General features: G+C 38.0%; 3 protein-coding genes across 5 annotated transcripts; 1 reads left to right on the top strand and 2 right to left on the bottom strand.

Annotated features, from left to right (window-relative positions):
- Positions 1–28,954: 28,954 nt before the first annotated feature.
- neurl1b (neuralized E3 ubiquitin protein ligase 1B) lies at positions 28,955–98,700 on the bottom strand. Of its 2 annotated transcripts, none has more exons than XM_055178139.2 (5): positions 98,414–98,700; positions 48,135–48,701; positions 38,688–39,413; positions 37,998–38,120; positions 28,955–29,900 (listed from the first exon to the last, which is right to left on the bottom strand). In XM_055178139.2, the coding sequence occupies exons 1-5, from the start codon at positions 98,499–98,501 to the stop codon at positions 29,653–29,655; spliced, it is 1,752 nt and encodes a 583-aa protein (XP_055034114.2). In that variant the 5' UTR covers positions 98,502–98,700; the 3' UTR covers positions 28,955–29,652. The 2 variants fall into 2 exon arrangements, with proteins under 2 accessions (XP_055034114.2, XP_055034116.1); XM_055178141.2 differs by lacking the exon at positions 98,414–98,700 and adding an exon at positions 57,658–58,084.
- Positions 98,701–106,276: 7,576 nt separating this feature from the next.
- On the bottom strand, positions 106,277–109,264 carry dusp1 (dual specificity phosphatase 1). The gene is made up of 4 exons (XM_055177404.2): positions 108,674–109,264; positions 108,325–108,470; positions 108,019–108,238; positions 106,277–107,434 (listed from the first exon to the last, which is right to left on the bottom strand). The coding sequence occupies exons 1-4, from the start codon at positions 109,068–109,070 to the stop codon at positions 107,079–107,081; spliced, it is 1,119 nt and encodes a 372-aa protein (XP_055033379.1). The 5' UTR covers positions 109,071–109,264; the 3' UTR covers positions 106,277–107,078.
- A 119-nt stretch (positions 109,265–109,383) lies between these two features.
- Positions 109,384–143,935, top strand: ergic1 (endoplasmic reticulum-golgi intermediate compartment 1). Of its 2 annotated transcripts, XM_073854055.1 has the most exons (13): positions 109,384–109,516; positions 110,056–110,215; positions 110,311–110,452; positions 110,613–110,779; positions 126,596–126,657; positions 128,850–128,922; positions 129,276–129,370; positions 136,159–136,283; positions 138,295–138,399; positions 138,487–138,547; positions 140,352–140,456; positions 142,036–142,154; positions 142,235–143,935. In XM_073854055.1, coding segments are annotated over exons 4-13 (855 nt in total). In that variant the 5' UTR covers positions 109,384–109,516; positions 110,056–110,215; positions 110,311–110,452; positions 110,613–110,777; the 3' UTR covers positions 142,343–143,935. The 2 variants fall into 2 exon arrangements, with proteins under 2 accessions (XP_073710156.1, XP_073710155.1); XM_073854054.1 differs by lacking the exons at positions 109,384–109,516; positions 110,056–110,215; positions 110,311–110,452; positions 110,613–110,779 and adding an exon at positions 112,713–112,955.
- The last annotated feature ends 244 nt before the right edge of the window (positions 143,936–144,179 follow it).

Below are 144,179 nucleotides of genomic sequence, written 5' to 3'. Positions count from 1 at the left end.
TGAAATTTCTACTTCATTAAAGCAACACTATGTAGTTTTTACCTTTAAATAATGTCTCTAAAATTATTTCAGTGATAGAACAACTTTTAACTGGACAAATTGTACTGTTGCTGCAACCTGAGCAACCTCCTAGCTGCTACAAGCACACTCTGAAAGTGGCGGTGGAGGGTAGGAAACACAGCCCCTCCCCTCCCCCTGCCTGCAGAAGAGTGTCTGATACCAGGCACTGTTGCGCTTTTCAACCACATGGGGGAGCTGTAAGTCATTTTTACATGGAAACTACATAGTGTTGCTTTAATATTGAGCACAAGTGACAGAATTATGTCTAACGTATGTTTACGGATATGTGTGGGCCCTGTCATGTTTTGTGTAATACCCAGAGAGTTGAGTACATCCAAGCTATAGTCCTAACATGTCTTTTGGGTTATCAGTGTGAATGTTAAAGTCACTAATGATAAAAGCTTTATATACAGTGACTAGCTCACACAGGAAATCTGCAATTCCTTTAAGAAAGTTTATGTGGTGGTCTGGAGGTCTGTAGGCGCACGTTTGTTGTTTGTTGTTATGATCAGTTATTTCCATATTTAGCAACATTATTTCAAATGAATTACATTTTAATATTTTATTATAAATTGTAGAAACGCCACCCCCTCTACTCTTTAAGCGAGGTTTGTGCTTGTTTATAATAGCCTTGTGGGGTGGATTCATTTAAACGAATGTAATCATCCGTTTTAAGCCAGGTTCTGTTAAGCAAAGCACATCTAAGTTTTTGTCTGTAATGATTTCATTGATAATAGGTATGTACCTGTACACTGGTGTGTATGTGTACACCACCATAGCACCAGATATGGTTCTATATAGCACAACATGGTTCTACACAGGTACTTCATTGGTGCTATATGGCACTTAAAATATTTCCTCTATGATTACGAGCCAGTGAACCACTTTTAGTGCTATTTAGCACCGCTTGTTTATAGGTAAGGTAGACATTGGAGAATGTGGAGAAATGGCTGCATTAACGTTTGCACAAGCTGATGTTTAGCTACTACTACTCAAGATTGATGGCTCCTGTACATCTGAATGATCTTTCTCCTGCGACCAACACATACCTGTCAAGTTTTGGATTTGAAAATAAGGGAAATTTTCCGGCGCCCACCGCGAACAGTCCCACCACCAACCCAAACAAGCTCCAGTATTCCTTACATTTTAAGACTGGTGAGGGCCGGATAATATTTTTTAAACCTTAGTGCTGATAATTGTGTTAAAATTAACTAAACAAACGAATTCATTAGCAAGAAAACTAGTGAAACACACAGCTCTGTGAAAACTACATTTCATAAGTCACACTCATACTGTACATACTATACACACAAATTTGCATCTGTACAAAACCCACTGGCCTTAGTTTGAAAAGCCTTATTTTAACTTCTTTTGCATTATACCTTAATGCCAAAATTATTTATAAACCATTCACTTTTCTTTGTAATGAGAACAGTCATTTAGAAAATGAAAATGCTAGATGGGGCAGTGGCCCAAACCAAAAAGGGCACAGGGGGTGGTACTATTAGTGTTTTAATAAAGTACTATAAATAAATGATGTGTTACTATATTACTAGCATCAACTTAGACAAGTGATTACAAGTGATTACAAGTGATTATAATGGGAAAATATAATAACAAGAATTAAAGTGTGACAATAGATATTCAATATGATTTACCTGCTGCTGGCTTGATGGAGCTTTGAATCAATGTTTGCAATGTTGAACTGCCTTTACCAGCCTCCCTTTCCGTTCTCTGTCTTTATTTTGTGAAGGCATTGGTGTTTTTGGTATTTTTTGTCTACAAAGTGTGCCAACAACAGCAAATTTAGTGTTTATGTTAACTTAGATCTGACCGGGAACATTTAATTCATTAGACAAGCATAGTAACGATAATAATGTGGATATTTTGTTGCTGTTTGCTTGCTAACTTGTTAGCACTTTTAGAACACCGACAGCAAATCATTAACCAAAGAAATACATAAACAAACTTCCAAATTAGTAATTCTGCGGTTTAACAACTGATATATTATGTAATAAATCTACTTGTTAATGCAACAAACTTCAGACAGAAACTGTCGTCTTCGCTCTCCAGGCAGGCAGAGAGTGCACACAGAGATGCTGCGGAGCGGGTGGGAAAACACGAAGTGGATTAGCGGAATCAGTGGATCTTTAGCGATCTGGGGTTGGGAATGTTTTTTATTACTCTGCATTATTATTTTTGTAATAACGCAGGTTAAAATACGGGAGATTTACGGGAAAATACTAATACGGGAGGACGGCAGGAAAGAAGGGTAAAATACGGGACTTTCCCGGCCAAAACGGGATACTTGACAGGTATTTTTTGAAACAAACTTTAGTAAGCTGCTCTGTTTCATTTTAGTTTAAAGGGATAGTTCATCTAAAAAAGAAAATTCTGTCATCATTTACTCACCCTCATGTTGTTACAAACCTGTATGAATTTCTTTGTTCTTATAAACACAAAGGAAGATATTTAGGGGTATGTTTGAAACCAAACCATTCATGAGCCCCATTGACTATTATTTTTTTCCTACTATGGAAGTGAATGGGGCTTATGATTGGGAGCAAATAATCATATATATAAGGACATACAGGATCAAACAGAAAGCATCCATATACAAGTAAATAGGTAAGAGATCGGGGCAGACCAAACACAGTCCACAGGACGAAAGCAACATAAATCCAAAAACCAAGTGAGGGAGCCCTCTGCTGGTAATCAAGAGGAATCTCAGAGCATCATCCATAACAGCTAGATACAATACATTTTATAACCTTTATAAGTAACATTTTGCAATAAGGTTCTATTCGTTTACATTACTAAACATGAACTATTAATTAACAGTACTTCTACAGCATTTATTAATTCTAGTTGACATTAGTTTAATATTTACTAATACATATTTAATTAAAAAAATAGCTGTTAAAATTAGATAATGAACAATGTATTTGTATTATTTTTAGTAATTAAAGACACTGACTATAAAGGGGTCCAATATCCAAAACAACAGACAGTGTATAGCTGGTAAAAAAGAACTCATATTGATCAATTATATAATGTTAATAGTGTATGAATGAATGAATGAATGAATACTTTATTGAACAACAACCATCAGCACGAAGTGTTCAAAAGGATAAAAAGACAAAAAAGCCCATAGGCTTATTTCCATTGTGGTCCTTAAGATGACGACTAACAATGCATGTACTAATAACATTGAGAACAGTGAAGAAGGGAGCATAAAAATGCAAATAAATTAACAAAAAACACCATAAAACACACACAAAAAGTCCCAAAATACAAGCAGACACACAAGCAGAAAATACAGTATTCCTACTACTTCAAGGATTTCTGTTTCCTTACTTTTTCCTTTTTCTCTTTATAATTTTAATAACCATTTTTTATTAAAATTTTAAAATGATAATATGAAGAGCTCAACAGTTTATGGTTTAAATGTGAACCATTCCACGTGACAGCTGCAGAGAAAGAATACTTTCCCACACAGCTCTTAAAGTGGTAGAGCCTGTAGTCTGTGGAACTCCCCCTTGTGTGGTAATTGTGCATATCACTCATTTTTAAAAAGTAATCACAAAACCTGTTGAGTGCGTCTGGCATGACTTCTTGTAAATTAGCATTATTACACTCCTAATGGATTCTGCCTAAACTGTATTTTTTATGGCCTGAAGGCAAGATTAAGCAGATCAGTCACAAAAGTATTTGATGAACGTATAGTCAGGGCACAGACATTTTGAAGGGTAGTGGCCCAAACCAAAAAAAGTGCACTAAGGTGGTGTTACTATTAATATGGTTTTAAAGTGCACCTGTTTCATTGCTAAAAACAAGGCATTTCCCACATACCATACATTTTTGTAGCTCCAGATATTTCTGCTTTCCCCAAACGCTCTGATTTTGTACAAGGCTCACCAATCTGAATCTGCTGTGATGCACACAGGATCACTCGACGCACAGAACACATATTTTGAAAAAAGGAACCACACACATGACGGGCTACATACATGTTGTGACGAACTTCGCATCGAGCACTCTTGAAAAAATAAGTCACCGGCCGCCCCTGGTTGTCTATAATAGGTGTAGTCCAAGTCAAACAATAAATCGCATCAACGTTTACTTTAACCCTTTTTAGGGTTTGTACCATTTGCATATTGTTAAAGCAACACTATGTAGTTTTCTACCTTTAAATAATGTCTCTAAAGTTATTTCAGTGATAGAACAACTTTTAACTGGCCAAATTGTACTGTTGCCGCAACCTCCTAGCTACTACAAGCACACTCTGAAAGTGGCGGCCCCTCCCCCTGCCTGCAGAAGAGTGTCTGATACCAGGCACTGTTGCGCTTTCCAACCACATGGGGGAGCTGTAAGTCATTTTTACATGGAAACTACATAGTGTTGCTTTACCACGTACTAACTGGGTGTGCTGGCTCTTTGATTGCCCTCTGGTGGCTGGCTGCGGTACAAGTTATAAACCCCATCCTCTCCATGCAAACGAACAGACTCGACTCAAACACATGGGCGTAGATTTAGGGTGGGACGCTAGGGACATGTCCTTACCAATATTCAGGGAAGACTGAATTGTCCCTAGCAATAATTTCGACCAAACAATTAATCTGTATTTATATATAACCACTGATGTCCGTCTTATTCTTGTGTTTTCTATTTTTTACTTATTATATATTTTTTCAGGAATCATTTAAATGAGATTAGAAATCTTTTGCGATCCCGTTCTGTAAAAATAACGCTCTATGTGGTACACAAACGGTTAACAGCTTTCGTTCTCTGCAATGCCCGCCTCTCTAACTTACATTGCTAATATGATTGGATTGGCATTTCTTGAGTCCCGCCTCTCTAACTCACATCACTTTCTGATGGGCTTGTCTTTACTCGCTACGTGTGATATGATGGTTTCACTTTGTACAACGCGCCAAAGTTCACTCAACAAGACGCGCGTGATTATTCGGGCTACAGGTAAGTGAGGAAGAAAGTATTATTATACCCACTGTAACTGTTTCATGCACAAAAAAAATTGTGTCACATATTGATTCAAGGACAGTGTTTGTTTCACCAATACACGACAATCCCATGTTAACCTGAGGAGTTGCAAACTTGTGTCAACCTTTTATAAATGGGGTGGCAAGGTTATTTAGGTGGTCCCTAATCCATGAAAGAAAATAACCCCAACATGGTAAAAACATGAATTCATGTCATGATTCCTGAACACTTTACATTATTGCACTGTGGTCATTACTTGCACAGATGTAGACATAATGTAAGGTTGCATTTTAAACTTAAACTATTTTTTTCACACTGATTAACTGTCTGTTAATGAAAAGAAGATTTAATGTGAACTACAGAAACGTTAATAAACGTTTTTCAGGAAACAGCATGATATACATACCTACTTTAACACTGGGATTTTTTTGGCAAAATTAAATTAAGAATTAAATATTAATTGCATATTCTTCAATGTTATAAAGTAAATTTGGATATATGTTACAATGTGATTTTCATTTTTTGACAAAGACTTAAACAGTTACTGTTTATTAGGCTCTATAGGACATAACGAATTGTTTATTATAGTACATTAAATTTGGGACGGCACCGGGGGTGGCGAGTCAGATGTCACTGAGTAAAGTGCATACTGAGTTGTCTGTTGTTTATGTCAAGTAAACAGTGATAAACAGTTTTTGCAATGCGACCATTTTATTTATGTCCCCACCAATGCCAGAATCAAACCTACGCCCTTACTCAAACATGTAACATGGCAGCGCCCATGGTCGGACATTTTTTGCTCCAATTCATTACAATGGAAGGAAGCAACGTCGCGTCGTCCATCTTTTTTTTTAAATCTGTGGTACTACACACTTACACAAGGAAATTTAAAATCATCATCGGACAATTTGTGCTCTTTAATAAAATGTAATAAATATGATGTGTTATGGATTACTAGTATCAACTAACCCAAGTGGTTATAATGGGAAATATACTTATTAACAAAAATTTAAGTTAAGAAACTGATAAATATTTTATAGGATTTGCCTGCTGGCTTGCTGGAGCTTTGAATCCATGTTTGCAATGTTGAACTGCCTTTAGCTGTCATGATTCTGGCCTCTTGTCCTTGTTTTATTCTTAGTTCTGAGGCCGGATCATGACAGGTAGATGGTTTGTGGGGTAGCACATGGCCTATGTTTGTGCTGTGTGCTTCCCTGTCTCATCTCCTGATCTCGCCCCTCATCTCCTAGTTAACTCTTTCGCCGCCAGCATTTTTAAAAAAAGTTGCCAGCCAGCGCCAGCGTTTTTCATGATTTTCACAAAAGTTTAATGCCTTCCAGAAAATTTCTTTGTCTAAAGTGTGCAACAACAGCAAATTTGGTGTTCCTTATATTTATTTATAAATGTATTATTATTATTATTATTATTATTATTATTATTACATCTGATAGGGTACATTTAATTTAATTAGACAAGCATTATAATTAATTATGTGTTGTAAGTTGCTTGCTAAGCACCTTTTGGAAGATAACTGAGTAAATCATTACTGACAGAAATACAAAAAACAAACTATCAAATTATTAATTCAGCGGATCAACTGCTCGTTTCAAGGACATCATATGTAGATGTTTAAGTTTACTTGTTGATTGTTTAGTCTGAGAGACTGAAAAAGAAAAGTAAATTCTATGTTTTGAGTAAAATAACATTGGATATATGTAAAGAATTAATTATTTGCTGATATTTAAGTTCTTTAAAATTAACAAAGGGAGGGATGTAATATAGTGATATCGCGAGAGTAGAACAAGAAAACAGAAAGCATGAGGTGTATGTAGTGAGAATGCTGAATAAAGACTCAAAAGAAACAACTAAAAAGTCTGCTTATTGGAGCGACAACACAACACCAAACGCACTCATGCAACCCCAAACCATCAGAGATGCAGGTTTCTGAACTGAGCCCTAATAACAACTTGGGTTGTCTGTGTCCTCTTTATTCCGGATGACATGGCGTCTCAGTTTTCCAAAAAGAACTCAAAATTATGATTCATCTGACCACAGAACAGTTTTTTCACTTTGCCAAAGTCCATTTTAAATGAGCCGTGGCCCAGAAAAAAATGTCTGTGCTTCTGGATCATGTTTAGATATGGCTTCTTTTTTGACCTATAGACTTTTAGCCGGCAATGGCGAATGGCACGGTGGATTGTGTTCACCGACAATGTTTTCTGGAAGTATTCCTGAGCCAATGTTGTGATTTCCATTACAGTAGCATTCCTGTATGTGATGCAGTGCTGTTAAGGGCCCAAAGATCACGGGCATCCAGTACAGTATGGTTTTCCGGGTTTGACCCTTGCCCACAAAATGTTTTCCAGATTCTCCGAATCTTTAGATGATGATTATACGATTATGCACTGTATAACTCTTTGCAATTTTTCTCTGAGAAACTCAGAAAACTATTTTCCGCTGCAGCATTGGGGAATTGGTGATTCTCTGCCCATAAATCTGCCCAATCATCCCCTCATACTAATTAACTTTATCACTCTGTCTCCTCTCCACTAATAAGCTGCTGTGTGTTGGTGGGCGCAATATGGCTAAAAATTGCTAGTTTGGTGAATTGGAGATAGCAAATTCCCTTCCCCCATGGATTAACTTGTCTGGGTCAACTTGTGTTTGGATTAACCAGTTCTCACCTTAAATATAGCCATAGATGCTGGAATGGCATAAAAAAGAAAGAAAGAATACGTGTTTTGATACGTTTGCTCTCTACATATGTTTGAAACGCCCACTTTTACTTGCACAAGTCTGAGGGTGGGAACAATGGGCAATAAAAGGAGCTCACAGCCACACCAGAGACAAAAGAAAACATTGTCAAGATATCAATCATCTCAGAATCATGATTGCAAGAATTATTCTGCTGCTCTTTTCAGTCTGAGTTTACTTTTTTTTTTTCAATCAAAATGTTTGAGCTATGATTCTTGAGCTACATCACATTTTTGTGTAGATCACACTTTTTTCAAGTATTGTGTGTGAAGTAAATGTTTGACTTATTAATTTTTTTGCACAGTCATGGCAAGTGGAGTTATCATTCCTGAAGTGAGTATATGCTAATACCGTGTATGATATAACTTTATTGGTGGTTTCTGAAAGGGTTTATCCCATAATCCATGTTTGAGCTGCTTTCATTTAAAACATTGCACTGACATATCTTAACATATATCATGTTTTGTTTCAAGTTGCACACCTTTATTGTGTTTTGTAAGGTTTGTTTGTAAAAACAGCTTAAATGCACTAATATACCTAGTCCTGGATTAAACTAAACCCTGTCTGCCCCTATAAGTTAACCTACTGTACACTGAATGTGTTTGTGTTATTGTATGTGTGCATCTGTTGACAGCCTGACTGCTGTGAAGACATTTTCGGTTGCACGAAGGATTATTATCCTGTGTGTGGTACTGATGGAGTCACCTACGGAAATGAATGCCGACTGTGTCTCCAAAGACAGTGAGACCACATTTGTGTTTTTATCTATGATTTATGTATCATTTAAAAGTTCATAATGTGTTTAAATGGTGTTTTATCAAACATAAGTGTCATGTAGTTGTGTAAAACAGAGTCAACACTTTTATTTACTGTTTTATAGGAGGACAGGAGAGGACATACAAATAGCCTATAGGGGTAAATGCAGAGACGACGTAATCAGCTGCAGGTGGAATGACATACAACAGCTTTACTGTAAATGATGGTTATTGACTGCAAATCTACAATAAAGCATGAATTAAAGTCATTGCTCTTCAGTATTATGATTTGACTCTTACTAAAGTTGTATACATAGCTGCCATATTAAGACAACATACACATTATACTAATAAAACTTTCCCCTACATTTGATCTTAAAACATCTGATCTGAATGCATAAGCCAAAATGTTTAAAAAGAATACACAAAAATAAAACTCCGGATGAGACAGCTAGTTGTCATTAGTTGGCGCAAGGATATGGATTTAACTGGAGCTGGGACCACAAACCCTTAAGAAAAGAGATGGACAGACTTCGAGTAGGATAATGGTCGACACTTTATGTAACAATTACATCCGGTTTAATGAGAAGTGTCCCTGTACTGGTCAATCTAACTAGTGCAGCCTAACAATCACAATTGAATTGTAAAGCCAAAGTGTCTACAATGCAAAAGAGATGAGTCTTTAATCTAGATTTGATCTGACTCTGTGTGTCTGTCTCCTGGACAACACTGGGAAGACTTTTCCAAAGTATGGGTGCTAGATAGGACATAATATCAACTGCTTTTGATTTTGAAATTGTAGTAAATATCAGCTGGCCGGAGTTTTGATACCGTAGTGAACGTGAAAGACTATATTATGATATATAATGTTGATTTATGTAAATGATATGTTCTCTAAATTGATTGTGATTTATTCTCATTAGGGGGCGGGGTTAACTTACACAGGTGTGCAATCATAAATAAAATGGCCGCTGCTCTCTTGTGTGTGTGCAGGCTAAATGCCAGATCATGTCTGAGTCGTAACTCTTTTAATCCTTCGTTCCCCTTCGTGGGAACTCGAGCTGCGTCCCCAAAGCTACGCTATGAGAATGCCCTCTGCGTGATTGCGTCTGAAGCACGTATGTCAAATCAATCCAATGGTCAAGCGACACGTCACAGGCGGGTGACGTGGGAACCAGGAAGCTATAAAAAGAGCACCCAGCAAGCCAACTTCAGCTCTTTGTGCCTCAGCAAGCGAGTGTGTGTCATTATCGTGTCCAAGTCCAAACAAAGTTTTAAGGAGTGTGTCCTCGTTTCATTACGAGCGAGGACTCGCACCGTCTCTGTGTTATGTGCCTCGGGGCACAACACGCACAATCATCTCTTGAGAAGGATGCCGCTCCGTACGTTGTGCCCCGCTGCTGCCGAGGCAGAGCGGAAGCTGCGATCATGGGGATCACAACTAGATCTCGTGGACGAGCTTGAGACGGGTCTTCTCCTTTCTCAGCCTTCACCCGCGGGATCTAGTGATGAAATCTCCGTATTTAGCGATGCCCTGGATGTAGCAGTAGCTTGCGAGCTATCTCTCCCCCGCCGCAGCATCATCATTGAAGTCGCCTTCGCTTCCCACGAAACCGGTTCGGTTAACATCATCTTTAGTGGGCAAAGCCTATAAGTCTGCAGGGCAGGCTGGGGCTTCTCTGCATACCTTAGCTGTCCTGCAGGCATATCAAGCAGAAGTGCTTGAAGGCGTAGATGGCGAGGCGTGGGTTACGTCTGATATATTTAAAGAGCTTCGTCGAGTCACTGACGTGTCACTCAGGACGATTAAAGAGACTGCGAGAGCCACGGGTCGATCAATGGGAGCTCTCGTAGCCACAGAACGTCATTTATGGCTTAATCTGTCCAAGCTTAGATCCGCAGATAGAGCTTTTCTCTCTTGCGCCCTCCGGTCTCTTTGGCGATGCTGTTAATACTGTTGTCGAGAGATTTGCGGAGGCTCGTAAGCAGTCGGCAGCGTTCGAACGCTATCTTCCCCACCGTGCTCTTGATTCTAGGGCTGCTGGACGGGAGCAGCCATCTACATCGTAAAAAGCATCGCAAAAGCAAAGTGTTGCCACTCATGGTCCACCTAAAAAAAACTGGGGCTCGGGCAGTCGCACTCAGACATTATCTAAGCAGAAAACAGACCTGAGGGCTGTTATTATGGCGAGGAAGGCTTCGGCAAAAAAGAAGTCCTGAGGGACGTAGTGTCATATTTCCGAGGCCAGCCCCCAGTCGGGGAGAGCCGGCAGTCACCTCAGCACACGGTGCCCATTTCTCCTCGATGCTCGATGTGTTAACCCAGCCGCAGTGTGGGTTTCGGGGCACAGCGGCTCCCCATTCTTGTGTGCCTCGTGCGCGGGGCACGCAACACCTCTCTCCGAGGAGGGAGGCATTAATATCATCCAGGTTGAACCCTGCCAGTTTGTTTCAGGGCACCGGGAAAAGTTTAAGCAGTACACCAAAAGCCAGTTTTGAGAGGCTGGTCCCCCTTATAGAAAATTTGGCAGCGTGGAAACTCCTGCCAAACGTGTGTCAGTGGGTTCTGAAAATAATAGAAAAAGGCTACAAAATTAAGTTTTGCAACCAGCCGCCCCAATTATCTACTATAGTGGGTGCTGGGCAGGCTCTAATAATGGAACGAGAAGTAGAAACTCTCTTGTGCAAGGAAGCCATAGAATATGTTCCTCCTCACGACAGGGAGTCAGGGTTTTACAGCTGCTATTTCATAGTTCCAAAGACAGACGGGGGTTATGTCCTATTTTAGATCTACCTCATCTGAACCAGTCTGTTGCAAAATTAAAGTTCAAGATGTTAACTATAAAGCAGATCGTCACACAAATCAGGTCCAAGGACTGATTTGTGACGATAGATCTAAAAGACGCGTATTTTCACATATCTATCCTCCCGCAACACAAGAGATTCCTGGAGTTTGCCTTCGGGGGCGTGGCTTACCAATATCGGGTTCTTCCTTTCGGCCTATCTCTGTTACCCGGTACATTTACAAAGTGCATGGATGCAGCGCTGGCTCCATTACGACTCCGGGGCATCCGTGTCTTAAACTACATAGACGATTGGTTAATTTTATCCCAATCAGAGAGTATGGCAGCGCAGCATCGAGATGCTGTCCTGACCCACATGAGAGAACTGGAGTTAAGGCTAAATGCAAAGAAAAGCATGCTCTCTCAAGTACAGAGGACAGCTTTTCTTGGCATTATATATGGGATTCAACAACAATGCAGGCACATCTGTCCCCTGCTCATGTGGAATCCATTCTTTTGGCTGTAGGCAGAGTGAAGTTAGGCCAGTCACACACTGTAAAACAATTTCAGAGGTTGTTGGGGCTCATGGCAGCAGTGTCCAATGTGATACCCCTTGGGCTGCTTCACATGAGACCGCTACAGTGGTGGCTCAAAACCAAAGGGTTTTCCCCGAGGGGCAACCAGTTCTGTCTGATCAAGGTCACGCGCAGATGTCTTCGTGCCTTAGATCTGTGGAAGAGACCATGGCTCAGTTTCGTAGTGTTATGCTGACAACGGATGCTTCCCTCACAGGCTGGGGAGCAACTATGGAGGGCCATTTGGCTCATGGAGTATGGGGCGCCAAACGTTTCAGCTGGCATATAAATTGCCTAGAGATGATGGCGGTATTTTATTCCCTGAGGTGTTTCATCTCTCACCTGCGGGGCCATCACTTGTTAGTCCGGACAGACAACACGTCGATAGTCGCATATATAAAACACCATGGGGGTTTGCGTTCATGCCCTTTGTACAAATTGCCGTGGCATATCCTTCTGTGGACACAGGGGAAGTTGCTGTCCCTCAGAGCAGTGTACATTCCCGGGTGTCTGAATCAGGGGGCAGACGTCCTGTTGCCATACTCCCTGCATCCCTGTCACGCCTTGCTTCGGCACAATCTAGCTGAAGTCGGCTTGCCTGGGTGCTCTTTTTATAGCTTCCTGGTTCCCACGTCACCCTCCAATGACGTGTCACTTGACCATTGGATTGATTTGACATACGTGCATCAGACGCAATCACGCAGAGGACGTTCCCATAGCGTAGCTTCGGCAACGCAGCGTTTCGTTCCCTTCTCGGGGAACAATGGTTACATTCGTAACCTGAGACGTTATGTTACCGGTTACAAAGCTCTAACTGAAATGGCAGCGCCAACATATAACCTCGGAGATACTATGGAGCTAAACTATTCAGGGCCTTATAGATCATTAGCAAGATTTATTCAGTGTCTAAAAGGCAATCAATGCAAGGTTGACAGAACCAGAATAACATGCTTTTATGCCTGTATATGTGTGCCACAATTGTTACCTGTTTAGTCAATACTATGTGCTGCAGTCTTTTCTCCTATAATGCCTTGATGAGGTTGGAGAATACATGGCAAGGGTTCTGACTCGAACCATTAGCTTTTACCATTAAAACCCCTACACTCATGTGTTTTGGGCCATATTCCATTAGAACCAATACATAGAACCAATAGAACCAATACATACCATTAGAGACCAACAAAAACCAATAAACTGTAGTGTGTTTTTGGCCATAAACCATTAGAACCAATTCCCAATAAAACCATTAGAATTTTCTGTAATGGTTTTATTGTTTTTTTTCTGCAGGGATTTCATAAAAAGATATATATATATATATATATATATATATATATATATATATATATATATATATATATATATATATATATATATATATATATATATATATATATATATATATATATATATAAATGTATACCAACTCATAATTTTGAATAAATAATATTAATACATTTAAATTAATCCAAACTTAACCATCATGTGATATTTAAGCAGATTTGTAAGGTGCTAATAAATATTGGGTTGTACTTTAAAAATTTGAAATAAGATTTACTTCTGGAGTAATGTGCAAAAATTTCATGTCACTATGCCACTATTAGATTTGTTGTATCAGCAGTCTCCCAGTGAGCACCAAATCTCAAGTGGTGTGGAGAAAAAAACTGAATGAAACCAAACTAAGCCAAAAGAGTCAAGTCTTCTCTGACACAATAACATAACACTGCTGATACAGAGGAGAAAGATTGTTTGTACAGAAAGTTAATTAATCTATAAAATTATAGAAAAAGAAGTACAAGCAGTCAAGCAGGCTGTACAAGTAACAATACAGGATTTTACTGTAAGAATCAAGCTTATACATATTGTTTGCTGTGGTAATGAATGGCAGGTGGTATTTCCTTAACAGATACACTCTGAGGCTATTTTGGGGATTTCCGCCTGGATTTGGCCTACCCAATTTCAAAAGCTTCCCATACCCACACGCAGAGGTGCACATACAAAAGTTTGGTATCATTTTACAGGAAACCCTTTGAAATTACATAAAACACTGTTAAATGTGTTGTCAGTCCTCTAATAAACACAAAAATAATTAGGCGCTTTTTGATGTTTTTTATCTAAAGTCTGTATTTAAAAGTGTATAACTCTGGCCCTGAGTGGGAACGAAACCTGCAGACAGTTTTGTTTGATTCCAGCAATTGTCAGCTTTTTTCAGGATTTTTTTTCTCTATTATAATAAATGCAAAAGTTATTTTACTCCAACTGATGGGAGGAATAATACCCTTTTTGATTTCCGCCTAAAAATATTTGAAGTGCTCCCATAACCACATACAGTGGAATAAATGCAATATCTTTATATCATTTTGCAGAAAACCCTTTGAGGTTGCATTAAAAGCTGCTGTTTGTGACAAATATTGTTATTTATGTTGTTTTTCATGATGAAACACCAAAGTTTTGATAGTATATAACTGTGGTTCTGTGCAGTGGCGGTTCTAGACAAATTTCACTAGGGGGGCCAAGGAGGGGCCAGTGTTTTACCAGAGGGGCACATTAAAAAATGGCAAGAAATGATATTTAAAGATTATAGGGGTGGTTACAGGAATTAGTTTAAGCCAGGACTATGCCTTAGTTTAATTAGGAAATATAACTAGTTAACAAACATGCCTTACTAAAAACATTACTTGTGTGCATTTTGAAGCAAAACAAAGGACACTGATGTATTTTAAGATATGGCATTGCTAGTTTTTTTGAGGTTGGCCAGCTCTTACATTTATTTTAGTCTAGGACTAGTCTAATCCCTGTACGGGAAAACACCCCTTAAACTTTATTTTACTTTGCAATCATATACATATTTATTTAAGAGTGAGTGCAGGTGCAAAAGAGGAGCTGGGGTCTCATCAGCTCCCTTGTTCAGTAGTCAGGGCACTGTGGTTAGGTAGTCTGCCATTATGCCAAACGTTAAAATTCCATGCAACGCAAAAACCAGTGAGCATCGATGGTCCCTATGTTTCCTTACTGGAAATCACGTGACCTTTTCTAAAGCCCTCCAACCGAAAATCACGCGAGCCTACTCAATAAACTTTATGAAATGCAAACAAGACAAACGTTTGTTTTAGTTTAAATATAAACACGCATTGCTAGACAGTTAGGGACCACAATCTACTCAATATTTAAAATAATTTTTTTTTAAATTGTAAAGATTTTTATATGTAACATTTAATAATATTCCTTAGGGCCGGGACTTTAACGCGTTAATTAAGATTAATTAATTACACAAAAATAACGCGTTAAACATTTTTAACGCATTTTAATCGCACTTATTTTTGCACCGCGGAACATTTCTCATGAGTTTCGGCGGACCGATTATACTGGAGCACCAACTAGCGTTCATGACTTCACAACAAACCACAGTGAACATGAACCAAGAGGCTGATGAGATCGCTTTGGTTGGCCCCGTGGATGGGAATTTTTTTTTTATAAAAAACGAACGGATGTAAGCGTCGATAAAAGCATGGTTGTGTGTAAGCTATGCAACAAGGAATTCACATATCACCGCAGCACATCGAGCATCTCAATGCAAAACACAGCAGCTAGCGTGGACATTAGCCCGACTCCGGGCACAACGACTTATTCGGACGGGATTAGTTTTACATAGGGATGTGGGGTAAAGCAAGTTTTTATCAGAGCTTCTCGGTGATTTTAGTCCAGTCCGAATGCTCCATGTCAGTAATCATTACGGACAATGTCAGTAAAGATTACGGCGTCTTTTACCTTCTGTAAAAAGGTCCGGAGAAATTACCTCAGGCAATACAAATCCAGTGCGAATAGACCAGCTGTAAATATACACGTAAATCGCGTCATTTCCTTTTAATTTGCGGGTTTCTTTTAAATATAAAAGCGCTTAAAGAAGCATTTACTTGCGTTCTAGACGGAGAAACAAGTCAGTTACAAGTCAATTTCTGAATAAAACACGACACAAACTTTAAAAAAAAAGTCAAATTTACTTCTCAGAGGCATGGAACTGTTTATGAAACTGACGTTCTCCCCAAACCGAAATTAAACACAGTGTTTCGCGTTTTCCTTGTCTGTGTCATGTTGTTTGCACATCTGATATCTGGAAGCAAGGTAACGTGCACGTGAAGACGAGAGGTGACGCGCTGCGCCAACGAGTTACCCCTCCCACTTCTGAATGTTTTACAGAGATTTCTAATCCCGTCCGAATTAACCATTAATATTACCGACGTCCTGTGGTAAAATTACATTACGCCATCTACCCCTGTAAAACTAATCCTGTCCGAATAGAATAAACAATATTTTGTTGCTTAAGCTTATGTATTCAGTCATTATTCATACTAAAATCCATGTAAAAAATTACTTCTTAATGTTCTCAGGTCAAATATTTATATGCGATTAAAATGCGATTAATTTAGATTAATTAATTACAAAGCCTCTAATTAATTAGATTAATTTTTTTAATCGAGTCCCGGCCCTAATATTCCTCCAATTTTACGCACGTATATGTAAGAACATAATTACAGCGCTTTTTACAATGTGTAAACTTTAAAAAGTTAGCGAGCTGTTGGTTTTTCCGGTTGTTGATGAGTAACAGCTGTGAATGATCACAACGCGCAGCCACGTCACAGGAGAACAGGGGCGGATCTACCGGGGTGGCACGGGGTGGCAGTTGCCACCCTAAATAAAAGCATTGCCACCCCATTTGCCACTCCAGCGCTGGTATCCTAATATATATAATATATACCCGAGTAGGCTCTTTTAACCAGAAAGGCAATGTAGTTTTTCTCTGCGTGTGTTTAGGGGTGGGAGACACATATCTGACGATGATTGGTGTGTGTGTCTTAGAGGGGGTGGGACAACCACATAGCTAATGGTGATTGGCTTAATTTCCATCGTTAGCCAACCAGAGGCAGCAGAGTTCATACCCGGTCATAGAGAAGCACGCACAGTCAGTCCGACTCCGAGCAGAAAGTCTTTTACAGTGTAAAAAAGTCTGTGCAGTCTTGCCAACGTCAGTGACTTTGTCGCTATATTAAGAAACTTTTTAGACCCCTTTAGCGACTTTATTAAAAAAACAACTTGTACAAATCTAGCGATCTTTTCTGGCGTGGTTGGAAACTTTTGGAAACTGCCGTGAAAGCATGCATCACCCCATAAGGCATTCACATGCAGCCTGGTTCTCGCGCTGCAGTCCATCCGTGATCCGAGTCGCACAAACCCGCGACAACAGAGCGATGGAAAGTACAACGAGCTCAAAACAAAGGTAGCGGATGCAAGCACAAAGTATAAAAAACACAAACGTTACTTTTCCATCGTTGAGGTGAAAGGCAAGAATGTTTATGAATGTGCAACTTATGCCCATGAAGAGAGAGTCTCTTCACGTCTGTAGCAAGTAATTCTGATCTATTAAAGCACCTCACATCATCACATGCTGGCAAAAATAGTGTTTTCTCTTTAGTGTTTTTAAGTGATTAAGTTGAGCATCACATCAGCAAATCAGAGTACTGAATACGGTCATATTTTACAGATAAATGTTGCATCAGGATAAAAATACAAAAGTTAAACTGTTGATTGTTTAATATTGCCTGAGGTAGTTGCTTGGTAGTTAAAATAACTGAACTGCACGTTTGTGTAAGCAGTAAATATCTTTTAAGCAGTTCTTTCTAGAGTTAGCCCGTCAAAGAATAGAAATATCAAATACTATGGGAGTGGAAGGTACAAATAAAACAGAAAATATGTTGTGGAAGGGAAAGGAGTAGATGAAGTCATGAAAGAATGAAACATGGATGGCAAATAGCTAAAAGAAGTGAAAAGACAGAAATCCATCATGAAGTGAGTGAAATGATTAAAGAAGAGGGTTATGATAGAAAGAGATGTGTGCCTTTCAAATATGTTTTACATTAATATAAACTAGGCAAACCTACTTTATTTATATAACAGTCTTTATACCATTATGTTCAACCTTGCTCATCATGGTTACAGTCAGTGTTTTTAGATATTGGTAAGATGTGTGTATTAAGACAAAGGGTGCTACAGTAGAGATGCTAAAGGTAGCTGTTTGGGTACTTATAGGAACATTTGTTGTTGCCTGTTTTTATGTTATAAAAATTTGAGATTCAGTGAATACACCGCATATAGGATATACAGTATATAATTTTTTGTATCCACGACAACCATGCAAGGATGCTTACTTCATTGCCACCCCTCGTAGTGCTCATGCCACCCCCTTGCCACCCCATAAATAATTTTCTAGATCCGCCCCTGCAGGAGAATAAGTAGTGTCCCAAGCCGTTTCTCAATGTCAAGGAAGGATCCTCGGAAGCTAGAATTTCGAGGATGCTATGTCATCGACGTCCGTCGAAGGACTGTTCCAATGTCGAGGATCCTCGAAATTTCAGCCAAGGACTGAGTCCTTTGTTCGAGAAATATCCCATGTACAGGAAAGGATGCAAATTTGTATCCTTCGCGCTCTTCACGCGCTGAAATCACCCACAATCCTATGCGCGCAGCACCGAAAGCACACCTTTCAATCACGCAATGACGCAATGACGTGCACTTGCTAGCCTGTTCCATTTAACGTGTTCTCCGAATGCTTAAAAGGAGCCTCGCCTAGTCTCTGAAGGAAGTGACTTGTAAGGACTAGTCCTGCCAAGAAGGTATCCTTGACATTGAGAAACGGCTCCAATGTCAAGTGAGCTAGAGTCCTTACCAGTGCCCGAACCTGCATACACATTCACAACATCGGGAGATTGGGAACAAATTGAGACACTCGCCGAGCAGCACCCGCAGCCAGCAACAGTGCAGTGGTTGGGTGCGTCGCTCTAATTTGCCCGTGTAGAACGTTGCGCGGCATTAGTTCCGCTTTTGGCGCTCGCGTGTAAAATCAAAATAAATTTATACTTTTTTATTTGGTCATCACGGGGTGGCCACAGAGGTGGCCAGTGACATGCCTACAGAGGCACGGGCCACCCGTGTAGAACCGCCACTGGTTCTGTGTGCTCTAGCAGAATGCAGACAGTTCTGGTTGTTAGCAGCAGCAGACAGTAAACACACAAAAAAAGAATGATCTCTTTAGCATGTAGCATTCAAAAGTTATTCTTATTTTACTGAAGGGTATGAAAATAAATTTTTCATATAAATATTAATTTTTTGTTTTGCACATATAATAAATAGCAAGGGATTAAATGAACACAAACAAAGAAAATGCTGTGAATGGACTCATTTTTCAAAGTGATGCATATCTGCAAAAAGTAGAGACTCTTAGTTTTCAAACAGTATCTCATATGTGGTACTGGGTCCATGACAGACCATTAAAAATTAAAGGAATATTTTATTTTAAGTCAAAATAAGATAATTCTGGACTTGGTACAGGGTCCCAGAGTTAAAGAATGTAAAATATTCTGTTGATGAGATGTCAGTGGTGTCAGACAGTAATAATATATCTGTACTGTATTTTCCAAGCTACTAACTCTATTCCTACATTAACAAAATGTTACATGCTCTCTCTTGTAATCGCTTTGGATAAAATCATCTGCTAAATGAATAGTAAAGATATACCACTTAATAACTTTTACACACAAAAGGCATTTGAGGAGTAAAAATAAAGACAGTTTTTAAGAATTTAAATATAACAAAAAGAAAGACTTTTTTTATGAAATGTCCACTTGTGCAACTGTTAGGGTACGAATATTATGCAATAAAAGGATTGCCACAGATGAAAGAAAACATTGTCAAGATATACGTTTATATAATATATATAAAATAGTCCTCCTCCTTTCTGTTCTCTTCCTCATCCTCCTCTTGCTCTTCATCCTTCAACTCAAGCTCCATTAACTTTGATGTGAATGATATGTCTAATGTGGAGAACTGTGTTTACAATTTAGCAAAATGTTTTCTGCTTGACAGATAATGTGTCTGCCGTTTTTAAGGCTTGGTCTAAAGATTAGTTACATAGACAGTAAATGGCACTGAGAAAGCATCAACTTTAAAATTGTATTTTTACAATCTGACAATACATATATGCATCATTATGTGTTAATCGAGGGAAGACTGTCACATAAATGATTTCATATAAGGTTTTAAACATCTAAGTCATCTTCAAGACTGTTGCTAAATCCAGAAGTGTCCGTCTTTCTTATCAAAACAAATCTAACAGTTAAAGCTTTATCTTATTGCTTAACTTGATAAAAAAAGTAGTGTTACATTCAGAACTGAGTAGATTCATCGCCAAATAAGTACAAACAACATGGCAAAATTTGTAGTCAGTAACCTAATCTCTTAGATTACACATGATGGTAATCGGACTACCTATTGATTACATTTGACCTATATGTTTATTTGATGTCACATACAGTATATTTAAGTAGGGTACTATACTATTTTGACACAGTACAGAGAGCAAGAATACATGCAATTTTTAAACAAAACATGTTTGTAAGTGCATTTGATTTTACATTATGTAACAATAAAATAGAATTTGCAGTAATGTGTGATTAATGTTATGTTTTATGATAGTTATACTCTATTAATGATGTTTTGATTCAGGTTCAGTTTCTACAGAGACCGTCTGTCTCTTCTTCAAACCGTTTCGACAGCTTTGCTTCTTTAGTATTCAACCTAAAGTGAAGATAGTGAAGTTTATGAACTCTGCTATAAATCATTAGTCATTGTATTTCATTTGAGCGTTTTATTGTGAAATTGGTTGCTTAACTTTTAAACAACTAAAGAACAAGTAAGAGAGAGATAGAGGGAAAGACAAAACACCCATTATACCTTGATATGGCCTTGTCACTACATGTGTCTTTTAAATTTGAAGAGGGGTAAATACACTGACTATAGGCATAACAGTATTGGTAAATGGACTGCATTTATATAGCGCTTTCATAGACCAAAGGCCATCCAAAGCACTTTACAATTTTGCCTCACATTCACACACCGGCGGTGTCAGCAATGCAAAGCGCCATCCAGCTCGTGGGGAGCAGCTGGGGTTAGGTGTCTTGCTAAAGGACACTTGGTCAGGTGGAGCTGGGGATTGAACCACCAACCTTCCGATTTGTAGGCAACCTACATGAACCACTCAACCACTGCCGCCCCAGTAATGGGACATCTGACACCAATAGGGATATTTGGTTTCAATTGTTCGACAGGTTTGAGGTCAGGGCTCTGTCAAGTTCTTCAATACCGAACTCATCAAACTCATCCCTGCCCTCCAATTCGTCTGCTATCTGTTATAAATAGTATTTGAAGTACAGTATGCCCTATAATATTGTATGTTCAAATAAGTGTTTACTGCATGAAATAATAAATGAAATGATTCACTGATTTAATAAATTAAGCAAAAGTACATATGAAATAATAAATGAAGAAAAGCTGAAATGCAAGGAAAAGTTGTATTTTGATGTGTGTTGTTAATAATGAATGTGAAGAGGACAATAGTAGCTTCTAATATACGTTGCAGTATGTACGCACTTAAATGTATACTGTATGATTTCCCAGAGCAAAACAGTACATACTTTTAGGGCATAGTAAGTAGGCAAATTGGGAAGCAGCACATGTCTTTATGGACCTTGCTTAGCACATTCATGTTGAAATAGAAAAAGTCTTAATTTGGCCACAACTTTCTTTGTGTTTCAGCAAATGGTGACAAATCTTACACATATTTTGAGAAAATGCTTTGAAATGTTTCAAAAACTCAACAATATACCATGGGCAAATTTATTACCCTTTCGTGTTGTTTTTGTACAAAAAGCCACTAAATTAAACTGCTGTGAAAATGTGTCAAATACATCCTTTTTTTTGTTGTTTTGTTTTGCATAAATCTTTTATCACTTAGGATGTAGTTACTTCTGTTGCCAGCTATTTTGACAATAATGGCTGTATGTTAAGTTATTTATAGAGGACAGTTAATCTATACAAGGAGCACATTAAATGTATATCCAAATTTCATTTCTACAGAATTGTTCCTTGAGAAAATTTCCTAAAATAGTTTCAGAACCGTGAGGGGTGTACTCAGTTTTGTGAAATACTGTTTCCCATTTTCTTCTGTCAAGCTTTGTTCAAGTCATCTGATGATTGGAGAGGTTTTTCAAGTCATGTCACGTTTAGTCTTTGTTAATGTTTATTTCTTTGTTCAACTGTACTTGGGTTTTCACAGCTTGCTTTTCAATGGCAAATTGTCAAGATATCGATCATCTCAGAATCATGATGGCAAGAAGTGAACAAAAAGTAAACAAATCTTTAAAAAAATTCAGCTTCATCATTTTGATAAATGCAACCTTTATGCAGGACAGACACATGCAGGGTGGGGGGTTGGCGTAGGGTGCCTGAATAGTTTAGGTAGTTCACTTAACGGGTGAGCTAACGTTACTTCTACACAGAGAAATATAAACAAATGTGCATGTTCACTTCTTTATTCTTGTTTGAGGAAGAAAAGCTTCATGGGCATGGAAGGGTAATGTCCTTTTATGTTGTTTTACTAAAACTATTTATACTCTGAGTTTTAACTATTATTATTACAACATTTTCTCACCCTCCAAATTATACTCATCCATCTAGTTGTCATTATCATTATTCAAAAAATGAATAAATTCTGAACAGGATTAGAATATAAATATACACTCACCTAAAGGATTATAGGGAACACCTGTTCAATTTCTCATTAATGCAATTATCTAATTAACCAATCACATGGCAGTTGCTTTAAATGCATTTAGGGGTATGGTCATGCTCAAGACAATCTCCTAAACTCCAAACTGAATGTCAGAATGGGAAAGAAGCAATTTTGAGCGTGGCATGGTTGTTGGTGCCAGACGGGCCGGTCTGAGTATTTCACAATCTACTCAGTTACTGAGATTTTCACACACAACCATTTCTATGGTTTACAAACAGGGCCGGCCCGAGGCATAAGCGAACTAAGCGGCTGCTTGGGGCCCCCTTTTTTCTTTTTTTTTACAATAAAATAACTTTAACAAGTAATATAAATGAATGAATGAATAAATACGAATGAATAACTTAATAGTTCAAGACAAGAAAATTCTGATTTACTGAACTACTGTGTGTTTGCAGTGCTAGCGTATGAGTCATGTGCAATATATACACCTCGTGTGTATTGACAATTTGTGCCGGCTCGGAAGTTCACGTCACTGTAATAAATGATAAGCCATCCCTCTGGTACCGAAAAGAGAAAGAAGAAAAGGACAGAGGAGGAGAAAAAAGAGATAAAGGTATGTTTGCATTACATTATGTTAAACCTGTGCAGCAGCAGCTAGTGGTGTGACAGATCGCAGTTGATTCGTGATCGACCCAAGGTTCCGCTCGCATGCGATCGCGGATTAATAAGCAAATTTAAATAGGGAAACTTTATGATTTGCACGTGTTTCAAAGCCTTGCAAATGTCAACCATTTCCAGTGATTGTAAACAATAAAGGCGCTAAAGTGAGCAGCTTTCCAGAAGCACATGCGGTTGAATGTGTCCTGTCCAGCTCCAGTCAGAGGGGATCTTCACTACGCCCTTCAGAGATCAGAACACTTGATGTTTAAACTTTAGAGAGAGTTATGCTACTGTGCAGTAGCGGAGTGGCCATCGGGAGAGTCGGGACATTTCCCGGTGGGCCGGTAGTGTTTAGAGGCTGTGAGGGCCGGTCTGATAATAGTTATACATTGCAAGTTATATAGCAACCCCGTCTGGCGGCCTGATGTGCGACCGCTTCCCTCTGGTCAAACTGTGCAGCCTCTTTGCACAACACAGTAGGCTATATAAAAGTGCTCAACCTGTTCGGCAGGTCAAACCATGTTTAGGATTATTGAACGGCCCCCTCTCCAAATTGCATAGCCTGTCGGCCTTTGATGTGAAAAGCCGCGTCGCCGAATGCCTGTTTATTTCAGTACATATGCGGTCGAATTGATCCATCAAGCGGAGACTATTTGATAGAAAGTGTGGATTAAGGATGTTTAAAATCTCTAGCCTGGTGGTCAGTACTTGAATGGATAAAATCAGCACATTTGCAAAGGTTTATCTCCATATGGCTATATATCATAAATAAAATTTAGAAGGGTAACTTTGCAGTATCACATTTTATATTTCCTACTATTAGATTTCTATTAGATTTCCATATTAATAGACAAGAGTATCCAACTGAAATATATAAATATCCTCACAACATTATTATTTCTCAAAACTTGAACAAAAATTATTTTCAAATGAACTGTATTCTTACAGTTATTCAAAGATGCACACATTATTCCAGATATGATTTGAATATTAGACGAGATAATATAACGGCAATTAACGTCTCATATGCCATTAAATATCCACATATAAAATATAAAAATTTTCTGTTCTTGACAGGGTACATACAAACAAAATGATCTCCACAGTACTCTTTTTCCAATAAAATTTTTTTTTAATGTCTTAGGTTTATATATATTTCAAGAAACAAGGTCCGTGCTTCTCTTAAAGAGACAGTAACCTCAATTAACCTTCTTAAGTCTGTGTCATTCATTAATGTTAATCAAACAATCCAAGACAAAGAGAAAATCACTTCTGAAGCTCTAAAAATAAATAATAATATTTAATTCATACAATAAATACAGTGTTATGATTAATTTGATTTGATTTATGTACCTAATGCTAATTTTATCCCTTACTTAATGTGCAACTTTGTTCTTTTTATAAATGTTTCTTAAATGTAAATGTAATTTCTTTATTTTTTTAATAAAAAATTGGTGGTAGGGGGCCCCCCAAACAAATTCTGCTTAAGGCCCCGAAGAGGCTCAGGCCGGCACTGTTTACAAAGAATGGTGTGAAAAGGGAAAAACATTCAGTATGCGTCAGTCCTGTGGGTGAAAATGCCTTGTTGATGTTAGAGGTCAGAGGAGAATGAGCCGACTGATTCAAGCTGATAGAAGAGCAACTTTGACTGAAATAACCACTCGTTATAACCGAGGTATGCAGCAAAGCATTTGTGAAGCCACAACACGCACAACCTTGAGGCGGATGGGCTACAACAGAAGAAGACCCCACCGGGTACCACTCATCTCCACTACAAATAGGAGAAAGAGGCTACAATTTGCACAAGCTCACCAAAATTGGACAGTTGAAGACTGGAAAAATGTTGCCTGGTCTGATGAGTCTCGATTTCTGTTGATACATTCAGATGGTAGAGTCAGAATTTGGCGTAAACAGAATGAGAACATGGATCCATCATGCCTTGTTTCCACTGTGCAGGCTGGTGGTGGTGGTGTAATGGTGTGGGGAATGTTTCTTGTCACACTTTAGGCCTCTTAGTGCCAATTGGGCATCGTTTAAATGCCACGGCCTACCTGAGCATTGTTTCTGATTGTGTCCATCCCTTTATGACCACCATGTACTCATTCTCTGATGGCTACTTCCAGCAGGATAATGCACCATGTCACAAAGCTCAAATCATTTTTAAATTGGTTTCTTGAACATGACAATGAGTTCACTGTACTAAAATGCCCCCCACAGTCACCAGATCTCAACGCAATTGAGCATCTTTGGGATGTGGTGGAATGGGAGCTTCGTGCCCTGGATGTGCATCCCACAAATCTCCATCAACTGCAAGATGCTATCCTGTCAATATGGGCCAACATTTCTAAAGAATGCTTTCAGCACCTTGTTGAATCAATGCCACATAGAATTACACTGTAAAAAAATTCTGTTGAAATTTGGCGTTGGGTTGCCGGTAACTTACCGTAGATTTAAATTTATGTTATTACTGGCAACATTTTGTTCAAAGTTAAATGAACATGAAACATTTACAATTCTTTGTCTTTATAGAATATACTTTACATATATATATATATATATATTCAAAATCCCAGTTTATTCTCATTAATTCCCATATATTCCCATTATTTCTCATGGAAAGTTTCCACCCTTGAAAATTCCTTGAATATCTCGGGGTATATCTAATTTTTAGATTTTTATGGTAAAAAAATAAATTTCCTAGTGGATGATACCATGTCTGCTTTGATGACGGATGAGGAATAACAGCCATTTTAATATTTATTTTGCCTATTAGTGAGCACCTTCAACATGAGGCAATCCCTCAGGAGGGGGGGCTGTTGGATGCACTTTTTATTCTCCTGCATGGCAGTCTGGACCAGTGGCGGAGCTAGACTTTTAAAACAGGGGTGGCAGGGTATTACTTTGGGGGTCAATATACAAAGTGTTCAATTACACTAAAAATAAATGATTTTCCACAAAATGTATATAGATTAAATGAAAGTTGTTTATTTTCCAAAATGTACACAATTATAAATGTATTAAAGGAATAGTCTACCCTTTTGCCATATTAAACTATGTTATTACCTCAACTTAGACGAATGTGTTTCCTAAAAATTTCATCATCTTGGTGTTGCTTGTGGCATTTCTTTAGCACTTGAGCCACAAGGACTTGTTAAAAAAAGATAAAGAAAGGTAGACAAGCGATGACTAATCTTTCACCATATCATGGAAAATGGTTTTTACTCAAAGACCCTGAAGTTGTTCTTGGAAGTAACCCACTTCTAGCCACTTCTAAATAACCTTAAAACCACTGTTGCCTTTGCTTGCACAATGAGATATCAAACATCTCACAAAGTGTTTGCTTTTATTTATTTATTTTTGGGCTGTGGTTAGACATCTGGACTGTGTTTGGACGGCTATTAATCGTCTTGTAAATGCAGAAAATGCTGGGTATGTTCTGTATTAACCAATGAGTTATTATTTTTGTGTGCAACATTTGTAGCACTTTATAAAACGGTTAGTTCCAATCCTTGATTCTGATTGGTCAATAGGTGTGCTTTATTCAGGATAAAACACTGCAATGACCGCTTCACCCAACGGTTCTATTTAATATCACTGCGCCCTTAGCAACACCTTTAGCAACACATAAACATATAATGAGACAAAGTCTGAGAACAGTTTGTTGTTTTTATTTGAGCTTTCATGTTGTTGTTCGCAGTCAGGGACTATTTTTTCTAGCGGAAGGAATGCTTTTATTGATTTAACTTCATGAAAGTTGCACTAATATTTTTTTTATTTTAATATTGTGTGGTAACCGTTTTATAAAAGCAATAAGGTACTCGAGGCAAGTGCACTGTAAAAAATAAAAAGTTGACTTAAATTAAATGTTCAAGGCAACTTGCTGCACATCTTTTTTGAGTTTACTCAACTCTTGGATGATGTAGTTCACCTAACTTAATTTACTGAGTAATGTCAACTTACACCAAAAAAAAAAAATTGAACCAACTTAAACTGATTAGGTAATAAGCAAATTTCTATGTTTACCCAACTAGTGACTAAGTTTGTTTAAGAGTAATTTAGTATATCCAAATTTAACTAATCTACATGTTTTGGACTGTACACAGAAAGGTCTCATAAACAAAGTCTTTGTCTGACTTAAACCAGAGACCTTTTTGCTGTGAGGCAACAATGATGCGCGCTAACTCATTGTGCTGCCCTCTACACTGAACACACACTTCTCAATCATGGTAACAATGAACAAACATAATTCTTTAAAAATTACTCTAAATACAACATATAACTAACATTAACAACATAACAACATAAATAAATCCAGCAAACATTAAAACAGTCATCTTTTTTAGTGAATATAAACCAAAGAAGTGAACATTTCAAGCATGCTGGGAACCATTCCGACCATTGTTTTTTTTAAATTGCTTGTTCAGATTACTCAGTTTGGCAAGTTGGGTGAACGAATTGGACAAAAACTTATACATCTAAGTCCAGTCAACAAAATAATATTTGTTAGCTGAATGATTATGCTCTTTTCATTCAGTGAACACAAAATAATCAATTGACGCCCTTCAACAAAGAAATCTTTGTTCAAGTTACTTAATGTTCTTTGTTGAATGAACATTTTAAAGTTGGATTTTTTTACAGTGTGCTGTATCGTGAATAAGTAACGGCTGAAGGGGTTGCAGGCACTCCGCTTCGCGTCGTGCCTAACAACGCCCTTCAGCCGTTACTTATTCACGATACAGCACAGCCTCTCGTACCTTATTGATTACTTACAGTAGCTAACATGAACTAACAATGAACAGTATTGTTTTCAGCATTTAACAAAACAAAAAATTACAACTTTTGATTTGTAAAAACTTTGATAAAAAATGTATTTGTAAATGCCATGAACTAAAGTTAATAAATGCTGTAGTCAGAAGTATTGTTGAATGTCCATGAGCCTGTTAATATTTAAATACTTGTCCAATCAAATTCTCCATATGAAGAGGCTCTCCATCTGTTGGTTTTGCTTCTTTTTAGGTCCGATACTGTGATTAGTCGGTGACTATTGTCTCATGTGATTGGTCTATGCATTTTTTTTTAAACTTTGTGAAACTATAATCATGTTTATATGCCTGAGGAAGATCTTGTGATCGAAATGTCGCAATAAATATTTTGTATATTTTGCAAGTTAATGGTGTGTGGGATATCCTTTATTTTTATAATTGTTTAAAAGGCGAAATGAAAGAAAAATCTGACATTAAACACATTACTCTCTAGGGGTGTGACAAGATCTCTTGGACGAGATTAAATATGTCTTGCGAAATTAATTATGTCACAAGATTTCTCGTGGAGGTGAAATGCTGGTCATTTCTCTAGGTCGCATATGCAGGCTGCATACATCATAAAGCCAGTTTTACTGCATAATATTTACAATTATAAAGTTTACTATTATATTTAGTTAATCATAAATTGTTGTAATATGCTAAAGACTTGCAAATGTAATGCTCAGTTAACTGAAATAAACCAGGCAAAGATTAGACAAATACTAAAGATTTAATTTTAATTGAATGGATTGAAACATTGTTTGACTAAAAGTAAGCATTTTCTCAATCTAAAGTGACAGTAAAGATCAAATGAGCAAAATAAATTTGTTATAATAATGCTGGTTTTTGAATACTACATATTAGTGTAATGTGTTTACTTTATTTGAACCAATTAATATTGCATCATCATTATAATTTTTAAGTTTATTGCTCACTTCTATTATTCTACTGAAAAATATCAAATTACTTCATTATCATTTTGCAAAAAAATGTATTGTTAGGGACAGTCCTAGATTAGTTAAACATTTCAAAATAATATGATTTAAGTTTCCCATTCATTTATTTTATCATTAAGGATTTCTTAAAAAGTGTCGAAATCTCGCCTTGTCTCATGAACACACATCTTGTTTCTGGTCATGTGTATTAAGTGTCTCGCCACACCTCTATTACAAACAAATTTATTTTTTGTTTATTAATTTAAATCCACGTATACACATTTAAAGAGGTCTGAAAAACCTTTAGCCAATGAGTGTCTTCAAAACCAGCTGTCAAAATACATATACACAGCAATCAGAATGTCAAACCATAGAATTTTCTTTAAAATAACATATAAATCCTATTGTAGCCCTGTTTATTACTGTTACACATTACAAACACATTTCTTAATTCACACAAAAGATCTTCAACATGATTGTCTAATTCATTAAGTGCTGCTTTAGGAACACGACAAAGGCACTAAAATATTGAATCGGTCCTAATCAATCATTGACATTTGGCTTTAGATTATCCGTTTAAATATAAGGTGAGAGAAATATGGACAAGAGCTACGCAAATCAAAGCTACATACATAAGTTCTTCAATCCAAGTTCAGTCCAGCTACCGTGTTGCAATCTGAATTGCGTGTTAGAAAACAATATAGTCTTTTCATGGCCTGTATGTTTTTATGACGTCCTTTATGGGTCTCCGGCAGATGGGACAACAAGCATTAATCTGTCTCTTGAGCCTCAGTCCGCAGTCATTACATAGACACATGTGTCCGCATGTATAGATGACGGTATCCACCTCATGATCGAAGCACACTGTACACTCATTGTTTTTGTTGCTCAGGGCCGTGTCTGATGAAGAGAGGCTTGGTGAAACCGGTGGACTGAGAGGAGAGCTGGGGGCCGTCACTAAAGAAAAACACATTGAACAACATCACATACCAGCTTCTGTGTAAAAACGTCTCATTCATAGTCCAAACACATTCTTGTTTCAACTTAAAAATGTCCTTGGTTGAGACATTTTGAGTCCCTATATTTTATTGAGAAGAGTACCTAACTTAACTTAAACTGATAGAGCCATCTCTACTATTTGGTTGAGTTATGTTATGCCAAAAATATCCACTAGATATCAATGTGTCAATCAACAGCACTTGTCACAACACATCTTGTTATATGGATGTCAGAAAGAAAGAAATCACTTCTGCCATGTGAAATGTTCTTGTTTTGAAGGAAACCATATTTTTTTTGACATATTACACTGTAAGAGCACTAACTTTACAAAATTATGTTACATGGTGCCATGAAAAAACTTTCATGAGTTTTTAATAATTTTCAAAAACGTGCTCAACCAAACAGTTGATTTGTCACTTTATGGTAAATGTAGAAAAGCTAAGCTAATGTTTTCAGATCATCCATGTCTGCAGTCAGAATGTACTTTTATTGAGAAATAAACATTTCTGATCATTTACAGCTATAAATATGACACAGCTATTGTTATTTCTTATTGAATATATTGAGAACATTTCTTATGTATGTATTTTTGCCACTTCTGGATATTCTTTTAAAATAAATATAATAATAAATTCATATAATTAATGTATGGAAATCATAATTACTGATTAATTATTCAATAATCACTTCTTAAATGATGTTTTATATTGTTTGAAGGATTGTTTCTAATGTTGGCTTACTTTACACAGCATTGCTGGTTTACAAAAATTTTTTTCATTTATCTAAAAAAGAAAGAAAAAATCCTGTTGCACTACCACACCTGACAGTTTCTGGAATTATAAAAGTCTAAAACTATATTTTGCCTTCTGTTATTCTAGGTTTTAAATGCAGAAAAATTTAATGTCTTTATTTTTGTTACTTTTAGTTTTTTTATTGTTAAAAACAAGAAAAGATTCCTGTTAAAATGAAAACCTAAAATATTTTAATATTTTATACTTCAATAAATAAATAAGATGTAATATACAAAACTGATTTATTTTGATTATGTTTGTAAAAAATTAGTATTATAGTTCATATTTTCCATAGTATGTGTATGAAGCCGTTCTACGTTCTAAATGTGATTGAATTCCTATCGGATATGCACCAAAATCAGGTTTGGACTGACAGTGTGAACAAGGTCTAATACACCTCTTCCTGCATCGGCTGCCTGTGAAAGGCTTGATAGAGCTTGAAATGTAAGTTAAATCGAGGTTTTACAATTTTGAGTAGCATGTTGCATGGACTTTCTTTTCTGTGTCAGTTTTACATATTGGTTACTCAATTGTTTTTCCTATTTTCTTACCATTTTCGCGGGGGTTTGAAAAAGGTTTAAAAATAGGAAAAAACAATTGCGTAATCAATACGTGAAACTGACACGAAAAAGAAAGTCTGTGGTACAGACACGGAAAAATGCGGAGATCCGTGACAATGAATCCGATAAATGAACAAAATATTCTGTGACTACTGAACTTTGTGAGATCATGTTGTAAAATTAGGTAGTAGTCGTATAGTTTGATAATGAAATACAATTAAAAACAAACAGTTGTAAAGGATAAAACCTTGTATGTGGTTCATTCACTTCATGTCTTTAGAGATTAAAAGCTTAAAGGGATACTTCACCGATTTAGCATTCAGCTTTGTATCTGTAGAAACCCGGCAGTATTACTGAATGACCATGTTTCCCTCCCTCATTTCCCCCTTAGAGGAGAGATATCTGCATTTTGGTTCTGCAAAAAAGTCCTCCGATGATGTAATATGACGATTTTTGCATCATCGGAGGACTTTTTTGCAGAACCAAAATGCAGATATCTCTCCTCTCAGGGGGAAATGATGGAGGGAAACATGGTCATTCAGTAATACTGCCGGGTTTCTACAGATACAAAGCTGAATGCTAAATCGGTGAAGTATCCCTTTAAACATGAATCTCTCGTTTTCATTCTTCCTGTTACTTTTACTTTTTTAATACTCAAGTACAATTTTAATGTGGTACTTTTTTACTTTTACTCAAGTATAATTATGCCCGGATACTTTTACTTTTAATTGAGTAAAATTTACACTCAGTACTTGTACTTTCACTTGAGTAACATTTTTGACTACTTTTTACACCTCTGGCAAATCTGGTGTGAACGCACAGTCAGTTCATTTATGGAAAAGAATAGTTTGTACATTCTGCTAGCTATGAAGAGTTTGGTTCCAAAACCAGATAACTCCAGTTTAAAAAAAAACATTATTATGGTATCATGTTTATATTGTGTTTTTATTTTTTAGTTATGAAGGCTTGAATCAAAACAAACGAACTGCAGTTTAATTCATATTAATTTGAATGCACAATCAAAAAAAGAGATTTTTGGATAAAAAAACAAGAGATATCCGGTTTTGGAACCAAACTCTTCATATCGTCTCTTTGTATTTTACAGCGACACAAGGGGGATTAAACGCAGTCTGCATTTTTATTTTTCAAGCTGTAGCAGACACAATATCAGTTCTTTTTCCTTTATTGTTACAATTGAAATGATAAATCCTAGGCAGGAATCACAGGGAATGAGTCTTTAATGAAAAAGGTAACAAAGGCAGTCTGTAGATATCACACAGCACTGGAATGTAACAAAAAGATGCTTGACTCCCAATCCGGGAAAACGAAAGAGATATTCCCTGGAGCTGGCCCGGGGCGCAGCAGTTGACAAATCAGGTACGGAGAAAAACTCCTCAGCCTTCACACACAGCTGAACATCAAACGAGATTGTGGAGGTACTGGACAGGACAGACAAGACAAGGTGAGCTTAATCCAATACACGATACGACACGACAGAGTAAAGCTGTAGAGCATACAGAGAACATGTGTAATTCAATAATCCGACAAAGATACTGCCGAAACAGCCACTAGATAAATGCTAAGGGCAGAGTGGGAACAGGTGTCACAGCAATCAGCGCGAGCGCAGATTGTAATGACAGACAGGTGAGAGGGGAGAGAGAGAGAGGGAGAGAGAGAGTCTGTAATGCTACTAAAAATGAAGGGATGTATGTGAGAGAAAGCGTGTGTATGTGAATAAATGAGTGTATGTGCATGAGTTTGTGTGTATGTGACAAAAAGGCAGACAGAGAAAACCAGATTCATGACAGTACCCCACCTCCAACGAGCGCCTCTAGGCGCTCGCGGAAGGGGGCTGACGGGACCGATAGAAGTCATCAATAAGCGATCGATCCAGGACGTCCCGGGCTGGAATCCACCGCCTCTCCTCTGGACCGTAGCCCTCCCAGTCAACCAAAAACTGGTGGCCACGGCCCCGAGGACGAACATCGAGAAGTCTCCGAACTCTGTAAATAGAGTCCCCCTCATCAAGGGGAGGAGGGGGAAGGGGGGGACGAGTGGGCACATGAATGACCGGTTTAATACACGAAACGTGAAAGACTGGATGAACGCGGCGTAACCGACCGAATAGTTTAAGTTTAACAGCGACAGGACTAATGACTTTGACAATGGAGAATGGACCAACAAAACGGGGCAATAGTTTGCGAGACGTCTCCTGAATAGGGAGATTTCGGGTGGACAACCAAACCTTCTGACCGCAGATATATCTAGGGGACCGAATTCTGCGGCGGTTGGCAGCTCGACGCGTGCGTTCTCTAGTCTGACACAATCTAGATCTCACCCTCCTCCAGGTACGCTTACATCGCTTAATAAACGCTTCGACAGACGGGACCGAGACTCGAGACTCCTGAGCAGAAAAAATAGGCGGCTGGTAACCGAGACAACCCTCAAACGGAGAGAAACCGGTAGCGGACGAAGGGAGAGAATTATGTGCATATTCAGCCCATGATAGCTGATCACACCATGACGCAGGACTAGAGGCGGTAAGACTACGCAACATGCGACCCAAAATCTGATTTGTCCGTTCGGCCTGACCATTGGTCTGAGGATGGAATCCCGACGACAGACTGGGGGAAGCCCCAATCTGGCGACAGAATTCCCTCCAAAACTGAGAGGCAAACTGCGGACCTCTATCAGACACAATGTCCAAGGGGAGACCGTGGATCTTAAAAACGTGATCCACCATAATCTGAGCTGTCTCCTTAGCAGATGGTAATTTAGGAAGCGGAATAAAATGGGCAGCCTTAGAAAAACGGTCCACGACGGTAAGAATGACCGTGTTCCCAGCTGAGATAGGGAGACCGGTAACAAAGTCCATGGCTATATGAGACCAAGGACGTGTGGGAATAGGAAGAGGTCTGAGAAGACCCGCCGGAGGGTTATTACTGGACTTAGTCTGGGCACAAATAGAGCAAGCAGCGACAAACCGCCGAACGTCACGTTCACGAGTGGGCCACCAAAATCTCTGACGGATCGCGGCTAACGTACCTCTGACCCCTGGGTGAGCGACCAACTTAGACGCATGACCCCAACGAAGGACAGACGGACGGACGGACTCGGGAACATATAAAGTTCCCTCGGGAGAGGGAAGGGGTCTCCTAATCTGAGAGAGCGCTTGCTTAACCGTCCGCTCCACCCCCCAGACGGCTGCCCCGACCACACAGTGTTGAGGTAAGATCCCCTCATCGGTCGGGACTCCCTCTGGAGGGTCGAACTGCCGGGAAAGCGCGTCGGGCTTCTGATTCTTCGAACCGGGTCTAAAAGAAATAGAAAAATCAAACCGGTCAAAAAATAAAGCCCAGCGAGCCTGACGAGCGCTCAAACGCTTAGCCGAACGAATATACTCCAAGTTACGATGATCCGTCCAGACAATGAATGGAACACTGGCTCCCTCGAGCCAATGTCGCCATTCACCGAGCGCGAGACGGATCGCCAAAAGCTCTCGGTTACCAACGTCATAGTTGCATTGCGCGGGAGAAAGACGGTGAGAATAAAAAGCGCAAGGATGAATGCGATCATCCTGGGAGGAGCGCTGCGATAAGACAGCTCCGACTCCAATATTAGAGGCATCGACCTCCACAATAAATTGACGCTTAGGATCAGGCGTGATCAGGATAGGTGCGGAGGTAAAAAGTCTCTTAAGCTGATCGAACGCAAATTGAGCAGCCTCGGTCCAAGAAAATCGGGTCTTGGATGAGGTGAGGGCAGTAAGGGGGGCGGCAACCTGACTAAAACCCTGAATAAAGCGCCGGTAAAAATTAGCAAAGCCCAGAAATCTCTGAAGCGCGACTCGAGACTCGGGAACCGGCCAATTTAGAACCGCCTGGACCTTATCAGGATCCATACGAATCCCCTCTGCAGAGACCACCGAACCGAGAAACGTGACTGATTGAGCGTGAAAGACACATTTCTCAGCCTTAACAAAAAGGCGATTCTCTAACAAGCGCTGTAAGACCCGGCGAACGTGTTGTACGTGTACCTGGGGAGACGGTGAGAAAATAAGAATGTCATCAATATACACGAAAACAAAGACGTTCAGCATGTCTCTCAGGACATCGTTAACTAAAGCCTGAAAGACGGACGGAGCGTTTACGAGACCGAACGGTAGGACCCGGTATTCAAAGTGACCGATAGGGGTATTAAAAGCGGTCTTCCACTCGTCCCCCTCTCTAATGCGCACTAGATGGTAGGCGTTACGCAAATCCAATTTAGTGAAGATCTTTGCGCCCTGTAAGATCTCGAAGGCTGATGACATAAGAGGTAAAGGATAACGATTCTTCACCGTTATCTCGTTCAGCCCTCGATAATCGATACACGGACGCAAAGACCCATCCTTCTTCTTGACAAAAAAGAAACCAGCGCCAGCGGGAGACGAAGATGGAACAATAATCCCCGCGTCAAGAGACTCTGTGATATATTTCTCCAGAGCCTCTCGTTCGGGCGCTGAAAGGGAATAAAGTCTACCGCGAGGGGGCGTGGTGTTAGGATGGAGATCAATGGCGCAATCGTAAGGACGGTGAGGCGGTAGAGACACTGCCCGGGAACGGCTGAAGACAGATCGCAGATCATGGTACTCCTTCGGTACCCCAGACAAATCACCTGGTTCCTCCTGGAAAACAGAAACAGAGGTCACGGGAGACACAGCAGACACTAAACAATTAGCATGACAAGACAATTTCCATGAATGAACCCCCCCCTTAACCCAGTCAATCTGAGGATTATGAAGAACAAGCCAAGGGTGTCCTAACACAATAGGGGTAAAGGGAGACTGAAAAATAAAAAAAGAAATAGTCTCTTGATGATTACCGGAAACAATCAGACTAACCGGACAGGTAGAGCGATGAACAGTGGTGAGCTCTCTGCCATCCAGAGCGAAGACGGAGGTGGGTTGAGGCAATTCGACCAATGGAATCCTGTTCCGACGGGCCCACCCCTCATCGACGAAATTGCCCTCGGCTCCCGAGTCAATGAGAGCAAGACCGGCGGCAGAGTGCCCCAACCAGCGGAGATTAGCAGGAATCATAGTCCGGGACCGGGGAGAGGAGGAGATGACAGATGCGCTCACCAGTACTCCTCCGTCTACTGGCGAGCCCTGGCTTTTAAAGGGCAGTTGGAGGCGAAATGACCAGCAGTGCCACAATAGAGACAAAGGCGGTTGATGATTCGACGTTGACGCTCCTCCGAAGAGATGCGGACGCTGCCCAACTGCATGGGCTCGGCTTCAGCCGAGTGACGGGAAGGAATAGCTGGAGATAAAGAGTCAACGACAGAGCTGGGAGTGCGAGCTCGTCTTCTCTGCTCGAAACACCGATCCAGACGGATAGCCAAGTCAATCAATGGGTCGAGCTCAGCAGGAGCGCCTCGAGCATAAATCTCCTCTCTGAGCTCCAAACACAGACCCTCCAAGAAACGGGCGACCAGGGCAGGATCGTTCCACCCACTGGTAGAGGCAAGAGTACGAAACTCAATAGCAAAGTCAGCCACAGATCTCCTTCCCTGACGTAGAGTAGCGAGCAGACGAGAAGCCTCACTGCCAAATACAGACCGATCAAAAACCTTGGTCATCTCCTCCTTGAAGAGACTGTACTTGCTACAGCATATGGCGTTCGCCTCCCACACAGAAGTTCCCCACTCGCGTGCTCGACCCTTCAAAAGGGAGAGCACAAAGGCAACACGAGCCCGATCCTCCGCATACGTCTGAGGCTGAAGCGAAAAGACAACCTCGCATTGGATAAGAAAGGCTCTGCACTCAGCGGGCTCACCGGCATAACTGGATGGGTTGTTAACCCTGGGCTCAGCGGGATGGTGCTGATTAGATGGCACGGCCGCCCCCTGATGAAGATGGAGTAGACGAGCAGACAGATCGGCCACCTGAGCAGATAGGCTCCCCACAGCCCGATGTGCGGCGGCTAGTTGTTCCTCATGCCTGCCAAGCATGGCCCTCTGCACCTCGACTGCTGAAAACACAGACTTCTCCTCTGCAGCCTCCATAATATTGGTCGGATTATTCTGTTACAATTGAAATGATAAATCCTAGGCAGGAATCACAGGGAATGAGTCTTTAATGAAAAAGGTAACAAAGGCAGTCTGTAGATATCACACAGCACTGGAATGTAACTAAAAGATGCTTGACTCCCAATCCGGGAAAACGAAAGAGATATTCCCTGGAGCTGGCCCGGGGCGCAGCAGTTGACAAATCAGGTACGGAGAAAAACTCCTCAGCCTTCACACACAGCTGAACATCAAACGAGATTGTGGAGGTACTGGACAGGACAGACAAGACAAGGTGAGCTTAATCCAATACACGATACGACACGACAGAGTAAAGCTGTAGAGCATACAGAGAACATGTGTAATTCAATAATCCGACAAAGATACTGCCGAAACAGCCACTAGATAAATGCTAAGGGCAGAGTGGGAACAGGTGTCACAGCAATCAGCGCGAGCGCAGATTGTAATGACAGACAGGTGAGAGGGGAGAGAGAGAGAGGGAGAGAGAGAGTCTGTAATGCTACTAAAAATGAAGGGATGTATGTGAGAGAAAGCGTGTGTATGTGAATAAATGAGTGTATGTGCATGAGTTTGTGTGTATGTGACAAAAAGGCAGACAGAGAAAACCAGATTCATGACATTTATATCTTGCTTACCTAAAGAAGATTCAGATGCGGATGAAGATCTGTTGGCGCTGAAGGCCAGATCAGAGTCGCTGTCATCAGCTGTTGAACCCTGAGATGCGGATGAACAGGTGGACGGGCTGGACTGAATTGTTCCTTATAGACACAAACAATAATACACATTAAGCACACTCACTGGATGTCTGTCTGCATTACATTATAAATGACTATAGCAGCTGTACTGTACATGCTTTAAAGTCAATATGACATCACAATGAGTAAAACTAAAGGGCAAAGTCATGCTCTATTTTTGTTAAAAGGTTTGTACAAGATTAAAAAAGAGCATACCTCAAATATTACATACGTTACATCACTCCCAATAGGACATTGAAAAGATCAATGGTATAAAGAAGAGACTTATTTTTTAACAAAGTGCCATTCTGAAGAATTACAGACTTGTATATTTCTAATAGGAGGCAAAAAACGGTGGGTAATCTATCTGCAGAGGAATAAAGTCTCTTCTTTATCTGCGTTTTTTGTTTTCTTTTACTTCACTAAGCTTTTTACTATACTACATTTTATATTAAATTTCATTAAATACATAATTACATTAAAAATCTAGTAGTAAAGTTTTACTTGATTATTTTTTATGTCAAATTAACGTCAAATGCTACATTATTTTTGAATAATTCAACATCCTATTGTCAATTATTCCCTACATACCCAATATCCTGAGTCGGTTCACGGCCCCATGCAGCGTGAAGAAAGCCCACAGAACCTGAGAGGAATCGACACACAGGAGACGGCCACGCGCCCCTCCGTTAATCCCGTGATGCACCTCTCCGTTGGCCAGAAAGGTAAAGCTGAGCACATCACCTGCCGTTGGCACAGGAAAACCTCTGTACACCACCCAGTACTCCTTCCGGTCCAGAAGCACTTCTGGATCGGCCGGAAGCTCGCCGGCATTGAGGGTGCCCGGATCGCACGAGGTCATACCAAAAAGAAGTGCCCCGAAGTACGGCAAGCCGAGATGTCCTACCTCCACATACAGTGTCTCGCCCACTCGGACAGGCCTGTCACTGAACATCAACGTCCTACTGCTGTCCAAAAAGTGTGTACACGCGACCGTGCGGTCGTTGGAGAGGACAACGTCCGGACCTCGCACTGGGTGAAAATGCAGATCAGTGTCAAGAGGCGAGGACGGTCCACGGGCTGCTCTTTGGGTGGTGATGATGTTGGATGATGAGGGCGTAGAGGAGGTGGAGCAGCACGGGGTGAGCTGGTTGTAGCTGCTGAGCTGCAGCGTGGCGAACTTGGCCGCGGCGGCCTGGTTGGTCTCCAACTGGTTGTTGCTGTAATTGGCCGAGTCATGGTTGCTCTGGGGAAGATACGCGCTGAGTCGAGCGGTATTCAGACAGCCCGTGCCCACGCTGTCGGCAAATGTGCTCTCTGAAAAAGAAAAGGGAGGTCAGGGACTGATTCATGAATTATTCTGCTCTAATAACAAATCTGTGTCTATGGGTGCATTCACACTGCTACCCAATGTGTTCCAAATGTAAGCTGTGACCTTCGGTAGCTGACTTTTTTGAAACAGCACTGCAAAAAATGAATTCCTTGCATAGTATTTTTGTCTTGTTTTTAGTAAAAATATCAAAAAGTTCTTAAATGAAGATGTATTTTCTTGATGAGCAAAATGTCCTAAGAAAATAAGTCTAGTTTTTAGACAAAAAATATATAATTTAAACGAATTTGTGCTAAATTTGTGCTTAAAACAAGCAAAAAAATCTGCCAATGGAATAAGACATTTTTTGCTACATTTTTCTTGTATTAAGTAAATTCAAGAAAGAATTCTCAAATTCGTGTCTAGTTTGCCGCTTGAACATTTTAAGCTTACTTGCTTTATTCGCGCGTGAAAGCCACGCGTGAAATTCTAGTCATTGAGACATTCAGGCAGAAATTCGCGTCATGGGAGGGGCTTCTGCGATTCCACTCACATCCTGTAATCACGTCACTACTAGAGCAAGCTCCTGATTGGTTAACACGTTTTTCCGCCAAAGTTCAGATTTTTCAACTCGCGCTTTTGCCACGGCAACGCTCAATTTGCGCCATTCGCGCAAACTAGACTCGCAAATGAGGCGGAATTGCATCTACCACTCTGCGCTAATCGCCTTATTCGCGCCGCGAGACCTCCAGACGCGCATCAACGCATCTTCACATTGACTTAACAATGAAATCACTTGCGCATGACGCCTGTACCGCGGCTGGTATGAATGCAGCATAAGGTCCACTCGTGGCACCGACACTGCGTAGTAGTGTTGTAGTCAAGACCAACTAAACTGAGACCAAGTCATGACCAAGACAGGCCGAGACCAAGTCAAGACCAAGACCATTGCGAGTCACTGCATTAAAACACTTATGATAAAATGTGGAATATGCATATGATTAGGCACTTCTTGTCTGTGTGTGTGCATGTGCGTGCGTGTGTGTGCCATCAGAGAAGTTGATTAAATAATCAAAGGCATCACTAAAGAGCTGAAATCAACTTAACCATTTGTCTTTCCATGGCTTGCCATTATACAATGCAGGTGTTTTTAGTAATAAAATTAGAAAAACTGTCAGTAGGAGAAACTTAAACAATGTTTAAACCAGGGGTCTCAAACTCAAATTGGCTTGGGGCCATTTCTGAAATTGACATTTCATCGGAGGGCCGCAGGGCTATTTTAAAGTTAAAAAAGTACAATATTTCTGTAAATGTACTGTTTAAATTCTATTATTTAATGTATAATAATAGCAGTGGTTTTTATCTTTTAAATTTACATTTCATATAAGTAAATCATTTCTTAACCTTCTCTTTAATAACTAAGGCCTATTAAAACCTTGCACTAAACTAACAAATAAAATTTCTTTATACATTTATAAACTATTATAAAAAATTACCATCAGTAAGTGTTTGTGTTTTGATTTATTTTGGATTGTTTTCAGTCATAATATTGACTTTATTATGTTCCATCTTTGTTATTCCACAGTTTTAATGAATTTGCTATTATATGTGGAAAAATATGAATAAGTGAAAGTGATTCTAAAACTTTTAAATGGGTAGTCAATGTTACATAAGCTAATAAACAGAAAAAAATATAATACTGCTCTGTGTAATTGCATAGTAAGCTACATAATAATATATTATACTTCATAATAGCAGTACATACTTTTATCCTCTGTATGTTTCTCCTCATCTTTCCTCTTTTCTTAACCTGGGCACTTTGATGGCTCTTTTCTTAACTGTAGTTTATGTGTTGGATTACATCTACGGCTCTGCCTCATATATGCGATGTCTCCAGAAGGTGACTTGTTGATGTGAACCCCACCGCGGCTCTTCTCCGAGTAACAGCTGATATCCACCCGGAAGTAACAAATCCTCTCTGGACAAACACTGCAAAGTCCCGACCAGATTAACTGATTGCATGATATGATTGACGTGAGGTTCAGATGAGGAACTAAGGTCCGATCACGCATTCCGCTATCCTCGCAATCACGGAGCGCGTGCGGCTCATGGTTGCTTAGCAACGGGTGAGGCCACGCCACGGAGCGCAACTTCCGCTCCCGAGCACTTTAGAAAGTAAAAACCGCCTTGACTCGTTTTAACACGCGTTGTTAGACGCGAGATGTGAACGAACCCTTAAACGTTTAAATTAAAAATGAAACGAATATGAAACAAAGTGAATAAAAATCTTTCTGCGGGCCAGATTATGTTATATTGTCGGAAAGGTGCCGCGGGCCGCAGAGAGGGGGAGGGCGGGCCTCAAATGGCCCGCGGGCCGGGAGTTTGAGACCACTGGTTTAAACAATGCCAACATCAAATGCCAAACCTGAATAAACTGCATAAAATTAATGATAAAAAATACAAGTGTGATGTGCTCAGCAAAAAATGATTTAATATTTTAGTACTTTTGTCTTTTTTTAGTAAAAATATCTGAAAATTCTTGAATTAAGATGCTTTTTCTTGATGAGCAAAATGACCTAGGAAAATAAGTCTAGTTTTTAGACCAAAAATATCAAATTCAAGTGATTTTGTGCATAAAACAAGCAAAAAAAATCTGCCAATGGGTTAAGCAAAAAATCTTGAACATTTTTCATAAACACTAAATTCAAGAATAATTCAAGAAAAATTTGCTTACCGCATTGGCAGATTTTTTTTTGCCTGTTTTATGCACAAAACCACTAAAATTTTATATTTTTGCTCTAAAAACTAGACTTATTTTCTTGGGTTGTTTTGTTCATCAAGAAAAAGCATCTTAATTTAAGAATTTGTACATATTTTTACCGAAAACAAGACAAAAATACCAAGAATTTTTTTTCTTGAAAATCATTTTTTTGCACTGTACCATCAGTTGGGGTCTTGACCGGTCTTGAAATAAAATTCGGAGTCCTCTTTGTCTGAGACCGAGACGAGACGAGTCCTTTTTGCGGTCGATTCCAAGACGAGACCAAGTGGTCTTGAGACCGGTCTTGAGACCGAGACTTGTCTCGAGAACTACAACACTACTGCGTAGATATGTTGGAGGGGGTGTTTTAAAAAGGCGTTTTAGGAAGGCGTAGATGAACCTTTACATTTACAAAAAACATCTCTTTGAGTTTGAGACTTTAATCTTTGCAACATTACAGCTTTTAAGACTCCAAAGAAAAGGAAAACATGAAATCGCATAATATGACTCCTTTAGTTCGATGCGCTCTCATTTGTAAGTCTGCTAAGTAAATAAATGTAAATCTATTTTAAAACGCAAGAACATTCCTGTGTAAACGGATATGCTTATTCACTCCGCACCTGCCGGCTCTCTGTTATTGTGCTTTAGTTGACATATGCAGGTCCGTCCAAAAGCATTTTATTGGTATCTGATATGAGCCATTTAAAAGGTCACCTGAACAACAAAATGGTTGTAGATGTGAAAACACAGCGAAAGAGGCAGAAAAAGTTGTGACTGCTATCGGAATCGTAGGTTTGGAAAAAAATGTATTTGGAAAATGGATCGGACAAACAGATTGGTAGAAATCCTTTGCCAACACCAGCTGAAACACTAAAGACGTTGAATGCTGCCATCATAAGCTTGATTTTATGTGACATTTTAGTTTGTTGTTGTCAATGTCCCAATGGCCCTACTGAAAAATCCAGCTCAGACCAGCACAAGCTGGCGAGCTGGTTTTAGCTGGTCTCCCAGCTTGGTTTTAGCTGGTTTTGCTGAAACCAGCTTTGCCAGGCTGTAAGAGAACCAGCCTAAACCAGCTACTACCACCTTAACCCCGCTAAAACCAGCTTCCAGCCCACGCCGGTCCCAGCTGGATTCCTCAGTAGGGGGGACAGAGATTCTGCCTTTTTTAAAGCATTAAATTAGATGTTCATGATATATATTTTGGTTGCATTCATGAGTTATTAAAAATGTAATTGCTTAACTACGCTTGTACTATTAAAGTACAGATAAATTAATCGATTGAATAAAATACTTTGATCCATGCGCAAATATCGCACCGTCTGCGGACATAATCAATACTATATCGTATCCCAATGAATTGCCCGATTTACACCCCTAAAAATTAGGGGTCCCAAAACTCTACTGAAATCATGATTTATTGTGAATCAATGTATCTGTCTATCCTCATTTAAAGCAAACAACTTGACTGACAGCTCAGACAAAACATGTCTATAGGTCTGGATCTGGTCAGCTTTTCCAGGATGCTGGAATTTTTTCTTTAGGAATAGACAGCGTGTTGACCAAACATGGTCAGTGATCTCATCACACAGAAGAAAAACTGTTCTTGACGACTGCTGAGAACGAGCCAGTAAGAAAGAAAGAGCGGACAAAATAATTCACTGTGTCCCATTCTCAGGTGTGAGCTACTGGTGTTCATTCAGCGTGTGAGATTCATTCGGCTGCCAAACTGAATCAGTCAGTCAGGGTGGGACAGTGAATCATGGCACCTCAGTCGTGATGGCTGTTCCTCTGGCATGCAGCGTTTCAGTGCGGCTGACGTAGATCCAACAAAACCCTGAGACCATTATCTTATCGTGTCTACAACGAAATGGCATGAATCTTAAGATGTGTAAGATGAAGACGTAGCATGTCTAGATGGTAAACCCTCACCCCCAGGTGGCAGCAAGTGCAGTATTGCAGGACAAGGTTTACAGTACCATCTACACACGACTGCCTTTACTGTACCAATCATTCAACGCAGGAATAGCAGGAAAGCCAGAGTGTCACGGCCAGATTAACATATCCCAGACGACTCTTCTCTGACCCACATGGAGCTGCTAGTTTATGAAAGCAGTGGCATGCCAAAAATCTGTGGGGCCTCCCAGCAAAACAGGCTGAGATGCCATACATGCAACTTTGTAGCAGGACTGGGGATAAAGGTTAATAAGTGATACATGTGCTAAAGAAAATTCACCAACTATCGAAGCCTTTCATTTACAATGAATCAATTTGTTGTTGGTACAAATCTTGTATAAAAGCAGTATTACACTCCCGGTCATGCTGTGAGACTTAGGTCTGCACCATATTGAAGACCATAGTCTATGGTCACAGCAGCCACAACTACCAGAGGATGATCAATAAAACACTCACAGGAGGTTCACAACAAGATTAAAATATGCCCGGGATATGTTGTGCCGTTGATTGTAACAACAGTCGTCAGAGAAACCTCGAAATTGGATTGGCTTTAATCAGAACTGACCACTAAGGATAACATAAATGCTTGCCTATTATTAAATAAATAGTAAAAAATTTTATTAAAGTAATTTAAAGTAATTAAATAATCAACTAAACTGTCAGTGATAAAATAAGAACGAATAACTGATAAATAAATATAACATCAAGATACAGTTGCACATAGTGCTTTAAGTACTCTCTCTTTTTTGATTAACACATACCGCAGTCCCTTTAAAAACCTACAGTAATGCATGGATACAATAGCCATACGTACATCCTAAACTACTTTTAACTGTTCACTTTACACATTTTTACTTCTTACATATTATGTGTTTGTAAACAAAGATGACGTATTTTGTGGGTGGAGCCCAACTGGTGGCAACAAGTGACAGCTCTGCAGTAGCGGTGTGAATTGTTTTAGTGTTAAACTGTGATTGTTATGGATCCTGTGTCCTGTCAAAGTCTGTTTCCCTTTAGTGCAATGTTTCTGAAAGTGTTTTCATCACGTTACATTTATTAAAATAAATTAAAAGTTTAAATATGTTGGCTACTGAGATGTGTGCAAGTATGTAATGTATATGTATTGTTCTTTATTGGTAAATCAAATATTTTTACAGGATAAATAGCTAAAGCAATACTAGCATGTATTCTATATAATACCATTTATTAAATATTTCAGAATTTTCCGAATGTTCTATTATTTCTTCCTTATATTTATATACAATTATATACATACAATTTAATATGCATAGGCCTTTTTATAGAGGGTATGCATTGACGTTACTTTTCCACATGACCATGCCAGAACTCGCCCTGTTGAGTGGCAAACATTCAACGAAATGGCTGGCTTTCATAGCGGCTGCTGCGAAAATGCCAGTAAAACTGACTATTATCAGCTTAAATTGAATTTAGTTGGACTTTAGGGATGCACGATATATCAGCCGACATATCGTTATCGGCCGATAACTGCTTATTTTTAATATTATCGGTTATCGGTCTGATAGCAAACTTAGGCCGATAAATGAAAGCCGATAAATTATGGATTATTTTGGTTTGTTGAACAACTTCACTTGCTCATTGCTGGCCATGTGGAGTTTTGATTGGTGATTTCTGTGACATAGCACAAAGATGACACGTGTTGCGGGCTTAAGAAGAGTATGTTAGTCTAGCGCAAAGACAAGATGTCTGCGGTCTGGGAGTTTTGCATTGTGAAATTAATATGAATATTTATCGGCCTATATATATCGGTTATCGGCCCCCAAATATAAAGAGTTATCGGTTATCGGCTAGGGTTGCCGCGGTGACGGAATTTTCCCACCGGTTAATCAGCGCGTCACAAACTCGGTGATCCCGGTATCACCGAGTGGGAGGGGCTTATAAATGCGCATGCAGACGTGCACATTTTGCTTTCACTTTTGAATTACGCAACTGTTTAAATGCATCGCTTGCGTAAGCTGCGTTAAATCGCCTATGAATTTGCGTGCAATGTGAGTGCAACAGCTGGTTTACTTAAGTGCTTGAGTCAATGTGCGCAGGTAATTCTCAAAGAACCAGCCAGTCCCAAGCAGAGCAACCGGCTACTTCTCTATAAAAGCGCTGCTTGAATGATGGGTTTAATATTTTTCTTGATGAAAAACACAACAACAAAACGATCTCGCTTATATTAAACATCATATATGTATATTGTAACAAAACGAGCAAAGCACGCGGCTTCTGTCATCATCTGGTCAGTCAGCTCGCCTTGCAAACTCTGACAGAAATAAATGAAATCTGACACCTGCGGCTGCTCTGTGACGTGACGCGCGTTCAGCCCCGCTGAATTCAGACAACAGACACATTCAGTTGTAAGTGCTTGCTCTCTCTAACTAAACTAAATTATTTAATTAAACTAAAATATCAAAACGACGGTGAAAGACGGTGTCGCGGTGGGCAAGTGATATAACCGGTGAGAGGCTGAAGCACCGGTTATCACCGTTTCACCGACTATCGCGGCAAGCCTATTATCGGCCAAAATTTCCATACCGGTGCATCCCTATTGGACTTGACAGCAGAGGTGGACAATACACTGAAAAAAAATGATTAATTCAATTTACTCAATTTTTTAAGTTAAGTGGTCGCAATCAATTTATTTAAGCTACATTTAAACAAAAGTTTTTGATTTAGTTTTTCTAAAAAAAAATTGTTTAAATGTAGGTTTAAAAAAATTGATTGCGACCACTTACCTTAAAAAACAAAAGAGTAAATTGAATAAATAATTTTTTTCAGTGTATACTTAGTTACATTAGTTACATTTTCTAAGCATCTGTGCTTTAATTAGGATGTTTGTATTGGGAAAAACATTACTTCACTACATCCTAAAGCATAGAGTCTACTGTGTATTCTTTAATATTGCATATTAAAATTAATTTAATACCTAATTACATTAAAATTGTGTACTTTTACTTGAGTAAAAGTATGTTAATGTAGTTAAATATTAAATGTAAAACAAAAACTTGTATTTATGTAATGTAATAGAATAAACATTATGATAATATGCTTTGGAATGTATGTTTTCCAAAGAAAAACACGGATAAAATACAAATACTGGAAAAATGATTTTGATGCGTTTTCACTGCGTTTTCGCCGATTTCACACTGTACACAAATGCTGCCACTATGTCTTTTGCCACTCAGTGATAATAAAATAATAGAAATAACGAAAAAATTATCAAATATTTAATAAATTATATTATAGAATACGTGATATTTTTGCTTTTTTAGTATAATCCATTCAAATCTTTCTAAATAAATCAAAAACGTAACATGATGAAACCCTATAATAGTAGGGATCAGACTTCGGCAGAGACATCTTCTCTAATTATTTTCTAATATAAGTAATATAATCACACTCAAGATTAACTTTAATTTAAACAAAGTTTTGCTATGTAGCACTCTGACAAAAAATTAAAATGCAATGTTTTGATAAAAAATTTTTGTTTGTTTTTAATTTGAGTATTTTGGAAAAGATAAATAATTACATTTTATGAATTCATAAACGCTGTTTGATAAGTGAAATGTAATTAACCAATTAAAGAAAATATAAAGTGAAAATACAGAATCCAGCGAATGGGATTTAAATTAAATAATTCTACACGTTTTAAGCATAAGAGTTTGTTTAAAAATGGTCCAAGCACAAGTCAAGTGTGTGGCAAATAATTTAAGTAATTTCATTTTGATTGTTCAAGCTTTTAACCTTCAGGATGAATTTGTGGTGCTCCAATATTTTCAAAGGATGCTCCTTAATTTTTGCTGGTGCTCCTGATTTTTACATTTGGAAGCACCAGTACCTATTAAAAAAGTTAATTTCGAGCCCTGTACTGGCTTGTAAACGCAACCAAAAAGGAAACCACTGCAGCAGATTGTAATGATTGTTTGCAACAATATCCATCAAGGACTGATCTTTCAAGAGAAAAATATACGATCTGAGCACTTACCCAACAATGTAACTTCCTGTGTGATTCCATAGATATCAATGATGGCCCAGAGCGGGCAGGCAACATTTAAGCCGCAGTGAAAGAGAATGGGCTCGCCGTCATTGACGCTGTAAAAGACCCGGCCGTGCCGGTCAGCCCAAAAGGCCAATACATTGTCCCGTATGGCCAGCCTCTCAGGCAGGGCCTTAGCCCAGTATCCGTGCCGCGTCACAAGGTCTGGACAAGCATATTTGGGGATGTCGCCTAGGGTGAGCTCACTAGGGTCTGTGCTGGTGAAACCGAAGCGAAGAGCCCCACTCCAACCCGTATGAACTCCGGAGAGGCGCACACGGACCTTCTCGTACAAGCGCACGGGTCGCTGGCTGAAGGTTATGCCGTTGCAGAAGCTGTTCTTGCGTGTGGCCCGCCGCAGTTGTGCGTCCAGCCGAATGTTCTTGCCCTTGGCGTGAGGGTGAAAACGGGGAGACTCTGCGTTGATTGGAGGTGCAGATGAGCGGCGCTCCACTCCACTGTTGGTAATAGTGCAGTACTGCCTGCTGGCCACTGGGCGATGCTGTAGACTTGCATCTGTTAAAACATCAGAGAACATGAGAAACAATATAACACCTCATGATACCTGTAATATAATACAAGTATGTGCTTCATGTATAAAGTATATCATAGTTTTAAAAAGTGCTTTCTCATCAATTCATTTATGAGATGATGTAACATGAGAAAATATTTTGGGGTTTTTTAGGTCACTATGCAATGTACGCAATTTTGTGGTATTAACTCCTCTGTACCTCCTTTGAAAGATTTTAGTTAGATTTGATAACTTTTATTAAATGACACAAAATGCTGATAAGATCATACTCATACGAGCTCTGGTTTTCACCATATTCACCTCTTAAGGGCACTGAAAAGGCGACATCATTCCAGGAAGCGGTATATAAAAGGCAACAGTAAATAGTATGAAGCTGACAGTGTTGACAGATCCCCCATCAGTCATAGAACAGACAGTCGTATCAAAGACGAGCAAATATGCAGCAGTAAATCTTTTGTGCTGTTTTTTCACTGCTTGAAATGAGAGATGAATGCGTCTGAAATAGCTCTTCACAAGAAAACAACTTCAACCTGATCTAGCACAGCCATTATTAAAATACAAGAATCTCAATCAAAATGTCCAGGATATATTTTACCTTAAAAACAGCATGTTGCAAAATGATGCTATAATATTCTTACAGGAACCATTGGATTTTTTTTCTTGTTTTGCATGGGTAATATTTTTTTTGCATTACAATAATATTGGTGGCAACAACTAATGTGCTTAATTATCATGAAACTAATCATAATTCAACAAGCCCTTTAATAGTCCCTTTCTACTTAACAGATAACAGATCATGTGTGAAAAGAACCTTTCTGAAAAATCACTGCTGCCAATTAACCAATAAGAGAGGTTCAGGGCTCAACGCAAATAATTTTTTATACTGGCCCAGTCAGGCCAGTGGTTCAGATTTTCACGCGCCCTGCCAAAATTTTCCCTGGCCCCAATAAAAAAATGTCAGTGTCACATATTTAAAAATAATAATTCAAGTCAAATATAATTGTATACATATACAACAGACATGTTCCAATGAAAAAAGGCTCCCAACTTTGCTGCTTCATCTGTAAACTTGTGCAAAATATTGCATCTTTTCTTTCGTTGTGTTTTACCCTAGTAAATGTCTGCTTCCAAGATGTTAAATAAATAATATACATTGATGAAAATATATTTTAGTGAATGAGGGTGAAGCACTGGCCCGATCAGGCAAGTGACAATACTTTGGCCCGAACATCTTTCACGCTTGCCCCGAGCCACCAGGCAGTCCTTTATGTTGAGCCCTGGAGGTTGTAAGCTTCCCAGTAATTAGCTGTTGAGCGCTATGTGTGAATGGAGAATAAAGATTACCGGGATTAGAACGGATGACGTCAAAACGCACCCACAGCTTTGCGCCAATCATAACGTTTTGATACAGATGACATGTTTACCCCCACACATTTCTCACCACACGCACGCTGATTAAAGTCAAGTATACCTTAAGTTAACGTCCACATCTTTTTACCAAAGTTGTTTAAAACAGCTTACCATCTATTTGCCGAATTGCCCACATCCTTGCACACTCTCTGTGAAGCCTAATATGTAATCATTACTGCTGTTCAAATGTATTATTTATGAAATGTAATGGAGTAAAAATGATAATAATATGCTTTGGAATGTATGTTTTCCAAAGAAAAACACGGATAAAATACAAATACTTGTAAAATACGTTTAAGTAGAAAGTGAAACCTCTGCTTGATAGTGACCCTAGCAACTTATCAACCCACCTGTGGTCTGTGGACGTTGGCACGAACGATCAATTTATTTCACCTTTCTGTGTTTTTTGGCAGTCTGTAAAACGATAGCTCTGAATTCTTGTTAATCTGTTAGTACAGTCTATCACACTGTTTCCCATTTAGATGTGTTTTCACCGATGTCACGCTCAGTCTTTTGCCACTCGTAACCGCAGTCCCTCTTGCCGACGGTGACGTCATGTGCATAACCTCTATTGTAATATTTATTTATTACATATTTTTATATTAGCTTGGCTTGGTTTACATATGTTAACATTTTAAACAATACTTAAACATATCAACCAGTCAAATAAAATGAAATACAATCAACAAGTAAAACAAACAAGTTTTAAGTAGTCTATATCAAAAAGTAGCTCTCCAGATTGTTTTATTCATTGTGGTAGACCTTGCCCACAAAAAGGTTGGAGACCCCTGGTGTACACAGCTACCTACATCATATATTCATATCTCGTGCCTCGCTCTAAATAACTTGTGAATTCTCTGTTTGAGTTAAACTTTTTCAACTTGCGTGGATAACATATTTTGAAGCCAATAGCATGGGTTTAGGTCATTTGCATGGCCCCACGCCAATTCTATTTGTCTATTTCATGTCTTATTTAGCCTTGCATTAGGGCATTGGTGTCTTGCCATGGTACAGTTTGTGTGAAATCTGACTCCAGCATCGCAAGCATAGTTAGCCGCCTGTAACCCATAGTGACTTGATATTTACTTGCGGGGAGGCAGATGGATTTGCAGACACACAAACAGATGAGCAGGGTGATAAAAGAGATTTGAACACATAATCCGAAAACCCACAATTCATACGTGCGTATTGGACCATGGAGGTCGTACCGAACGGTTCAATATAAAATATTGAGAATTGAGGTCCCTACAACATTTCTTCAGAATGAAGCAGATTTGAAGCCAAAGTATTTAATGAACGTATAATACGACACTGAGAGCATTCAGATAAAGTCTGTATAAAGTCATTTCAGATAATTGTTTCTTCTGAAAAAGGTTCTATATGGCATCACCGTGATGCAGGTAATCAGCGAAATATAGTTAAGGGACGTTCACACTATGAATAATATCAATAACTAAAAATATAGTAAAAAAAACTTTCTAAATTAAAGACAATAATAGAGTTCACACCAGAACTAGCACAATACAGATACAATGAACAATATCGTTGGGATCATTGTCGGAGCAATTTTTCCAATTGACAGCCAATCAAATCTATTTAATTTTGAAGTGCTTGCATATTTGATCATAAAAGCACATGACACTGTGGAGAAGCTCTTTGCTGAGATCCATTGCATAAATTGACTATGCAATGTTTTTAATCTACTACATTGAATACAGCAATACATAAGATGATAGATTACACAAACAATTCACTATTTAGAGATACACGAAACGCATCTTGCTGATTATAGCCGCTGCAAATGCAACAAGACAAGCATAATTACACTTTCAATGACATGTAAACAAGTTTTTATTAAAGGAAATCTACAATGTTACGTAATGCCAATAAAGGTAAATGATTTGCACAGGTGCTGTGGCGCGCAAGTGAATTAAAAAGTTATTGTCTAGTGGTGTGGATGCTAATATGTTTAACATTATAATTAACATAATAGTTATTGTTAAAGTGTAAACCACCTTTTAGACATTACACCTAATGACATAAACCCTGATACTGCCTTCACACATGCCAGCCAAACATCTGCCTGTGTGATGTTATGGTGGATATACTGAGCTTTCTGTAATTATCATTTACATTTCATTGTCTTAAATTTCTCAATGTTTCATGATAGAAAAACATGGGATGCATATGAAATACAGTATATTTAACCAATTTGCCTTTCACCTTCCACAGCGCTAAACTGAGTCCAGAATAACAGGGCTGTAGTCTTTTCATAAACAGATACAAGACATAAGTCATCAAATCCTACAGTCACCTCTTCACAGACTGTGATTAAAGGGGCTCTCCACTGATTTGTGTACAGGGCCCCAGGCTCAAGAAGAGATGAGAGCCATAAACTCCACTCCAGTCCAAATATAGGCCTGAGCCATCCAATCAGGTTAATGACAACAATACAACTGTCGGTCACTTGACTCCTATCTCCAGCACACACGAGTCCACAGCTCTGACCATGCCAGTTGTTACACGTTACCAAACAATGACTACTACCTGTAACCTAAAGCAAACTCCCAAGCTAAACATCAGCTACTACACCATGGGCCGGTTGCACCAGTTGGTGAGCATGCACCCGGTCGTAAGACTAGTCTGGACGTAAAATGCGCTTTATGTCCTACGTGGAATTTACACCTGTTATACCATCTACAGTAGGCATTGCGCACATCTCAGACTAAATCTTACATCTAGTCAATGGTAGGCACAAGTATAAAGTTTTGACTTGTTTTAATGGCAAAAACTGAAATAATTTGATTGACGAGTCATTGGCGCATCTGATTCACACAGGATACGCGAGCAGAATTTCATGCATGACATAGTAAGAGACCGCACCAATAAATTCTTATACTTAGATTATTTAGAAGATAGAGAACTTATTAACAGCTTGTTTCATTTCATGTTATTTCGCAAATGTATTAATCAGCAAATTATTACATTTTGTGCAAACAGGAAAACGGGGGCATGCGCCTGATTGTAGTCTCAGATGGTGTAAATATTTTTCGCCAAGCCCAACGTAGAGCTTACACCCAACTTTTTTACCTCCAGCTATTGGGACCAGACCCATGACTATAGAAAACTAGCGATGTAACAATACATCTATATGGAGCGATGCATTGATTACATTTCTAACGATACAATGCATCAATGCCACACATAAAATATCAATATGAGGTATCTTTATCTCTTCGCATCCTCATTCTTTGACATAACGTCCATTTACGCCAAAGTGCGCATTTTCGTTTATTTTCGTGTGCTAGTGTCAGCAAATAAATGCAATGCAGCAATAAAGCGTTATAGCAGTGAAAACACAGGAAAAGAGTTAGAAAAACGTTGTGACTGCTATCGGACGCAAATCGTGGGTTTGGAAATATTTTGTATTTGGAAAATGGATTGGACAAACAGATTGGCAGAAAACCTTTGCCAGAAACACTGTGGCCATCATAAGCTTGATTTTTGTGTGACATTTTTTCCCTCATTATTTATGTTTCTTGATTTAAAAAAGTTTATTTTGTGTTGTAAATGCCCCAATTAGGACAGAGATTGTGGCCTTTTTAAAGAGTTTCATAAAACGCTCATGTTATATATTTTGATGAGTTATTAAAAATGTAACCGCTTAACTAGTCACATAATATTAAAGTATCGATATATTAATCTAATCGAATCATAATTGCATCAAAGAAATGTCTGAAGTATCGCCAAATACAGCATCGCTGACAGAGATAACTGATACTTTATTGTATCGTAATGAACCGTCCGATTTACACTCCTATAAAGAACATGTCATGGTTCTGCCATCTTGTCCTTTGTTTAATCTAGTCCAGTCCTTCCAGAAAAACGCGGAGTTTTTTTGTGATTGTTGCGGGCAAAAATCCTCGATTTTGCGGCACGTTTTCTTAAAAAAATGTGATGGAATATGCGGGATATTTATGCAATTTATGCGAAACTGCGGAACTTGCAAAATTGCGGAACTTGCAAAAACTGCGGAAACTTGCAAAATCTGCAATGATGTTCACGTCACATAATCACGTCACTTCATAACGTTCCCATGGCAACAGAGGACATGGCTGCGCTTTTGGGAAGTAAATGCAACATTTTTCAACTTTCTGCTAATATATATGTGACTTTTTGCTACGAAAATGCGGAGATTATGAAATCATGCAAGCCCCGCATATTTTGTGCATGGAAATATGTAATTAATGCGGCGAAAGTGTGTCGTATTTGGAAAAAATGCAGCCCCGCATAAATATGCAGACTTTGGCTGATTATGCAATATATCGCGCAATCGCGTTTTTCTGGAGGGACTGCTAGTCTTGTGGCAGAATCATAACAGACCCATGTTTTGTGTGGGATCACATGGGCTCAGTATTGGCCTTACTAGACCACTGCTGAGTTCAATTCCCAATTCGCATACTATCCGTCCTAAATAGTACGCGAAACTAGTATTAGTACGTCCCAAATCGTAGTATGTTGAAATGAGTATCCCAAAGATCCTCGGATGGTCTACTATTTCCGGTTAGAATTCGAAGTGCAGATCAATGCACACTCTAACGTCAAATATTGCCCACAACTCATTGCGTGCGGGAGGGAGGAGCTTAACCACACTGATACTGTGGCTGTACAAATGCTAACTTTATTAGTCCAACGAAAGAAACATGGTTATTAGACTTTTACTATAGTAAAAGCATGGTTCATTTTCATCTGGGTATTTTTGAGTTATAAACATAAGTATAAAATTAAGTATAAAATATGTTAAACAATAGTTATACTATACGCTTTAAATATTTTGACTTTAAAATAAGTAGCTTTTGTTGCACACATTGCACATGAACGTCAGAACCAGCCGCCTCACAAACGACCTGCGTTTGGTTCTAATGACGCTCTACTTCACTCCTCAACTTGGTGGAACACATTGTAAAATGTATTGTGAAAAAAAACTATGAGAAAAAAGATGGGAAAAGTAAATACATCTATATTCGACATAATTTATAAGAATGAATGAAATATTGTTAACAGTCGTGTGTGCGTAACTAGGCAACCACGTTTTCGTTCACGTTGCATGACGTCATCGAAGTTTGTCCCAGAACGTGCATACTCTTTTGCTACACACTCAAAAGTATGTAAATTTTCCTCACAAAAACAATACATACTTTTAGGTCGTAGTATAAGTAGGCGAATTGGGACTCAGCACACGTGTTTCCGGTGTCTTGTCACTTTTACCCCGCTCCCTTGTCGTCATCCTCTTTATTGTTTAACCCATGTCACCTGTTGTCCTCATTAGTTCTCCCCTATTTAAGGTCCTTGTGTTTGTTGTCCTGTGCTTGTGCATTGTTTCCCTACCTGTGAATATACTGTGTCATGTCTAGTCAAGTCAATTGTATATTTAGTGTTTGATCAAGTTTATATTTAAGTGTCATCCAGTTTAGTGTTTTAGTGTAGTTTTGTATCTTGTTCTGTTTAGTGTTCACTCCATCTGCTTTAGTTATCCTGTTTATGTTTGTTTTGCACCCTCGTGGGTAATGTTTTCTCTTTTGTATATAATAAGTCTTTTGTGTACATCCATCTGTCTGCACTTGGGTTCCTCCTCATATTCCATATAAGAACAAATCTTCTACAACAAAATATATAATAACATTATAATAACATTAAAAATTCAAATCTTTTTTTTGCCACAAAATGCAATGAATACAAGTTTTTTTTTTATATAAATCTATTAAATCAATATATAAATGTGCATTCATCTTTGTCATGTTATATTCATTTAGTTGACTAGTGGTATACTATTAGTCTACTAGTTTTTTTTTTTAGTTTTTTATTTTAAATAAACATTTGTCGCTAAACTTTTTTGTCAGCGATCAGCTGTAAAATGTTTTGGTCCTGCTTGATTTTCGTTGACTTCGAGTAAAATAATGGAAAGTTTTTCATAAGATCCACTGAGATCAATGTGTTAGCATGACAGAACTTTGGTGCTGTCGGGAGAACAAGCAACAGCCGGCATTTTTACTTCGCCCGAGTGCCTCTCGCGAAAATTATTCAATTTTGATGGCTTACGTTTCTTTCCCATCACAGAAAACCACCACAGGTTTATCAATGCCATCAAAAATATTATTTAGTTTTTGTTTGTTTGTTGATCACAAAGTAGATGAGGAAAACTATAGGATTCTGTGTGTATTCAATGCACCGGCTTTGTTGTTTACAATGCGTGGAAATGTGCGCTGTGATTTCTTGAGCGGATTTATGTTAATTATTTATTGTTTATTGTATTCTGCAGAGAAGGAGGAGTGGCCTTTAGCGTTTTTTAGGAAAAAAGAGCGAAAAGATGACAGAATAGCACAGCGGATATTGGATTTTGCGTAAAATTAAAAATTTACTTTTTATTGCTGACCTGATACAATACTGATTTTGGTGGTAACTCTTTTTTTTAAATGGTGTATATCGCGTTTTGAAACCAAACTCTTCATATATGACAGTAATATTGTAAATGCAAATACATATAACAGGTCAGGTACATCGACTGTTATCATGTTTTGCTAGATAAATGTACTTTATTGAAGATTTCTTTATGTGCTTAACCCCGGTTTAGTCATTTCAATGAAGCCTTAATAACTTGTGTGAACTGAAACCTGTGTGATAAAGCTAGTTTGGCAATCGATAACACAGTAGTCAAAATAACAACAATAGAAATGTGTTTTCAAACTGTTTAAAAATGTAATGTGACCTGTTCCAAACACTGTATTTTAACCAGTGACACACCATATCCTGATTTTTTTCTATAACCACACATCATGTATTGCAAGCTGACACAGATTACACAATATTTAATGCAACAAAAGAAAAGAAAATCAGGTCAATAATCTTTAGTACTGCCACTGAACACTTTATCCTATGACTTCATCCGAAAAACTTTTGAAGATGGAGAACAAATTAATGTAGTCCTCAACAGTGAGGTTACAGACTTTTCCCAAAGATTTCCCCTATTCATCACTATCAACACTTGTGGTCTGTTTAATAAGGACTAATAAATCAGCCACATATTATTAGAGAATATAAACATCAGCTTGGGTGGTCTAAACTAGCATAAATGCAGGCAAATAAATAAACATCCAAACACTACTGGCTATAACCTCAAAGAAGCTAAACATCTCCACACATAACCTTTCCTGTTTCCTCAACATGAACAATTTAACGTGAACACAAAACGATTTTTTAGGGTGAATGTACGGTTAATAAAGTAAATAGGTTTCGTCAGTGACACATTTGCAGTATCTACGAGCAACTTGAACATCACCCATCATCTTCTCACTCCTCCGCAGCGCGCGCTCAAGCCCAATATAGTTCAGCACGCGCATGAATAATGAAGCACAGTTGTGGTCTTCGTACAATATATAAAAAACATTAAACATATGTATTTATATTCTACCTCATATAAAATGCTTAAAATGTTTTTGTTATCGGAAACATCAGTCATGCATAAGCACCTACCTAATAATGGTTTGGGTGTTGTATTCCCCATTACTCCCAATTATTCCTTTTCCCTGGTGACAAGTGGATTGTTAAAGCTGCTACTGCTGCTCCGTCCATTTATTATCAGATGTTCAATCACGGCTGTGTGAAATTTCCACGCGTTACTGATGGTCGCGGCGTCTTCATCCTACCACGCACACTGAAGCGCTTCTTTGAGCAATGACCGTCTATTGGCGCATTGGCCAGCCAAGCCCTCCCCACTCGACGCAACGCGAAGCTGGGAGCACGCGACGTCGATTCGTGCAAGCAACCCGCGATCTTACTTTTAAAAACAACCGGTCTGTGTAAGACGCATTCCTAAAAGTTGAACTATTTTTAACTTGACGCGGCACCAAAACGCCCTTCCGACGCACGTGTACATACCCGCGGCAACATAAAAGCGCGCATGCAATGGATGTGACGCGACTGACTGAAGAGTAGACAGCTGCGTTGATCATAATAGAAGCATACAATATTGCACGTACAAAGTATCTTGATAGTTTGTTATTGTAACAAAATGTTTTAAAAATAAAAAAGATTACTAAGCACAATACATTCATGCAATATACTTATTTATCGATCTTTTTTAACAAAACAAAACACAAGGCAATGGCTATTTTACTGGAACGTAAAGGGATAGTTCATCTAAAAAAGAAAATTCTGTCATCATTTTCTCACTCTCATGTTGTTACAAACTTGTATGAATTTCTTTGTTCTGATGAACATGAAGGAAGATATTTTGAGGAATGTTGTAACCAAAACATGAGCCCCATTCACTTACCAACCCAATATCACGCAAATACGTGACTATTTCACGTATGGACCAACGTGAAAATGTCACGTTTTGCCGCGTTTGAACGTGAGCATGTCACATTTTCTGTTTGTGTCATTTTCACGTTTTGGTTACTCAACTTATTTGTCCTAATTTCTTACCATTGTCCCTTCGGTTTAGGGTTAGATTTACATAAATGACATCCTTACCTAAACAAACTCTAACCCCAACGTCGGGGACAATTGGTTAAAGTTTAGAAAATATAAAAGAATAAGTCTTGTATCTTTTTTTTTTATAAATCAATACTTAAAGTGACAAATGCTTAAAGTGACATATAACACAAGCACCAAATCTAACCCTAAACCGAAGCGAAAATGGTTTGAAAATAGGACAAATAAGTTGAGTAACCAAAACGTGAAAATGACACAAACAGAAAACGTGACATGCTCACGTTCAAACGCAGCAAAACCGTGACATTTTCACGTTGGTCCATAGGTGAAATAGTCACGTATTTGCATGATATAGGGTTGCACTTACATAGTTGGAAAAGAGAATACTATGGAAGTGAATGGAGCTCATGACCGGTTTGGTTACAAACATTCTTCAAAATATCTTCCTTCGTGTTCATCAGAACAAAGACATTTATACAGGTTTATAATAACATGAGAGTGAGTAAATGATGACAGAATATTCAATCTGGGGTGATCTATCCGTTTAATAGTAGAAAACCTCCAAGTTTATATGCATCAAATGTGATTTTATTACATTCAAATTAGAATATTATTCGATTAAAACTTTATTGCTACATTAACCATTTCAAATAATTTTGTGTGTAATGCCTTATGAGGAAATCCCCTCTTCAGCCCAGCCCCATCCTCTCTCTCTCTCTCTCTCTCTCTCTCTCTCTCTCTCTCTCTCTCTCTCTCTTCACATCCTTGACCGCTGGGATCTTCGCAAGCTGCTTCCTGTCTTGTGAACTGTAGCTGTCTCTGAGGAGCTCTATCCAAACAGACCTAGCCCAAGATTGTCGGCCATAGGCCAACATTTATTAAATCTGCCCCCAAAATCTATTTAAAATACTTTATCCTCACATTATGCACTGTGTGTCGCCTGGTGTGTGTGACCATTCAGACAGTAGCCATACCCGTGCATAAGAAATAATCTCTTAGGATTGAGTTTTAGCTTTAGTTGATGTGTTAGGAATTGTTTGGCCTATTCTACTAAAGACAAAAGAGCTGTGTGTGCCAAATAAATGTAGTTGGATTGTTAATGCATGTCTGGTTTTGAAATCCCTGTTCAAAAAAGTCTGTCCTTATGTTTTTCATATAAAACCAAGCAATCTACAAAGCCTTGCACTGTAATGTTACAGCAGGTTTTTCAATTCAATTTTATTTTATTTATATAGCACAATTGTTAATTGTAATAGAAACAAACATGCAAAGAACAACAAAGCATGGAAGTTAAGGAGTATTTGAAGCTACATGGAGTCATTTCTTATTAAATAACGTACTCCATTCCAAGCCACATTATGAATATGGACTAGGATGGAGTACATGGAGGTATTAATTTTTTTTTTAGTAGATCAGTGAACCATGTGCAAATTCATCATTCAACATCATTGCAGAGTATTTCATCCAATATTTTGAGTTTTCCAAAGACTCTCAGTCCCGCGGTTTGCTATGTCAGATTGACGTAACCAATCACATGTGCTGAACTCATATGCAGACTAACCTGTTAAAGAGCACCTATTGTCCAATTCATGATTTTAAATTTCCTTTGGTGTGTAAGTGTATTAGTACTATTAGTACGTTAACGATATGCAAAAGGTACAAATCCCAAAGCAGGGTTTCCCGCAGAAAATTTGTTAGTTATGGTGGTAGGGTTGGGCGGGGGTCCAGGGCGTGACAATCAAAAGGGCGGGGGTATGCGTTATGATGAAAATAATTCTCAGGGATGCACTTGACGGCCTTTTTTGCAGCAATTGTTTTATTTTATTTATAACAACCTAGTTAAGGCGGTAGGGTTTCCCAGCTTAGTAAAAAATAACGCCAGTTATCGTCTCCAACGTTAATCTCTTTTCTTGGACTACAACAAACACACGGATTGTAGGCAAAAGTTTACTTCCTGGGATTGGTGATGTAGACAAAACCGACATTATCATAATTCCTCCCGCTTCAGCCTGTAAGTTAACTCCTGTTAGCATTGCATTTTGAGTGAATCTTTTAAACATGGTAAGAAGCGTCACATTTCCTGCTGATGTCAGAAGTATTCAAACCACTCACAACGTACAGATTAGCTGGCCAATCAGGGACACAGAGCTTTTCAGATCGATGAGTTTTGTACAAATCAGTGTTTTTCAGGAAGAAATAGAAATCTGGAGCTACAAAAATATACGGTATGTGTAAAATAATGTGTTTTTAACCATAAACCATGCAAACACGAAAAATAACATTGTTTTTTTAGCAATGAAATAGGTGCACTTTAACATCAGTGCCAAAAACAGTGCTACATAAGTGCAGTTCACTTATTGAGTAGAGGCAGAGACTAATGTGCATATTCATAAATCCGCATAATCTTAATGAGGGAATTACAGTCAAGCCGTATTAAAACATGTAGAAATGTTAATGTCACAGGAAAAAATACATATGCTATTAAGATGCTCTAAGAAGAATTTTAAGTGATACAATTTTTCGGCTAGAGGGAGAGCTATTAACAGCAGTCTCCCAGTAAGTGAGGCTACAGGCAGGCTGCAATCAAGGGGTTAAATACTCCTTGTGAGAGAACCATCCTTGGCCAAGAGGCAGGGGCGCCATAAGGGGGGGGGGGGGGGGTTAGGAAGAGTCTAAGAGCCCATGAACTTTTGAGGGCCCCAGCCAAGGACTGTGCCGCACACGCAACCCCCTTAAGCTGAGCCCTCTTAGCTCCGCCCCATCTTTACTCTGCATTTTAGCGCCTTCTTTAATCCACGGTCTTACAATGCAAAGTAAACTTCACAAGAGAGCAAGCCAAGGTGTGTGTCTTTACTGCTATTACCTATGATATCTGCATATGTGCACTTCCTTACTATAAATGCAGTTTACACAATGTGACGCTGGAGCAATACTATGCAGTTTGCTTTCCACTGTAAAGTCTTCGCTCTGTTCACCCCAGTTTAAAAAAACACAAGGGGATTTATGTTTCCTGTTTTATGTTATGATTCTAACGTGAAGTCAGCCCTTATACGCTGTTTATAATTAACGAAGCTAATTAACATAAACTAGAAATGCGATCGCTTACACACTAGTTTTGTAACGCAATATGCCAAAGAAGTATTTTTATTTAGTCGTGAATCAAGTTGATTGTGATAAAACTGAAATGCAACTAAGGCTAAACTAGTCCAGTTATGTATATTAAAGCTTCTCAACTTGCAACAGCTTTAAAGGGGACAGAGAATGAAAAACCATTTTTATCTTGTCTTTGTTGAATAATGGTAGTCTACCCGCATTCACAAACATACAAAAAGTTCTAGACATTCTAAACATCTCAGACTCATAATTCCTCTTTTAGAAATGTGAGCCAGAAAACAGCCCAATCTGAAAAAACTGATGCTTATGACATCACGGGCATCTCCCTGCCCCTTCACTTTAAAATAATTGGCTACATTTTTAGAGTGGCAGCAAAGTCAGCCAATCAGTAATGAGATTGCAAGTTAAGCCAGTAGGGGGAGCCAAATAGGTGCAAAACAACTTGTTTAAATTCCCCCACCCTAATAAAGCTATTTGAGAGAGGTTTTTAGGAAGCTTCTAAGGCATTACAGACCCAAACAAAAACATTTTTGTTTTCAGAACAAGGATAAATACTCCGTTCAACTATTCTATGTCACCTTTAAGAAATCAATGGAAATCTATGTCGTAATCTGCTATAGTTTCACTCATTTCATTTTAGAGCCCCGTTGATTAAAAAACAGTCTGAAGAATAATTTAATAACAGTATATAGCTTTTTTCTTAAAGAGTAACTAAACCCTAAACCAACTTTTTGGCCAGACCACTGTTGTCAGTGATATATGTATTTGAAAATGATTTCTTAATGTCTAGTGACATATCAGGGCCATTTTATGATTAATTGATATACATTTCTTACATACTGTTCCTTTAAGTTCACGGTTTCAATGATCTGTCGTTATTTTTGCTTTACTGAAGCTGCTGGTGTATGAAACTTGTTATTTACCTTATAAATAATGCTAATAATTATAATACAAGCTTTGGTCAAGCATTGTTGACCCAGTCTTATTTGAGGCATAATGTACATAGAAAAGATGCATTGTTGTTGTTCGCCATTTTTAAATGTTACAATGTCGTGTGTGTAACAACTCAAGTATACAGTGTGTCACTGAGACTGCCTGTGAAAATCAGACTAAAGTCTCAAATCTTATTGTGAGATAAAAAGCATCACAGTTTAATTTCAAGCATTAATTTCACTATGATTTCAATCGCTGACATGCAGGGTCCGAAATTAACTTTTTAGCTCACCTGCCACGGGGACTGGTAGATGAAAAAATCCACCGGCCAAACACATTTTTACCGGCCAAAATGTCAAAATCCCTGGTAGCCCTTCGGGCAGGCACTCTTCAGTTTTTGTTAGCCCGAAATGAATGCAAGTAGCCCGAATAAAAAATACAGTACTTTTAATGTAGAATATTAAGATAAAACATCTATCAAAACACAAATAACACATCAAATTTCAGGACATATCAATCATCAGTACAAATATTAACTGAAGTCACAGATAAGAAAATGCCACTTGACTTTGTGGGCATAGCACAGGCTTATTCAATTAGTTTTACCACAGGCCAAATTTTGCCAATACAAAGCCAATAGGGCCTCTAACCACAATGTTTAATCTGCTATTCTTGTTGTTTTTTTATGCAGTTGTTTTTTAAGAAACAAAAAGACTGGATTTCCATGTAAACCAACTTTTCCTGCTCATCCCCACACCAGATATACTCACCATTTAAAAGTGGTTTAGTGGGTCACAATCCAGTTACAGACTGGATAATTTTTTCGATCAGAAAAACAGGGGCTACTGTCGCTTTAAGAGCGATTGTGCACAGAGTCACTCTCTTCACTGCCCGTACAATCTATACTTTAAAGCTTGCTGCGAGAGATTTAATTTTCTTACGTGAGGATAATAATGACTGACAGGACGAAGTTGGAAGATTTGCCCAACAAATCCATGACAAATCATGACGGATTGGTTCCTGTACTGCGTCTTTTTGCGCGATCGCGAAAGTGAAAGTAAAACTCGAGCACGCGCTCAAACGTAATTTAAGTTTCCAATCAGGGGCGCCGCTAGCAATTTTGGGCTCTATGAAAGAATAGGGGGTCAGGCCCCCACCATACCCATTTCGCACCAAACATACAATCCAACCTACTGTAGCTATTCAAAATCTTTGTCTTAATTTAATAATACAGAACTATTTATTTTGCTATTGTAATGACCACAATTATCAGTATTTATAGACACCTACAATGTCTGCAGCTAAGATCATTTATTGTCCAATGTAAATTTAATTGAAAAATACAGTACATTAATCGAATATTCAGAGAAAATGCAACGTTCTTAAAGATTAAAGATAAATGTGACCATGCCTGTGAAAACCCAGCTGAAGTATTTATTTGTGATTTACTGTTTTCCACATAAACTCATCCTACATAATGTAAAGAACATTTTGTGAAAGTATAAACTTGATATCTGTAATATTGACTGAGTATTGTTATGTCAGCGATTGAAATCATAGTGAAATTAATGCTTGAAATTAAACTGTGATGCTTTTTATTTCACAATAAGATTTGAGACTTAAGTCTGATTTTCACATGCAGTCTCAGTGACATACTGTCTTGAGCTGTTACACACACGACATTGTAACACTTAAAAATGGTGAACAACAACAATGCATTTTTTCTATACCTTATGCCTCAAATAAGACTGGGTCAAAAATGCTTGACCAAAGCCTGTATTATAATTATTAGCATTATTTATAAGGTAAAGAACAAGTTTCACACACCAGCGGCTTCAGTAAAGCAAAAATAACGACAGATCATTGAAACTGTGAACTTGAGAAAACAGCTAACGTTATACTGTTATTAAAGAGCCAGTAAGATGACAATTTTAAGCATCCTATCACTATTTATAAGTCCCGGACAACAGGTTTAAATGCATGCAAGGTCAAAAAACACTGTAATTTTCTCAAAATATAAATTTAAAATTACCCCATTTCTCAGAGATCCCCAAACGATTCGTGTGAAGCCATTCAACGACTCAGCCTGCCTAAACCCCACCTTTCAGTAGCCTACTCTGCTCTGATTGGTCAACTGACAGAGTATCTTTGCACACAATGCACAGATCACAGATCAGTCTCACAGACCACAGATCGGTGGCACAGACCAACAACAGTGCAACATGTATTGACCTCGTGCTAACATGATTTACTGAGAAGACATTGTCAACATCAATACACATCATTCATCATTAATCCAAGCAATAAAAACGACGATTGAAACTAACATTTTACACTCATTTAAGCATTTATCTAAACTAACCGGGTCATAGCAAAACCGTAAATAAGCATGCATTAGCCGTTTGCTAACGTGACTCTCTGACAGTAAATTAACAGTTTAAACACACAACATCATTCATCATTAATCCAAACAATACAAACGACGATTGAAACTAACAATTTTACACTCATTTAAGCATTTATCTAACCGGGTCATAGCAAAACCGTAAATAAGCATGCGTTAGCCGTTTGCTAACGTGACTCTCTGACAGTAAATGAACAGTTTAAACACACAACATCATTCATCATTAACCCAAACAATACAAACGACGATTGAAACTAACAATTTTACACTCATTTAAGCATTTATCTAAGCTAACTGGGTCATAGCAAAACTGCTTGCTATCGTGGCTCTGACAGTATATAAGTTAGAGTTTAAACAACGATATCATTCATCATTAATCCAAGCAATAAAACGACTATAGACATTTTACACTCATTTAAGCAAGTATGTAGCTATAATCATACTTACAGGTTGTGGTTAGGAGACACATGTTGTTCCAAATAAAGTGGGTACTGAACCATCTTGCATTGCCAAACGTCTAAATCCCTCCGTTAAAAAATAATTTTAACCACTGATTCTTCACAGCCAGACACGTTTAGAATATCCCTCCTTGAAAAAGTCTCCTTTGGTAGTGAAAACAACAAAAGCTGAAAACAGTGTGAGCTGATGTTTACACTCACACACACTAGCTAGCTGTGGGCGGGTCATAGTTTTCGTTTCTCCCGCAGACAAGGCTGTAGGCGGAGATTAGTATCTCATGTGACGTGGATAAGTTCGTGTGACGTGGATAATATCAGGAAGAAGACTCACTCCCTATAACGACTCGTTTCAGCGATTCAGAGTCGACTCCCTGCTTTAGAAGCCAATAACTTTATTAATCGTGCACTTTTTGGTTCAACTACTTTACACGTTGTTTACATTGATGGACAGCTACACGACACACTGCAATAAAGGTTAGTTTCGATTTTGGATCTGTGTGGCTCTTTAAATGATTCTTCAGACTCTAAAATGAAATGAATGACAACTATAGCAGATTACAACATAGATTTCCATTGATTTCTTAAACCTGTTGCAAGGTGAGAAGCTTTAATATACATAACTGGACTAGTTTAGCCTTCGTTGCATTTCAGTTTTATCACAATCAACTCGATTCACGACTGCATAAAAATCCTTCCTTGGCATATTGCGTTACAAAACATTCGCATTTCCGATCGCATTTCTAGTTTATGTTAATTAGCTTATACGGGCTACGTTAATTAAAACAGCTTATAAGGGCTGACTTCGCGTTAGAATCATAACACAAAACAGGGAACGTAAATCACCTTGTTTATTTTTAAACTGAGGTGAACAGAGCGAAGACTTTACAGTGGAAAGAAAACTGCATTGCATTGCTCCAGGCATCACATTGTGTAAACTGCATTTATAGTAAGGATGTGCACATATGCAGATATCATAGCAAATAGCAGTAAATACACACACCTTGCTCTCTTGTGAAGTTCACGCGCACTGTAAGACCGTGGATTGAAGACGGCGCTAACACGCAGAGTAAAGACGGGGGCGGAGCTAAGAGGGCTCAGCTTAAGGGGGTTGCGTTTGCGGCACAGTCCTTGGCTGGGGCCCTCAAAAGTTCTTGGACCCTTAGAATCGTCCTAACTTTTCCCCCCTTTACGGCGCCCCTGTTTCCAATGCCTGAATTTCATACACCATTATTACCCATACAAATCTGTGAAAGATTGCATAAGCATTTAAATATATTTTTTCCTCCCTATAAGTCAAGATAGCCCGACGGGCAGGGCGGGGATGCATTTTGATAGCTAATATGCAGCAGATAGCTGCAGACCGCAAGTTACCTGCAGTACTAGCAACAAGACCGTCTCTAGTGCGAGATTTGGAACGTAGAGACGTTCTGTGGCAAGCTCACCTCGTTCCCAGATTAGTTACTGGCAAACACATTATATTGCATTAATATTTTGGTATGAAAATCACCCGCCAGTGTGGCGGGTAGCCTTTTGAATTTAGTCGCCAAACGGAAAATCTACCCGGATTTGGCGCTTGGCGGGTGTTAATTTCGGACCCTGCTGACATGACATTACTCAATCAACATTAAAGAACTCAAGTTTATATTTTCACAAAATGTTCTTGGATGAATTTATGTGGAAAACAGTAAATCACAAAGAAATACTTCAGCTGGGTTTTCACAGGCATGGTCACATTTATCTTTAAGAATGTTGCATTTTCTCTGAATATTTTGTTTAATGTACTGTATTTTTCAATTAAATTTACATTGCACAATAAGTTATCTTAGCTGCAGACATTTTAGGTATCTATAAATACTGATAACTGTGGTCAAAACAATAGCAAAATAAATAGTTCTGTATTATTAAATCACAGATAAAGATTTTGAATAGCTACAGTAGGTTGTATTGTATGTTTGGTGCGAAATGGGTATGGTGGGGGGCCGACCCCCTATTTTTTTATAGGGCCCAAAATTGCTTGCGGCGCCCCTGCCAAGAGGGACAGTTTTCATCTAACACGCTATATCTGCAATCCGTGACACAGCTGCAGGATTGAGGCGGGATTGAGAAACAAAGATTACGTTTACATGCACCCTCATTATGTGATTATAATGGGATTTTGGCAGTATTGCGATCATACTTTACCGCATGTAAACACAATAGTTCGATAAAAATTAATGTGATTAAGATAATAGCAGCAAGTATAAGCATATTAAAAGAGGTGGCGTATACTATTTTTTATCACAGTATGCATCCATGTAAACACTTTAATCACATCTATACCGCACTAAGTGAAGTGCGCGTGTGTTTTAGTCACGCGCCTTAATCGCAAATTCATTTTAAACTTGAGATTAGTTTCCCTGAACTCTGTCAACACGTTTTGCTGTCAGCAGTCTGCCTTCATCTAGAAACAGCTCAAATAACGTGAGAGCGGCGTATATAATTACAGTTACAGGGACTGAATAATGAAATACGTCCATAACAACGTGTTTGTCACTTAACGTTAGTAAATAACAACAGTGGACAGTATATGTTAGTTCATCATTTGGATTGTGTGTGAATAATCAGAAAATAAAACTGCATGTAAACAGGAGTGAAGAGGTTATAGCTCCAGTCATGTAAACACTGTGATTAACTCCTTACTCTGATTATTGGAAATTATCACAATATTGGTGTACATGTAAATGTAGTCACTGTCACTGATTGCAGCTATAACTCATATAACTCAGCTATAACTGCTATTAAAGGGCATATATATATATATATATATATATATATTTTTTTTTTCGTGCCACCTGCCCAAAAGTGGATTTTCAGTTTTCGGCCGAAAGACTTTTATCACTGAAAAAATACGGCTGAAATAATGTGATGACGCAAACAGAAACCACGACCTGCACGTGCTTGTCTGAAGTAACATATCTGCAGTGTGGACTAGATTTTTCTCAAACCGTGTCCACGGAGTTTCTGACCAGGTGTAACGCCACGCCAGCAGAGGGAGCCATCACCAGAGTTCTAACCGAGCACCACCCTCTGCTTCTCTCTCGTCTTCCTGTTCATTTCCCATTTCAGTGAGCTTACGGCAACATACAGACGCGAAGTATTGCCAGTTCTATCTGCGTACCGAGCGTTATATCTCTATATTGATTCTGATATTCTGTTGTGACCATTGCCTGTTTGTTTGGACCTCCGTCTTTCTGATTATCCCTTTGTACTGTTGTTTGGATTGGACTGCCTTGTGTTACTGGATTTATGCCTGTACCTTGTTTACCCCTTTGCCTGAAGATTTGGATTTGTTTGTATATCGGTGTTTTCAATAAACATCTGCACATGGATCCCGCTGCCTCAGCGTCATCGTTACAGAATACTTCGCCTCCCATGGATGCAGCGGATGTCGCCACTTTGCAGGCCGCCTAGAACTACCAGAGCGATCTTCTTCAGAATTTCCAGGAGCAACTTACCAAACTTCAGTCGGTAAACGAACACCTCACACGTTACATCCAGTTGCTACCTGCTACGAGTGCTAAGAAGGTGAGCGTTTCAGAGCATGATAAGTTTAACGGCACCGCCGAGCATGTTAAGGGGTTTATTCACCAGTTAGAGATTTATTTCAACGATCACGATGATGGAAATGTATCTGACGAAAAGAAATGCACCAAAGTAATGTCTCTCTTATCTGGTAAAGCTATCGAGTGGGCTGCTGTGGTTTGGGATACGGATTTCAGACTACGCTCGTCTTACCCTTACTTTGTTCAACAACTCAAAGAAGTGTTTGAATATCCGGCGGGAGGTAAAAGCGCGTCTTCACAATTAATCCACATGTCTCAAAACCACCGTCCGGTTGCTGATTATGCCATCGAGTTTCGTACTCTGGCCGCACAAAGTGGTTGGAATGATAAATCGTTAAAGGATATATTCCAACACAGTTTAGATCTCGAGTTACAGGCAGAGCTTGCATGTAAAGGTGAGGATCTTTCATTTACTGACTATATCACGCTTGCAGTCCACATAGATAACCTTATGCGTAATGCACCCACGAAATCCCGTGCCCGAGCCTCCCTCAATGTTAGTTCTCCACCTAGAAGGCCGCTGGCTGCCCCCTCACCGGCTCCTAGCTACAGCGAACCCATGCAGCTAGGATTAGCTCTGCTATCCTTGGAGGAACGTCAACGCAGACGTAATCAGAATCTGTGTTTCTACTGCGGCAATTCCGGACATCGCAATCTCAATTGCCCTGCTAAACTTCACCGCAATAACAGCATGGTGAGCGTTAAACCCTCATTACCATACCAAGAATCCTGCACTTTGGAAGTTCAGAATATTCATGAAAATAATATCCTTTCTTTCACAGCGATGATCGACTCTGGAGCGGCTCTCAATCTCATACATGAGGAAGTCGTTAAAGAATTTAATATAAAATTACTGCTATCGACAATGTACTCATAGGTACCAGTATCTCCCGACAAACTGCCTCACTCACACTTCAAGTGGGACTACTACACCAGGAAAACATTTCGTTCTATGTCATATCGTCCCCTCGCCACGACATCATTCTAGGACATCCCTGGTTATCTGCTCACGAACCAAAAATCTCGTGGAGAACAGGTGAGATTACTCAATGGTCTCAATACTGCCTTTCTAACTGCATCACTCATCCCTTCATTAAGCCATGCCTCTCCACTAGTGTAGAAAGTCCTACTGTAAGAACTGTTGATATCCCTGCCTGCTACCAAGAGTTTCAAGTGGTCTTTAGTAAATCCAAAGCCACTAAACTCCCCCCACATAGACCCTGGGACTCCGCTATGGACTTACTACCCAGTGCTATGCCTCCTAAGAGTAAAGTTTACCCCCTTTCACAGCCTGAAACACAAGCCATGGAGGAATACATTACCGAAGCCCTCAATAATGAATTTATTCGACAGTCCACATCCCCAGCTGCAGCTGGCTTTTTCTTTGTCGAGAAGAAATACGGTGGACTAAGGTCATGTATTGATTACCAAGGACTGAACCACATCATGGTAAAATTCCCATATCCGTTACCATTAGTACCTGCTGCCCTTGAACAACTTCGTGAAGCCAAAATATGCACCAAATTAGATTTGCGAAGCGCTTATAATCTCATCAGAATCAAAGAAAAGGACGAGTGGAAAACTGCATTTCATATCACCAGAGGGCACTATGAATACCTTGTCAAGCCATATGGTCTATCCAACTCACCTGCGGTATTCCAATCCTTCATCAATGAAATCTTCAGAGACCTACTAAACAAGTATGTAATCGCTTACATAGATGATATCCTCATTTACTCTGCCAACCAGGAAGAACACGTTAACCACGTCAAAGAAGTACTTTCCCGTCTGTTACAACACCAACTCTATGTCAAAGCCGAAAAGTGTGAGTTTCATGTAACACAAAACTAATTTCTTGGGTTACAACATCATTCCTCAGGGTGTCGAGATGGATGTTGCCAAAATAGAAGCAGTCACAGAATGGCCTCAACCATGCACTATTAAAGAACTTCAACGCTTTCTGGGCTTTGCTAATTTCTACCGTCGTTTTATCAGGAACTACAGTATGGTAGCGTCACCCCTCACCTCTTTCCTCAAAGGAAAACCAAAGAAGTTAAACTGGACCAATCAAGCACAAGAAGCCTTTAACAAACTCAAGGTATGCTTCACCACAGCCCCTATCTTAAAACACCCTGATCCTAACATAGGGTTGCCGCGGTGACGTAATTTTCCCACCGGTTAATCAGCGCGTCACAAGCTCGGTGATCCCGGTATCACCGAGTGGGAGGGGCTTATAAATGCGCATGCAGACGTGCACATTTTACTTTCACTTTTGAATTACGCAACTGTTTAAATGCATCGCTTGCGTAAGCTGCGTTAAATCGCATATGAATTTGCGTGCACTGTGAGTGCAACAGCTGGTTTACTTAAGTGCTTGAGTCAATGTGCGCAGGTAATTCTCCCAGAACCCGCCAGTCCCAAGCAGAGCAACCGGCTACTTCTCCATAAAAGCGCTGCTTGAATGATGAGTTTAATATTTTTCTTGATGAAAAACACAACAACAAAACGATCTCGCTTATATTAAACATCATATATGTATATTATAACAAAAACGAGCAAAGCACGCGGCTTCTGTCATCATCTGGTCAGTCAGCTCGCCTTGCAAACTCTGACAGGAATAAATGAAATCTGACACCTGCGGCTGCTCTGTGACGTGACGCGCGTTCAGCTCCGCTGAACTCAGACAACAGACACATTCAGTTGTAAGTGTTTGCTCTCTCTAACGAAACTAAATGATTTAATTACACGAAAATATCAAAACGACGGTAAAAGACGGTGTCGCGGTGGGCAAGTGATATAACCGGTGAGAGGCTGAAGCACCGGTTATCACCGTTTCACCGACTATCGCGGCAAGCCTATCCTAACAAACCCTTTCTTTTGGAAATAGATGCCTCTGACACCGGTATAGGTGCCGTACTTTCACAACGGCAGGGTCCAACGAATAAATTGCATCCTTGTGCCTACTACTCTCGTAAATTAACGAGTGCAGAGAGAAACTATGATGTTGGGCATAAAGAATTACTGTCTATGAAACCCGCTCTAGATGAATGGATACATTGGCTAGAGGGGGCCAAACATCAATTCCAAATTCTTACCGATCACAAGAATTTAGAGTACATTAAGAGTGCTAAACGACTCAACGCCAGCCAAGCTAGATGGTCACTTTTCTTTACACGCTTTAATTTCACTGTCACTTACAGACCCGGAAGCAAAAACAGCAAAGCCAATGCCCTCTCATGTCGCCATGAAGCCACACCCACAGAGAACACTTCCACTTCCATAATACCCTCATCGCTGGTTATTGCACCTATATCTTGGGATATTATGCAGGAAATACAATCAGAACGATCCATCACCGCCTGAAAGCCCACCTGACAAAGTCTACGTTCCACGATCACTTCGATCTCGTGTTATTCAATGGATCCACAATTCCCTAAGCTCCGGACACCCGGGTATATCTAGAACCATCACACTCACCAAAACTTCATTTTGGTGGTCGTCCCTGAATTACGATGTCTCTAATTATGCCAAAGCCTGTCGAGTCTGTGCCCAGTCCAAAACCCCCAAAGAACTGCCCTCTGGTCTCCTCAAACCTATCCCCTTGCCACAACGCCCCTGGTCACATCTCAGTATAGACTTTCTTACCAATCTTCCTCCATCTAACAATTTCACCACTATTCTAGTTATCATAGATCGCTTTTCTAAGGCATGCCGCCTAGTACCACTTCAAGGGTTGCCCACGGCCATGAAAACAGCAGAAGCCATGTTTCAACATGTTTTCTGAAATTTTGGAATTCCAGAGGATATTGTATCTGATCGTGGTACCCAGTTCACCTCGCAAGTGTGGAAAGCTTTCTGCAAGCAGCTGGACATTAACGTAAGCCTAACTTCAGGTTATCATCCCCAATCCAATGGACAGGTAGAACGACTAAATCAAGAGATTGGTCGATATCTCCGATCATACTGCAGCAGAGAACAACACCGCTGGGCTGAATTCATTCCTTGTGCAGAATATGCCCAAAACTCACTACGACACTCTTCGACTGGTATAACCCCTTTCCGATGTGTCTTAGGATTTCAACCACCTATGTTCCCCTGGTCAGGAGAACTGTCAGCTGTCCCTGCCGTAGATGAATGGATGAGAAGGAGTGAGGAAGTATGGAGCAGTGCTCACGTTAGACTCCAAAGGGCCATTTGCCACCAAGAAGATCAAGCCAACCGATGTCTTCAACCCCATCCTCCCTACCAGCCTGGTCAAAGGGTCTGGCCCTCAACCAGGGATCTCAAGCTACGACTACCCTGCAAAAAGTTAAGCCTGAGGTACGTAGGACCTTCGAATATTGTCAGACAAATTAATGATGTTACATATCAATTAGAACTCCCTGTTAATTACCGTATCTCTCCCTCTTTTCATGTCTCGCTCCTTAAACCATACCACCCGGATACCGACCCCAACGCGGAAAGTCAAGAGCCACCCCCTCCTCTCGACGTTGCTGAGGAGCCAGCATACGCCGTGAGGGAGCTGTTGGACTCGAGACAACGTGGGGGTCGGCTCCAGTATCTGGTTGATTGGGAGGGATACGGTCCTGGGTGGCCTCGGGTGACATACTCGATCCTAACCAAATTGAAGATTTCCATCGAGCCAGACCTGACCGACCAGCACCACCGCCACAAGGTCGCCCTCGCAGAGCGCCAGGAGGCGCTCCTAGGAGGGGGGATTCTGTAACGCCATGCCAGCAGAGGGAGCCATCGCCGGAGTTCTAACCGAGCGCCACCCTCTGCTTCTCTCTCGTCTTCCTGTTCATTTCCCATTTCAGTGAGCTTACGGCAACATACAGACGCGAAGTATTGCCAGTTCTATCTGCGTACCGAGCGTTATATCCCTATATTGATTCTGATATTCTGTTGTGACCATTGCCTGTTTGTTTGGACCTCCGTCTTTCTGATTATCCCTTTGTACTGTTGTTTGGATTGGACTGCCCTGTGTTACTGGATTTATGCCTGTACCTTGTTTACCCCTTTGCCTGAAGATTTGGATTTGTTTGTATATCGGCGTTTTCAATAAACATCTGCACATGGATCCCGCTGCCTCAGCATCATCGTTACACCAGGATACCCGCAACCCTTGAGTTCCACTCCCGCCCACGCCCGTAATGTTTGTGTCCAAACCCGCAGATTTTCTCTGGGCATTTGTGTACAGTTTTCACAAACTCCGACTAAACATTCGTTCAGAACAACATCCAGAATAACAGACATTAAACATGATTGCTTTTAAAATTAGGGATGTGCACGAATGGTCAAATATTCGACCTGCAATAATAATTCGAATGGGGAAAAAATTATATTCAAATGTTTTTAATCCGCCACCGCAGCATCAAGGCTACTGCTCATTTAATCCTTTCTCACTTCACCTGTACGGTCTTTTACAGACTTTAATGTAAAATATACATGAAAATTAATATGTATGTATTTCTGACTGTTTTGGTAATTCAGATTGCAGACTCATTTAAGTGTTTAGAGTTTTAATGCCGGGTGTTAGACGTGCTTCTCCGCCGCCGCATCAGCGTACATCATGAGAGATTTGTTAGCTTCCTTATATAGCCTAGTTTATTTTGTTGTTAAAACAACACAAGACACACATGGAAAGCGAAACAGGGAACATTTATTTTATCTGTAGATATGGTTATAACGAACCCGATAACTGCAAATGCCGTAACAGCAAACAATAGCTCCGTTTTGTGAAGTGTTGTTAAATTAAGCTCGTAACTTTGCACCCTCAGCAATAATGTATCAAGCCAGCTTGCGTTATTTGTAACATAATATTAAATTCAGATATATTTGTTAGATCCGTTTGTTGTTCTCACTGGATATCCACAGAGCAGAGTTTCTTCTGCAGCTGGCATTAAAAACGGTTTTCACCGGAGAAGGTAAGCTAAATAGGATTTTCTTTCTAAACAAAAATATGTCAGACTAAATAAAGAATATATTCATAGATATTCATATTTGACTGAGCCTTCGATCCATGCGGGGTTTTAACGTGCCTTAAAATGCCATAATTTTTTTATTAGCATTTTGTAACAATAACGTTAAAACAAAACCACAACTAGCACATCTCAGTTTTTAAATGTATACTGCATGGTAAACAAGCACCAAAGGATTAATTAAACAAACAGTTTAACTTTTAACAACCTGATGTGTCACTACTAGTAGCCTACTCACCAGTTTTTCCAGACGTGAGGCAGATAGCATATATAACTGAAGTTGGGTTTGTTTATGCCACATGCTGTTTGGCTTAATTTTCTTCTCAAATTGTGTGTTGACTCTATTTTTATTACACGCAAAAATACCATAAGTGCAATGGTAGTACTAATAATTGGCATAATTTCTTTCGGTGTTTCGGCTTTCGGCCTTGGTTTCCTCTTTTTCGGTTTTCGGCCAAGAATTTTCATTTCGGTGTATCCCTAGTAATGATCTTAGGCCTTGTCTACACAGAAACAGGTATTTTTATAACCGTGCCTTTTTTACGCGGTTCGGCCATTTGTCCACACAGAAACGCAGTATGACGTCACTGAAACCAAACATTTTTGAAAACCCCTGCCAGGGTGAGTAATTTAAGAAACGCTGGTTGCTGTGTTTTCGTGTAAAAAGTAAAACCGGGGATTCTGCCTTGTGACGTCACTTTTGTTAGGCCTCTGATTGGTCAAGGTGGCTTTACAATTTGAGTTATATCAACGCCTGCTGGTGTGGCATGCTCTTGACAGCGCATGATCACGTGTTTTTGTGTGTTCATGTAGGCAGAGATTTCTTTAAAACCGAGCATGTGTGGAGGGGATTTTTTTAAACTGCAGGAGAAAAAACTCTGGTTATAAAAATACCCGTGTCCATGTGGACTAGGCCTTATAGGAGTGCAAAAATCCTGCAGTGTATTCCGAGCTTTAAATATTGTTCACAAATCTGTCTAAATCTGTGTTAGTGAGCACTTCTCCTTTGCCGAGATAATCCATCCACATCACAGGTGTGGCATATCAAGATGATGAATAGACAGCATGATTATTGCACAGGTGTGCCTTAGGCTGACCACAATTATAGGCCACTCTAAAATGACTTATTACACGAACTACAAAACAACTTGAAATACATTTCTGTTTCCCCTAGTCTTTGGGATTTATGTGAGACAATAAGTAACAACGGTTTCACACAGACCATTTGCATATATGAACAACTTAAAATTTACATTTAAGTAAGGATAATGTGGTGAAGTGTGTAGGAGATTGTGATTGACTGTTAACTGAGAGCTCCAGGGTTGTTATGGAAACATGCTGCTAAGAGAGAGAGGGATTGTTCATGTGCCTTACTAGTCAAATAAAGTCAAGACTGATTTCACCAAGCTGTCTGCTCTGTGTTACATGACAGATTATTTGATCATTTCATTTAATTTGTGAGACCTTTTTAATTATTGCGGGTTTTTTACGATGAAATGCAAATTATGCAAAATTGCAAAAAAATTTGACATTTAGTTGATTTTCTTGTGCATTCCGCAATTCCAAAAAAAAAATGGATTCACACGTATGAATAAAAGTGCTTTGTTTGGAGTAGTAGAATGATATCTACTGTCATTGTGTGATGTCTTTATTACATTTCTTCAGTTCCACAGGCAACATCTATATTTTTTCTTGTTCTTTTGTTACAATTTATGACTGAGAAATGTTACTGACTGACATGTCTTTATTATTTCTACTTTTCTAAGCTTGCATGCAAAGAATAAACACTCCACTGCATTTATTTATATAGCTCCTGAATAAAACTCCACATCAGTCTTGACAGCACCTCATTCTGCAAACCTTTTTTTAGCATTATGGTCAGTGTATCCTCTCCTCTGGCAACGGCAAACACAAATGTGTCAGTTTGATTTTGTGAATCTGGCTGCCATCGGCACGGTCAGGGATGGCAATCAGGACAATGTGACTTGACAAATAGGCCATGCACAAAATAACTTTTCTGCGAGACAGTTCCTGAAAGGGTGGATATATATCATGGCTTCGGCAGGGAACTAAATTTGGATAACCATTATGCTTTCAAATGTGTAAAGAACAAAGCTAAAGAGAACAGAGCTCAGCGCAAAAGTATTATGCTTTCTTTTTGAAAAATGATGCTTTCACACTGACTGTGGTTTTGGATTATGGTATCAGAATTGCTGCCATGATCTGGACTGACTAGTTCTTGGGCCGTGAAGTGTTACATTAGCACTATACTCTAATTCCCGTCAAGTTTCAAAGACACTGGAGAAATGCTAAGCAGATGGCCAACCGGGAATACGGCATGTGGTTGTCTGAGCAGCATGGGAATCTTGTCCAAACCCCAAATCACAGATCTAATGATGAAATGAGTCATAACCACTGTCTAAGTGGACCCAACGTTTTCATTAAACGCATGTGCAAAGACTAGAACCATGATTTATAGTCTAAATTAGATTTTCTCGTTCACTCATTAAATGTAGATATTGACCATTTTAACAATCAGATTTGTTTCTTTATGGAACATTGTGAAATCAAACTTGGAGGACATCGATCATTAGGTCTATACCAGCTTGACTAAGAAATACTTCAATACTGCACTACCCCAATTCGATTATAATGTTATGCTGCTTTTATTATTCATTTCTATCATATTTTTATATTTAATTGGAATGAATCAATAAAATAAACCTCTCAACCTCACTGTATGGACGTATATGCTTCAGTAGGACACTTCTTTCAAAATATTATTTGACTTTAAAATGTTTTTGGGTTATATAAGTATTTTTAGCATAACTGGTTTAAGCTTGTTGTCTGGGTTCTCACAGCTGTCTGAGCAGATTGATGTCAAACGTTTCAACTCCTTGCATGAAATCACACACGTTCTCTCAGGCTATAGTTGCATGCGGTAGACTAGTTATTTGAGGCTGTGGTGCACTGAAATGATCAACAAAATAATAAACAGACACAACAATCCTATATCATTACAGAACAGGAGAGTCAAATGAAAGCAGATTTCCTGTAAAAAAAAATGCTTGGCGATTGATGCGTTGGTAAAAGCATGATATGACTCACTATGTGCATTTGCTTGCTATATATACAAAAATATATATGTTCTGTGAAGATACACAATCATTAAACTATAATAAATTGGAAAAAGTGTTGCTGTGGCATTTGTTTGGTGGTAAACATTAGATAAAGCATCTATTAAATGAGAAAGTTCGTATTAACCAGATCACATCATTAAAATTTACAGCCTAATTTGGGAAATAGGCCTTAAGAATTTAGAGGCGAAACCTCTATCATAGCCTAACACTTTCATGATATGACCTTTAAATAAATCACAAGATCCTAAACCGTGTCACGCTTGTGGTTAAAAAAAAATGCGTCGCTGTGCTTCTTTTGGTTAACCATGCAATCATCTATACTCTGCTCTTAGTTCACAGATTTTCTCTAAAATGCACGTAATGTGTAATTCCCTTACCCGCCGTATACACGCCAAAAAAAAATATATGTTATTTAACCAGTCATTGCAAACCTTGGCTTAATATTAACAATACATACATTAAGTAAAGTTAAGTAATACATTACATTTTAGAATGTACATTTCAATATTGGTTGCTACAAAATAATAAACAATTAAACTTTACCTCAGAAAATTATAATGCAATGGATGCGTGTCCGCTCGCAAATGGCCTCATCCTTCCTGATCAGTAATGATTGAACTTCTAGCCAAATACATCCAAAATTTATTTCCAGGTCTTTCATTTCAGGTTAAGTGTATCTGGAGTATCAGAGAATTCATTTGACAAGCAGCAGGAGGTTGTTCAGTGTCATGCTCTCTAAAGTGCCGTAACACATAAAAAGACACAAGGTATTGTGAACCTTGACAACAGAGGTCAAACTGCTGAACAAACCCTAGAGGTCAACAGGGGTCAAATACCACAGGAATATTTTAGTTACTTTAGAGTTTATACTTTACTCAGAAAAAGACCAACAAAAGTTGTTATTTAACTAAATTCATAAATTAAAAAACGAGAAACCAATACTGTAGTTCCCGGTATCTGAAATCTGATTGAATGAGCCACATTCAATCCGTTGGAAAACAGCTAATGTACACACACATACACACATGAAAGCAAAGCAAACCTGAATACTGACTGATGCAAGTTGCTGGGTTGCTAGACATCTTTAACAGCCTTAAAGGTACAGTGTGTACATTTTTGTGGCGAGGTTGCGCATTGCAACTAACGGCTTAAAGACTCGTTATAGTTGTGTGTAGGTCCTACGTGTAGCCGTGACGGTGTAGGTTTCGCCTCGGTTTTCATTTCTACTTTTGCATCGTCTTCCGCGCAAACACGCGCGCAGACCACTGGTAGGCAGTATACATGCGTGTAACCACAGTAGCAGCGCGACCGTCAAAGAAGAAGAGGCTTGGCAAGTTAACCCACAAACTAAGAAGAAACAGCAACTTGTGTATGATTTGAGAAGACCAGCAATGATGGAAGTAAATAAACAGTGACTTTTGATGCAGTTTGAGTTAAATCATTCTTCAACTTGGCCATTCTTTGTTTTCACCATCGCAAACGGAAATACCTATGATGCCTGACAGGAGGGGTTCTGATGGACCAATCACAGCACTTGCGGTCCACGTAGAACTGACGCGCTGTTAAAATTTGTGCGAGGTGCACGTCAGGCTACGCAGAGCTACGCACAGGCTATAGATAGCCTAAGCCGTAGTTACGGTGTAGAACTTACGCACGACTATAAATCGGGCTTTAGTCCACTGCTCACCCCTCACTTTTGAAACGCATAGAGAAGCTACGTTAGCCGCCACGGGACAAACATGTCATCGTCGGAGACAACTTAGTAAAAAAAGTTAAGGGCTTCTGTAGAAACATGGCTGCACAAAATGGCGACTTCCACGTAAGGGGACCCTCTTTGTATGGAGATAAAAACAAGTTTACTCAATTACCTTCGATTTGAAAAGAGTTTACAGTTTGTTAAAAAAATATTATGCTACCGGATTCACATGTGAATAAGTTCACTGTCTCATACATATGTTTGGTTTTAAAACTCACAGATGGTGTTACAGTGATTTTACCACAGTTAAGGGAGTGCCCATTTTGTGTGACGCCTATGAAGAGTAATGCATGGCCTCTGGTTGTTTATTGTTATAAATGAGTATGAGTAGCTACATGAGAGCGCTGTCAGTGACTTCAAAATGTCGTGAGTACAAGGAATCAGCATGCGGGTAGTTAGTATGCACATATGGGTCCCAGACACAACAGTTTCACTGCACTGACTTTTAACTGAGAATTAAAAAAACTTTCTGGATCAAACTTCTACAAAGCACAAATGTTGGCTACACTGTGGAGCTTCAGTTCTGTTCAACAACATAAGTGCATCACTGGGTTTTTATTTGGTCTCAGAGACTGTCTTTGGGAACTAACAACCTGATATCTTGAGGTCAAAGGGCAGTTAAACGTGGGAACCAACATAATAAATGACTGACAGCCTTAGTGGACATTTTTGATGTCTGTAAGAGATTCACACATTTTAAAATGTTACTGTAAACTAAGAAAATTGCCTGTACACTTTAAAAAAAAAATGCTGGATTATTTTCAATCCATGGTTTGGCCAAAAACTCAACCGTTGGGTTCTAAATTAACCTATGCTGCTTCATTTTATTTTTCAAATTTTTGACAAAGTGCTTTTTCAATGATAGTCAAATATATGGCCGATAGCGGCCTTTCGTGATGATAGTTGGGGATAGTTTTTATTATTATCATCATAGTTTCACATTAACATGTGCTTTGGGTGCTTTTCCTCGCATGAGAGGGTTTGTGGGCTTCACTTTGCCGAGAGAGCTTGTAACATGCGTGAATTCCTTCTCGCACCTGAACTTGTCTTGGACTTTTGCTCGGACCTGAACGTGCGTGGCATGGATCCTCCTAGCACTTGAACATGTAGGCCCTGTCCCAAATGGCGCACTTCATGTGGACATTTTCGGTCTCGTGACCTTAAATTGCACATGCTTGCTTAGGGGTCGTTATAGTCGTGCGTAGGTCCTACGGCGTAGCCGCGACGGCGTAGGTTCCGCGTCGGTTTTCATTTATACTTTTGCGTCGACGTCCGCGTCAACGTGCAAACACGCGCGCAGGCCGCTGGTAGGCAGTAACCACGCATGTAACCACAGTAGCAGCGCGAACGCCAAAGAAGAAGAAGCTTTGCAAGTTAAGCCACAAACGAAGAAGAAACAGCAACTTGTGTATGATTTGAGAAGACCAGCAAAGATGGATGTAAATAAACAGCGACTTTTGTTGCAGTTTGAGTTAAATCACTCCTCAACTTGGCCATTCTTTGTTTTCACCGTCGCAAATGGAAATACCTATGACGCAGTTTTTTTTTTACCTGACGGGAGGGGTTCTGGTGGACCAATCACGGCGCTTGCGGTCCGCGTAGAACTGACGCGCTGTTAAAAATTTTGTAAGGTGCGTGTCAGGCCACGTAGAGCTACGCACAGGCTACGGATAGCCCTACGCACGACTATAAATCGCCCTTAAGCCACCTTTCCACTGCACACGACATACGGAAACGACAGTCGGAGTTCTCCCCCTAGTGGCAGTCGTAATGAAGTTTCAGTTTAATTGTATATGGGAGAAAAGCTCATTCCAGCGCAAGAGGCTTCATTCTAATATGTTTATCATGGTGGAATAAATAAATGAATGCAAATGAATGAAACAATAAACAGCTATACATATATGACAAAGATTGCCAATATTTTTTGGAGAGAAAATAGAGACAAGATTAAAATAATAATGTACACAAATTAAATTAATAATTTATTACTTATCAGTAATCAAAAGTTTTTTTAAAGGATTCAAGTGTTACTAATAAAGTTAAACAAAAAGGATTAATAATTTTCACCTCACACATAGTTTATGATTGGAATACAATGAAATACAACACTTCCGGTCGGCATATCGCATGCGGTTTAGTCGCACAAGTTAAAAAATTTTTACGGATCCAACACTCAAAACAGATCCGATATTTACGCATCCGGAGATGGTCGACAGCTCACTCAGCCCCCTTTGCGACTCTCCATAGGGAATGAATGACTTCTGGTTTATCTGCCATCATTTGTCGTGTACAGTGGAAAGGCGGCTTTAGTCTACGAGTCCGTAGGGTGTCCCATCTGTCATTTTTTTGCCCTGAGGTGTGCTCATCAGCGCCCCTTTGCACACTTGAAGCAGTCTTCGGGGAAACCCTGCGATGGATGTCAGCACAGGCACTGTCAGGCAGTCATTGTTTCATTTTAAACCAGTTCTATTTTAAGTCCAGAAAACTTTTTGGCTGTGAATGAAAGGGTCAATTCTTCTGAAAATGATCATGTTTATATTTTTACCAAAATATAAATCCATTTTGGCTTTGTTTGAGCTCCAGAAGGAAAATGCTGATTTTGAGGTGTTACGGGTTTTCTGGTCAGTGGACCATGAATGCAAAATGTATAACACCAAAGCATTATAGCATAACTCCATGTAACTTGCGACACATATTTTAAGTTTCCTAAAGGCATACGTATGTACCGAGCCCCTAATGTGACATTGGAGTAAAAAATCTAAAGTTTAGTTTCATGTGCTCACGCAAAACCTTGTGTGAATGTGCAGAATTTTTTTTAAGTTTAGTTTTGCGTGCTCATGTGAGTTTCGCGTGCACGTGTGAATCTATTTTTAAACTAAACGTTTAAAAAATTCTGCACATGAAGGTTTCGCGTGAGCACATGAAACTAACCTTTAGATTTTTTACTCCAATGTCACCTTAGGGGCTCGGTACATACCTTTAGAAAACTTAAAATATGTGTCACAAGTTACATGGAGTTATGCTATAATGCTTTGGTGTTATAACTTTGCAAGCAATGGTTTCACGTGCACACATGAAACTAAACTTTATTTCATTTTTGCTCCATGTCTCCGTATATATGTGTAATCCATTTCACATTTTAAGTTCTTGACTTACTCTCCAAATGCGGTATATGTCAAACGTCACGTAACCAAACTGAAACACTGGGTTAATCACTTCCGGTTGCCATCATGTGCTATCGTAGCTTGTTATTGTTATTCGTAGTATTATTATTTGTATTATATTCTCTTTTTTTGTAATATCTGAATGTATGCGAGAACAAAATGCCTTTGTCAAAAGTTTTGAAGTATAAGTTATTACATTTTCTTTGTCTTAGCTTTAAGATGTTAAAGGAATAGTCTTCTCATTTTCAATATTAAACTATGTTATTACCTTAACTAAGAATTGTTGATACATCCCTCTATCATCTGTGTGCGTGCACGTAAGCGCTGGAGCGCACTACGACGCTACGATAGCATTTAGCTTAGCCCCATTCATTCAATGCTACCATTCAGAGATAAAGTTAGAAGTGACCAAACACATCAACATCCCTCCCATCCAAGACGAGTAGCCACACGAGCAAGCTTGGTGGTACAAAACAAAACGCAGCGCCTTTCCAAGCGGATTCAAAAGAGGAACTATATTTTATGGCGTAATAGCACTTTTGGGAGTACTTCGACTCGCCTGAAAAGTCCGCTCCCCTTCTCACTCTCATAATGGGAGAGGGAGGGTGTTACTGCGCCGAGTCAAAGTACTCACAAAAGTGCTATTACGCCATAAAATGTAGCTCCTCTTTTAAATCCGCTTAGAAAAGCGCTACGTTTTATTTTGTACCACCAAACTTGCTCGTATAACTACTCGTCTTAAATAGGAAAAACGTTGATGTGTTTGGTCACTTCTAACTTTATCTCTAAATGGTACCATTGAATGAATGGGGCTAAGCTAAATGCTATCGAAGCGTCGCAGCGCACCAGCGCTTACGTGCACGCACACAGATGATAGAGATGTATCAACAATTCTTAGTTAAGGTAATAACATATTTTAATATTGAAAATGAGTAGACTTCCTTTAAGATGTTAACGAGTACATCCACTGGACATGGTTATTCTTGTCTTTGGTAGCTCCTTAAAGGCAGGGTAGGCAGAAATTATCTAAAAAACTTATTTACAAATGTGTTTAAACTGTCTTTATATACAAATATATAATTAAAATGCAAGTACTCTGAAAAAGAGAGTATAAAACTCAAGTGTCTGTAGACCTCTCACGATTGTTTTAAAAATGTAAAGAAACATCATTAGTTTAGTATGTTAATGGTCATTATATGAATGAATAACATTCAGAAAATGTAATCTTCAGAAATTAGTTCATGCAAGTTAATATAACCACCAAACTATCGGTATTGGCAGATGACAGTCTGAATAATCGGCGATCAGTATCGGTGGAAAAATTTCATATCAGTGCATCTCTAGTTTCAACTCAATTTTCTTAATAAGTAATTCAATTCAGAATCTGGAAAAGTGCAATGAACTAAAGCTTGTAAATTCTTTATAAGAATAAATCTGTAAAGGGATTAAATAAAAAAAATCTGTCCTTTTGGATGACAAAAGATTGGTAGTTCTCCCATCTACTGTCATAGCACAATGCTGTTATTCCAGAAAATTCCACTTTTGTAAACCAATGGAATGTAGCCATGTGTTAAATAGGGCTTACACGTCGTAAGATTTAATGGAAGCCATGTGAATTTGAGATTATTGAGTAGTAAATTTGATCTTTTTGTAAAACTGCAGTTTCTGCTGAGATTTAAGGGAGGAATTTACTATTTCACAGTTAACCAAATGCTATGTAAAAAATTAACTTTAATCAGATTTCCTCTAGTGCTGGTTTCCCATGTAAATGTCCTTGTCCTGATGCTACATAGTTTGGATGGTTTCCAAGGTGTTCAGGGTTTCCCGCAGAAAATTTGTTAGGAAAGGTGGTATGGTTGGGCGTGGGGCGGGGCAGGGGGCTTGGCAAACAAAGGGGCGGGGCGTACATGTCATGATGAACATTTAAATATTTTTATTTAAAACACTCAAAACTTAATTTTGAAGAAATTATGACAGAAAATAAACACATACTAGATTATTATTGAATTAAATGTTTTTTAGAACAACATGATAGATGGCACGAAGATTGTAAAAACGGATTATTTCCCACTATTAAAGGAGTGTAACTACTGTAGCATGTAAATAAAGCACATAAATAATGTGAGCAAGAGCGCTCAACAATATCTAATCAACAGACACGTGAAACCTAGCTAGCAGGTTGCTCAAACAACAAAATCACCAGCTAACTTACTTTAAATTTGCAAGAACTATAGACGAATACAATAACAGGCTTAAATAAACCCAAAACATAAGTCCACTTACAGTTCTCATGGACACGCGTTTTATCAACTGGCTATCCTCCTGACATGTCGGACCATGTCTTTATCTCATTTCGGCCGTGTGGCGCGTGTGCACGCTCGTGGTGTGAACCGCGTCCGCGCTATTCTCTGAGATGTTTTATCAACTGGCTAGTTTTCCTCCAGACAGTGACTGTCCGGACTATGTCTTTCTCATTTCGGCCGTATGGCGTCCTTGCCTGCTCGCTGTGTGAAGAGCGTCCACACTTAGATGCAATACTGAAAACTGTACAGGATAAGCTAACCACACCATTTAAAAAAATGATAAAAACTGTATAGTTTAAATCCCTAAGTGTGGGAGGTGATCAAAGTGACAGCAATCCCCTCACCTCTCAAATCACTCAGTATTCGCTCTGTTACTAGAAACGAAGCAATCTTGCAGCAAATGGGACTTTCATTTAAGCACTTCTCATTCGGGCAAAACCCTCAATCTTGCTTTAAAAAAAGCATCTGATAAACGTCTAAAAGTAATGTAAATAACATGTCAGCAAATCACAAGCACATACCATGTCAGTCTACCAAAATGGCATAACACATCAGCAGGACTCAACGCTAAGGATTGTTTTCCAATGGCTAGGTCAGGGCAGTGCTTCTACTTTTTACTTGCCCTGCCAAAATATTCACTGACCCACCACAAAAAGATCATGAAAAAAGACAAAAAATCAGGCCTAGTTATTGCTTATAACCAATGTAGCGGAACACTTATAGTGAACCGCTGTTCGGAGGGGAAAGCAATTGACGTGTGTAGTCTGAATTCATCGTGTTAAACATTTATTTTAAAAGAAAACAAAAACATACAGAAACTTCCCTGCCGGGAAACACGGTCAGAAAATTGTATCTGCTTCCCCTTACTGAACTCCTCCCCATTCCTTACATGCCCAAATACATAATCGTGATGAGATAATAAAAGTCTCAATTCAAAACATTCAAAATTAGTACTCGTACAATCCCAAATAATACACAAATAATAATAATCAAACATAGATTTAATTATATTCAAAATATTAAATAAATCCTTTTAATCAGTGGTGTTAGTGAGACCAGCAGGGGGTGCTCACCCTGTGGTCTGTGTGGGTCCTAACACCCCAGTATAGCGACGGGGACACTATACTGTCAAAAAAGCACCGTCCTTCGGATGAGACGTTAAACCGAGGTCCTGACTCTCTGTGGTCATTAAAAATCCCAGGATGTCCTTCGAAAAAGAGTAGGGGTGTGCCCCCGGCATCCTGGCCAAACTTGCACATTGGCCCACTAATCATCCCCTCATACTAATTGGCTATATCACTCTATCTCCTCTCCACTAATAAGCTGGTGTGTGGTGGGCGTTCTGGCGCAATATGGCTGCCGTCGCATCATCCAGGTGGATGCTGTACATTGGTGGTGTTGAGGAGATTCCCTGTTCATATGTAAAGTGCTTTGAGTACTGAGAAAAGCGCTATATAAATGTAATGAATTATTATTATTAAAATTATTATGCAATGAAAATAAAAAGGAATAGCTCCAACAACCCATGTAACCTTATTCACAAGTTCACACTTAAAAATAAGTCAGATAGATTAAATTGGTAAAACTCTTTGGCGTGCTCGGGAGAGGGCTCTAAGCTTGGTAATTTGGTCCAATCTGTTTTTGTTACAATGTGATTGTGGTAATGATTACTTTGTGATCTTCTCAAGCTGCACATGATTACCTCACTGAGTTTTCTTTATATAACATTTTCGGTATACAACAATCTCAAAACATACCGTATTTTCCGGACAATAAGTTGTGTTTTTTTTCATATTTTGGCTGGTGTTGCGTCTTATTCTCAGGTGCACCTTGTAAGTCTGTATGAATTAATTTTGACATTTATAAGGCAAGAGACAACATTACTGTCTACAGCCATGAGAGTCCGCTATATGCTGCTTCAGTATTTCTGTAATTCAAAGGATTCAGTGATGTTGAATGACGAGTCTGCGAACTTGATGGCCGGTGGCTTTTTCGGTTAATTTATCCTCTTTAGCCTTCCAGGTATGTTCTGTATGTTATTGTTTATCATGTAAATAAATGATAATGTTACGATTACGTACGAACACCTATTCAGCCTGCTGTTCTGTTTGCCATTGTTTAGTTAAATAACTTGACTCTCCAGATTAAATGTGTGTTCTTCGGCGTGGATTTTGTGAAATAATTTTCTAAATAAATGCCACGTATAGTCCACTGTGACTTATTTATGAAGAGTTTCGTTGCAAAATGAGATAAATCCATTTTTAACATTTTTTTCAAAACATGTTTATTATTATGTTATCATGTTATTATTTTGTTCTATGGTGCTACTTAGCTGTATTTTTTAAGTTATGAAGGGTTAAATCAAAACAAACCAACTGCAGTTGAATTGAAATTAATTGGAATGCACAACCAAAAAACAAGATTTCTGAACAATTAACAAAACGGTGGTTATCTCGTTTTGCAACGAAACTCTTCATATGTTATTTCGTCTGAATGACGCATTTTTGATTGATGCAACTTATACTCCAGAAAATACGGTATGTATACTGCAATCTGCAGGCCGATGCCTTTGTGCTGTTACTTTACATGAAAAGTGAGTAAGAGAGTTATGTGCGGTTTTTGTTATACTGTAAAGACCATATAATTAAATTTTGTATATAAAATTACATATATTATTGTGTTAGCAATAAGGTACGATGGGTTGTGCTATATCGTGGATTAGTCACAGGTGACGGGTGTTTTTAACTCAGTCTTTAACATGTAACAACAACACAGAACACATGCAGAGTCTAATACTGTTTTAAGCCTGAAACAAGGGCATCCACATTACAATGATGTCATTAGTTACAGATGTATTTATCTCAGAAGCTCCAGATAACACAGCTGTGCTGTCCTGCTATGCCTTTGAAAGCTATTTTAATACCCTTTAAAGCAACTCCAAACTGGCCTCTGGGGGCCTCGTGTCACCTCTCCTGCACAAGGTTAAAAACACCCTAAGAGCTGTCACCACAGCACAGAGGCCCTTAAGGGAGGTGGGCAAGGGGTCTCTCCGTGGGATAGAGACATTTCAGGGTATTTTGGGGGGTAAAGCACCCGTAACAATGTTGTTTTGTTGACCTTGGGTCTTGGACATGAATGATGTATGACTGGTTTTCCTATGCAGCCTATTTCTGACTCAGGTCATATAACAATCTGTGCTTGAGAACCGTGAGATACCAGACTAGAGACTCCATTTACCATTGCTTACCAAAATACCACATGCCTAAATATCTAAAAATATAATACAATTATATAAAAAAGATAATTTGTTATTTTCTTTAATCATTAAGTTATTAAACAATAAAATATGTAGCTTGTAAAATGTGTGGTTGAGCCAAAGTACACATGTACAGTATGTGTGCATCATGATAGTATCACCTCCACCTAATTTTGAGCCAGGAAAGACCCTTCATTTAAGACTAAGACATATATCATTTGTAGAAGATGCCTCCTGGAGTGATAAACACAATGACTGCAATAGCCAACAATAGGATTGTGCATGTCAGCGTTACTGTTTTGGAGGTTTCCAAGGTGCATCGCTGTCGCATGACTCGCAGAAACAGCTGCAGCATGTGCCGCAGTGGAAGTCTGCAGATATCTCACTTGTTTTCTTGTGATTATAAATCTGCTTGTTTTGGCAGTGGTCCTCCCTAACACAAATGTATTGTGAAGGGGACTTTTTCAAATGCATACAAAAAAGAGAGAGGAAGGATCTATTTAGACACAAGCGTTTGGTTTTCCCCATTTTAGCTCCTTGCTTTCAAGTCATGCTAGTCACGTAGATCTTTGACTGTACTACGGGACATTTAAACCCCAGCTTTTTGACTGTTGGCCAGTATGATTAAAATTTTATGTGTAATTTTACATCAGTGTAATGCACACATCATAATAAAATATCAGACTTTTTGATGGATGGCACTATATTAAATATTAAAATGCTATTCGTAACATGTCACATGTGATAAAAACTGTTTAAAAACAGCTTCAAATATGTAATGCTTGAGATGATGTATGTTATGTTTTCTGTTAAATTAATTTACTTTAAGCCATTCAAAAAAGTATTTCCACACTCTTAGAAAATAAGGTACAAAAGCTGTCACTGGGGTGGGACCCCTTCAAAAAGTACCAATTTGTGCCTGAAGAGTGCATAATGCTTCCCCTGTAAAGGTACATATTTAGGGCCCTATGATTTCCGCGATACGGAAAACGCGGATGGAATCCCGAAATCCAAGCATAAAAATAATATTTACTGTACAAAGCGGAATGTCACGGATTTGGCAAATTTTGAATTTCGTCATTTTTAAAAACCCATAATAACCTATTTTCAAATGCTATTTTTTAAGGTTGTTTCATTGGAAAATAAAATGATAGAAATGCGCGAAAACATTTTCCTTTTGTGAAATATTGGACATAAAGAAAGGTACAAAAATTAAGGTTTACACCTGGTATTGTGTGACTTTTCCTAGTGGCAAACAATATTTTTTTATAATATGTTCCTCTGGCAGGAACTAAACAACGTTATTTTGTGTATTTGGTATAATACAATGTGTTCGCGTGGTCTATCACAGCACTTTGCAATTTGTGCGGCCCGCCTAAGCTGGGAAACCCTACCGCCTTAACTAGGTCGTCCAATAAAACAAAAAAATTTGCTGCACAAAAGGCCATCAAGTGCATCTCGGAGAATAGAGCGGATGCGCTTCACACCGCGAGCAGGCACGCGCGCCACACGGCCGAAATGAGAAAGACGTGGTCCGGACCGTCACTGTCCGGAGGATAACTAGCCATTTGATAAAACATCTCGGAGAATAGCGCGGACGCGCTTCACACCACGAGCGTGCACGCACGCCACACGACCGAAATGAGATAAAGACGTGGTCCGTCATGTCAGGAGGACAGCCAGTTGATAAAACACATGTCCGTGAGAATTGTAAGTGGACTTATGTTTTGGGTTTATTTAAGCCTGTTATTGTATTAGTCTATAGTTTTTGCAATTTTAAAGTAAGTTAGCTGGTGATTTTGTTGTTTGAGCAACCTGCTAGCTAGGTTTCACGTGCCTGTTGATTAGATATAATTGTTGAGCGCTCTTGCTCACTTTATTTATGTGCATTATTTACATGCTACAGTAGTTACACTCCTTTAAGATAATGTAATTAATAGTGGGAAATAATCAGTTTTACCATTTTTGTTCTATCTATCATCGTTCGCCAGACGATCTACAACATCTGCTTTAGTTTGTGTTTATTAACCCTTTAGTTTCACTTCATCACGCAGCTATTCCCATTAGAGGTAAAAACATTTAATTCATTAATAATCTAGTATGTGTTCATTTTCTGTCATAGTTTTATGTGAGTATTTTAAATAAAAATATTTTAATTTTCATTATGACGCATACGCCCCGCCCCTTTGATTGCCACGCCCTCTGCCCACCCACTCGCCCAACCCTACCACCTTAACTAAAAAAAATTCAAAGAGAAAACCCTGACCGTCTATATGTAATTTTAAATGAAATTTTCAATAAATTGTTGTTAAATAGTATTTGTTTAATGTTTTCAGATATGTTTTTTTATTACTGAAATTTTATTTAACCATTAAAACCAGAATCCTGAAGAATTAAAATAATTGAAAACACAAAATTAGAGAATAAATAAAACGGATTTGGGAAAAAATAAAATGGATTTCATAGGGCAAACATATTAGGACCTCTCTAAAAGATACTTTTGTACTTTTATTTCTGACCAAAAAACGCAAACCGTTGCTCTCTCTCATCTACCTGCATACATTTAGGGGCAATGATACCTCTGGGTTGCCATGTTGCTTTCCAATAAACAACTACAGACAACAACTATGTTAGTTTTTTAACTTGAAGTGTTTGAGATGTGTGTCCAGCTTTTTGTTTACACTTTACATAACATAACGTAAAGCAGTCCTGCCCACTGACAGCAATAATCGCTTATATCAACTTTGGCACAAACAGCCGCAAGCCCATTCCAGCCCTGAATCTACACCTATTAACAAACAACAGGAGTTTTTCCCTGACTAACCGCATAGATTAAAGACAGAAAGATCTTTATGGCAGTGTCACAGATTCTTTCACATTATGTCATGGTTTCCCCTGCAGTCTGGTTCAATGATGATGACGGGAAACAAGCCTTTTGTTTCAATTTCTGGTCATCTATTGCTCCTCTGCCCTGTGTCAACATCTGTGCTTTTATCCTTTCTGTCCATGCAGCTTTTCCCCGTTCAACATGACATCAGTTTCAGCCATGTGTGGGAAAACTCTGGACCCCTCGCTGCTAAACGGGACATTGATACACAAGTGCTGTGTGCGGAGGCTATTTTAAGAAGCTGTAAATATGGGAACTTCCTCTGTGTAAGGGTATCTCATATCCCAAAGGATCTTTTTACATTATTAACAATAAGCTTTGAGCATAATAAGCTGTGCTGCTCACTAATTGGGATGCACAAGTCTTGAATGATTACATTATAGAAAACAAAGCGAATGCCGGATTATGACTTAGACTCTATTTACTTTTCTAATAGACGTTCCTTCCATGATCCATCAATGCACGAAAAGAAAGGTTAGACGTCCTTATGTTTCATCAAAATGTAATAACTCACTCTGAAACTACTTTTCTTTTTGGCCGACATCACCTTAGCCAGATGGGCTATTGTGTAATTTGACCCAATCAAATACCTTAGGGATTGTTTTAGATTATTGTAGGTGATATGGCCCTTCTAAAATCTTGCCAAGAGTTAAATGCAGTAATTTCATGATGACTAATGTGGTGGGTATTGTTATGCGTGTTAAATTAACAATAGCAAACAACCATACATCTGAATAAACATAAATCATTGAGATCATGTTGGCTGACCTTGACCTTTATGTCTTAGTCACCAATTTAAACAATAGAGTTTCATCCTTTACACAATCCACTGCTAACTCACGTCATTGTGATGTCATTATGGTATCTACCACTACTAGATAAAACAGGGTTCCCACACCTATAGTTGACTTCAAATTCAAGGACCTTTCAAGGACTTTTCAGGTCCAATACTCTCAAATTCAAGGACTAAGGGCCAATCTCATTTCTCTGTCTTATGTTCCCTTCCCCTTTGTCTTCGTCTTCCCCTTGCCCCTCGAAACCAAGTAAAGGGGAAAGGGGTAAGACAGATCGTTTGCCTAAAAAATGAGACACCACTTGATTACCGTTTGCGTCACCTTCCCTTGCGCTAACTGGCTGCTACGTAAACAGACAAGCGTTGACAAACAAAGAAGATGCCGTTGTCTCAGGTTGTGGTATCGATTGCCTGAGCTGAGCTCAACAAATAGCGCATAACTTAGCTGCTAGCGATTCAAAAAAAAAATTACAATTAAAACCGCTTGAACATTTTATTAAAAGTATCATAAAACTTGAGTGTAATAATAAAATCTCAATTAAATTGCAGAAAATAACGTTACTTTCATTTGTGTGACTTCTTGACAGTTCGACGTTCATCAATAAAACGTCTTGATGCCGGCTCTCCTGAGATATTCCTACGTGAACGTTTACCCCTCTCTTTCAAGTGTGGTCATTATCACACTTCGTTTCAAGGGCTATGTATCCCTACGCCTTGGCCCTAGCCCTTGATCAAACTGAGAATTGAGACAGCACTTCGCCTCACATGAACGCGCAAAACCGAGGTGAAGGGGTAAGGGGAAGGGGTAAGACAGAGAAATGAGACGCACCCTAAATGTGGGGAGAGCAAGGTTACATCAGGTTACCTTTTAAGATACATTATTACAGTACCCTTTTGAGGGAACTCGCGCTGCGTCACTGCGGTGACACTTTGGGGACGCCTCCAGGGGTAAGTGCATCTAAATGTGTATATCATATTCAACCAATGGTGAGGCTTAGCAACAAAGACAGGGTGACGCTGGAGCCAGGAAATATATCGCTATCTGAAATATTGCCAAAGATGGCGTTACAGGGATGCAGGAAGTATGGCAAGAGAGACGCAGCGTCTCGTTCCCTTCTCAGGGATCAACAGTTACATACCTAACCAGAGACATTTTCATGTGTCAAACACAACTATGCAAAAAGCATTTTGGTATGAATCAACATTCGCATACAGAAGATATAAGCATTTAAAGTGAACAGTTTAGCACGCGTGCTTATAAAGTCTAGAATTTTTATGATATTATCCTACACTACACAGGGAATAATATGGGGGATTTTTTCCAGAAAACTTCTTGCATAAAATAAATTCAAGCACTTTCAATGACCTGTATCTATGTGTACATTTTCAAAAACTTCCCAGGGCCTTGAATTTTCCCCCCAGATTCACAAACTTTTAAGGAATTCAAGGACACGTGGGAACCCTAATAAAAGCTCACTCCTTATTTTTGGTCAGAAGTACATATTTCAGTAAGAGCATTTGCTAAATATGTCCAAGGCCAGATTCCAATTTGATACTTTACTTGGCCAACAGATATGTCATATTTTATAATAAAACACGTATTGCATTGTTTCCTAATGGTGCCCACATTGTCTGGTCTGTGTCACTCATATACAACACTTTCTTTGACCCTTGCTCTAGGATGTGTGCTAATCCTCACTCGACTACGCGTCTGTTTGCCTGGCTATCAAACAATGACTGCTACAATCCAGATCTGTTTGTTAAGTTACTGTCTCCATGTGTGAAGCTTTCAAACAGGACCGTTAAAGGAGAGAAGTCACGGGTGATTTGTTTCATTTGTTTGTTTGAACAATTCAATATATATTGTATAATCATCCCTCAAAGTACAGTATATATTCCCTTCCATATGGTGTACAATAAATCTGTTACTCTATAAACACTATTCCGGTTTCTTTTTCAGTCGGCTGTGACCGAGTGCATGATGAAACACAGACAAACTACTTACCTGACGTTGAGCCAAATGCCTTAAACAATGTATACTCAAAGTCATTACTGAATTAAACAAATTTAGAGACGGATGTAAAAATGTGTGTTAGAGCTCCTGCACCTGTGGTTGTCAACAGGAAATTTTATACCTAAACTATGTCTGGTAGGAATGTAAGCAAACAATACAATACAGTTGCATCAGTGTTAGTTAATCATTAAAAAAATCTTTGGTAAAGATCGGTTGAATCTTACATAGCATGTCCAGAAATTCTGTGGATTTTATTTTATTCCAGAGAGAGAAACATTATACGGTATTTCACATAAGAGAAGTAAAATCTATCTACAGTGAGGAAAATACGTTTTTGAACACCCTGCTATTTTGCAAGTTCCCCCACTTAGAAATCATGGAGGGGTCTTAAATTGTCATCGTAGGTGCATGTCCACTGTGAGAGACATAAAATCCAGAAATCACAATGTATGATTTTTTTTAACTATTTATTTGTATGATACAGCTGCAAATAAGTATTTGAACACCTGAGAAAGTCAAACGTTTCCTGTAGTTTTTCACCAGGTTTGCACACACTGCAGGAGGGATTTTGGCCCACTCCTCCACACAGATCTTCTCTAGATCAGTTTTTGTCCTGTCGCTGAGAAACACAGAGTTTGAGCTCCCTCCAAAGATTCTCTATTGCGTTTAGGTCTTCAATGCTCTAACTGAGGGAAGGAGGTTGTTCCCCAAAATCTCGCAAAACATGGCCCCGGTCATCCTCTCCTAAATACAGTGCAGTCGCCCTGTACAGTGCAGAAAAACACCCCCAAAGCATGATGCTACCACCCCCATGCTTCACAGTAGAGATGGTGTTCTTGGGATGGTACTCATCATTCTTCTTCCTCCAAACACGTTTAGTGAAATTATGACCAAAAAGTTCTATTTTGGTCTCATCTGACCACTTGACTTTCTCCCATGACTCCTCTGGATCATCCAAATGGTCATTGGCAAACTTAAGACGGGCCTGGACATGTGCTGGTTTAAGCAGGGGAACCTTCCGTGCCATGCATGATTTCAAACCATGACGTCTTAGTGTTTTACCAACAGTAACCTTGGAAATGGTGGTCCCAGCTCTTTTCAGGTCATTGACCAGCTCCTCCCGTGTATTTCTGGGCTGATTTCTCACCTTTCTTAGGATCTTTGACACCCCACGAGGTGAGATCTTGTATGGAGCCCCAGTCTGAGGGAGATTGACAGTCATGTTTAGCTTCTTCCATTTTCTAATGATTGCTCCAACAGTGGACCTTTTTTACCAAGCTGCTTGGCAACTTCCCAGTAGCGCTTTCCAGCCTTGTGGAGATGTACAGTTTCGTCTCTAGTGTCTTTGGACAGCTATTTGGTCTTGGCCATGTTAGTAGTTGGATTCTTACTGATTGTATGGGGTGGACAGGTGTCTTTATGCAGCTAATGACCTCAAACAGGTGCATCTAATTTAGTATAATAAATTGAGTGGAGGTGGACATTTTAAAGGCAGATTTTGAGGGTCAGAATTCTAGCTGATAGACAGGTGTTCAAATAATTATTTGCAGCTGTATCATACAAATAAATAGTTAAAGGTGCAGTGTGTAATTTTTAGAAGGATCTCTTGACAGAAATGCAAAATAATATACAAAACTATATTATCAGTGGTGTATAAAGACCTTTCATAACGAACCGTTATGTTTTTATTACCTTAGAATGAGACGTTTTTATCTACATACACCAAGGGTCTCCTTACATGGAAGACGCCATTTTGTGCCGCCATGTTTCTACAAAAGCTCTTAACGGACAAACTTTTGTATTAAGTTGTCTCTAACAATGACATGTTTGTCCTGTGTCGGCTACCGTAGCTTCTCTATGCATGTCAAAAGCAATTTGCAATCTCACCAATAGATGCCCCTAAAATTTACACACTGCACCTTTAAAAAAATCATACATTGTGATTTCTGGATTTTTTTTAAATTATGTCTCTCACAGTGGACATGCACTTACGATGACAATTTCAGACCCCTCCATGATTTCTAAGTGGGAGAACTTGCAAAATAGCAGGGTGTTCTTCAAATACTTATTTTCCTCACTGTATATATTACATATAGTATGTTATATATAGTGATGCACTGATGTATCTTTTGATCATGATGCTTGCTATTAATAAAGCCGATACCAATTGTTTATTAATTAACAGCATGAAGGCAATAAGTTGCATGTCGGTTGCATAATCCAGCATTTAAAAAAAAAATCATCAAAATAATTAAAAACACAAAATAAAATCTGTACAAATTAGAGTTTGTTAGACGTGTGATGGGGAAAATTAGTAAATCACGTAGTTAATCACGTGAGAGATCACTAATTCACATGAGCCATGCGGTCAGACTAGTAAGAGTATTTCAGGAAAATGTCTGCGGTCTGGGCTTTTTTCAAAATCTTGGAAATCGGTATCGGCCAATAGTCGTCTGTTTAAAGCGTATCAGCCCCCAAAAAATCATATTGGTGCATCCCTAGTAATATACAAACTATCCTAAAAAATAGCATTTTGTTTGCATGACAAAATTGCATGAATTTTGCATCAATTTGTAGAGTAATAGAATTTGTTATTTCTTTCCTTTTCCATTCATACCACAAAACAACTCATTTAGGTGAATACAACCAGTTAAGACAGTGGTTTCCAAAACTATGTCTGTAAGTGGCCCGCCAAAGCACATTCTATTAATAGCCTCAGTGTCTTATTTATTATATATTTATTTATAAATGCTTGGCTTCTTTATGTATGTTAATATTTTTAACAATAATCATTAAATAAATGATGAATACATGATAACGATGAACATTAAATAAAATCAACAACCCTAAGACCCCTGAGATAAGGTATATTAGCTGCCACCTGCTGGTTAGATTATGCCAGTGCATAACTGCCTCTGTTAATCATATATGGTCTACAGCAGTGGTTTTCAATCTTGTCCTAGACTTAGGGGACCCACAGCTCTGCATATTTTGTATGTCTGCCTTTACTGACAAACCCAGTTCTGTTCATGGATATCTCCCTTAATGAGCTGATGATCTAAATCAGGTGTGTTAGATAAGGGACACATGCAAAATGTGCAGAGCAGTGGGGCCCCCAGGACAAGATTGGATACAGTACCAACATCAGGCCACTAAGGATGACAACATCTATAACGTTCATGAGCATCAGAATCATCCAATCCTACAATTTTAGTCAGCTAAACAGACCAAATGCTTTCAATGGTCAGATTCTGCTTTATATTTCTGGAATATCTTTGCTTGTTCTCATCAAGGTCCTGGGAAAGCTACAACCTTGCCAACTCTGCATAGCTCAGACGTCAGTGACCACCCCTCTCTCATCGTGGGAGTTACATTTCCTGTTTTAATCTGTTCCCAAAAATATAAATCCACTCCCCTATAACAACCAACTCACACAAACACATTTTTGTATTTGTCAATGTAAACAGTATGGTGTAAATAACATCCCTCTTTTCTTAAAACAACAACTTTTGCTTCAAGAATTAAGAAAGTTGAGCTATTTATTATCACACAATCTTTTTAATAATGTTTTATTTATTTATGTACTAAAATGGTTTAGCTAAATGTTTTGATAATCAAAAATGCATTACTGTGATTGCATAAGAAAACAAAATATTTAACCAAGTGCCAAATTATTTTTGACGAAAGATGTCTCAAGTGCACTTTTAAAAGTTTTTAGAGTATATTTGGATATGCTCTGGTTGACATGTCCTACCTGCAGTTTCTCTGCTAGGACACCTAAACTGACGTCATTTATTTACTGTAAAAATGACTCCGAAAAGTCACGTATATTGTAAAGAATGCTTGTTTAGATATAAGAAAGCCCTTGTAATGACACTAAAACATGTTAATTGTGGCTTCAGCACCAAAACTTTTCATGGGGTAACTTTATGATATCATTATTACATTACATTATACTAAATATTGAATATGAGGCACCCAAACTTACCTTGCAGAATATTGTTTTGCCACTGGACTCTCGTCTTGTGGACTGTGGCTTCAGAGGCAAACAGCGCTGAGGACTCGTTATTACCCATCAAAACTTATCTGTATAACTGTATAACAGTTCAGTAACAACCTGACAGAGCAGTCACAAAACCCATCTCAGATAGACACTGCGCTAAAGTCTGTTAACGAAATCCCAAAACCCGCCTAAATTCAGTTTGAAATATAAAAACACCTAACACGTGCAAGGTTTATCTCCCGCGAGTTGTCCAATCGCGCGACTCCTATATTATGAACTCTCCAACGGTCCTGCGCGCGCTACGAGAGAGGTGTGACCGACCAGTGCGCGTGTGCCATCTAGTAGACATCAAGCATTCGAGTAGATCACAGACTGTTTTTAAACATTAATTTATGTAGAGGTTTACATGTATATATAAATATCTATAGAGAGAAACACTCACATAATTGTGCCTGTTTTACATTTTTTATTATTTACACGTGGACAAGTTACAATTCGATTGAAAATGGCATATGGACATATGGACAGTTTACCGCACGCCAAAATTGGTCCTTGTTTAATAGGCTACTCTTGTGTGGCTTGATTAGCTTGATAATCTAAAATATAAAAAAAAAACATTATCAAGTTGGGATGTGACTAATATAAGTGTGATGTAAAGACTGGTTTGAATACCAGGTGTAGACATTTTTTCTTCTGTAGATCTGATCAGTGTATGGATTTGCTATGTATCTACCAATAGTATACAACTTTCTCTGAAATAGCAATAAAAGCTTTTTCATCAATAATCTTTCATCTGAGAGCCCTTTGGCATTGTTTGCCTTTGCCTAACGGATTGCCCTTTGAATCCAAATAACATTCATTTTGTTGCCCTTGATTCCACTTGAAGGCATGTATTACAATAATACATTTAGGAAGTGTTCGATTTAAAAGAATTGAGGACATGACTGAAAATCATTTCGTAAAAAATAAAAACTTTTTTAGGCCTTTTTTATGTCATTTCGGGCATATCATTCACCATTTTAGAAATATGAATAAATAAATAAATAAATATATGTATTTATTGTGAAGTGGATAGTATGTTGAAAATTAACCTGTAGCCTTCATACTTACACTGCTCTATTCAGTCACGCGTTACACTGTTATTCATTCATTCACTGTTGTTCATTTCGTTGTTTACCTGTAGTTATTGTAGATATTACTATGTTTTACTATGTTATTTAGGATGAAAGCATATTAGTTTTTTAGTCAATTACTCTAGAATTTGCACTAAAGACCCGCCAGGGGGCGCTCATGACTTATAAACGCTTCAGTATTACGTTTACAATATTTTTTTGTTCAAGTGTAGCCTCCCTGCTAAAAAAAACAATAAACACCATCAAAGAAATTCTATTGGTTTTATTGGGAATTGTATTGGTTCTAATGGAATATGGCTCAAACACAATACAGTGTAGTCGTTTTAATGGTAAAGCTAATGGTTCCTATTGGTATTTTAATGGAAACCATTAGAATTTTCTGTAATGGTTTATTGTTTTTTCAGCAGGGTTATAATAATTACAAACCAAATAATTACAGAAATATGAAAAAAAAAAATTGAGTTGTGTGCTGGGAATAAAACATTATAAAACATTTAGTAGAATTAGCTACTGTTGAAAATACTGTTTTAAATTATATATTTTAAGAAAGTTCATTATGTCTCAAATGATTTCAAATGTTGTTCGCAGATATTTAAGAGTCTTACGGACAGACACAACATACTTGAGATCAACTTAACTGTTTTGAGTGTACTGTCCTCATATCATATCAGCCATGATGACATTACCTTAATCTATTTTATTATGACACACACACACACACACACACACATAAGCATGATAAACATTGATGAAAACAACACGTCATTTACACGGTATCATTTATTCTGCTTGTTTTTTGTGACCTTTGCTCATTAACATAGCTAAAACATTTTGTTTCACCAAACATTTTAAAGGGGACATTTTACAAGATTTTTTAAGATGTCAAATAAATCTTTGGTGTCCCCAGAGTGTGAATTTTTAGCCCAAAATAGCATATAGATCATTTATTATAACATGTTGACATTGCTACTTTGTAGGTGTGATGTTTGCATGATGTTTGCTGTTTTTGTGCTTGTCCTTTTAAATGCCAATGAGTTTATTTGTGCACTAAATGGCAGTGCTGTGGTTGAATAGTGCAGATTTTTTTTCAGAAATGTCATATATGTAATACATATCACATGTATAACACAAAGTGTAGTAACAATCTGAACAGATGGAAGAAAAGGGAAAGAAAGAAGAGAAAAAAAACAAGTATTAATTACAGTACATGAAAGATCTCATCATATTTCTTCAAAAAAGAAATACATTTTTTGTTATAAATTGAATAGTGCAGATTAAGGAACGGTATTATACCCTTCTGACATCAAAACACAAGAGGAGCCAAATTTCAATGACCTATTTTTTCACATGCTTGCAGAGAATGGTCACATTTTCTAGGTTGATAGAAGCACTGGAGACCCAATTATAGCACTTCAAATTAGCAAAGTCAGATTTTCATGATATGTCCCCTTTAACTATAAACATACTTCAATGTGAAAAAAATTACAATGTTAAGTATTAAGAAAGTATTATATTACATTATATTAAAAGCACTAGCACTAAAAACCTATTAAACCCTGACATGTATGCTGACACTGCTTTTGTTTTTCTTGGCCTTTGCACCTCATGCCAAACACTAAAGTTCATCTGTAGTTCCAGTTTTAGCCACTGGGTGTCAGATTGATATGCTTACATACAGACACTAAAATCCACCTGCTGTTGCCAATTTCAAGATCTCTGTGGTGGGGGGCATTGGGGTATCTCTCACTATAAGACTAATGGACAACAACAAGCAGGCCTCCCATTCTCCACAGACACAAAAGATCAGTGTGGCCAGCGGCAAGGGCATATGCCACTGAAATCAGCCAGATTTCATGAGTAAAGAAGTCAAATCTTATATGCCAAACTATATTTAAATGTAGTAATTTAGTTTGTGCAATACAAAAAACATATGACCTAATCAATATGAAAAGGGCAGCTGATTTATACAATCTTTGCTTAGAAAAATATAGTAGGGAACTGAAAAAGCTAAAAGGTCATTTAAAAAGGAAGATAAACATAAAAAATACTGGCCAGTTACAAAATATGTGCTTTTATAAATCCTGATATTGACAGAGAAAGTCACATCCATTTTATTTGTCAGCTGCTTTCCAAATCCCTATAGACGCACATGTTTGTGCACAGACCCCTTTTATACAAGCCTGGTATCAATGTTAATGTTGTGCTAATTACAAAGCCACCGTGGCTCGTGAAAACACTCTGCCATCTTACGTCCTACAAAGGATGAGGGGGCAGAACACCCTGTTCTTGGCCCGATGCTGAGTGGCCTATAGTCATCACACTTTTCCCAAACGCCTTGCAGCTGCTCCTATTGTTTCCTCCGAGGGTGTCCGGTGGAGCCCATGCTCTTCTGACCACCCCTTCTGCTAGCTGACAGACTTTAAATGAGCTCATTGAGACGCCTGTATTGAAAACACAGATTCTGTGCAGCAAGGCCGCACGGCATTCCCAGCATAGGATTCCTATGCACGCGCGAGCGTGGGTCAGATGCCCTAACATGTGGTCGGATCAGTGTGAAAAGGGGATTGTTCGGATATTTTTTCCCAGCGATTATTTGAATGTTCACACGGGCCGGGGTTTTAGTTCAAACAATGAAAGCCGACGCAGTCAGCTGTGTTTGCTTTGACCTGTTTTAAAGCCGCTCATCTGTCTACATACTGACATTATTTCCAACTGCCCTTCAAAACAGGAACAGAATTAAAGATAAGATATAAGTCCTTGTTTATCTCTCAAAAATAAATAACAGGAATGTGTCAGGTGAACAGCAATATAAAAACATAAAAAATGTTATCTTTATTACTCTCATGCTGATCAAACTCTCTCTATTTTCTTTGTTCATCTGAACTAAAAAATAAAAATGCACAATGGGAGTGGATGGTGACAGCCACTTCTCAAACTTCATAAGGACACAAAACATTTTTCAATCTTGTGACTTGTGCTGTATAGCCTATATACTGTAAGGGTTCAGAAGACATATAAAGAAGCTTGGTAAGATATATTTCGAAAATATAATGCATCATTTAAAGAATGTCTTGACCGTGTTCTCTTTCTCTCTTTCTGTGCCTGATCTGTGTTGTTGACGTACTTTCGGAGGTTTACTTTTAAATAATGCATAACAATTTAAACAACAGCGATATCCACAACACAGGAGTAGAGAAGTAATCTGGGTTGTTTGCTTATGCACTCACATAAAGAGAATAAGGGACAGGTCAATGTATTCATTAAACAATGGGTTATATTTTAATTTTTTATTCCCTTCAGGACACTGCATGAGTCACACCGAGTTATATTGTAAAAGTTTTGCATCTTTTTAATTGCTGGAACTGTCGTCAACCAAGTACTTACATATAAAGTGCGTGTTAGTCCACCAACCAATGTTTGTGCCACAGCTGCCCTGAACTAACAGTATTGGTGACAACCAAAAAAAGAAGGGTACAAAAGTTGTACCTTTTCACAAAAGATGCTAATATGTACCATTTTGGTACATATATGTATCTTTGAGGTATAGTGACAACTACATGTCCCAGTTACAGCTTTTGTGTCTTCTTGCCCTTACGAAAATTAACCATGGTTTACTACAGTTAAAAACAAAAAACCTTGGTTACTGTAGTAAAACCATGGTAACCACAAAATAGTTAAACCATGGTTAGTGTAGTAAAACCATGGTTTTGCTGATGGTAATCAATTCACCAAAAATCATGGTTACTACTTTAACCACAATAAAACCATGGTTAATTTTTGTATGGGTGTACTTTGGTTAATTAATTTACTGTTCACTTCACAATGCTTTTGAGACAATTAGGTAGTCTAGTATATTTGTTAAACACACTGTACTAGACATAGGCCGGTTACCAGTTTCAAGGTATATTGAGGTTTTAAACAGTCAAGGTTTCAAAACCACTAAAATGTTCTGTGATACCGTCTCCAAGGTATGAGCTGTGTTTATACAAAATTCATTAAATCATTAAGTCATGATTGTCATTAAGTCATTTAATATACATTCCCCAAATATTATATATTTTTTGAAAGCATATTATAATTTAAAGGCTTTATTTTTACCTGGCATTTAAAAAAGAACACATTTTAGTGTTGCAATGGCAATACCGCATCACCGTGAAACCGTGGTATTTTTGCTAAAGGTCATCATACTGCCAGAATCTTACGGCTGCGTGGCGTATCTATTGCGTGTCAGTTTTCTGTGTCTGTACATACCAGAAGCATGCCTGACGCGGCGCTGATGCGCTGCTGTTGATATAGGTGACATATATTTTGCCTGGAAACGCTTCCAAGACGCTTGGGTGTGGCGTGAAAAATAGGCGTCGATCCTATTCCTAGCATGCACGCGTTTTCGGCGCGGTTCGAGCTGCGCCTGAGACGTGCGTGTCATGCAGGTGGTGTGCGCGGTCAAACCTGCTAACATGGGAGCCTAAATAAAAATGGACACGCCACGCAGCTGAGACGCTCACGCCACGCAGCCGGTGTGAATCGGCCCTTATACTGGCCCATGCCCACACTGTACCAAAATGTTAAACCATATTACTCCCAATACTCCAGTTTCATTGGGTCCTGTTGTCCCTGTCGACATTTTCAGGTCCCCCAGAGCCAAACTTTATAACTTTATAAAATCACATTGAAACATCCAAATGCTTCTAACCATTGATTTTCTCTTTAGCTGTAATCTTCAATGCATGCCGACTGAATTGCACAATGTCAGTTGTCTTCTTTAGACCAAGACTCAATAATATGGACCAGGTGGCCCGAGGCCAGTGTGAGAGAGTTTCGGGCCTGTAGACGAAACTGTCACTTGCCTGTGTACTGCATTGTAACTACATCTTAAATTAATTTACCATGCTTCTATGTCTTGCAGTCTTCTTTGATGTATTTATAAAAAACATTATTTATCATACATTATGTGTAAATTCTCAGAAAAATTTCCCGGACAGGGATTATCTTAAGCCAGGACTAGACCTTAGTTTAATTAGGAAATATAACTAGTTTTAACAAACATGCTTTACTAAAAACATCACTTGTGTGCATTTTGAGGGCAAAACAAAGGGCACTGATGTATTATAAGATATGTCAGTACAAGCTGTTTTCAGTTTTGACAGCTCTTACATTTTTTTTTTAGTCTAGGACTAGTCTAATTCCCGTCCGTGAAACCGGCCCAATATGTTTTGTATAATTCAAATTGGAAGTTTTAGATTGTTTATGTCATGATTTTCTTTGGGGGGGTGGGGGTGGGTTGTGTGAAGGGATGCACTCTACACAAGGGGCATATGCTGAAAAGTTTGAGAACCACTGAGTTCACCGCAAAAAAAATACTTTCTTACTTAGTATTTTGGTCTTCTTTTCAGTAGAATTATCTAAAAATTCTTAAATGAAGAATACATTTTTTTAAAATTTGTACTTAAAATAAGAAAACATATCTGCCAATGGGGTGAGAAGCTTTTTCTTGAATTAAATGTTTAAGAAAAAAGTAAACTTATTACCCCATTGGCAGATTTATTTGCTTGTTTTAAGCACAAATTTACTTACATTTTATATTTTTGTCTATAAAAACCAGACTTATTTTCTTAGGCCATTTTGCTAATTAAGAAAATACATATTGATTTAAGAATTTTTCGATATTTGTACTGAAAACAAGACAAAAATACTAAGTAAGAAAGTCAATTTTTGTAGTGTTACAGTATGCTACACTGCAAAAAAATGATTTTCAAGTAAATACATTCTTAGTATTTTTGTCTCGTTCTCAATAAAAATATCTAAAAATTCTTAAATTAAGATGCTTTTTCTTGATGAGCAAAACGACCCAAGAAAATAAGTCTAGTTCTTAGACCAAAAATATAAAATTTAAGTGATTTTGTGCATAAAACAAGCAAAAAAATCTGCCAATGGGGTAAGCAAAAAAAACACATTTTTCTTAAACACTAAATTCAAGAAAATTTCAAGAAAAATTTGCTTACTCCAATGGCAGTTTTATTTTGCTTGTTTTATGCACAAAATCGTCTAAAAATTTGACTTATTTTCTTTGGTCGTTTTGCTCATCAAGAAAAAGCATCTTAATGTAAGAATGTTTTGATAGTTTTACTGAAAACAAGACAAAATAAAATACAAATAATTTTTTTTCTTGAAAATAATTTTTTGCAGTGTACAATGTTTCTTCTTAATAAGTGTAATTATAATCTCTGCCAATACTGTAAATAAACATTTTTTGAAAATGAAATTATTTGTTTACCCAAATGAAGCTTATGACATTAAGGTTAAAAAATAAGCTGCTAAAAATTAGGGGCCAGTAAACATTTGCAGGGCAACAGAAATAAACATGGTTGACGTGTTTAGCCCTGCACAGGTCATGTATTTTTAATCTAATACCATTTTTTATAGGGGTGATTTCCCAGATAGGGATTAGTTTAAATCAAGACTAGGCCTTAGTTTAATTAGGAAATATTACTAGTTTTAACAAACATGCCTTAAGAAAAACATTACATATGTGCATTGTGAGGTAAAATTGTATTTTAAGATATGTCAGTGCAAGTTGTTTTCAGTTTGGACAGCTCTCACATTTATTTTAATCTAGGACTAGTCTAATCCCTGTCCAGAAAACTGCCTCTTAGTGTGTTAATGCATTGTTTAGCATCTTTACGTCTCAGATATACACATGAGATGGACATGTATGTATGTATGAAAAGTTTTATTTGTTGGCATCAGGTATCACAAACATATGAAAAAATATAGCATAAGAAATATATTACTTTAGTCAATAAATAGTCACAAATATCAAAACAAACTTTTAAAAGTCTCTCCGGTTAGTAGTGCTTATGGGAGGACAGACAACAGTACAGACACATGAGGTATTCTGTGTGTTTGTTTAAAGAGGAACAAAGGCCTTGATGTACTGATTGCTTTCTGAAAGACTCAGAAATAATCGATTTAACCTCTACTGTCTTAAGGCACAGATCACCTACACAGACGTGTTAACTACATTCATTGTTCAGAAACCAGGAATACTCAATGAGATTAGCACCTTTAAGTCTAACGACTTCCTGTCTCATAATGACACCAATGTTAAAAAAAACAAAAAACAATCCCTGAGTAACCTGCAAGACATGGGGTAGATAAAAACAATGATTATCAATTTTAACCAAGTCAAACACTCACAATTAAAAAAAATAAAATAAAAACATACAAAGACTCTCACATTCACAAAACAGCTGAGTGTTTCACTTGGTCATCATCACACCGAACTTTACATCAGTTTAGTCAAGTATGGAGCACTGTATTGAAACGTTAAAAACACCGGAGCTGGATCTCCAACATATAGCGAGCAATCGTGGAATATTTGTAGCAACCAAGGAACCAAAAGTTCCAAAGTCTAATACTGAAAAGATCACCCCAGGGATCATATAAGTCATCAAAACAATAAAACCCTCCCCGGTCAAAGGGTGAGGAAACAAGTCCAGCCACTTCATAACAATATCTCAGCAGGACGGCGAGGTAGTGATGGGACTCTGAAGGAAGGAAAGAGGGCTAGCAGCCGTGCGGACGGGGATGGAAACCGGGAAGTTGAACACTGTGGTGCCTTTGCCAATGGCGGGACTCCCTGCCGCCGAGGAACAGGTGGAAGATGCCAGCACCTGGGATTCGAACTGCAAGAGCTGCCCCATGAAGCTGAAGTTGGGCGAGATGATGCTGCGTCTCTGTTTGACGAACTCAAAGGCCTCCTCGAGCTTCACGCGGTTGGTGCGCATCAGGTAAGCCAAACAGATGGTGGCGGAGCGCGAGATCCCAGCTTGACAGTGAACGAAGACCCGTCCACCCTTATTCCGTATTGAATCTGAAATAAGAAGGAAATATCGGTTAAAACTACTCCATCATAGACCTCCCCCCAAAAAAAGTTTTGCATTCTCTAATCACACATTCAATTGCAAATGATATGCCACAGTGTTGCTCTCATTAAGGAAACAGGAAAAGTTAAATCAGGCAGGGGCTCGAGGAAAAAGGGAAACCCCCCGCAGACAGGCCTGAATACACAATTGGGGGGGTTGCAGCACCCCTGCTAAGAGCACTGATCTGATAGGAGGGTAACCAGAGAGCTGGAGACACTACCTTTTGTTCAAGCTGAACAAAGGAAGCAAAGCATTCAAACGGTGCCAGTTGCCCCATATAAAAGAGCAGGTCACGGCCTGGTGTTATTTGAAAAGGGGGCACCCTCTTTAAACAGGATGAGAGGATGATGTAAGCATCGGTGCCTGTCAGGCTCGGGCGGTCCAGCTGGTCGTTTTGGAGGGAACTTTTAAAAAATTCAATTCAGGCTTCGCTTGAATGGGGGTTGGGCTGCCAAAAGCTGGCCATTTGGTAACATCTGTTCCAAGTTTCACAACAAGGGATCAAATTAAAGCTGGAAGAAATGATACTCACCAATAAATTCGATGGCTTCGTTGAACCAGGAGCTGATGTTGGCTTTGTGGTTGTCCTCAACGGGAATGCTCTTGTACAGGTAGTGGTCTTCAAAGTGGTTCGGGCAGTTGGAAGAGACGTTTATGAGGGCCGTGATTCCCAACATGTCCAGCATGTCTTTTCTGGAAGCGTGGTAGGCGCTGCCTAAATATAGGAATGGCAGGATTTCTACCGGGCCACCCTGAAAGTCAAATTAACAAGTTTAATGTCATGTATAATCATAAATCAAGAAAGTAAGTTATATTTAAAGCATCTGTAAAGGTTTACCTGATCGTACAGAGGAGTTGTAACGTTACAGGACGACTCGACCGTGTTGGAGTGACGGCTCGAGCTCAGAGGTAAAGTCAAATCTTGTGGGGTAACTTGCTTGGTACACATTTCGGGAAACTCAGAGGAAAATGTGTCAAATCCACCTAAAAAAAAAAAAACATGTAAACATTAGTCAATCGTTTTAGTAACAGTGGAATTTACAAGCGTCAGCTGAAACAACTGATCCGGCACAGACACAACAGCTGAGGAAAACATTTGGTCACGAGACACTAAAAATATACGAAATGCATACAATACACATAGGTAACTTAGACAAAGTCAACTACTTTAAAGAGACATGTAGTACCTTTAAGAAAGAACACACTTGCTCCACATGAATTGCGACACAACGCGTTCACGGCAAGCATCAAAGTGCCGTCTTTTTTCACGTCTTTGATGTCAATACTGCGGTCATCCAAGAACACGACACTCTGGTATTCCCCGGACAATAGTCTGTTCCTCGTATCCTCATTTGGCACAATGTGCTCGAGCCCTAGACCCCCTCTGGCCCTCCGGCGCACTATCGTACTGAAGCGTACATTCGTGGAGCCCGATATATGAGACGAGCTGAACGAGAAGAAAGAGCGACAGTCCAAAACCAGACAGTCCGGATCATCTCCGTCCAACAGATCGCGGAGCAAGACAGAGTCGATGGTGGATACTTCCATAATGACCATAGTAGAAAATGAATAGTCTAAATACATATAGCGATATACAAAAGAAGACGATACGAATCCGCTCTGCGTTTTAGCTCGGTAGTTTAGGTCCTTTGTTCGCTTAGTGTTGATCCGGTAACAGTCCGCTACGGTGATCGGGTTTTAACTCTTTTATTTTTAAATGTTAACTCGTTGAAAGGTTTTCTCTTGCTCTACTTTTACTAACGATTGGCGCTCGTTGTCGGTTATATAGTGACCTCGTCTTCCTTCGAAAGGCGTGACGTCAAATTCCCCGCCTCTTTTGGCCGGCGGCCAAGCGTGAATTCGCACGTACGTCATGTGTAAGTTTGGTCGACTCAACCACACCCGTTTAATCTGATACCTGCGATACTAACCTGTTACCTGAGACAGAATCAAAATCACCTACAAGTACCGTGGGTTTACATGTAGACATAGAATTTGTTATGGTAACTGGCGTTTAACAGTAAAATACGGTAAATAAAAATATTCTTATATTATTACTTAAGCTATGAGAACTAGATATGTATTAAATAATTTAAAAAATTAATAAATCTGGCGTCACGGTATATTCCCTGAGCATGACAATAACAACATTTTTACAATAACGATCATAATAATTGTTTTGTAATTCTTTCATTATTAATTAAGATATTTGATAAGAAATATTATAATGGAAATGCGTATCTTGACAAACTTTGAGACTTAGCATACCTTTTAAAACTACGTGAGATTACTGTCTGGATAAACATCAAAATTGAGATAAAAGTCCCATTTTTTATTTAATCTTGTTGCTGTTTTTTATGTAATGTAAATATTAAATACTTTTTTGTATAATCATTTTATATGTGTGACATTTCACAAATAACAGTTGTCGAAATGTTATGAGTTTTTCGATGCTCTTATTAATTATTTGACAATATGTTTTTATGCACTTTCCTGGGATAAATAACAAGGTAATAAGTGGACCTGTCAAGACACTCATAAAAATTTATACTTTGTTTTTATTGTACAGGAGTACACAGTGTGCAAAGCCGTGAGAGCAAAGGCAAACCATAAAAGTTAATTAGGCTATACTGTACTAGGGACTGGTAAATTTCCATTCAGCTGAAAAACAAAACAGGCTCAGGCTCAGACCATGGCATGGGAGATCTATCCTTAAGACAAACAACTTCGTAAATCAAACTTAGGCTTACCCAAAACAGATTTTTGCAATTTTCTTACATTCCTCTATTATCATTGTTTATCATTAAATGGGTTTCTTTTTCAGATTGACGTGTGTTTCCTGTAATGTGATGTTTCGATAGTTATGGTTATGTGCTGGCAGTCCTCACAACAGTTGTCATGGATGACACTAGTGCACTGCATGTGTGGTTTTGAAGTGAAATCAGTTGCGGTTTCAAACACAAAGTGTAAAAAACTTTCCATGCATATTTCTGACTTTAAATATCTAAAGTTGTTTTTTTATAACAATTCCAGTTATTTGTTAATTTTTTTAATGTGATATCTGAAAGCTTTACATTAAATAAGTGTTTCTGTTTTTTCATCTCTCAAACACAACAACATATGTAGGTCATGACGTCATCATTGCATTTATGAAACGTGAGTCAGGATTTCTGGTCTAGTTTGACAAGAACAGAGGATGAAACAAAAGTGGGAACAGCCAGTGGAGCAACAGCCAGTTAAGCGTGGATTTTACTGTTAAAACACTGATGAGTCAAGACAGAAAGAAAAGCCATGTAATGCCCCATAGAGAACACTGTGTACCACATTTATGAATTACAGAATTGGAAAAAATTTTCGCATGTGCTAAACAAACATTTAAAGCTTTCAGCTCACAATATTCAAGACAATTGAAATTCATGGTACCTGTGACTTTTTCTTTGGGGTATCAAACCAAATACTTCATGCTTGGGACAACAAACATACAAATAAACAGTACACAAGTTTAAGAATTTAAGTAATTAAAAAGTTTATTAGGCTGAACCCAAAACAATTCATTTTTTTTCTATCATAAGGCATTTGTAAAATAACTTAAGCATGTATTTCGGTAACACTTGCATGTAGTCTCTGTTAGAAAAGGAAGTGAAAGAGTATGATGAATGAGGCATTTCCTTGGTGTAGTAAATAATGCACAGTTTTCATCATAGCCCATTTACGGACAGTGGTGCCCTGGGACTACAGCTGTTGAACATGGGAAATACTCAGGGTGTCCTTTTCTCTTTTCCATTTATCATATTATGTCTGAGACATATGTATAGGTTTCTTACCAAAGATTCAGAGAAATTTCTAGAATCCCCCTATTTATGACAGTGTCATGCATTACATAATTCAAGACAACTTATTGTATGTTGTCTGGGCAGGGGTTTTCAAACTTTGTGATACCAAGGAGCCCGACATATATGATGAACCTTGAGCGAGGGCCCCTTTCCTAAAATATATAACCATACATCCATATTTAATAAATAATAATTGTGATATATAAAGACAGCTAACTGTGATTTATATAATTGGCTACAGAGCAAACTTTTAGAACCTTTGCGTTACATTTTTTTCTTGAAATATTCTGGTGACCCCTTAGAAAGTTATTGGGGAATAGGTTTAAAATGTAAATTTATTATATGTAAAATATGAAAAGATTTTGATTGTAAATCTAGCAATTTATTTTTTTAATAAAAATGTGTCAATAATGTGATCCTTAAAGTATTAAATACAAAACAAAAGATAAATGTAACAAGTGAGCAATTTTGGGATAACCCCTATATTAAGTCATACTGACTGTATAGACAGGACTCTTGTCTATCATGTGTACAATAATTTAGATTCAGACACCTGTGTTGCTTCACTTATGTCTGTTGTTGGATCATTGCATGACATGACTTCTCTTGTGTCTTTGTCAAAAGTTTCAGTTTACATTCACCAGTTTTCTAGTACCATTCATTTAAGAGATCATTAACCTGTAAGTTTATTTATTATTAAAGGGATGGTTCGCTTTGAGGTGAAGGTTCTGTCATCATCTACTCATCCTCGTGTTGTTTTAGACCTGTGGGTTTGTTTTTTCTGATGAGCACAAAAGAGGATGTTTTGAGAAATGATGGTGAGCACATAGCAGTAAGTAGACTTACATAGTAGAAAAAAAGAATATTTTGGAAGTATTGTGATAAATGACTTAATATTAATATATATAATATATAAATGAAAATATTTTGATAAATGACACACAGTTGACGGTACCCATTAAATTCCATCATATTTTTTTATTCCTACTATGGAAGTCTATGGTCACTATCTGCTGTGTGTTTACCATCATTTCTCAAAATATCTTCTTTTGTGTTAATCAAAAAAAGAAATTCATATAGGTTTAAAACAACATGAGGATGAGTAAATGATGACAGAGTTTTCATTTTGAAGTGAACTATCCCTTTAAGGTATGATGCTATAACTGTTTAAAACTACTTATCATATCATCATGAAATAAATATCATTATTAGCTGAAGATCATACATTAGAGCTAGTCATGTAAAATTCTGGAAAATTCCAGTAGGTTAACCTTATGAAACAGCAACACAGTGATAAATAATTAGGAAAAAACACAATAAACCCAAACTTCTATTTTTATGCTGTTTTGACAATTTGTTATTCTTTGACCGCTCGATGGAAGCGAAACCAGAAAAACAACTTTGGTCTTAAACTTCATGTTCAACGCTTTAATTTGGCACAAAACCGGAAACAGAATCACCGACTCGCTCTCGTCTGTCCAATAGGATTGTGCAAAGCGTCCTAAGCGGACGTCACATCCGGTGTGACTGTGAACAGCCGGCAGTATTGAAGTCAGATTTTGGAGTTTCTCTTTAATTGTAATACTTTTCATTTTCTTTTAAATCGTGCAATCACAATGACTTTCGATGTTCGGAGGTGAGTAGAGCTTTAAACTAATTTCGGCGTTTTTATAACTCGAGCATCATCTAATGATACTCACAATGATTAGTGTCTCTAAAACTAGTGAGCTGCCTAAGTAAACATCATTTTGGAAAATAACGGGCACATTCCGCAAGTATGGTTTTAGATTAAAAACATTTTAACAAACTACAGGAGAAAAATCTTATGCATGCTAGATTTGTCCAATGATTTATTGTTACATGATTTAATTGTAGCTAAAATGATGGCATTACTTAAATCATTGCACTATTATTTCACCTTTATCCTTGTCCATTTCATTGCAATCCAGTTGCACAAACACATCCAAAATTCCTGTCAATCCTAAACTGATCATGCTGGATGGACAAGTATGCAAATACGAAACAGGATTCATAATATAAATAGCCTCATATCTAATGCTATGAAAAGACCAAAGCATTGTGTCTAGATCACTAGTTGCTGGCTTGTTTTGCATTCAAATAATGTTCCTGTTTAAACAGGATGCTGTCAACTTGTCAGATGCCCATATAAAGATCTTAAATGATGTTATCAGCAGCAGTAAATGGCATTTTCCTTCACTGAGTCAAGAACAATATCTAAGTAAGGAGATCTGTAGTTCAGAATGAATACAAATGATCAATTAATGTAAGTTATTATTCTAAAGAAAGTGTTACAGTCTTTTTAGATATACATATGCTATTTATTTAGTTTTGGCCCTATTGTTTTAGGCTGTAGTAGGCTACAGTTTTTACATCACAATACTTTGAATCCGGTTATTCCATCCATTTAATATTTATGTAAAATAATTTCAGATGTTACACGCCCTGTCTCATACCCCAGTAAAATCTTAAGCGACGTAACAAGTAGCTTTATAACATCAACATCAGTTGTGTTACGAATGTGTAATAATTTATGTTAATTTATTGTTAATGTGGCCCACAATCCTGCAAATTCTGGCATGATTATGAGTATGACATAATACCTCTAGCGCTGTTGTTCCCAACTTCAGCATATTATATGTGTCGAAGGTCAGGGTTAATTTCCAATGAATAACGATAAATGTTAGATAATCATCATAGTAAATAAATCAGCATTTAATCTTGATTTGTTTATTTTTGTAATGTATGATACTTGCAGATTAAAATTAAAAAGTCATAAATAATAAGAAATGTTAAAGGAGTAGTTTACCCAAAAGCACCTTATTGCCATCCTCAGTGTAAAGGGCCAGGTATACCTTTTTCTGTGTCCGGTTCGTGTGCTGTGCACACGTCACACGTTTAAGCCAAAAGTATACTAGGGACGTCCGTGAATGCGCGGCGTCCGCATGACGTCATTTTCGTCATCAGGAGGGTCCGCGGTCGTCTGCGTGCAGCCCAAAATTTGAGACCGCGCGGACAGTCCGCGCACAGTCCGCGTACAACAGGGCATGCGCGTGAAGATATTTAGGACACTCCACTACAAACAATTATACAAAGGAAATAGACAGCATTTGCACACACACATCATTTTTCTTCTTTAACTTTAACTTTTTCTAAGAACAGAAAGCTGTGGAGCATCATAATGTTTGATTCCTGTTCTTTGTTGTCTTGTTGTTTGTTCTAAACTGTGTTTGCAATGGTGGATCGGTTACTTTTCTTCACCTATCCTAATGTTTTAATGTACTGTAAATGTCGCCAAATCAGTGCTGCCATGACGGCCTGTTAGACTAATAATTTGAATAAGAAATCATTTGTATTGCGTATAGTGTCGCACGCGGGCATCCCCGTGTAGCCGCGGGAAGTATACTTGGACGCAAAAAGAAGGTATACCCCGGCCTATACTTACCGCAGATGGCCGCGTTCGACATGTACGCAATACAGATTATTTTCCACTCAAACCATTACTCTACCAGGCCAGCACTGATTCACGACATTTACAGTCCATCAAAAAATAGGATGAAGTAAAATAGCGGATCCACCATTGCAAACAAAGCCCCGAACAAACAACAAGAAAACAAAGAACAGGAATCAAACACCATGGTGGCGAAAATGTTCCCCGGCTTTCTGTTTTTGGAAAAAGTGAAAATAAAAGAAGAAAAGATGATGTAACGCTGTCTATTGCCTTTTTGTGTAATTCTTTGTAGTGTAGTGTCCTGTCTCAACATTTTCAAGCGCATGCGCTGTCGAACCTGGACTGTCCCGTGTGGTCTCAAATTTTGTCTGGAAAGCGAACAGTGTGCGAGGACGACCTTGGACCCTCCTGATAATGAAAATGACATCAGTTATGGTTTTATTTTCGACTTTGGGCCCGACAATATGCGTCACTCACTGCCAAGAGTTAACTGAGGATGTGCAAGCATGTTTTGGAGGATCATCATTTATTTTTTGTTTTAAGGATTACTTTATACCTAATCTGTGTTTACTTTGCTCAAATAAAACGCTTTACCTGTTACAGAGAGAAACTTATCCAGGCAACAGATGAGTGACCAATCCTGAGAGGTTATGTCACTACACGTGTTCTATTAGCATGATTTAAACGGTTTGGTCCGACTGTGGAAAAGCACTATAAATGGACCCGGGGACCCCTATGATTTTTGCGATGCAGAAAGCCTGACGGAATCATGGAATCCAAACATAAAAATAGAATTTAATGTACAACGCAGAATGTCACGGAATTCGGAAAATTTAGCATTCGGTCATTTTAAAATCCACTTATAACTCATTTCAAATGCTAGTTTTTTGTTTCATTAATCAGCAAACTACAGAAATGTGCTGAAACATTTTCCTTTTGTTTAATGTTGGACATAAAGAAAGGTACGTCTGTTTCTTTTTATGCATTGCAAACAATGACAAGCGTTGCCTCTAGAGCGCAAGCAGGTTTTCGTCAAAGCCCGCAACACAGCAGACTAAAGGCACAATATACCTTCTCCCCGCGTCCCCTTGCTTGCGCACACCTCTGTACAATGCATCCTCTTCACATTTACTTACCACATGTATAGACAGTTTCATCAGACGCACGTGTGGTCACTCGCTTGCGCATCTGGTCAAAACGGTACTTCCGGTTTCTGTTTGTTTATTGGTCTGACTAGTTACTAAGCTGAACTCTTAAACAAATACCTCGTCAAAAATAACAAATGTTTTGGTTACCTAGGTAATCTACTTGTTGTTTATTTTGCTTGTTATATAAATAAACTACTTTAAAATGACTTTGTTGTTATTTATTCTTAGCTGAGTTTACCGGAAGTTACGTGTTGACCACAAAAGCCACTTGTTTATGTTGTTGTTACTGCTGAAACCGTCTATAGCTCGTATATGTTCGTCATACATGAGGGCTCACATCTGAACCTTGCACACAGTACAACATCAACATCCGCGTGATCACAGAACATATTTTTCTTTTTTTGTTTGTATGAACATAAACGGCTGTACAGTGCAGTCTTAAAGCTGTCTTGGGTCTTAAAGTGACAATAGACTGCTCCTTTTTATGTCAGAAATGTTCTTTACTATATAACTAATATATTTACATTTAATACAGATGCATATGGCTACGGGAATCACAAAAACTGGTGTGCTGCCATTTTAGATCATGCACAGAACTTAGTGTTGTTTACATTTAACACAACATATTGTTCTGTAAGTTCAAAATTCAAATCATTATCTTTTTTTACAAACGTATGGCTTTGCTTTAGAAGACATACAGTATATTAACCCACTGGGTTAATGTATGTATTCCTTTATATGATGATGGATGGGCTTTAAGCTCACTAGTACTTTATGAAACGGCAACTTAATGGTCAAAATTTAGGAAAATACACAGTAAAGCCAAAACTGCTGTTTTTATGCTGTATTGACAATTTGTTATTCTTTGACCGCATGATGGAAGCGAAACCAGAAAAACAACTTTTGTTTTTAAACTCCATGGGCAACGCTTGAATTTGGCACACCCCAATGCATTTCACTAACTGGAAATAGAATCATGTGACTCGTTTGACCAATAGGATTGTGTAAAGCGTCCTAAGCGGATGTCACACGCGGTGTGACTGTGAACAGCCGGCAGTATTGAAGTCTGGTTTTGGAGTTGCTATTTAATTGTACTACCTTTCACCTAAATTGTGCAATCACAATGACTTTCACAAGCGCCGATTAAATGATTTGACTGTAATTTACACAGATCAGTCTCCAAAAAAGTTATATGCATGCTGATGAACATTTTTTAAAATCTCATTTTAGTCCATTCCCAGAAGCTGAACTATATTGCATAACAAGGCCTAATTTTGGGTTGCTAAAGTGCCAACACAGCACTCTGTTCCTCTTTTCCTTGTAGTTGATTTGTGAACTAATCTGGTTCCCAAATGAAAGTGAAAAATAGCAGGGGGTCTGGAAGAAAAAAGCATGTTTTGTACATGGCCTGTAATTTCCTCTTAAAAACAAACACTGAGTTAGACTTGAAGTATAGTGCAGTTCATCCAAGCACAGACTCATAAACATCCTGCAGTTTAACACACAATCATGACACTAATTTTATTAGACAGCGAGCTTTCCAACAGTGAGGCTGTTTAGTGTGTCTGCATTCTCTGCATTCACTTGTTTTTAAAGCTATTTTTATTTCTGGACCAAAAATTATAAAAATCACCGCAAATGTAATTTGTATACAGTTGGAGTTATTTGATTATAACTTTTTTTTAATAACTTTTTTTGTTCGTACAGCTGTTGTTTAAAAGCTTTCTCAGACTCTTGCAGTTGTCCTGTACATGTGGTCGAATCTCGTGGTCGTGCTTTCGTGTCTGTTGACGTCTTGACCTAGAAGGGTCTGGTTTGTTTGTTGCTGTTGTAAAGCAGGAAATAGGTCTATCTGACAGATCTACACGGTGTACATTTAAATAGTTTTGGGGATGCGTAAATGTTCAGTCTCTTTCGCAGCATTCTTTTTACCTAAAGGGAGGGGTTCTAGTGGACCAATCACAGCTCTTGTGGCCCGCGTAGAACAGACGCACAGTCTACGCATGGCCTATGGCAGTGTTTCTCAACACGGGGGGCCCTCAGCAGATTTCCAAGGGGGTCTCAGGATGACTTAAAAATGATTAAATATTGGACAAAACAAGCATTAAAATAAGCTAAAACAAGCTAAAAAGTCTAGATTTTTCTTATTTTTTGGCCATTTTAGTAGCAAAGTCTAGTGATTCCAAGCTCTAGTTAATTATATTTGGAAAAAAATTAGGTTGGGAACCACACTGGCCTGTGGCATTAAACCTATGCATGACTAGGGCTGCGCAAAAATATCGATACATACTATCATGATACATTTTTCCACGACTTTGTATCGATATTTCAATCTCTACTATCGATTTTTTTTTAAAATCTAATCCCTCTGTGTGCATCAAACGACCTCCTCCGCAACTGCTGTAGTTGTCCTGGAGCTTTCAAAGCCGATGTGTGGACACACTTTGGCTTTAAGAAAAAAAGCATCTAAATTTTTTTACATTTTTGAAAAAAGAAAAAGTATTGCAATGTATCGCAGCTCCCATCGTATTGTACCGTATCGCGACACATTGGATCGCGACACATGTATTGTGATATCGTAAGGCCCTTGCCAATACCCAGCCCTGTAGATGACTATACACTTTAGCTAAATTAAAATGTTTCATCATCTTTTATAAACATGCCTTAGACAAGACATTACTGATGTGTATCTTGAGACAAATCAATGGCACTGGCATATTGTTAGTTATTTAGTGCAAGTTATTTTCAGCTGAGACAGCCCAAGCATGTGTCTTGGGCCGTTTCTCAATACCAAGTACGCCAAGTTCAGACTTGCATCCTTCTTAGTTCAGACTTGCAAGCTCAGACGGGAGGACGCGAGTCCGGTTATATTCCAAATGGAACAGCAGAGTACTTGAGGTCGTCATTCAGTCTAACCAATACGTGCAGTCCTGGCTAGTCCTAGCTAGTTTTAAGCTTCATTGCTGTTGATGCGAAATGCATTCTGGGAAACTTGGCACAAGTCACCTACTGATGCATCATCATTAAAATGGGCAGATCAACAACACGTCCAGGGATGTTATGTGAATTTGGCTTGATACGAACTTGCAATTGGAACAGTATTTGGGCCGCGACTGATGACGTTACACAAGTACAAACAAGAATGCATATTAAGAAACAGCCTTGGTCTAGGACTAGCCTTAAGCATTGTCTTTGAAACCGGGGGTTACCCAGCAAGCAATTTTGGCTTAAACAAGGCAAAATTTGGGCTGTCAGTGAAAGTCTAAAAACCATAGCCCAAGAATATAAGATGTGAATACGTTTAGAACGTGTAAAAGAAATGATAGCAAACACCTATTGACTTTGCTTACTTGAGTCAGAATATAGTAATTCTCCAAGTTATTTTGGCAAAAACGCCAGGTAACCAAACTAAAGGTTATTTAAGTGGGTTACTCATAGGCAGACTATATTTTTCTATATTTAGCTGCCATTTCACTTTCTCTGTTTTTGCCTTCTGGGTATTGTATTGTAAATTAAGACGTCAAGGAAAGCTTATGCCCTTAGCTAAAAGAAGTGTCATGAGATCAAGTAATTTTGGGTAGTCATTAGCTACTTTTGTATTATTTCTCTTGCATTCAAACAAAAAGTATTTAAAGCTAATCATAGACATACTTAGCTTAGCGGATCACGCATTAAGGCCTAGGAATGCTTCTTTCTTTCACGTACACGAAGGTAATTGCGTGTGACGCAAATTGTATTATTTGAATAGTACTGTGCTCTCCCCCACTTTACTTTGGCTGTGCATTCGACTGTGCGTAAAAACCGGGTGCCTCATAAGCCTTGAAAAGTGAAGCCTCTGGCTCTTTGATCGCCCCCGGGTGGCTGGCTGCAGTACAAGTCATAACCCCGCCAAACTAATGGGACTCTGCTCTAAATTAAAAAAATATTTACACTTCCAATAAAAGTTTCCAAAAGGTGGTTTTGGTACTTTCAGGTAGTTGTTTTCACGCGGATATATGTTCAAGTGTTCATTATTGTGGTAATTTTCATTTTAGCTAGTATTTTGATGCTATAGAAATGGGGCGTGTCGTTATGAGTGGCTTGGTTGAATTGGTCGAGCGAGCGTTTAGGCAGAAGTTTGATAACGTGGCTCCGCCTCTGGCTCCACGGACGATTCCTTCTGCGCATGCCTTGGCTCCAAACTGACGTTTTTACGTAACATGGCGGCGACAGTGGTCGGACATTTTTGGCTTCAATTCATTACAATGGTGGGAGGCGACGTCGCGTCGTCCATCTTTTTTTACAGTCTATGGTAAAAACACAAAATATTCTGTGTCTTTTAGCAGTATGTCTCACAAGTCTACATAGTATTTAAATTATAGGTGTGTTCACAAACTGTGTTAATTTGATTACAAAAACGCTCGTGCGATTGCCCAGTTCAAACCATCTGAACGACAGAGATATCTCGTCAATTAAGAGAAAACGCTTCCCCGCCAATGACGAGATTTTCCGTCTTTCCGCAATACCGCTATTATCTACCAGGGGGCGCACTTCCGCAACTTATACAACGCGGAAGTAGCGCCTCACGTGAAAGAACTCCGTGTATGTTTTAAAGATCACTCTGCATCTGATCTCTATCAAAAGTCCTTTGCAAAAATTGAATTATCTCAGCTTTTTGCTCAAAATTGGGTGTTTTTGAAGAAACCTACCCATGTTTGAGAGGTGATTACAAGAGAACTAATGAAGGTAGGATGAAACGTTTTTTTTGTTCTTTCATCTGATATATTGTTTGTTTATATTTTTAAAGAAGAACGTTTTCTGGAAGGCATTAAACTTTTGTGAAAATCATGAAAAATGCTGGCGCTGGCTGGCAACTTTTTTTTTTAAAACGCTGGCGGGAAAAGAGTTAAATTAAAATACTTTTTGCGTACAGTGGAGGAATTCCTGCGTCTGTTTTGAGTTTTTTAAACTTTTAATGAGCTCTTCTCGAGTTCTTGGCTGATTAAAATCTGCACCTTTATGCAGATAAGCGTGTTTAGCCCAACTTCATCATAAAAGCTGACTCGTCATTGTGACTTTTTTCATTATGCCTTTAGGTTTGGTTTTCGAGTAAATCCAGACGTACTGTATTAATAGTTGCTTAACATTTATATTTATATTCACACTTCTTAATGTTTGAATGATATCAAAGGCAAATCAAAGCCATCTATGTACAAAAACAACTTGAGCTTTTCTCGGTATAGTTTCTCTTGACTTTTCTCAGCCATTTGTGTAATGCTCTTAAACCAACTGGTGCTAAGGTGATTTTACGTCATTTTATTAGTGATTATCAGTTCCTGTCAAGCTCACACAGATGTTCAACACATGTAGCTTATTACATCAACTATAAAAATCTTACATTACTGAATGACAACCAAATGGTTAAAGCTTTCATATTTCAGCACATCTGTTGTTTCAAATACTTTTCAGGGCTATCATGTATTTTACAAAGTATTTAACCGTCAGTGAGAGTATCATTTAGTGTTGTCAGGGCTTCCAGTACATTGTGTCCTTCCCTGAGTTTCCCCACAATGGAGTTATACCTTCCACATCCTGTGAGCTCCTCTGTCAGTACATGGTGAACTATATGTTATGGGTGGAGGAGAAACACCACAGGACGTTTAATATACCAGGAAGTCAGACCCTCTGTCACCCCCCCTCCCTCATACTACGTCAGCTGATGTCATCTCACTGCATGAAATGTTCACAGATGTGAGTGTTTTAGGAGCGCAGATGCCATGAAGGGTTGGACCAGAGCGCTGATGTAGCCGTGAAGGAAACTTTCAAAACCGAAAAAGGGCAAGTTTACAAGTGTGATGTGGATAGTTTGGCTTTGGAGCTACACAGTGCGAGAGCTCCTTAAAAAGCCAGCGACTGGATTTATTCCTAAAGAGGGTCTGTTACTCATGTGCTTGGAGTTTGTTGCTTGGCATCTGCTTAATTTAAGCAAGTCGTTGTTGTTTTTCAGTCATCTTTCATGTGAATAAGCACCCAGTTTACCAGTTGACATGACAGTTTGCCATCAAATGTCCCAACCATATGAACCATATGGTCCCTACACTGTATTAAACAACTATTAGTATATAATCTGATTGCTTCGTACATTAAATTTTTTTGTAGGACTAGCCTGGTTTCACACAAAGTTTAAAATTTTACAAATTTTTTGAAAAAGCGCTGTGCTTCCATTGGAAACGATTGAAAATGTGACGGCCACGGGCGTAAACGCCTTGGTGTGAACCCCCCCTTAGAAATTAAACGGCTTTATCTACAGTAGATAACAACTTTAAATTCTAAGCAACTGGTAATCAAAAATTATTTTCAAATAATTCAAAGGACCGGAGTCAATTATTCCTCTTATACCACGGTTACCACAAACATTGCTCTGGTTCCTACCTATTTTTAAGACATTTGAAAAGTTAGGTGTGCACTGTAAAAAATAAATTGTTGGCTCAATGAATTATTTTTTAGTAACTAGTTCCACAGAAATTTTACGTTCACTCAATTTCTGACTCCAAAGTGTTACCTGGATTGATGTTTTTTAGTTGGCCCAAACTTGACTCAAATATAAAAAAGTATGTTTGCTCAACTAGCTTTATAGTTCATTCAACTAAAATGTTTTAATCAGTTGAATCTTTAAAAATTTACAGCAAAGACTCTGTCAATTAAAATTTAAGTATTTACTCAATGTTGTATGTGTTATTTCAATTAATATTTATTATTTGGGAATTTTTAAGAAACTTTTTTAAATTATTTATCAAATAATTTATGCTGGTGTTGTTAACAAATAATTAACTTCAGTCACATAAAAACAAAAGCTTTATTCACTTATCATACAGACTGAACATACAGAATTAAGTCTTCTCTAAATAGAGAGCATAAAACAGTCCAAAAGGCACTCCAAAGTCCGTCAGAACATCTGCAGGGCCATTTAGGAGACTTTCTTCAGCCCTCTGGTCTGCCTCTTCCACATCATCACCGCTCTGGTTTAATAAACAGAGGAATATAAACACACACACATACATAAATAACATGTTTAATATAATAAAGCTTGACGGTGAAAGATTTTATACCCTAAAATTGCCAAATTTCCCTCAGACATCACACGTAATTGAATTAAACACTATTGGGCGTTTTTCTCGGACAGGACTTATCACTGACTAAAATACTGACATCTCTTAACATATGAGTGCTATTGTTTTGTCTCAAAATGCACGCCAGTATTGTATTTTATAAGGTTTGTTTGTAGAAATGTCCCAATTATAATTAAGACGGAGTCCTAAACCCTGTCTTAACTAAAATATCTCCACTTTAACTCGGACACATAACATAACACACACTTTAACTCGGACACATAACATAACACACCTTTATATAACTGATATGTTTACAAAAACGTCGAGTATTTGCGTCTTTGCCAATTAATATAGTCTAAAATTAACAATTTATTTACAAACACTTACCTGACGTGAACTTGAGGAAACGGCTGATGACTTGTGCCGTTGTGGGAAACAGTGAGTGATGCAGCTGTTACATGCGGAATGATCTCAAATGAAATGACCTGTAATTCAGATCCTTCCGAGTTAAGTTAAGACATTTTAAATTAAAAACTCACGCACATACTGTACATACACACGCGCGCGCGAGCGGGTCGCGCGCACGTGCGCGCGCACACGGGTACACACACGGGTACATTTAGAAGTTTGATTTAAGATTGTTATGATATTGGGACTATTTCTCCACCCGCTCCTTCAGCTCTGAAGTTCAAATTCGCATGCAGTCCGGTTATAACAAATGTAAAAGATATGAAACATCACTCAACAGCGATATCAATTAAGTGCAATCCTAAAATATGATTTAAAACAACCCTTTCATTGTTGAATATGAGAAATTAAAATGAATTAAATCACGTTTAAACGCCACAGAGATACCAGAGCCAGCAGTCGATTTCTGATGCGCTTGCCGAGGCGAGGCTGCGCTGGGCGGGGTGTGAGCGCTTAAGTGTCTGTAATTTTCTGGAGCTCCTCTACGTCCGAAAGTGTCCGAGCACATTTTTAAATAGACGCTATCCTTATTAACAGACCGCATATTTAAACTTAAAGCACATACATTCACGCCTGAACAACTCTTACAATTACATTTTGTGACCAAATAACAGTAATATTATGAGCATTTTGTTGTCAGAAAACATAGCTGTCATAAGTCCACATATTTATCTGATTTGTCTTAATTAGTTCAGTCAACACTAGCCATTCTGAATGTTGACTGGATTTGAAAATAACCATTCATTTAATATTTTAAACACAGATTTATCTAGACTTAAAATAATATGTCTTCTCAACTAGCTCAAACAAAAAAATTGGTTTAACTTATATATTTTTGCCCGTCCAACATTTCATTAGTTGGATTTTTTACAGTGTGCGGTTATCGAAAAATAATGCATGCCCGTGGAACATTTCTCAACCAATCAGAATACAGCATTGAACAGACCCGTGGTATAATCAGCAATAAGTTCAAAAGGTTCAAGTTATATTTCCTGTGACATTTAACCCAATAGCTCAATTTTAAATCATTATTATAAGCGTAATGCTGTGAATCTGGGTAAGGTTAAGGAGATCAACACTGATTTTTTTCTACCCAGTCTCACAGGGTTATGTACCTATGGTCGCGTAATTTTTTCGTTCTTTTTCATGAAACTGTTACGAATTTCCACGTTTTTTGTGATCATAGCACGAATTTCGGTTTATGTCATTTTCACGTATTGGTTTATCAACTGCTATGATGTCACTTTAAGTATTGGTTTATACTTTTTTCTGATTTTTTTTTTTTTTTAAATATTGTCGCCTGGCATTAGGGTTAGAGTTGGGTTTGGGTAAGGATGTAATTTTAAAAATATTTAAAAAAATTTAAAATATAAAAAAAATATCAGAAAAATGTATAAAACCAATACTTAAAGTGACATTCTAATGCAAACACCAAATCTAACCCTAAACCGAAGCAAAAATGGTAAATAGGACAAAACAGTTAAGTAACCAATACGTGAAATGAAATTCGTGATACGATCACAAAAGAAGAATAAAAAATTATGTGACTATAGGTACGTAATTTCGTTTGACTGGGCTGAATTTTTTTATGTATTTACTCAACGATGTTTTTTTTGTTTTTTTTTGTTTTTTTTAACTGAAAAGGTTACAGGTTGCAGTAATTTTAAGATTAGTACATTTTCACACCACATTAACAAAAATCCAAACAAATATTACACATCTAGTGAAATTATAACTTTCATGCTCATCACATTAACTAAATGAAAAGCCAGATGCATATTAATTAGTTTCTCCTGTATATTTATGTTGTTTTAAGGATATTTAGATCTTTTATGTGAATTCAATTCAAGTTTATTTCTTTAGCGTTTTTCACAATTCTGCATCGCTGCAAAGCAGCATTACAGTAAATACAAATTATTGAAGATAATAAAGACAAGGGACATTTTTTTTTTAATTACAAAACATGTTTGTTTGCCGTGTAACCCACAAGTCTTTCAGATGAAAAAACTTTTAAACATGATTGTTTGAGAGTCATTTAACTCTTTACCTGCCATTGACGAGTTAAATCGTCAATTATATTTGCGCAAATGGGTTAAGGAAAACGCTTCCCTGCCAATGAAGAGTTTTTACGGCAGTCCATATTTTCGCTATTATTCCCTAGGTGCCGCTCTTACCCAACTCATAAAACACTGAAGCATCCACTGATCCAAAAACAGTAAAAACTCTGTAGGTTTTGATCATCGCTCTAAATCTGATCTCTAACAAAAGTCCTTTACAAAAATGCAATTATCTCAGCATTTTGCTAAAACCTACCCATATTCTAGAGGTGATAAAAAATGAAGATGGGATGAAAGTTTTTTTATAATTATTTTTGAAAGCAGAGGGTCTGTTCTTTCATTTGATATATTGTATGTTTATATATTTAAAGGTGCTGTGTGTAGATTTTAGCAGCATCTAGCAGTGAGATTGCAAATTGCAACCAACGACTCAGTCCACAGATCACCCCTTCCTTTCGAAACACATAGAGAAGCTACGGTAGCCGCCACAGGGCAAGCATGTTGTCGTCTGAGACATTGTAGTTACGAAACACGCTCTGTAGAGCAGTTTGTTAATTTGGGCTACTGTAGAAACATGGTGATCCAAAATGGCGACTTCCATGTAAGGGGACCCACGGTGTGTTGCAACTTATTCTAAGTTAATAAAAACAATACATTTCAGGTTTTTATACACCACTGAAAATATAGTTATGTATATTACATTGCATTTCTGTCAAGAGATCGTCTTAAAAGTTACACAGCGCACCTTTAAAGAAGAACATTTTTCTAGAAGCATTAAACTTTTGTGAAAATCATTTAAAACAATGCTGGCACTGGTTGGCAACTTTTTTTTTAAACGCTGGCGGGGAAAAAGTGTGTGTGTGTGTCTCAGACTGTTGCGTCTGGATTGATCTTTCATGAACTGCAACCATAGTTCACATTCCTCAGTTCTTCAGTAATTCCTGACACTACGCTGGGAACAGAATGTGCTTTCACAAGTCTTTTTCTCAGGAGAACACAATATTTACCTTTCCCCCTTTTTCCCTTCCTTCTTTTCTTTCCAGGTTCGATATCTACAGGAAAGTGCCCAAAGATCTCACCCAGCCAACCTATACGGGAGCTTTCAGTGAGTGCCACCGTTTGTTTCATTCACTTCAGTTAAACAATAAGCATCCTCATCTGTGGGAGGATTTTACAACCCCTTGTTTTTTTTTACTGTGACCGTTCTGCCATGTTTCCTCACACACAACATTCCTGCTTTGATCCACATTGATTATTCACTTCTGTGTGTGCTCAAAGCAATTCGCTGACTCAGTTTTAGCTTCCTGACTGTTGTTTTTTGGATGGCTCTTTGTTTTAGCTCATCATGTGACTGAAGTGTAGATGTTTGTAATGTGTTATGGGTGTTGCCGCTTGACTCACTGTGGCACGATACACAGCAACATATCATTCTTGTGCTTCTTGGTATTTTGGTCTAGAGTGAATTACATCACGTTTAGTCACGTTAACTAAAACCAACCATAAACACTGTGTGTTTTTCTTTCAAACTGGTTTGGTGGTTATGTTGTCATGTTTTTAAGGTAAATAGCTGTGGATTATAAAAGCTAAAAAACAAACTGTGACCAAGTAAATCAACTAAACTTAATTATTTTTTGCACTTTTTTCAGTGTCATTTATAAGTCTTACACATCGCTAAAGAGTCATTTTTTTGTAAACTTATGTCTTTAGTTTAGTCTTCACTTACTCTTACTCTTTTTTAAAAAGTTGGAAATTAATTGCTTTTAATAAAATATTAAAAATGTTTTTATGTTTTTATGTGTAAAACTGTACAAGTTATACAATAAACAGTATGAACTTTATAGATGAGTAATAAACAAGACTAGAGCCCGACCGATATATCGGCAGGCCGATATTAGGCATACTATCGGTATCGGCATTCATAATGGCCGATAAATGAATATTTTAAAAAACTGGACGAAACAGCCTTCAACCATGTTGTTATTTATCAGAACTTAACAGAATTTGTCCTATTTAAAGTTATATTTATGAACCAAGTCTTTTAAAACTGGTAACTTTTTGGGTGTTGTTGTTTTTGTGTTTTTGTGTTTTTGTTCAAAGGCCTTTACGTATGTATTTTTATACATTTTATTTATCAGAACTTTTATCAGAAGATATATTTTGATGTTCCTCTGTTCTTTTGTGACAATAAAAGAAAAAAATTCTTAAATAAACTACAAATAACTAATGTTAGGGAAATCTTTTAATGTTTTGCTGCGCGTTTCTGAAATAAAAAAGGGAAAAAATATCGGAATATCGGATTTTAAAACCAATAAACATTTGTATCGGTATCGGCCTTTAAAAATCCTTTATCGGTCGGGCTCTAAACAATACATTACAATTTTAACTGTTAATGAAATAAAATTCATAAAAATTACCTAGAAAGCGATATACAAGTGCCTGTAGTGCACACATAGTATGTGCTAGACCTCTACAAAGATAAAAGTATATTTTTGATTTAACCATCTGTTTGATTTATAGTTTTAAATAAAGAAAACAGCAATTAATTTAAAATCACAACAAGAATAACAAAGATGACACCATTCTTATATAACCTACATGGTTTTAAAGATTAGTTGTATAGTTAACAGAACTATAGCCAACTAAAAGGTACAAGACCCAATTATTTACTTTTGATTTATGTGTCATTGAAGTTGTTAAATAAACATTTCCAAGTATTTTCTACATTAAATGGAAGAACTGATTAAACCTGAACCCTAGGAGCTATGTGTCATAGCGACACGCCTTATTGTTTGTGTTCGAGCAAAACATTAACCTGTGTAAACCGGAAAAAAACCACAAGTCACACTATGACGTACCATGGGCGAGTGTCATGTGACCACAGAGTTCATAGAGAGACTGTCTCTATGTAAATATGCACTCGTTCCTAACTTCTTGACTCATTTGGTCACATGATGAAGAGCAGCGATTACGCCAGCCAGCCCAATAAAACCTCTGTGCGCTCATTTCCCTGTGTTATGTAATGGTCGTTTGACTTTAAAATCCACCTCACACTGTTAAATCATTTGCATAGTCAGATGTAAATGAAAGAAATGACATCATAGCTAAAAATAAAAATGCTTAATGTCGTAGTTTTTCCAAAAATATTCCTTTACTTGGTCAAACAAATAGGAGGGATATTGTGAAATAAAGCACACAAAATATTTGCTGCATAAGTCATGAAATGGGAGAAATGATCTCTGTGTTTTGGTGATAAATGTTTAAACCTCTCACTAATGTTTTCTTGACCTCTCTCCTCAGTTTCAATATGCTGCTGCGTCTTCATGCTGTTCCTGTTTCTCTCAGAACTTACGGGATATATAAGCACAGAAATGTACGTGTTAATGCTTTTCTTATATATTATCACTGAATGATGAGTACTATATGACTCATATTAAGCTGCATGTTTGATTTTCACATGCCTACACATTGAAACATACATGAAGAAGTGATGGGGCTAGAGAACTTAATGTTTCATCTACATTGTACAATGCATGACTTTCTGGCCTTATTACAATCCCACTGTTGTAACCTTGGTGACAAAGCTTCACACGAGATTGAGACATTACTACAGATGTCAGCATCTTTGAAAATGGGAAGTAAGGAAAAAAAATGCAAGTGAGCACAATTTTGGTGTTTTGATGTCAGATTTGGATCATTGGCAACTTCTTTCTTGTGTGTTTATAGAGTAAATGAACTGTATGTCGATGACCCTGATAAGGACAGTGGTGGGAAGATAGATGTGAGTTTAAACATCAGTTTGCCAAACTTACACTGTGATTGTGAGTATATACATATAAAAACTCTTTTTCTTTTCTATCCATGTGTCATTCACTGTTGACATGTTATAAGTGTAGCATGTTTTTAAGCGTTAACCTTCCCGTTAGCACAGAACAGCTCTTGACGTAGATTAAGAAAGGAAACAATGCCTCCCACACAGATCTACGACTTACCAGCACTGAAAGTCTCGGTTTAAGACATACATTGAGTGTCTTTTCTCAAAGACGGATTAGGAAATACTTTTGGACCAATCATACGTGATCTATACAACTTAACAGAAAATCACTTGGTCATGTGAGAGGATTTGAGATAAATGGTCTTTTTCGGTAATGATAAGCTCTCTCATGTTTGCTTAAATGATTCAATCACTTGAGTTTTAAAAGCCATGACTTTTTTCCAGCTATGAATTCATTAGTAATGAGAATAAGGACTGAGCTAATGTTCCAGAAAATCCAGATAATTTACTCACCACCATGTCATTCAAAATGGTGATGTCTTTTTTTTGTTCAGTGACTTCAGTCGAGAAGAAATTCAGTTTTTTGAGGAAAACATTCCAGGATTTTTCTCATTTTAATGGACTCCAACACTTAACAGTTTTAATGCAGTTTAAAATTGCAGTTTCAAAGGACTCTAAACAATCTCAAACGAGGCATAAGGATGTCATCTAGTGAAACAACAATTATAATTTTTGGCAAGAAATGAAAAAATATGCACTTTTAACCACAACTTCTTGTCGCCAGCTCGAACTCACGTAATATGTCATTACGTCAAGAGGTCACGGATTATGTATGCGAAACTCCGCCCCAGTGTTTACAAGTGTGGAGAAAGAGGATCGTTCCGACGTTGTTGTATGTGGAATGATACTAATTAATGTCTTTTATTGTTTATTGTTTAAAATGGTCCGCAAATGTGCGTTACAAATATGTAACACGTGACCTTTCCACGGCATTACGCAATTACGTGAGGTCGCGCTGGCGAGTTACACAGCCGGAGAAAGAAGAGAAGTTGTGGTTTAAAAGTGCATTTTTTTATTTACTTGTCAAAAATGACAATTTCTTTGCTAGATAAGACCCGTATGCCTCGTTTGGGATCGTTTAGAGTCCTTTGAAACTGCAGTTTTAAACTGTTAAGTATTGGGGTCCATTAAAATGAGAAAATCCTGGAATGTTTTCCTCAAAAAATATAATTTCTTCTCGACTGAACAAAGAAAGACATGAACATTTTGGATGACATGGTGGTGAGAATTATCTGGATTTTTTAAGAAAATTTACTAATCCTTTAAGTATTCACTGTGTCCTTTTTATATGCATTTTTGGCCATTGAGTTTCCTCAAGGTCGTGTAGACTAAAAGTTTTATATTTCACTCTGAATCATTAAAAAACTGAATCATTAAACTTTAAGGAACCAATAATGGGTCATGGTCATCTTATAACCCACGTGTCAGGTTGGGGCTGGTAAAGAAATTGTCACTTTATTGCGGGTCATTGGGATGGGTCATTGGAATATATATTTCATATTTTATTAGTTTCTTTTATAAGGTTAAATTACGTAGGCCTACGTAGCAATGCAACTTACGCAATGCAACTTGCGCAACGTAACTTGCACATCGCAACTTGCGCAATGCAACTTGCGCAAACCAACTTGCGCAACATAACTTGATGTCCAACGAAAGCCCAAGCAGCTCGCACTGCCAGCCACAACAAAAAAAGAACTAAAAGTGAAGATCAAAGACAAGGTGCGGGAGAAAATAAGGTCGGGAATTTGTAAATAGATAATACAGACACTGCTTTGTGAATGTTAAAAAAAATAAGGCTGTAACGATTAACCGTGCAAATGCGTGTTTTCTCAATGAATGAATTTGAATGAATTACGGTGAAATCCCGGCACATCCAAAAGCCAGGGGGCGCTCTCATGCAGTAACTCCCTTTGTGCCACAGAAGAAGTAGCATTACAAACGCTATTCCAGGAAATGTCTACAGGAATATTTATATTGCCGTTCTTTAAATTGTTTCAGGTATTTTCATGATAATAAAGAATATTTTGAAAGATTTTGTTTAGCAAGTGTTGCTTTTTAAATTTATTACATTATAAACGACTCCGACTCATAATGATTTTAGATTGATAAGGACTTCCTACTGATCACAGAGCATAGTACAAGCACAAGCTGTGCATGAAACAAAGAATCGCGGCCTTGCGATTCAGAATCGTTAATGGGACACGCGATTAATCGTTACAGCCCTAGTTAAAAATGTTTATCATTATCCTTAGTGACGGGAGAAACAAAGCTTTTCAAAGCTTTGAATCAATTGAACCAATTACTTCGGAAATTGATTCAGTTTTTTGAAGCGTTCGAAACACCATACACGCTGGCAACACCTGCTGGTCAAAAAAGTGTAAAAGCTAAGACATAACTAAAAGTGTATTCTGTGTTTTTATATTTATTTATGGCAAACAAATCATTAAATCGAACTCCCTTTGTAATTATGCACATTTTTGTCATTAAATCTGTCTATAAACAAAAAGTAGACAAAATGGTAGTGTTATTAGTCAGAAGGATGAATGTTTTATGAACTTCTGTAATAAAACTGACCCGAGTTCACCTACACTGGTCATTTGTGATCAACTCCCCCTAGTGGTGAATCATCGGATTTTCGAAATGTTATGACGTAATAAGGCATCGATTGCTAAAATCACGTGAATTTGGCCAGTTTGAAACAAGTTCCGAACCAATGATTCGAAACAAAAGATTCGTAAATGTTTCGAAGCCTCATGAACCGTGCTTCGAAATCGCTAATCGTCCTATCTCTATATTGAAATGACCGTGCTGGTTACTATGGTTCATAAGCGTATGTTGTTGCTAGTTTACAGGGCGATGTAATCTAATGGCTGTTTCCAAGCACTTTAGGCTGATATTTCATAAAAGCGGATCCCGACCCGCGCATCACTAATGTACATGTTAAGTCAATGCAAAGACAGAATAAACATCCTGGGATGATTTGCGCCAATTCTGGTGTTTGACGTTTGAGTTGAAAAATCTCTACTTTGGTAAATATTTGCACCGCATTAACCAATCAGGAGCTCGTCCTAGGAGTGACGCAATTACGACGTAGCGAGCTGAGGCAGAAATACAAAACAGGACAAAATTATCATTGCTGTATGTGGACACCCGGGGTTTATAGAAACTTTCTTGCTTGGAAGAAAGTGAATGAGGAGGTCGGACAATCTGATAAGTTGTAAAAAACGCTCTTTACTCAATTTGAGCTGTATACATACATACATATTGAAACTACAAGCTAGCTAAAGCTGGCAAATTGAGCGTATTCGAGTGAATAACGTGAATTTCATGAATAAATGAAGGGAGTAAACTCAAAATGTTCAAGCATCAAACTACGTGCGAATAGTGCAATTTATTGGCTTCATTCGCATCTGGTGTGAACGCACAGTTTCAGTTTGTTGTCTAGATTTAACATTTTAACATTATGATTACACTTAGCTACAGTGGCCTCTGTCATAAAAGAGGAAATGTATAAATTTCGTATTAGGTCAAGGGTGTGAAAAAAAATTATAATACATACTTTTTTGCTGTAGTATCTTCAGCTCTAACTGGGATTTTAGAAGTTCGAGTCCAACAATTAGTTAAACCAAGTTTAACCAGTGCGACCAAATTCAAAAATAAAGTTTGTTAGTAAAGTCAGTATAAGATTGTGAGATTGCTCACAGGAAGTATGTGGTCACATCTGAAGTCACTTTCTGGCAGATCCTCAAATGATTGCAGACATTTTTGCAACTGGGTGTTTCTCAAACATTACACCAACTGCGTTCAGAACAGCATCTTGGGTAGTTCTCAACGTTTGAGAAAGAGAAATGGAGGTCATGCCTATTATCAAAGATGTTTTTAGAAGATCACTGGTAAGCTTTCTGTTAACTTGTGTAATGAGTCATGAAGACCATCTTGCCCAATAATGACCTCATTTACTGCAATGCCTAACCAAACTCACAATTTTTATACTTTCTGACGGTAATGTCAGTGTTCATGCTCATCCATGCAAACATCTCCATCTTAGTGCATCTAGGGTCTTGCACATATGAGATTTTATTTGCTCATTTATCACCCCATCATCCTCTACCCGAGTAAAACTGTAGGTCTGCTAACTAGCACATTTGTACCTCAATAGGCCTCATGATTCAAGTTATGCATTGAAGGGTAAAGTTTGAGCAATAGTATATAAGTATAGAATTTACACCAGGGCTAGTCAACTGGTGGGCCAAATGCGGCCCACCAATCATCTTTATCCAGCCCACTGGTCATCTTTGTCTGATTTAAAATCAATGTGGTTACTTTAAAGCCACCTTTTTACCGTACACGGCAAAAAGATTGCCAATAAATGGGTAGGAGAGTCACAAAGGGTCTGCGTGAGGTGCCATCAATCTGCATAATTCTTGGATCGATTTGAGCTTTGGATGCATTAAAGGGGGCATTTCACAAGACTTGAAGATGTCAAATAAATCTTTGGCGTCCCCAGACTTTATACATAATTAATTTCCATGTAGTTTTCATTAGTTATATTAATTAATAAATAATTATACTCGTATAGAAGGTAATGTTACTGTGCGTTCACACCAGAAGCGAATAAAGTGAATAAATTGCGCGGTTCGCGTGTGGTTGGACGTTTGAACATTTGAGTTGACTTGCATCATTCGCGCGTGAAAATTCAAATGCAAATACATTCAGTTTGCCGGCTTTGGCTAGCTTAAAGGCTTAAAGGAATAGTCTAATCATTTTCAATATTAAAATATGTTATTACCTTAACTAAGAATTGTTGATACATCCCTCTATCATCTGTGTGCGTGCACGTAAGCGCTGGAGCGCGCTGCGACGCTTCGATAGCATTTAGCTTAGCCCCATTCATTCAATGCTACCATTTAGAGATAAAGTTAGAAGTGACCAAACACATCAACGTTTTTCCTATTTTAGACGAGTAGTTATACGAGCAAGTTTGGTGGTACAAATAAAACGTAGCGCTTTTCTAAGTGGATTTAAAAGAGGAACTATATTTTATGGCGTAATAGCACTTTTGTGAGTACTTCAACTCGCCTGAAAAGTCCGCTCCCCTTCTCACTCTCATAATGGGAGAGGGAGGGTGTTACTGCGCCGAGTCGAAGTACAGGCTTACACTGTCTAGGGTTTTTATTTCTGAGCTGTATAAATAAACTGTCGAGTAAATATGTAAGCAATAGGGTACGAAAGGCTGTGCCGTATCGTGAATAAGTAACGGCTGAAGGGCGTTGTTAGGCACAAAGCAGAGTGTCACGATACAGCACTTGCTTCAAGTACCTTACTGCTTTTATAAAATGGTTACCACACAATATTAAAGTAAAAAATAATTATTAGTGCTTTCATGAAGTTAAATCAATAAAAGCATTCATTCCGCTAGAAAAAATAGTCCCTGACCGTAAACAACTACAACATTTCAATATGTAATATGCATGAAAGCTCAAATAAAAACAACAAACCGATACGTGTGATTGCTAAGGGCGCAGTGATAAATACAACCGTTGGGTGAAGCGGCCATATCAGTGTTCAATTGTGAATAAAACACAGCTATTGACCAATCAGAATCAAGGATTGGTACTAACCATTTTATAAAACTGTCTACTGTTTACTATATTTGACGCAGATATGTATGAAAAATATTACTTATGGTGAGAGATGAAAATTGCCATTAATTGCAGACCCTTATGTCATTCTAAATCATTCTTACAACACAAGGGAAGACTTAACCATAATGCATTTAATATACAAATAATTATTAATACAATGTTGATTTCTCTGTGTTTTATGGTAAAAATGTGAATGACATGAGGGTGGATGTAAAGATTTGCATTTTTAGGTGAACTGCTTCTTTGATATTTGATCTTATTATTGCTGTCACTCAGTGTTGGGTGTAACTAGTTACTAATGAATAATATATAATACAATAGTGGATTTAACATCATGTAAACACTGCAAAAAATTATTTTCAAGAAAAAAATGTTCTTAGTATTTTTGTCTTCTTTTCAGTAAAAATACCTGAAAATTCTAAATTAAGATGCTTTTTCTTGATGAGCAAAATGAACCAAGAAAATAAGTCTAGTTTTTAGACCAAAATATCAAATGTATTGATGGGGTAAGCAAATGTTCAACTAAGAAAAATGTTCAAGATTTTTTTTTACCCCATTGGCAGATTTTTTTGCTTGTTTTATGCACAAAATCACTAAAATTTGATATTTTTGATCTAAAAACTAGATTTATTTTCTTGCTCATCAAGAAAAAGCATCTTAATTTAAGAATTTTTAGATATTTAGATACTGAAAACAAGACAAAAATACGAAGATTTTTTTTTTTAAATAAATTTTTTTTTTTTTTGCAGTGAAGTATACTTAAACTTAACAACTACTTTACTAAATATTAATAAGCAGTAATCAGGACCATACTGCGGTATAAGTAGTTAATAGTGAGATTTTGAGTGTGGCCAGAATAATTGATGTACTTTTATATGATTTTTTCGAGCTGTTTCAAGCCTATCTTTGTATCATTTACTCAATAATAATAATAAGTAATTAAATACTTTTTGGAGAGCGTAATTTATACAGTAATCTAATTACATGTTTGAAGATGTATTAGTAACTAGTAATTAATTACTTTTTATGAGTAACTAACCCAACCCTTCTGTCAATCTAATGTCAGTCTTTATGGCCTGGAATGTTCTCTGTAAACTTTTCTCTGTGTGTTGTTGGTTAACATGAACAGTGGTGGGTTTGGACATTCAAGATGAGATGGGACGTCATGAAGTGGGCCTCATAGAGAATTCAATGAAGGTGCCTCTCAACAACGGTTATGGCTGCCGCTTTGAGGGAGAATTCATTATTAATAAAGTAAGACATGCACATTTTAACTCTTTCCCCGCCAATGACGAGTTATTTCGTCAATCCCCAATACCCCTATTATCCACCAGATCCGCAACATATAAAACTTGGCAGTATCGCCCTAGGTAAGAGGTGGGCATTCCTGGTCCTGCAGGGCCATTGTCCTCGAAAGTTTAGCTCCAACCCTAAACAAACACACCTGAAAGTAATTTTCAAATCAAACTGAAGCCTTTGATTGGGATTTTCAGGTGTGTTTAATTAGGTTTGGAGCTAAACTTTGCAGGACAGTGGCCCTCCAGGACCAGGAATGCCCACCCCTGCCCTATGGCAAACAGCTGTATGTCCCTCTAAGTTTTGAGTATCGCTCTGAATCTGATCTCTATCAAAAGTCCTTTACAAAAATGGATTATCTCAGCTTTTGCTCAAAATTTGTTGTTTTTGAAGATACCTACCCATATTTGAGAGGTGATAAAAAAAGAACTGATGAAGGTAGGATGTAAAAAACATTTGTTTGAAAGCAGAGGGTCTGTTCTTTCATTTAGAAGAACATTTTCTGGGAGGCATTAAAACTTTTGTGAAAATCATGAAAAATGCTGGCGGGGAAAGAGCACTTTTTAAAAACTGCTATCCCGTTTTAACATTGGTGTTCATCTGAGTATCCCCGAGTATCTGAGTTGTGGGACTATATTTTTGTCCAACCAATGAAAGATAACAAAAACAGCTGTTTTGCCTGTCCTTATTTAACAAAGCACTTTTTAAAAGCTCATTCAGTACAGATGTTTCCTTAACTCTTTAAATGAAATCAACCCGAAAAGTTGACTGTATGACTCTGTTTGGTATTTTAAGCATGTCATCACACAAATATGAAGGGTTTTTTTTAGAAAATGTTAAGTTGAATTTTGATTTTGGTTGTTGGGTTTATTAAGGGGATAGTTCAATCAAAAAGAAAAATTATCTAATGATTTACTCACCCTCAATGTATACAACTATCTTTTTCAGAAAAGCACAATCAGAGTTATATTAGAAAATGTATTGGCTTTTCTAGTAAATGGAGCTTCTGATTTTGAAGTCCATCCATCCTTTACATAAGTAATCCACATGGCTCCAGGGGATTAATAAAGACTTTCTGAGGGCAATCGATGCGATTTTGTAAGAAAATATCAATCTTTAAAACTTTACAAACTAAAATGACTAGCTTCGGGTAACGACTGATTATAGAAAGCAAAACAAAATGCCATTCAGGAAATGGAAAACCAAATTTTTTCAGCACGCTACTACATGTCCTGAAAACACTGTCACGTGAAGGCGCGCCGCTCATTACCATAAGCAGTTATTTTAGTTAAAATATTGATTCATTTCTTACATAATAACATTGCTTGTCTGGAGCCGTGTGAATTTTTTGTGAAGGATGTATGGACTTTTTTGGGCTTTAAATCAGAAGCACCATTTACTATTATATAAAGCTTTGAACAGCCAACTTCTTAATATAATCCAATTGTGTTTGTCTGAAAAAGATAATCATATACATCAAGGATGGCTTCAGGGTGAGGAAATCATGGGGTCATTTTCATTTTTGGGAATACTATACCTTTAAAGGTGCAGTGTGTAATTTTTAGAAGGATCTCTTGGCAGAAATGCAAAATAATATACAAAACTATATTATCAGGGGTGTATAAATACCTTTCATAACGAACCGTTATGTTTTTATTACCTTAGAATGAGACGTTTTTATCTACATACAAAGAGGTCCCCTTACGTGGAAGTCGCCATTTTGTGCCGCCATTTTTCTACAGAAGCCCTTAACGGACAATTTTTTGTTGTCTCCGACGATGACATGTTTGTCCTGTGGCAGCTACCGTAACTTCTCTATGTGTTTCAAAAGCAAGGGGTGAGCAGTGGACTGAGCTGTTGGTTGCAATTCACAACCTCACCACTAGATGCTGCTAAAATTTACACACTGCACCTTTAAGTTGATTTTAATGTATTTTTTTACACATGTTAATTCACCCTGGTTTCATAGGTTCCAGGAAACTTTCATGTGTCGACACACAGCGCGACCGCTCAGCCTCAGAACCCTGATATGACCCACATCATTCACAAACTGTCTTTTGGGCAGAAGCTGGAGGTTAGTAGTCAATAATGCATAATGTTTAACAAGAAACATGATTAAATCACTGCAATATCACTGAGGCATGAATGTGATTTCTTACAGGTGCAACATGTTCAGGGTGCTTTCAATGCTTTGGGTGGAGCCAACAAACTTCAGTCCAATGGTATGTCTTAATGTTTAGTGTCGACCTTACACCTCATGTTAGTGAAAAAATCCAGAAAATGCACTGGAGACTTTTTTAGCCTCTTTGGTCTTTCCTAGAAAGTTTTAGTTGAACACTTAAAACATTTAATAAATAATTTGCTGTATCGTTTGTTAAAATGATTTATCTCGTGTATGAGCAACAAAGCTGATATAATCCTGACCTGTTACATCACTGCGGGTCACACTATGCGTGCGCGTCCGTTTGTCGACACGTGCAATTGCGAGACACCAACAACTCTCCAATCAAATAAGAACACAAGTCACACAGATTGTGTTACAAAACAGTCTGTTAATAGATGGGTAACAGGAGAAAGTACATACGTCACCTGACCCCATTAAACTCAGACTATATCTGTACCATACAATATCAACACCAGGGCTAGTCAACTGGCGGCCTGCGGGCTAAATGCGGCCCGCCAATCATCTTTATCCAGCCCGCCGGTCATTTTTGTCTGATTTTAAATCAGTGTGGTTACTTTTAAGTCGTCTTTTCACTGTTCACAACAAATGATTGCCAATTAACGGGAAGGAGAGTCACAAAGGGGCGAGTGCATAATTTTTGGATTTGATTTGAGCTTTGGATGCATTAAAGGGGACCATTTCGCAAGATTTTTTTAAGATGTGAAATAAATCTTTGGTGTCCCCAGAATATGTATGTGTAGTTTTAGCTCAAAACATCATATAGATGATTTATTATAGCATGATAAAATTGCAACTTTGTAGGTGTGAGCAAAAATGTGCTATACATAAAAACATAAGTTGATTATTTACACTTGCACTTTTATGTTCATCAACTATCAACATTTGGCTCTTTCAGTGTTAAAGGGAATAGTTTACTCATTTTCAATATTAAAATATGTTATTACCTTAACTAAGAATTGTTGATACATCCCTCTATCATCTGTGTGCGTGCAGGTAAGCGCTTCAATAGCATTTAGCTTAGCCCCATTCATTCAATGGTACCATTTAGAGATAAAGTTAAAAGTGACCAAACACACCAACGTTTTTCCTATTTAAGACGAGTAGTTATACGAGCAAGTTTGGTGGTACAAAATAAAACGTAGCGCTTTTCTAAGCGGATTTAAAAGATGAACTATATTTTATGGCGTAATAGCACTTTTGGGAGTACTTCGACTCGGCGCAGTAACACCCTCCCTCTCCCATTATAGTGAGAAGGGGAGCGGACTTTTCGGGCGAGTCGAAGTACTCCCAAAAGTGCTATTACGCCATAAAATATAGTTCCTCTTTTAAATCCGCTTAGAAAAGCGCTACGTTTTATTTTGTACCACCAAACTTGCTCGTATAACTACTCGTCTTAAATAGGAAAAACGTTGATGTGTTTGGTCACTTCTAACTTTATCTCTAAATGGTACCATTGAATGAATGGGGCTAAGCTAAATGCTATCGAAGCGTCGCAGCGCGCTCCAGCGCTTACGTGCACACACACAGATGATAGAGGGATGTATCAACAATTCTTAGTTAAGGTAATAACATATTTTAATATTGAAAATGAGTAGACTATTCCTTTAAACTGCAATTGTTTTGAAAATATTAAAAATGAAAATATAACTTTTCAGTAATTAAAAGACAAAATACTGGATTTATTTTTCGTTTTTTTTTATATATATATATATGACACATAATACAAGCATATAACTAATAAATATTAATTTATATAGCATCATATTTAGTAGTTGAAGACCCATGATCTACACTCAGCATTTATTAAAACATTTAATCTGAGTACATGTCTCCTTTGGCAGGTTTGGCATCCCATGATTACATTCTCAAGATCGTCCCCACGGTTTACGAGGAGCTGGGGGGAAATCAGAGATTTTCTTACCAGTACACAGTGGCGAATAAGGAATCTGACACGTGATCTCCAGTGTTACTCTAAATATGAGTCTGTTCTGAACTAGCTCTTTAAAATCAACCTGCGGTCTCCATAGACACAGGAGGGAATTATGGGTCTTTTTATTAAGCACCATCGAGCATTTATCACCTCTGAAAACAGCATTTACAGTGACAGCTGGAGGCATTAGTGTGTACGTGACCGGGCTCGTGTTTGACGTGGAGTCAGGTTGTTCCTATGCACAGGTGTAAACGCACAGGGATATTATGATCTGGTTACCAGAAAATTAGTCATCGTGTTCTCACCTTCATGTTCCAGATCTGTTGTTTTCTTTTGTGTTATACTGCAATGTTTACATAAATAAATAATTACAGCATACAGCCTGTTATGTCACGTGTTTACTTAAAACTATTGATGCATTAAACTGTTCACAGTAAAATTACATAATGATCCAGGAAAGTAAAACAATTTGTCTGGTAGTGCTGTCGCTTTATTCAGAACACTGAAAATGAAAGGTGGCGCATTGCATTGTGGGATACAGTATTTGGGTGATTCTCACGAAAACTTGGTTTTAAAAATGTTAAGCATGAAAATGTAAAAATTGCTTACATTTATTTTTTTTCCCACCAGACATTGAAAAACAAAGTCTGGAGTAAATGGGAACATTCATTTAAAAACGTTTACTTATCATTTAACACTTTTTGTAACATAATTTTAAAAATTTGTCCTAAAAAATCTTATTACCGCAACAGTCAGAAAACATCAACACTGACATATTTTCAAAATGACATGACAAACCTGAAAGAACATAATTTGGAGATTCTGCACATGCATTTAAAAATAAAAGTATTATGCTTCTATTAATTAAATTAACATTTAATAAGCATCTGTTGCGGTAATGATAATCAAAATGTCGTGTAAGCATTCTGACAAGACAATATTTCAAATTAACTGTAAAAAAAATGATCTTACCTGGTAGCCATCTTGAAGTAACTGGTCCATGTGGTTGGTCACTCAAAATCAAACTTTATTAAAATTCTGTATGTGTGCTTAAACTGTTCTCAAAAAGTGTTGCGGAGGATGAGAACATCAGGCATGGACACATCATTTTCCTAATTTTTCTTCATTAATATTATACATGAATATTCAGTAAATATTTTTTCTGTCATCTAAAGTAGTCTAGCAAAACATCCATTTATTTATTTTTTTAATATTTTTGTGTTAATTTTATTAAATTACAACATAACGCATGTTCAAACACAGCCGGACACATTGCGGTAATGAGAATTTCAGCAGAAAATGAGATAAAATGTACAATTATAAATTCTTATGTTGAAATCACACATTGTGCAAGGTAGAACACAGTATTGTGTTAATTCTGATGCTTTTTAATGTTACTATATTACACATTTTAAAGCTAAAATCATTAGTGCCGTGGTGTTTCAATGGTTTCGTGAGAATCACCCATTTACTCATGTCTGCTCAATGTATAGTAAACATTTTAAAATATTGTGTGTATGTCAGTGTAATATCAAATCACGTTTGGCATTTAAATCAACTTCTTAGATGTTGTTATTTGGATGTTTACTAGGAATATGTGGCATACAGCCATACAGGACGCATTATACCTGCGATCTGGTTTCGCTATGACCTCAGTCCAATAACAGTAAAGTACACCGAGAGGAGACAGCCGTTATACCGCTTCATTACCACAGTAAGTCTCTCTCTCTCTTTCTCTCTCTCTCTTTCTCTGTAAGGATTTGCTTTGACACCATTCTTTCTATTTATGGATAGATATGCGCTATTATCGGCGGCACGTTTACAGTAGCGGGCATCATTGACTCCTGCATATTCACAGCCTCGGAAGCCTGGAAGAAAATTCAGATCGGGAAAATGTCATGAGTCTTACTGAAGATCTGCCAGCCAAACCTCTGCATCCCATCAGTTTTCCAACATTTGGAATTTCTCAAAAATCGTATTAAATGGACTATTTCCTACACTAAATTATAAGGATTTGCTGAACTCTAGGAGGGGATTTCTCTATCTGGCGGCCACATTCAGTGTTTTATAGGATTTATGTGGAAAGAACTTGATTTCCACTCATATGAAGGACTCCAGGGTTTTCTCGTTCAAACAGAGAGTTTTAAAGGAATACTTTAAGTGTTATATGTGGAAAATGATGTCACTTTAGATCTATCATATTGAAATGGTTTACATGAATTTTACTTTAAGATTTCCAACCGGTTCCTCTGGCCTTTGTACAACAGTCAAGTCATGAATTACATTATATATTTGATTGTATATGTGCCTTTATAGGAACCAAGGTTTATTAAGTTTTTCTTTATCTATTGAAAACTGGACTCCAGGTCAATCCCAAAGCTAAAGATATCAATTTTTGCATAATAAAGTTTAAATCTGTTTTTAACTATTATGAATTATTTTTTGGGTTTTTTATGACAGGTGCGTATGTTTTTTTTTCCTTCTCATTACCACAATGCAAAATACGCCATAGGTTAAATAGTAAAGTTTTTGGGGAAATAGTGGTTTGAGTTTTGTCATGTTCTCTGTCAGCGTGGGTTTACTCCGGGTACTTCAGTTTCCTCCCACAGTCCAAAAACATGCAGATTTGGCGAATTGAAAATGTCAAATTGGCATTCCCTCAACATGTGTGTAGATGAACTTTTGTGGATCAACTGGTTCTCATCATGAATATAACCATAGATCCTGGAATGCCGTTAAGAATAAAATAAAGTTTTAAAGTACAATTTTACTATGTTTTTACTGTAATACAGTACAAACTACTGTATTTCAGTAAATTATAAAATCTGATATGATCACTGTTGAGAATAATAAACATCACAAAAAAGCCTATATTACGTCAATCTATTGGGGAATTTGGGAGAAAAAATTTTGCTTATTTGTTGTAGAAATTTGTTTAAGTACGCTTCATTTTCTTTAGGCAAAATATTTTTTTTTTGTTTTGGAGTAAATGTGACCAGGACAGGTTTTCATGGGATTCACCCATTGATTTTTAAAGCAATGCATGATGGACTTTTTTGAGAAGTGTTGATGTAGTATACGCTGGGTTTTGTTTTTACATTCTTTACAGTAATGCCTGCATCATCCTAGATGTATATTTAAGTTTCTTCTGTAGTTTTATGTAAAGCTTTCAACTGAGGGGAAATTTCAAATACTTTCCTGTTTAAACAATCTTGAATGAAGGCTTTTTATAGGCTACCTTACTGATGATTTAATTTCCTCTGTCTATATATGTTTATTGGTTAAACTTTTATTTTGAAAAGTGTGCTGGGAAATGTCTCATTATCTTCCTGTCAAGTGTTCATTTCTCATCATTGTTTGAGTATTTTGTGAAACCTGTTATACTGGATTGAGTGTTTAAAGTTTCATATGTAGTATGTGCCGTATTGATGCCTATAGCACACTTAACATGGCAACAAGTGTATTTACACTACAGTGACAACAGAAAACCACAACCTACATTTTAGCTCATAGTTTCATTATTAAATCATGATCTTTTGAAAGTTTGTCTTTGTCGAAACTCTGAAACTGTCTTATCAGGTTTAAGGTTTATATCAAAATCACGACTTTATTATTTTCACTTTTTAAAAAAATCCAGCATGAATTTAAAGACAATTCAACCTACTATTTTAAGTTTTGACCTGTGATAAGTTGACAACTTATATTTTTATTTTACTTAGCAAATTAAGTTAAACAAGAA

Source organism: Misgurnus anguillicaudatus, chromosome 16 (genome assembly GCF_027580225.2).
Source record: "Misgurnus anguillicaudatus chromosome 16, ASM2758022v2, whole genome shotgun sequence".
NCBI lineage: Eukaryota > Metazoa > Chordata > Actinopteri > Cypriniformes > Cobitidae > Misgurnus > Misgurnus anguillicaudatus.
Note: the sequence above shows the minus strand (reverse complement) of the source record. Positions and strands in the feature narration are given on the sequence as shown.

Coding starts and splice junctions, on each gene's coding strand:
- neurl1b (XM_055178139.2), bottom strand. CDS start 98,501: ATGGGTAATAACGAGTCCTCAGCGCTGTTTGCCTCTGAAGCCACAGTC. Junction 38,121..38,687: donor GAACCGACTCAGGATATTGG/GTATGTAGGGAA, acceptor TGTGTCTATAAG/GAACAATTCAGTCCAGCCCG. Junction 29,901..37,997: donor CGCATCTGAATCTTCTTTAG/GTAAGCAAGATA, acceptor GTTTTTCTTTAG/TGACGGCCCCCAGCTCTCCT.
- dusp1 (XM_055177404.2), bottom strand. CDS start 109,070: ATGTATTTAGACTATTCATTTTCTACTATGGTCATTATGGAAGTATCC. Junction 108,471..108,673: donor AAGTGTGTTCTTTCTTAAAG/GTACTACATGTC, acceptor TTTTTTTTTTAG/GTGGATTTGACACATTTTCC. Junction 108,239..108,324: donor CAACTCCTCTGTACGATCAG/GTAAACCTTTAC, acceptor TTTGACTTTCAG/GGTGGCCCGGTAGAAATCCT.
- ergic1 (XM_073854054.1), top strand. CDS start 112,936: ATGACTTTCGATGTTCGGAG. Junction 136,284..138,294: donor GAGAATTCATTATTAATAAA/GTAAGACATGCA, acceptor CTGGTTTCATAG/GTTCCAGGAAACTTTCATGT. Junction 142,155..142,234: donor TATACCGCTTCATTACCACA/GTAAGTCTCTCT, acceptor ATTTATGGATAG/ATATGCGCTATTATCGGCGG.